This window comes from Pipra filicauda, unplaced genomic scaffold (genome assembly GCF_003945595.2).
Source record: "Pipra filicauda isolate LSUMZ 115617 unplaced genomic scaffold, ASM394559v2 scaffold19_size4547281_pilon, whole genome shotgun sequence".
Taxonomy (NCBI): domain Eukaryota; kingdom Metazoa; phylum Chordata; class Aves; order Passeriformes; family Pipridae; genus Pipra; species Pipra filicauda.
In genome coordinates, this window is record NW_024104309.1 from 2,208,041 (window position 1) to 2,317,799 (window position 109,759).

Sequence of the window (109,759 nt, forward strand, 5' to 3'; positions counted from 1 at the left end):
GGGTGGGAAAAAAAAAGAAGAAGGGGGGGGAAATCAGTCACTTCGCTTCGGATGGGATATCCAAGTAAGCACAGCCCCTTTCCTGCATCTGACATTTTACATAGATAATTAACTCCACATTTTTTTCCTGAGGGAAGTTAAAAAAAAAAAAATAAAAAAGGAGTTAGGAACTAAAGTTTCTCGTAGACCAGAAGGAGGGAGGGAGCCTCTAGCGTTCATACAGGATTGCAGGGCGGGAAGGAAAACAACCAGCCGATCCAAGACTGGAGGACTCCTGAAAGGTGGGAAAAGTGTGAAGGGCAGAAAACTAGTAACAAATAACTTTAAACATTTTTCTCCTGTCTTTTCTTCCTGCCCTCTAGCTCTGTTCCATGTGCTGAGACAGGGCCTTTTGGAGGGAGCATGGTGTGTGTGGTTCCCACAGACTCTGGCAGACCCCACCGGGGCAACCCTGGGCTCAGGGCTGAAGGACAGTTTGGCTGTGCCACCCCACCAGGTACCTCCACTGAACTGTAGCAGCACCACCTTCACCAAATGAGTGTAATGAGAGAGCTGGGAGTTGGGTGAGGGACTATTATGTTGGTTAATCGTTCCTTTGGTCTAATTAAAAATCACCAAGGAAGTAAACGAAAGATTTCCCAGGAACCCCAGCTGGCAGGATGGCGATGCTCACAGCTCTGAGCAGGGGGTGCAGGCAGTGGGAAGAGTGGTGCTATGCAAGGGAACTGCTCAGGACAATATCTAACCACTTTTCTTCTTATTTTTTGGTGTTGTATTTGACCTTTCATTTGTGTGCAGGCAAACAACTGGCTGGCGAAATCCTGTGCCGAGGCACATAGCCTGCTGCATCCCTGGTGTTTCCCTGCTTGCAGAGGCAGGGAGGGCAGGGAGGGAGGTATGACAATGGTCCCCTGCTGCTTTTCATGGAGCTGCAGACTATAACTGGAGTGCTGGAGATTGTGCCTTGGCAAGGGCAGGTTTTCCAGGAATCTGTTTAGACACATACCTGGGCATACTGGGGCCAGCCTGGGAGGAAGAAAGCAAAGTGGTTGTTTTCATATTTTACATTTATATGTGCGGTGTAAAAAGAAAGGGAAAACAGACCTTGGACGTTCCTCCAATTCTTTCATTGTGCCTCAGCAACATGCACTCAGGTGCCACCTCACTTTTGAGGAGATAGCTTTCTTTTGCCCACTATCACCCCATGGCATTGAGCACAAAACCATCAGTTTTGGCCCAAAATGGTCCCCCATGGTGACAGTCACCCACTCAGGGGACCAAGCTGCCTGTGGAGGACACATCTCAAGGTCTTTCTCTCTTTCCCCTAACCACGGCAGAGGTGCGGGTGCCTAATTTAGGCTCCTCAGATGCCTGAAGCGAGTGGAAAGAATCTTCACATGGGAATTCTCCCCCAGCTGAGAGGCCAACCCCGCGCCAGCTGTGGGCACACTGCACATCCCAGCTTGCCTTCACTGTGGGGCCAAACATCCACCTTTCCCCACACCCTCTGGAGCCTGGCCATGCCAAGAGGAGCCCACAGATTTCAGCAGCTGGCTCCAGCCTCCCCATATCCTCAGATCTGCTGGTTCCCTGGGTTAAATTCCATTTAATGTTTAAAGGAAGAAAAAAATAAACAAAAATTGAGACTTATCATTGTAGCAGCAAATAAAAAAAGAGGCTTTCTTGTACTTAAAGGGAAATTGAAATTATAGTTTTATATTCGCATTTACAAGACCCCTCAGGCTACTAATGTTTGCATTTTCATAACAAAAAGATTGTACTGTTAATTGATGCAAGCCAGGGCATACAAATAAGTCTGAATCTTAGACAATTTCTTAAGGGAGCAGCAGCCACTACAATTGTCCAGTTCACACTTGACAATGGGTAAGTCAGTAGCACCAAAAAGCAGCTTCTGTGCCTTTGTCAATAATACGCAAGAAATTAATTGGTAATAATTATGTATTCACAAATGGAGTTATTGAATGCTCTATGCAACAGCTATCCTTCTAGGCCTCAGCTTTTCCTTTCAGTCAGACTTGAAATTCCCACTATGTACTGAGAGTTTTCTATATGTAAATTACATGAACCAACCTAATTTATGTTACTAGTGAATTTTGCCCTGCATCTTTGGAGAAAGTTTGATCTCACAACATTTTCACCACCTTCCCAGCTCAGCTGGACCAAACCTCTGGTGAACAAGGAACACAGCACCAATGTAATCTCTAGGAATATTAAACATTGCCATAACACTTGTTCTTGCCCAGACTGAAACATTGACTGGGATATTTCAGAACCCAACAATATTAAAAGAGGAATTGAGTTTTACTCATTCAATTTTGTCATTTTAAGAGAATCAGCTCCACTCCTGAAATGGGAAAAGGGGTGGTAACTTGTTGTTGCCCCTTGTACCTTTGTATCAGTGGGTCATAACTATGTGGAAACGTGCTTATTACATGTCAATAACTTAAAAATTGACAGAAGCTCTTCCTGATATATCATGACCAATCATCATGATCCAGGCCAAAGGATATCTATCAAAAGAAACCAAAAATAAAAACAACAGTAAAAATGTTACTTTTTTTCTTACTTATCCATAGAAGACTGTATTAAAGTGGGACAAGAAGGTCTCGTTTGGGGAAAGAGGAGCCTGTTGAGAGCTTGTGTTTCCACTCAGTACACACGGTGGGTTTGGGGAGAGAGAAAGGAAGGGAGGAGGCTTCAGTTTCTGCTCTGTGGCTCATGGAATTAGTTTATCCCACACATTATTTAATGTAAAATAACTATTTATTGGAGTGGGGAGTGAATCTGTAGCCCGCCCTTATGCTCCAACTTACCCCATCCCACTCCCCTTGGCCCAACACAACTTTAATTAGTCCCTACAAAGTGTTTCATTAGTCCAGCATTGGTGCTGGGGTGCAGAGACAGCCTGGCCAGCAGCACTGCCCTTGGCCAGCACCAACTCCATGCTCCTGGGGCTGCTCCTTGGCCAGGCAGGATGCGGCCCCAGCACTCTGGGCTGCTCTGCTTACAAGTGTAGAGGAGCACAGAACCATAGAATGCTTTGGATTGGAGGGGACCTTAAAGTTTACCTCATTCCAGCCCCCTGCCATGGGCAGGGGCACCTTCCACTAGACCAGGTTGCTCCAAGCCCCATCCAACCAGGCCTTGAACACTTCCAGGGATGGGGCAGCCACAGTTTCTCGGGGCAACCTGTGCCAGGGCCTCACCACCCTCACAGCGAAGAGCATCTTTCTAATACCTAATCTGAGTCTTAACTCTGTCAGTTTAAGCCATTCCCCACTGCCTTGTCACTCCATGCCCTTGTCAAAAGTCCCAGTTCACCTCTCTTTGAGCCCCTTTAGGTACTGGAAGGGGCTCTAAGGTTTCCCTGGAGCTTTTTCTTTTCCAGGTTGAATATCTTCTGCTCTTCCTGATGTGCTACAAACACAAATGATGTTGCAGAGCAGTTTGATGTCCAAAGTGTGCATGGCTGGATGCTCATTTTGATGCACTGTCCAGTACCAAGCCATGACTTCCCCCTCAGACCTACAGCAAGGTTTTACTTGGGAATCCATTTTGCTTTTCTGTCACAGGGAGAATTTGGCAGCAACTCTTCTGGAGAGGGGACATGCAGCGTGGGAGGACCAGGCCCTGCCTATTGTATTTCTTGTAGCTGTTAATGACCATGTCTGTAGCAATCCTAAAATAAGAAAGCGAGCTGTGTTCAGTTTGCTGATTGTTATCCGTTATCTGAGATTGTTCCCCACCAAAGGGGGAAATTGGAGCAGAGTTACGTGCTGCACATCAGGTGGCCTAAACTGGAGTCACGAGGCCGAAATACCAAATACCAAAAACTACTTCCGAAAAGTCCAAAGCTGAACCATCACTACCCTGTTCAAGACTATTCTTAGTATCAGCAGCTGCTGCTGCTGAAGAAAACACCCTGAGAGGGGCTATGAGCAGTGGGAGGGAGCTGGGGGCATTGCCAAGCCCCCCTCAAAGCAGGAGGAGGTTAAGGGCAGGAGAGCTGCCGTGTCCCCTGCCCATGTTCACATGCTGGACACCTTCACTGGTGCCAAGTTGTCCTGGTGCAATCAGTGCTGCCCATTAAATGTTTACAAAGGCTGGACTTAGACCTGTTGTTGCAGACCGAGGCAAATAAAAGTGAAATCCAAAGGGGGCCCAGTTCTGCCCTCCCCAGTGCTGCTGTAAAGGATCAAGCCTCATAAACCTTCAAGTCATTAAAAAAAATTAGCTGATAAATGTTATCCTGATGCAGCATTTGGTGCTGCTTGGGAAATTGGGGATCCAGATTGATGCAGGCCAGGAGGGTCATCCCTCAAGCACGTGCCTCAGTGACCCATGGGGTAGGATATTCTGTGGTCACGGACCTGTTCCTGGCATCCTGAATTACTCAGGGTCAGCCACATTCGATTTGCCAACAACCTTCAAGTTCTGTTTTGAAACTAGCATCTGAACTCCTGCCAAGTTTCACAATCCTGGTGTTTCTCCTTAATTTCATTTAGTTCCCCTAAGTCTTGTAGGCTCCTGACATGATTAGAGGATTCCACTTCACGTTATTACAAAAAGAAAAAAAAAAAACAAAAACATGAAAACCAGAGAAACTACAAATGACACGATTATAACAAAAAGTTTGAAAACATTACTTCAAAATCTCATCCAAAAGATCAAAACAGAGAAGCTGCAGAAAAGGATGTTGTTTTTTTTATTCTGAAGATTTTCTGAAGCCCAAATCCCATGATTCAAAGGAGCCTGATTTATTATCTGGGCATACTGAGGACCGGTAACACCTTGTGCATAGCCCTAGTTGTGCCACCTCCGTTCTCAAAAAAGAGAATAACAGCACCATCTACTGCCCTTCCTCAGCATTTGCTTGGGAACTCCATCAAAGCACCCCAGCAGGTCAGGGTATGGATGGTTTCTCAATGCCTGGTGATATAGCCCAGTATTGATGGACAAACTGGAGCAAACTCAGACTGCAAAACCCAAAAATCAGCACCTAAATTACAAACGATGTGTGTTAATTATTAAAAATTCCAAGTCTGAATAATACACCTTCCCCCCAACTGGTGGCATTAAAAAAAGGGTTTCAATAGACCAGTATTTTCATATAGTTCCCTCAAATCCTTTCATGTGTTTATTAGTGTAGCCTTAAAGGGCTGTCTGTAGAATTTCCAATTCTACCGGGCAGGCATTTTCACCGTCAACAACAGTTAATGAAAGAGGTGGTACATCACCCTCATTTCCAACCTGGTAAAATCCGCGTCTGTGCTCCGCGCTGGCGAACTCCCAGGAGTTTGTTTGAAAGTCAAGAATGTGCCATGGTTTAATTACGCTTCTAGGTCAGGATCTAAATGAAAGCCCCGTTATAAACAGCAGTCTCAGAGGAAAGGTCCGCACTCGGGTTTTTAGCCCCGAATTGATTACCAGTTAACTCGGGGTAGTTAACACGTTTGTAATGTCTGGTCCAGACACTTCCCAGCTGTTTGTTGCAGGATACAAACATTTGTGGTTTATAATGTAAACAGGTACACCGACATTTTTTCAGCTTGGACTGATTTCTGGTCACAAACTATCTCAATAACCTGGCTGAAAATGTTCAGCATCCAAATGAAATGTGAAAGAAAAATTAATATATTTTTCCACATCTAGACTAAGCCATTTTATGGGCCACCCCATAGCTTTTGGCATCACCTTCAAAGTATGAAGCCCCTGATGATGAACACGGGCACTAATGGGGCAGGTGCATGGTGGCCACTGGCACCATGGGGCAGCAGGAAAGATGATGCTGAACATGGGCTTGTTCCTTCCCAACATAAATGAAGACTCTGTTCTGATGGGATGGTACTGGAGGGGCCTGGGTGTGTAAGTGGGGAAGCAGGGAGAGGCTTTTGAAAGACATTTCGAGCAAAATATATACATGGAGCAAGAGTGGGGCTCATCGAGAGATGAAGCAGCGCAAGAAAAAAGTGAAGCCTGTGGCCCCACGTGTGGGGGATCTTCTGTCCATCCTGTCCTGCACAACTGTACAACATGACAATGGAAATGCACCAGGGAAGAGCTCCAGCATAACTCTTGCTGCCTCACATGAGCTGTGAGGGCCATTGTATTTGTATACAATGCTCAGGTTCCTGGGTTATCTGCTCCCAAGTCTCTATCTTGATAATTCATTGTCTGTGAGCCTCAAGTATTTAAATGTGTTTGCAAAGGTCAGGCTGGACCCTCCCCAAATATTTGCTCCATCACAAAAATTGGGTTCACTGTAACCTTGGTCATCCATCCATGCTGTGATCTCCCCATGCCACGAAGTGCCAGGGGCTTATAAAGGAGCTGCACAGACCAGCTCTGCCATAGAGGAGCTTTCCTCCATCTCCACTGAAATAGTGAAGGAACTGCTCACAGTAAAACAGGGAGAAAAGAGGTTTTTCAGGGGTAACACTGCAATGCTGTGACTGAGCAAAGTTGTGCCACATGTTGACAAAATTTAGATGATTACACTGCAGCAACCCCTTGAGCAGGAGGGGATGGCAGGACCTCAGTGTCCCCATGGGCTCTGAGTTCTGCACCGAGCTTTTAAGGGCCACAGTACACACAAAAATCTCAGCAGCAGCCTTTCAAGCCTGCTCTTTGCACCCATTTATCTTATCTAGCACTCCACTGAAGTATGGATTTACATAATACACACCCCATATATTAATGTTCCTATTCATCAAGGGGATCTCGACACTGTTTTCTTTTAAAGTCCTGTTGAAAGTGGTCAAGCTTCTTATAACAAAAGAGGGGTTTATAGCTCTGAAGAGGATTTTCTCCCCCATTTGTATTCTGAATCCTTTCACAGAGGCTGTTTGCTTCTGTGATAAGAGCCAGGCCCAAAAACTTAGGAGTGGTAGGATCCACGATTTGGATTCGTAGCACATTACAAAACTACAGCACTCAAATTACTGACTCAGCATGAAGCATTTGTTTCACACCCTCTCTCTAGCTAAATTTTTTCCCCAAAATTATCTTGCAACACAGAGTTTTAATAGCCAAAGGGGGGCAAGTCAGGCCCATTCCCATTTGTCACACACATTTCCAGTTAAAAGCCCTTTTTTTTTTTTTTTAACTGCACAACCCTCCCTTCCCACTTCACTTTTCTGTGCCAGTTTAATTATTCTTGGGACACTGGATTTCCAAAGGCTGAAGAAATGTCTGTAAAGAAAGAAACCCACCAAATTAAATGATGTTCAAGTTATGATATTGACCTTAATACAGCTCAAATTACTTACCAGGCCTTGCAGATCACAGCAGCAAACCACTAGAAAGTTCCTCTGTAAAGCCATGCAGATTCCCTGATATATATATATATCTTTTCTTTTGTTTTGAAAGGGATTAAGAAATAATTGCTTTTATATGAATGTTTAGGCATCAATTATTTTTCTACCCAAAGGTAGACTAAGAAAAATGAGAAGTACATTACCCACTTTATACCAAATAGTGATAATGGTCAGATCTTGGAACAAATTTTTGGGTATTGGGTTAGTGGCTGATCTTCCTAGCTTCATATCTTGCCTTTGTAGAAGACATGATGTAGTTGAACACAAACTATCGCGCTCAGTACAGGAGAGGATGAAGATAAGTGGCTTCAGCTACCCAGAGACTCGGACTATGGCATTAATGGTCTCTTCTGATTTTCAAAATCTGCAAATTTGCTCTGAATCAGGGATTGTGAAACAGCAAGGAGTAAATCCCTTTAAAATTGCCAGTAAATGTCAGGAAATACACTTTAAACACATAAAGACACAGGTTCACTGACAGTTGTTGCACAATAGCTCACAAATAGCTCATGTGCTTCATCATGGACACCTTATCTCTTTTATCCAGTATTGCCAACATCAAACACTGAATGTCAAAATCCTCCTGTTTCCAAACCACAAGACTATTTTGAAACAGTGGAATCCAAAAATTAAAGAAAAAGACCCCACCCCAAAGTGATGCATTCTTTTACTTGTCCTCAGCTACCCACCTTTCCCTGGCCATGCACCCACTTTTACAGCCCTGTTTGCAATCTTTAGCAAAGCCTTGTACCACCAGCTGCTGGGAAAGTGGAGTAAAACACCAATTGTGAGGTGACTTTTGGGCTAACAAACCCAATGCCAAAAGCACAAATCACACAAGTCTGACAAGGCAGCATTTCAATTTGGTTTTGTTTTCATCTTATTTTCAGAGACTGCCAGCCTGGGTGGCTCTGTGTGCTTGTGTCCCTATGGGCACAAGCACCTGACAGGCAGCCAAAAAAATACTAGTAGGGCATGACATGCATTAAGGAACCCAGTCCTGATGTTAGTCTTTCCTACTGGACTTTGATGCAAAGCTATTAATGGTTCTCAAAGAGAAAACATGATCATTTCACAGAATCCCAGAATGGTTTTGGTTGGAAAACACCTTAAAGATCATCTCAGTTCAAAACCCCTGCCATGGGCAGGGACACCTTCCACTATCCCAGGTTGCTCCAAGTCCCATCCAACCTAGCCTTGACAATCTGTGCCAGTGCCTCACCACCCTCACAGGGAAGAATTTCTTCCTAATATCCCAACTAACCCTGCCCTCTGTCAGTTTGAAGCCATTGTCCCTTGTCTTTTCACTCCATGCTCTTGTCCAAAATCCCTCTCCAGCTCTCTTGGAACCCCTTTAGGCACTGGAAGGAACTCTAAGGTCTCTCTGGAGCCTTATTTTCTCCAGGTTGAACACCCTCAGTTCTCTCAGCCTGTCTCCACAGCAGAGGTGCTCCAGCCCTCTGATCATTTCTGTGGCCTCTGGACTCAATTCAGTAGCTCCATGTCCTTCTTATAATGAGGACCCCAGACCTGTACACAGTATTCCAGGTGGGTTTTCCTATGTCTTGACACATTCTTGTTCATCTTTTCCATACTCAGACAGCACCTTGCTGTCACAAGCTGAGAACCTGTTCTCTATATCACACACCCCACCCGAAGCCAAGAGATAGAACACACCAAACAGAAAAAGTGAAGTGCAAATAAATGCAGTACTTAAAATCACATGAAAAATAATTGCATAAAGGGGAATCTTGCTTCCTAAAATAGCTTGGCACCAGGCTGTAACATGAGACCAGTTTGCTGATGCCAGATGAGGAGACTGAGCACAACATGACCGCCTGCCCTTACAAGAACTCAGCCTGGACAACATAGAGGTCTCTCTGCTGCGGCTTAAAACCTTTGATTTTAAAAGAAAGCAATAAACAGTACCTTTCTTCAAAAGTTTCACGATCCATAGAAATTAAACTTGGCCAGTTCAAAAGGCTATTATTATTAATGTGCCTTCTTGTGCAGATATGATCTCAAGAAAAACACACATGTAGGACTAATAATAACAAATAATAAAGTTATTCATACAGCTGCTGCTTACATGATGGCAATTTCTCCATAATTGCAGGTAGAAGAAATGGGCACACAAACAGCACTCTGTAGTACCTCTGCCTACTGAGGGCTTGGGTTGAAGCTATTTCTTGTAGGTACATATACTTTTGGGAAGAAAAGTATTTCAAACTCCAGCTGAACCCCGATAAGGTTCTCCTGCATCCCTGCCTGGAGCTGTATTCACACCAGAAAAACACAAGAAAAAGAAAAATAAAAGCATGAGCACAAAGGTGTTTCAGAGGGAAAGTGGTTTCTGGGTGGTGATGAGCCCCAACCCCTTTTGGTGCCTGACCTCCAAGTGAAACAAGAGTCGAACCCCAACAGCTCCTTTCCTGCCTGTCACGTGAATCACAAGATAAATGTACGCCGGGAGTGAATACCTGTGATTGAGCAAGTGGGGAAACCAAGCGCCTGCCCCCGTCATTTCTCCCTTAAAATACTGCGGGGGTGGCGAGGTGGGGACGGCAGATGCTCCGGCTCCAATGAGGTCAGGGCAGCATCTTCCATGGGCTGTCTGGGCACTGCCGGCACGGGCAAGGCAGTGGGGATCTGTGGGTAGCCCCTGCGGGGCCAGGTGGGATACTCAGCCCTGAGAAGCCTTTGTTCGTCTAGAGAGAGAGTGAAGAGGCTCAGGAGAGACGGCCTTAAAGTCCCCTCCAGGACCTGGACCGCGGCACCCTCCTAACTAGGGACAGGGCAGAGGAAATGATGCTGGCAATTGCACGGTGCTCGTTAAATTGTTAAACTCAAGGTCACCTGCAGCACGCAAACAAGTCGGGGAGGGAACGCCGTGCCCCTCCCATGGCTCCTGCACCTCCAGGCAGCCACCCACAGACACTTACTCATTACCTGTCTGCTCCTCGCACCTTCGTGTTCAGCTCTGTGCTGTGCATAGCAGTGCCTCCGAGCCCCTGCTTGGGTGCTGGCCCCCAGCCCCACGTCCCTGAACTATGCGGCCAAGCACAGCTGCCTCTCCTGAGAAGCTGGTTCATGACCACAGTTTATCTGAGAGATGATAAAAGCAAGTAATTTGATACCCAAGCTGGAGGGGTGGGGGGCTAATCCTGCCCTCCTCCCAGGAGGGCACAGACATGATGCAGGGAGAGGTGCTGGACACTCCCCCTCCTCATCTCACATCATCAGAAAGACACCTTCAAGGTAAAGAGGAGAAAAAAATCTGCCAGGCAAGACCCGTCTCTTGTGGTGCTTCTGCTTTCTGCCCAATCCCATTAATGTCCATTAAAGGACAATTTGGCTTGTTTAGAAAACAAGGTGGATGAAGCAAAGGTAATTCCTTCATTAGGAAATGTTTTCCATCTCAGAGCAGCTGCATTTCCAGTCACCTGCAGCTGTCCCCAGGCTGTACACCTTAGGTGACACTAAGGGACAGCACATGAACAGACACCAACATACGTAGTGTGCTGCGCATCCAAGAGGCCATGAGGCTGGCAGCATTCAAAGGAAAGAAAGGATAGGGGTGAATGCACCCCTGCAGGCTTTAATGCACCTTGATGTGTGAATGACGGCTTTGCTTTTCACCCTGTCAAATTATTTTCCTGTTTTGATGGCCCAGGACTCATCTGCGATGGTGGAACAGACCTCAGAGCAAGCTGTACCCAAACGAGGTACAGGAAATGGAAAGCAGGAGATGGAAAAATTCCACTGCCTTGGCCCTTTGATTTTTTCCCCATCCAGATGGAATCTTTATTTTTTGATTCAGCTACAGTTATAATTTCACAGCCCAGGACTGCATTCAGGAGCCCAAATTCCCCCCTTGGATGCCATCTAGTGCTGAGTGCTGAGAGCAGAGGAAGCCTCGTAGGTGCCTGGAGCTGCTGGTAGGAAGGTCACTTCCACTCCTCTTCCAGGGACTACAGTCATTCTTCTGGCTTTAAGCTGCTGGCTCACACCAGATTTTATTTCCCAAGATTCCACTGAAAATCACCTGTGATTTTCTTTGATGAAGCTTCTTCTGACCATTTCTTTCTCTACTCTTTTTTTTTTTTTTCTGTCCCTGTAATGTAGAATAATTTCATGGATAAGCAACCACATTGGCAGCACAGACAGATTCAGGAGTTAGGACAACTTCAGAAGGTAACATTTGTTGGAGCCATCTAAAATCTCTTTGAGTGTTTTTTTCTCCTGGAAATGAACCACCCAACTGAAGGGTTGGGGTTTGTCCCAGTGCCAGGGTGTGGGGCTGAGGATCTTCAGTCAAACCCCAAGATCCATGCATCCTAAGGAAGAGGGCAGTGTACTTTACCCAAATTCCAACATTACCATTTTGTCCATTTTGCAGTGCTGCTGGTCAGCACGTTTAGACCGGATGTTAGGAAAAACTTCTGCACTGAAAGGGTTCTCAAACACTGGAACAGGCTGTCCAGGACAGTGGTGTAGTAAACCATATCTGTAAGGATTTAAAAACTGTGTAGGTGTGGCACTTGGGGACAGGGTTTAGTGGCGGTCTTGGCAGCACTGGGGTAATGGCTGGACTCAATGATCTCAAAGGTCTTTTCCAACCTAAACGATTCCATGATTCTATGATTTTCCCACATGATTTCTACAGAATGACCACCCCCCTGATGAGCAGAGCACATGCTAGTCCATAAAGTCCTTCCACCACCCAGCCTCAGTCTCCAAGAGCATCACAAGGTTCGCTGAGGCTAAAAACCTTCCTCCTCCTCCACAGCCCCTTCCCAGAGCCCAGGGACACATCTCCCACATGTTCTGGGTGCATCGCAGCCCCACGGCTCCCAAGGACTAGCTCAGGTCTGTCTCGCCAAGCCGAGGTCTCACCTCTGCACTGCAATGCAGACATATCCTCAAGGCATGTCTATTCACCCTGCTCAGGCTGCTCTGCTCCTGCCCGGAGCTGGCAGGGTGCAAGTCAGGTCTGGTTTGGAAGCTGCTGAGTGGCATTAGGGTGCAGAGCCAGCCGAATTTGCCTGGGCACTGTGCCATGCTGGAGCAGCTCCACAGCACAAACCCAGCTTGGGGCAAGAGTGGCAGAGGCTGTGCAGACCTGCTCCTCCCCTGCCTCCTGCTCTGGCTCTTGGCTCACAGCTCCCCTTCACCATTGCTTCCCAAGAGCCATGGCACACTCCCACCCACAACTCATCCTGCTTTTCTTTGCCTCTGCTGGCATCTTCCCCCTTCCAAAACTGGCATGTCCTTGCTCTTGCTGCATCATCAGGAGCATTGCATCCCAGTACCCTTGGGGTCCTGCTGGAGTTGTGCTCCCATTTTAGAGGCACTGGGACTGAGCCTGTTTTGGTGGAAGCTAAAATGATTAACTTGCAGGCTTGCTTGCTGTTTTATTAATTCTTTCTTTTTTTAATCTGCAGTTTCAAATGGTGCAATTTTGAGATCAAAGCCCTTCCCCTGCTCTAATGGCTCCGTGTAAGCCCAGCCTTCACACTTACAGGAGGCTCTGCCTGCAGGGGAGATGCAAGAGTCAATCTCAGCCAACGTGAACTAATTCACAGAGAAGAGAAACTGGACTATATTTTGCTCTCACTCATACCAATCCAAAATTAATTGGCTTTAATGTGGGAAGAACATACATAGTCTACTGATCTTAGTCAGATCAGGCCCATCCTTGAAGTGTATTTAAGAACACCCATTGGGTAGTGCTGCCTGTGAAATAAGTGCAATTACCCCTGGCCTGCAAGGAGGAGTAGCTGGACAGCATGCTGCATGGAGAAACAGCTGGCAGGACACAAGGCAGGGGGCCTGCTGCATCTCCCACCAGGAGGAGGGGTGTTTGTGTTGGGCTTCCTGAGCAAAACTCAGCTCCAAGTTTTTCCAGAGATGCTGTTTACACTCTAACTGGTTTCTTCAACATACTACTGATAGTCCCATGTGTGTCCTTTCCTCCACTATTCTGCAGGACAGAAAGATAGTAAATGGGGCCCCAAATGGGGCCATGGTTGTCCAAAAACTATGGAATAATTGGGTTGGAAGGGACCTTAAAGACAATCTACTTCCAACTCTCCTGCAATGAACAGGGACACCTTCTACTAGACCAGGCTGTTCAGAGCCCCATCCAATCTTACCTTGAATGATTCCAGGGATGGGGCATCCATCACCTTTCTGGGAAACTGTGCCTGTGTTTTACTACTCATATCATAAAAAAATTTCTTCCTTATATGCAGTCTAAATTGACCCCCTTTTAGCTTAAAACCACTTGTCCTGTCGCAACAGGCCCTGCTAAAATGTTTTTCCCCTTCAATTTTATATGTCCCTAAGAGAGAACAGAGCTCCCACCCAGCTGGAGATGCTGGTGGATATTGCCTGATGTCATTCATGACATCGGGAACACCAGAGTTTGCATCTGGGAGATCTGCTGAAGCTTAACCTAAGGTGAACCTGCAGAGAAGGGTAGTGAGACTTCATATTGGTTTAGACCTGTCATTGTAAAGCTCGGCTTAAATTGATTAGGAGTTGTTTTATGATAAAATGAAGCAAAATCTGTCAGAAACAGGTGCAGGTCTGCACAGTAATTCAGGCAGGAAAATAACAGGGCAAGGACAGAGCCAAACTCACCAGTTATATCTGAATGTAAACATGGTGTCTACAGGGCATGGTTGAAATCCCCAATCTGAGGGCACAGGAGAAGAGCCTAAGGTTGTTCTAGCTGGATCTACTCTCCAGAATTAGCTCCCCCTTTCAACACAGTTCCCAAGGCAGCCTGCAGACCCTAAGTGATGCCCTCTCTCCCTTGGGTGCTGGCTGAAGCCATATGTCTGTGATGTGTGACAGCTCATGAATCACTCTGAATCAGGAGCAAACCAGCTACCCCCAGATTTGAAATGAGCCCAATCTTTTTCTCATAGACCTATTCCATCATTCCCCATTTAAAAAAAACCACTTCATTCCCTTTGTTCTCTCACATGAATCAGCAAGAAGAAGCACCACGCTTCTTCACGGGTTCTCTTTCCTATTAGAAATTGTTAGTATATTTATTGTGCACAGTGCTTTTGATGTGTGTGTTGCTGATAAAACACAGGCTCTGGTTTACCAAATCAATAAAACCATCCTGTTCACAGCCCTTCTGTGCAAAGTGCTTCTGGATGTTGAATGTTTCCTTATCTAATCTTTCATACTTCAGCATTTCTTCATGTAAAGCATTGATAATTAAAAATGCAGAAGGGGATGATCATGAGGAGAGATTAAAGAACTTGAACAAAATATTTGAAATAATAACATCATTACATTACAGGGAACAATGTCTTCTATTAACTGACTGCTGTGCAACAGTGCCAAGGGATCCCAAGCTATGGCTCAAAATTCCTCTGCATTAGGTGACAAAAACTGCTGTAAAAAGCACACAGACTCCCTACAGGATGCAAAAGGCAGCCCAGCAGATGTTTACATCTCAAATTTCTCTGACACAGATCTTTAATTTTGTTTTTGTTCTCACTGAATTCCAAAGGTTGATAAAACGCTTCCTGAACCAAGATTTTAGGAGCTCTATTCTTTGAGCTACTCTGCATTTTATAAAGAGAGATTTGCATCAGATGATACATCAGTTAAAAATAACTGGGAAATACCAAGTAATCATAAGTACAAGTCCCACAGGTTTGCATATCTTGAATACTGAAATGACTTTAATTTATGCACTAAGTGATGAGTCCCCCTTTTGCCCTTGGAAATAGCATATGCAATGCCTTCTGTTTTGATAGGGTTTTGTTTTGGAAAGCTTTCTTAATAGACACTGCTCAGTGATTATGTTAAAGAAGGCAGACCAAAATCCTCTGCTTTGCAGCTGGAGTAGAATGGGTTATGAGGTTAGTTCTCGTGGGTTTTTTTCTTAGCAGTTTGTGCTGGTTTTAGCTGAGGTAGAGTTAATTTTCTTCATAGTAGCTAGTATGGGGCTGTGTTATGAATTTGTGCTGAAAACAGTGTTGATAATATAGAGCCTCATCCTTCATAAAAACAGGAAAGCATTTGACTCCAAATGAAGGATAAGCAGCAAGGACTCTGGATGTTCAGCTATGAGTTCCACAAAAACCACAGGCTTTTTTCACTAGGGCTCAAGAAGCACTAGGGCTGCCTTAAGAGTAAAACTTGCCTCTACTCCACATGGAGACCTAAGAGCATCCTGCAGCATGACCCTGTGTAAAAGGTTGGTTACTGTGGACTGAAGAGAGAGATGGAATTCAAAGCCTATCTGGATATCACAGTTCTTTTGCCAGTCAAAGGAAATGGGTAACTTCATATGCAGTTCACTATAAAGATCTGGCCATCCAGAGTAATTTCATTGCACAGCTAAGCATGAGATGGATCTGATTTCCACTTCTTCCTTTTAGCCACAGTACAGCATATTCAGCTCACTTAAACCACAGGAGGGGAATCCTTGTACAACAGCACCAATGTGCCTTAAATTCCAAAAATAGGCATTAGCCAATAATCCCATCCACCATTTTCCATCTGTATAGCTCCAATCACTTTAGAAAGGAGAAAAAGTAGCTTTCATCATTTATCTATCATTTATCATTTGGAATACAATTCCTCAATACAATTAACTCTCTTGGTAAAAAAATGCTTCCTTAATGTCCAGTGTAAACCTCCCCTGGTGCAGCTTTCAACTACTCCCACATGTCCTATCACTGGATCCCAGGGAGAAGAGCTCAGCACCTCCTCCACGTTCCCTCCTTAGGAAGCTGTAGAGAGCAAAGAGGTCACCCCTCAGCCTCCTTGACTCCAAACTAGACAAGCCCAACATCCTTAGCCATTCCTCCCAGCACATGCCTTCCAGCCCTGTCACTAGCTTTGTTACCTTCCTCTGAATGCATTCAAGGGCCTTTAAAAGGAGAGAGCCAGGCTCAACAAAATAATAATGAAAGAAAAGAGCCAGACTATAAAGAAAACTGAGAAAAAAGACTCACAGCAAATACAGTCAAGTGAACATAGAGCATGAGTTGGAGGTTAGGGAATTGTGATGTAACAATGAGGAATTAATAAATAAAAAAGCCCTCAATATTAGGATGCATGAATTTGTTCAGTTAATCATCTTCTTCTTCTACTTGCCTCAACAAATTTAATACCTGAAAAAGAATTTGAAACACAGGCAGGGTAAGGAAAAGGCACATCAGAAGAGGTAAAAAGGATCAGAAGCAGCATTTTTTCCTCTATAACCTCTCATATTTTATAGCTCCACCTCATCAGAGTCCATGATCACACATGGTATAACCTTCAGGAGCCGAGTTTGCAGGTTGTCCTACATGACATGCTGTCAATCACTGTATCAATCATTGCTCTTGTTATTTTCCTCGTGCTTGTATTCCAAGTTAGACTTTCTCAGCAAAGCTGCTGTTCAATCTCAAAGAGGGTTAAATGATTTTCCAGCTGATCCTTGGCCACAGTTTCTTTCCACTCAGCTCAAAATAAGGACCAAATCCAAGCTTGGCTCTGCACCATCTGCTTGCAGTATTATTTGATAAGTTCCTTTTGTCTGGAAAAACCTTCAGATTTATCTTCCATTTCTCCCATACAGAGATAACAGCCAAATCATGAGCACCTTCACTGAACATGTGCAACTCAGATGGTTGGGAAATACAGCAGGGCTCCGCTTCCACATGTCAACTTACAAGACCCAAAGTCATCTGTGTTTTCTACTTGTTACAAACCCCAGCCTAGCCCAGATATGTCAGCAAGGGACTTAATGAGACCTCACTTTGCTAGTGATTAAGCTTTGTCACGGTAATTGCTGGGATGCACAGCAATATGTGCATAGGGCTCTCCAGGGAAGCTCATGAGATTCCACCTACATCTGCAGGTCTTCCAGATTTTTCCTCCCAGCCCAGCAAACTTGGCAAAACCATTTTGATTTCTACTTAAGTGGGCTGTGAAAAACTAACATTCTCATCTGAGAGCAGGTCTCCAAAGACCTCTGCAGAGGATGCGAACGCGGCTCCCACGGCCGCGCTATCCCCAAGGCTCACATCCAAGAGGGCATCCTTGAACTGGAACCAGAGCAGAAAGGTTTAAACCAGTATGGCTGACTGACAGAAATGATAAAACCAGATTATCAGATCTAATCTCCAAGCAGCAAAAGGAACTGATGGGAAGGCCAGCTGTGAAAATTGCTTTCATTTACACAAGGCAAAAGAACGGGCCAAGAATGCTACTGTAGAATGATATCCGGTATCACATGAGTTGGTTAGAAAACATTTGCAGGATTATTACAATATATAATTTCTCAAATTAACCAGTAAATTCCTGATACAACCTGAGAGAGTTGACGAAACGTTTGGACAATAGTCCCGGGCACATGATGTGACTCTTGGAGATGGTCCTGTGCAGGGCCAGGAGTTGGACTTGATGATCCTTGTGGGGCCCTTTCAACTCGGCATATTCTGTGTTTCTGTGATCCTGTGATACACTGAAGTCCATGGGAAAAGCCGACTGCTTTCAGCATGCATTGGATAAAAATGGAAAATTATACAAATGCACAAACTTGTAATAGGACACAAGTAAAATGATATCCCTGCTTATAAAAGCAGGCATATCAAGCAGACTGGAAAATTAAATTGATGCACTAACACACAACACAGCCTAAGCAAAATATGATATCCTTAACTGTCTGATACTGCTGCTGCACACATCTAGTGGGCATGATTGGTGTGTTATGAGGCTGTTACTTAGGTACACAAAATACAGCCAAAAGATTGTTATTTCTCATGAAAGAGGTTTTGAGTTGTTTGTTTTTAACACAGATAGTCAAATATAGGTTTATTTTCACAATATGCTGCTGAGTTATTAAAGAAAGCATTGCACAGAGGTTAACTCAGAAGCCTGGGAATCAGGAAAAACACCCTTTATTATGTGTGATTTATGGTTTATCTTCTGATCGGTAAAATACGAGTAACATCCCTTTGGTGAGGCCCTAACTCCTTATGATTTTTACAGTAAGACACACAGGTTGGAGAGGAAAATGCCTTAGGAGTGCTGCAAGTCAGGATTTGCACGCATTTTAAAGTCTTTTGTATATGGTCAGGTTGCTGTGCTGTGAGGTGTTCCCCCACTTCAGCTGATGGATCATTACTGCCCACAGAAGATGTCTCTCCTTCATATGGAAGCACACTTTGCTCCATCAACACTGGGGTAAGCCTGGACACACAAAATTCCTGCAGAGCAGCGGAGGGACAAGAACTTCTTGGACAATGGCAACTTGTATTAAAGCCTTTAGCAATTATTTCTCATCAAAGCCTCTAGATAATTAAGTCCTCTCTCCAAATGAGCGCGACAGTTCACACACGTTTCCTGTTGCTACCGTGTTAAGCTCGGTGACCCACATACACGATGCTGCCACAGCCTTGGACAAGCCTCTCACTCATAGTCACACTAAAATGCCAGTCGTGTAATCACCACTGAGCATCTGTTTTGTGGCAGCCTTGGCATAACCATTACAGACATGGAACTTTTCATCCTCAAAGATGATTGATGTGCAATGGGGGGAATACTCTCTTTTTCCTAGTGGTCAGAAAAAGTCTATATTTCTGAGTGTAGATCATGATGCAAAGGCATTGATGGCCCTTTGCCTAGTTTTCCACCTCTAAGAGGCTCTGTTATTTATCTCTGATCTGATTGGGATTCAGGCTAATGCAACAGAAGTGAAAAATCTGTACTGCTCTTGCAAATAAACTTGCAAACAAATTGAGCCATCCTGTTGCCATGTCATCCTAATTCATAAGGTGAGATTTGCTCTCAGTTCCACCTCTCCTTGATGTGCCCAGGTCTAGGAATATAGGAGAGACTATTCAATGAATGTCTGCAACTTACATCCACTCCATCTTCATGCCACTGCAACCTACATACTAGATTCCACTGCCCGGACACATTTTCTTGATTCATGTTCAAAATCTGAGTGAGTTTTTATATTTGTCCAGAATTTTTTCCTTGCACCACTGGCTGCCACATGGCTGGAATATAAACGCACAAAATGTCTGGGAAGGTCCTGATGTGCCCGTGGCCACACAGGCACCATGTGAGCCCCTTCCTCCAGGAAAGCAATCCTGCTGTCACTGGCTGTGGATATCAAAAATGATTCTGGCTGCTATCTCAAAAGTATGCTTGGAGGTTGAGGGGAGAGGGAGAAAGCATGACTTATGCTGCCAGAAATGGATTTTTAAATATTTTTTTTTATTTTTGCACAGGTAATACAGGGCTGATACAGAAAATCACTAACAACAGCAAACTGCCCAAATTCATCCCCCCTGGAAAAAGCACCCCCTTTCCTCCAGGATCCCCTGGGCATGCAGCTGAATGAGCACATCTCCCTGCCCTTCGCCTGCCTTCCTGACAAATCCCAAGACATCTCCCCCTGCTCACACTCTGCTATGCAAACTGCAAATTCACTGTTCAGCCATCTTCTTAATGTTATCGTGGTTTCCCACATCTCTTACCAAAACTCATTTCCATGATGGAACCTAAAATGCTTTTCTTTAAACCTATAAGACATTCTTATGCATCAATTGCAGTCTCTATCTTTTTTTTCCCCAGGAGTTGATTTATTAAAAATACTTAATCTCAACTGGGCCAGTTCCTCAAGAACCCACCCCAATAGCTTCTGAAGAAAGGGCAAGGCTCTATAAAATATCAGAGATAGATTTTCACAGCCACAACAGCGAGGGAAGCATCAAATCTAGGGACATAATCACATCAAGTTCCTGATGATCCTTATAATGTGGGAGATTATTTAAAGTCATACATCTTCCAGATTTTTTTTTTCAATTTCATAATATTTGAAAGAAGCCACTCAAGCCTCTCCAACCAAGATTTCTGATGCAAGAACTCCCCACCACAGACCAAAAATAGCAGAATTATGAGTGCTAAAAGTGTCTAGCAAGGCTTTTTATTTTAATTCATATTTGAGAAAGGTTTCTAGCAGCTGGAGAAAGTAAGAGCTGTATTCATAAAACCCTTGGCTATTTGCCACACAAATGGTGCTTTTATTGAGCGGGGGGCATTGGGGGGGAATGGGGAATGTGCCTACTCCACATCAGGAATGTGTTTCTCCGATTCATAAATCCTCCTCCTCTCCCCCAGCTGACTAAAGGAAACCTTTCTCAGTTTGCCACTGTGATGAGAGAGGGCGAGAGCGATTCTCCCAGAGTGGCAGCCCCAGAAAGAGGCGTTTCAGTTAAAACAACATGGTTATTAAAAACACACACACAAACAGGACTATGTGTTACAGCCTGGCCGAGGGACGCTCAGACCCAGCACAGATAACAGCGGGGACAAATCTGTCAAGAGTACAGCCAACCCATCATACTAACAGCCTGCCATGAAGTGTAATGTCCTGCCATAAATACATACATTTTTCAGAACAGGTCTGAGAGTTTCCAATCTAAAATGCCCTCTCAGACACAGGCAGGGAGAAGGAATGAGGTACAAGGATGAGGAACTGGAACACAGACTGATTGAGGGCTAAATAAAAAAAATATCATATCTAGATTTGCTTAAAAAATGGTGATTGAAGTTGACATGTTGACACAACTGGAAGTGGGAACTAGAATTCCTGATTTCCCCCAAGTAAAGCTTTGTCCTGAACTGCAGGTACCACAAGGTACTAAAGATGGTCCTAAGATACAGCTGCTAAGACGCAGAGGAATACTGTCACCATGGGTTGTTCTAGGCTTAGTGACTTCACAGCTCAGCAGTGTTAAAAACGGAGCAGTTTGGGTTAATAAGAGAGGTCTAACTTTTGGCAGATTCCCAGGTGGGGAGCTTAAAAGCAAAAACATAATAAAAGCCACTTAAACATTAGGGCTTGGCAGCAGCCAAGTGGAAGGTTTGGATGGGGATTTTTAGGCTTCAGCTCAGCTACATTTCTCCTACTTTGGGCAGTTCAACCCTTAAATTCGTGTAACCCTTGACGGCTTGCCCATCATCCCACAGAGGATGAACCCAAATCCTGAGGTCCTTGGTGAGACATGAACCAGGCACTAGACGTGCAGGGACTGAGCTCGCAGCGTCCCTCCACCCCAGGCAGGAACATCTGCACTCCACAATCCCGTCCAAATAACAGATTCTGGCACTTCAATAAGCCACACTTCAAGTATTTCTTCATTTCATACCATCTGTGTGTGGTTTAATTTTAGCCCTATTCTTGTCCTGGCCATTGTGGACGTGGGGAACATGCTGTTCTACCCTGTTTGCTGCAATGCTCTGATACAGAGCGGCACTATAGACAGGGCAAGGAAACAGTGGACTGATTCTGCAAGGTCACGGATCTTTAAACAGCATTTCATATCAAGGTCAAAAGGCCAGATCTACTGTACAGGCAGTAGACCAAAGCCTAAACTCTTCCTCAGTCTGTCCCTCACCCTATTTGCTCACGGGTGTAAACAGAAGGGTGATGATAAACTTCAAACTCCTCCTCACCAGTGAGTGCTTTCCCAGTGAAGCTGGGATTATCCTACAGATTACACCCTAAAAGAAAACACACTCGGCAAGTTACTAAAAAAAAATGCTATAAGCAGCTCACGTGGTCACTGCTTTTGCCTTCATATTGATAGAAGTTATCTTCCAGGAGTTACTACTGAGCTCCAGGCTACAATGTTTCTCTAGGGACTGTACTGCCCACAACTTGTAAAGAAAAGGAGGGTAAGACTGCATGAAAATAAAAAAATATCCCCCACCTTTTAATATAGCTCACATTGTGCTTCATATTTGTGGATAAAGCCTAAAGGGTTGATTCCATGACTACACAAAAAGGACTAGTGCATAGAGAATCATAGAATTGTTAAGGCTGGAAAGATGTCTACGATCATAGAGTCCAACCATAACTATCTACTTTAAAAATGACTCCCAAACCCCCAAATAAACCATCACACTAACCACAGAGCATATAAAAAGATAACAGGAATTAATTACTATTAAATTCTAATGGGTTGAGGAATCTAGTTACTCATTTATGCCCTTAATAAAATCTTACCCCGAAGTCTCATTCTTACATAGTAATCCACTCAGAAACAATGTCCTTCTTTAGCTCCTGGTAGAGCGTGTATGCACTCAGTGCTTGCATAGGCAAGCAGTCTCTTTTCAGCAGACTCCTCATTAAATGGATGTTTATCATGTCCATGCTTAAAATGTTCTATTTTCAATGTAAGAAATATCACACTCCTTCGCCACTCTGATTCGGGGAGAGTTTTCAGCACACATTCCCACCAGAGCATCACATACAGTTCAGATTTTCACCCAATACCAACAAGAGACCATAACCAACTTCGGATCCACATCTAGTACATTTTTGGAATAATATTGCTTGTTGTTACATTATATTACAGTCACAGGACTGTATTTGAATAACTAATAATTTGAATAATCCCCAGAAAAGTTAATTTCCAACACTGTAGCACAAATGGTTCAACATCTGCTCTTAGACATTACATGGGTTTTGATAAATAACATCACTTACATAATATAAATGGGAATTGCTTAGTTATAAATCTAATGTGCATAAGCTGCCTCTGATGCATGCAGTTTCTCTAACATTCAAAAAAAACCCCATTTCACATGTCACAGTTTACCCACTGCTGCATTATCTCATTAACTATCTCCTTCAAAAACAGACTGGGAAAGCAAATCCTACCAAAAATCCACAGATTTAGGGCACTTACAAGGGTCAGATAGCATGCCCCCGAATTTGAGCTTTTGTATTAACAGATGCACAGCATCCCTGACATTTTTTTGGTCACATTGAACTGGAAAAATACAGCATCATAACCTCTTCCCAAATGGGCTGACAGGTTCAGGGTGCTGAGGTGAAGTCCTTTGACAAGTCGGACACAGCTTGAGATGTTCAGCTTCGAGTCCTTCTGCAAGTTCATGCAGGTTCATGAAGCCAGTGCTGCAACAAGCAGCACCCAGGTTTGCCTGGTGCCCTCCCAACCCTTCAGCATCCTGCTGTTTAGCCCTGCATTTCCAGAAAAGCCCCTTACATGCTGAGTGAAGAGAGTGCCTACGAGGAGCATTAGTAAAATGTGAGCATGTGGCATAAGCCCTGGCGGGAGCTACAAGGGACCTGTGTTTCTGCCCAGGACTCCGGCATCCCACAAAGGGGTGAAAAAGCATTCCATGTTTTTGCACTCAGACCTAATTTCTACTGTAAATCCAGCCCTGGCAGCACACCAGGGAGAGCTGAGTGCCCCAAGTGAAGGGCCAGACAATCCAGGGCAGTTTTCCCAGTGCCATCTCGTAGTCCCTGTCTGTGAGGAGGGTGGACGTGCAGCCAGCTCGGATGGGGGGGCTGACTCCCGGTTGGCACTGGGGTGTAACAAGGGGCACAAGCAGCAAAGCAAGAGAGAACAAGCCCTGGCAGGATATATTTAATAAGCCCAAACCCCCAAAAAAACGACTGCTAACTCACAGTGTCTGAAAAAACAAGAGACAACCGGCCACAAAGGAACCAAAGGCATGCAAGGATGCCTGCCTCTAAACCAGAGACGTATATCCTCCTGCTCAGACAAGGGATTTCTCAATGAGTAGGGAAAAAGAAAATAGAAAAAAAAAAGAAAGCTTGGAGATTGCAGACACCCAGCCTCCAGCTGGACTGAACAACACCCAAAATTTAATTTCTATTTTAAATAAGCTGCAACGCTACTATGCAAAGACAGATCATTCAGACATGAGCGTAAGCAGACAGAAGAGATTTCTACCGTGCTTTGCAGTCAAATACCATTTTGTGTGATCTGCACCAAAAATAAATATGCCACTTTGCCAGACACTGGAGTCTCCATCTCCTAGCAACACCCCCCCACCCAGCGTTTTCCACAAGACCCTTCAGCTCCTGCCTGCAAGCACAGCTCCCTTCCCCAGTGTCTGCAAATGAGATATCCGTTATATAAATACATGTACATATATGTATATGTTTAAAAGCCAGAGGGAAATTAAGTAAATATCCTCAAGCCTCAGCCCCAGCACTACTTTCCAGGAGCATCACAGGCTCTGCAGGGCAACTGGGGGTGGAGGGTGCTCACCCACCTGGTGACATGTCTGCTGCCAAGCAAAGGGCTTTCAGTAACTCTCCTGAAAACCTTAAGCCCCCAAAATATATCCTGTAAATTAAAAACCTGATTAATATTAATTTGATGTTTCTAGTGAACAGCTTCTATGTGTATAACAGGCAGTGGAAACACTCACGACAGATCAGTTTGCTCTGGGATTTAGTTACCAACTTTTAGGAAACAAGCAGGATGGCAAAACAGTGCATCTTCATAGAGCAGCTCCCGTTAAACATTTTAGTTTAACCATTAAACAAACACCATTCAAGTTCACACCTATTTGTGCGGTGCTTCATTCAGGCAGAGTCAGGGCTTGCCAGGACTGGAAGGGGAGATCAAACAAACCCCATGTGCTTTTGTGAGCAAAGACAGAGGAGAGCCCAGAGCTTCCAAGGTAAAGACTTGCATGGGCTGACAACTTTGCAGCTGCCTGAAGATGATAGAGCTTTCTCAGGCTTCCCAGGAGATAGTATTATTACTATATTATCTAAAGTTTACTGTTCGTAAATACTGTTTCTCTTATGCCTTCACGTAATTCATGTCTGTTGCTCTGGTTGAACAGATATGGTTTTATTATACTACACATGGTTTTGTATTACAGCAACCTTCCTGTTCTACCTCCAGCTTCTTATTTTAGTTATTTATGTTATTGGATTTGTTGAATTAAGTTGTCTTTTTTTATTTATGATAGCACAGTTGCATAGTCTTGTTATTATTTTATCAGGTATCTTTTGTTTACACACACTGTTCCAGCTTCCCAAATAGCTCTTTATTACCTTGGAGCATGGATTGCATTTGTGACTGCCTTCTGCTACTTCATGTAGCTGAATAAGAAACAAAGACCTTCAAATTAACACTATTAAAATGTGGCAGGACTACTTTTCAGATATGCTAGATCAATTTCAGTATTCAACCATGCTACTTATTTGGGATGAGCATGCTTTTTTTTTTTTTATGTGAACTATTCATGTGATTCAAAGTTTATGTCTTACTTAGGAGAAGAGTGCTTTCACTAGAAAATCTTTTGGACTTCTGGCTGAAAATGTCCATTGAGTGATTGCTTGAAAGAGAAATAGATCTGAGCTTCTGCATAAACAACAGACCCATTTCTCCTATCTGAGCTGAGGAGCAGCTCCTGCTTTGCCTGAGCTCTGCTCTGAAGACACAGAGGTCCCAGGACAGGATTCACTGGGGTTCAATCACTGAGGCAAGAGGCAGCTGAGGACACCAGACTGCACCTTATAGTGAACACACCTGCACCAGCTGCTCACTGTTGTGCATCATGGCAAGGGCTTTCTTTTTTGGGGGGTTGCAGTTGTCTTGTAAATGAGTAAAAACAGAAAGCTTCATCACAGAAAAGATCACTAAATAGGTGTTCCCTTCAGGACAGAATTTTCTTCCCGCCGAAGTATATTTCTAATGAGAAATTCTAGCAAGCAGTAGCCCACTTGGAGCAGCTATGTTATTATTTCATACACAACATTACCCTACCAGGCTGTCCTAGGGTTGAAATGCTAAGGAATGTATGACACTATCATTAGGATGAGCCGCTAGCTCATGAGCTGCCAAGATATGAGATGGTTTCAGCTGGCTGCACTGACTGCTCTTGTTATTGATGTTTCCCTCCCCGTGCATCTGTTTTGCTCCTTTGCATTAACACAGCTACTGATCCCCAAGAAGGCTCATGAGGCTGCTTTGCCAAGTGAGAACTGCTCATCCACCATCACACCCAATACACTGCCCAGCAGGTGCCATCAGTGGGAAGCACCACCATCACCCCAAATTCAGCTCTTCCCAGTGCTCAGGAATTTACTTACAGTGGGTCTCCTCTTCACCCAGCCTGCAGTCTGGAGTGAAGGGGAGCAAGGAGACATCCGTAAGTGCCGTCTCCCTTCCTCAGCATGCAGGACCCAGGATATGGCACCAACCAACCAGGCAGGTATTGACACCCACTACCTGCCCCACAATGACCCTTCTCTTCTACGTGACACTTCTTTTCTGGCCCTTCAGCCCACTACCCAATCATTCCAACACAAAACATCCCCCCTCCCTCCCTGCTCCTCCACCTGCCCATGTTTCTCCATTACCATCTGTCCCTCCTACTCACGCACCTTGTCACCTAGCCCAAGGTACAGCTGAGCCTCGGAGGGTGCATGCAAGGCCCTGCTTCCCACCCCCAGCATCCCTCCTGCAGGAATGTGTTCTTTGGGGCAAAGCCACTCCAAGTACAGTGTCACCAAGAAGAGGGTGACACAAGGAAGGAGCATTAAAAGTAGGGCTTACCCCAAAGACACTGTCACCCTCTGATGGGTGCATTCCCAAGTAGGTGTGACATCCCTCACAGCCAGGGGATGATGCACCCCGAGGACAGTGTGGCCCTCAGGTGGCTGTCACTCCAAGAGCGGTGTCACTCTCAGGCATGTGCTTTCCAAGGAGGATACCACCTCCAAGCAGGTGCACCCCAGAGATGGCACACTTTAGGGAAGGTTCCACCCAAGCAGAGTGCACTGCAAGCAGGATGTATTCCAAGGGCTGTCACTCTTAAGCAGCTGCACCCCTCCAGACAGGTGTCACTCCAAGGAGACTGCCACCAGCAGCCCTCTGACATGTGCCATCCCAAGCCTAGCACACCGCAAGGAGGGCACACCTAAAGGAGGGTGCACTCCAAGAACTATGTCCCCATCAGGCAGGTGTACCCCAAGGAGGGTGTAACCTAAGGATGGTATCACCCCAAGGAGGATGTCTCTCCAGGTAGGTGTGTGGCAGGACAGTGTCACTCTAGGTGGATGTCACCCCCAGGCTGGCACCCCCCAAACTGGGTGCACCCCAAGGAGCATTGAGACCCCATAGGGTGCGCCAGAAGATGGGCACACACCAAGGGTGTCACCTCTGGCTGATGCTGCTGTAGAGAGGTGTCACCCCAGGCACGTGCACAGTACCCCAAGGACCACGTCACCTGAGGAAGGTGACACTTCCCGGTAGATGCTGCTCTAAATGGTAGTCAACCTAGGCGGGTGCGCAGCACAGAGGGTGTACCCCAAGAACAGTGCCACCCTAAAGGGGTGTCACCCGCAGGCAGGTGTGCGGCACGGAGGGTGTACCCCGAGGTACAGTGCCACTCGAGGAGGGTGTCACCCGCAGGCGGATGCCGTCCTAAAGGGCTGTCACCGCCGGCAGGTGCACCCGGAGCCAAGGAGGTCTCCCCATCCCCACTCCCCTTCCCACCTGGCCCGGGCGGCGGGCGCGCCCCTCCCCGCCCCCGCGCTCCGGGCCGTGCCCGGCGCTCCCCGCCCCGCCGCTCCCGCCGCTCCCGCCCGCCGAGCCGCGCCGGTCCGCCCTGTGCATTGTGGTCCGGCGGCGGGGGGCGAACATGGCCGAGAAGCAGAAGCACGATGGGCGGGTGAAGATCGGCCACTACGTGCTGGGGGACACGCTGGGGGTCGGCACCTTCGGCAAAGTCAAGAGCTGAGTACCGCGGCCGCGGGCGGGGCCCCTTCGCCGCCGCCTCCCGCCTCCCTCCTCCCCTCTCCCGCGGCCTCCGCGCCCGCATCCCCTGCCCTCCCCTCCCCTCCTCTCCCCTCCCCTCGGCGGCTCCCCCGCCGCGCCGGGGCCGCGCAGCATCCCCGGGGGGCGGCGGGGGGCGAGCGGCTGGCGGAGCCTCCGCGGGGGGCGCGGGCTGGGAGGCGGCCGCTTCCCGGGGTGGGGATGGCGGGGGTGGTGGGAGATGCAGCCCTTGCCCCTCGGTAGCACGGGCTGTGACAGCTGCCGGTGCTGCGAGCACGACCCACCAAAACTTTGCTCCCGCGCTGGGAGGGAGGTGATGGGAAGGCTGGACCGCACACCGGGCACTGCCGGCATCCTGCCCCTCGGACCCGGGGCCGCGATCCTCGGTGCGCCTTCTCTTTCCAGGGGACGGCAGGTGCTTCGGGTGGGCGTGAGGAGCCGGGAGCGAAAGGGGTTTGTGGTGCCGCCGCTCCGCGCATCGCCCCGGGGAGAGAGCGGAGCCCCGGCAGGCTGGGAGCGCCTCCGGCAGCGGGCGGGGATGGAGGGGTCGGGCCGGGCAGGGATGACAGAGTTCGGGTTGTTCAGCCTGGAGAAGAGAAGGCTCCAGGAGACGTTAGAGCACCTTTCAGTGCCTAAAGGGATTGCAAGAGAGCTGGAGAGGGACTTCTGACAGGGTGTGCAGTGACGGGACAAGGGGGAATGGCTTCCCATTGACAGAGGGCAGGATTAGATTGGATATTGGGAAGGAATTCTCGACTGTGAAGGCGGTAAGGCACTGACACAGGTTGCCCAGAGAAGTTGTGGATGCCCCATCCCTGGAGGTGTTCAAGGCCAGATTGGATAAAGCCTTGAGCAACCTGGTCAAGTGGAAGGTGTCCCTGCCCATGGCAGGGGGATTGGAACGATATGATCTTTAAGGTCCCTTCTAACCCAAACCATTCCAGGATGGTAGGATGGAGGGATCATGTTGGGCTGGGGCTCCACACCAGAATTCCTTGGTCAGTCATACCAGAGCAGCCAGCTCTGAAGGTACCAGTTTTGCTTTATCTGACTGTAAGGTTTGTGAATATTCGTATTTCTTTCTCCTGTGAGTTCTGCTATTACATTAAAATTTTATTTTTTAATCAAGATATTAAAAAAAAGAGCAAAACAAAAGAACAACAAAATTCACTGTCTAAGCAGTAATGGATAGCTGTCTTTCTCAGTAGGAAATGGGTTTATCTTGAGCTGGGGGAGCAGCTGCCCCACTCAGTGTCCCCTACCCTGTTGGGATGTGGCTGGGTGAGGGGGTGATGTGCCCGCACTCAGAGACTGGAGTTTTAAAATAAACCAAAACTGACAGCAGAGGAAAGAAGGTGGAGTTAAATCCACCTGTGACCATTAATCAGGGCCCTAAAAATATATTGCTCAGTTTAATCCCAAACCACAAATTTACTGACTAAAGAATTATTGGAATAAATACTTCTAACAGTAAGGACCATTTAAATCTATACTAGCAGACCTCAAAAAGTGCTCCAAAGGCAGACCAAATTAAGCCCACCAACAAGACTTTTTTTCCTTGACTAGCACAAATTGTCCTCACCCCACCTGTGGCCCAACTTTGTTAAAAACTGACAGTTTCCAAATAAACATTTCAAATAACATAAAAGAGATTTCTTAGCTCAAAATCCTTTATAGATGAGTAGTATCCTTTACATATTTTTTCCTTCATGTTTTGCCTAGAACAGACAGGTGAAATTTGTACTTGAGATTGGAAACTGAGACGAAGAAATGAAATCTCCTATTTATACAGAAATCTAGCATTTTAATTTAAATGGGCTTTAGAAAAACCTATATTCACATGAGAAAAGTAAAGAGATTTTTGCTTGATTGATTCAAGTGTTGTGTGTGTTGTGTATAATAATTGCTTTTTCAGAAAGAAGGCAGTGCCATCAGTGACATTTCTTGTTGCTGATGTGTTTTCTTCAAACTCTGCCTTGCACAAGCTTTTGTTTGAGGCACTTTTTTCCTGCCTTACTCCTCAAGGTTAATGAATCATAATTTGCTATTTTTAAGGATTACTGTTATTAAGGAAATAAAAAAAAGGCAATTTTTTTAGGAAGGGTTTAGTGACATTGGCTACTAACTAGAACTTGAGTTTATGGCTGGAGCTGAACAGTGACTTTGAGCCATTAGAAACCAGAGATGTGACAGCAAAGGTCCTTACCCCTATTGGGATGTTTCTTCTGGCTCAGCACTGTCTGGGTCATCAGGGAACTGATCCTCCTGAAAACTAGCTGAACAATGCAAGAAACTATTTGCTTTAAGCCCATTCAGTTTCTTGATGCCATTTACAGTAAGCCCACACAAGGCATGGAAGGGAGTAAATAGGTTGGCAGATGAGAGCAAGATTTTGGTGATAATACTGACATTTCAGCTGGAAATGGTGATGAGGATACAGTGTCTGTTAGAAGAGAGGAACGTGTCAGGAACTGATGTGGTGAATGGATAGGAGTTCTCATGCCAAGGATCAACATTATTACACAGGATTTTGCCAAGTATAGTTATTTTCCCTGTCCTCCAGGCCAAAGGTAAGATTAATTTGCAGAAATAGAACCGTGGAAAAGATCCTGGACGTTGAGTTTAGCAAAGCATTGAAGGAAGGAGGTGGCATCTCCTCCTCTGAGGGTTGGTAAGAATAGATTAGACAAACTGTGTTTGTCATGGGTACGTTCTACCCTTCTGGTCCCCAGAAGCTCTCCCCTGACCACAGCTGTCACACAATGAGGTTCACAGTGGATGCAGCTTGGAGAGCTTCAGTCAAAATCCGGTGAAGTAACCCAAATATTTTTCCATGTGGTGCCATGCATGACATCCCTGGGGGCCTTGGTGGTTTCTCACCCACACTTATTTGCCACCGAGGTGACCAGTTTGTGGTCCCTCAAGGACTGGCAGTGCTTGGGTTATGTTTATGTTTGTTATGATGACACCTCCGTGGCCTTCAGTTGGGATCAGATCCTGTTTTTCCAGGCACTGTAGCGTTGCTGCTGAAGGACACCTTGTGTCAGAGGGATGATAAACTAAAGGAGACTGAGCAGATAAAGGAAAGGGAAAGGAAGGGTGGTATAACATATGAGCAAGTGGCTCTGGGACAGAATTAATACAGCTTTGCTAAATACATGGTTTGGATGGATTTCATTTTTAACTTTAGGCTGAGATAAGGGCCAGCACAGCTGATAGGAAAGGAGTTTTCTCTCCCCTTCATAAACTTTTACATTCCCCTGAAGCATTTGCAAGAGTTAAAAAACATGCTGTAAAGAAACATGCTGTCTAGGGTTTTTAATTGTTATCTATGCTTATGGTACTATAATCACTCTTCCTCCTCATTTTTTCTCTTATGAGACTAAGTAAATGAGAAGAGTCTTCTCTTCAAAACTAATTCTATTATACCTCTCCCCTTTGTAAGAGCATCTGATGCTGAAGTGTTCTTGTCACACAGTCACACGTGTGAGCAGATGGGTAGCAGACAAGGACACTCACACTGTGTCCTGTTTGGCGCTGTATTTTGGAGTTTAGGGTCAGTGTTGCCACCTGACCCTTATGGCTGTTTGGTTTTTTTGCCACTCCTCATCTCAGTGTTGAATCCATCTCCCCTGCTCACCCCAGCAGAGTCCTAGTTGCTAGTTTTAAGCTCTGGTGGAGCTTACCTGAGTCCCTGTCACTAAAAGACAAGACATGCTCAATCCCCTGTCTAATGCTGCTGCTTAGCCCTCCCTCCTCCCACTGGGCTTTTAATCCAAGGAGGGAGTGAGAGGGAGGGAGTGAGAGGGAGGGAGTGAGAGGGAGGGAGGGAGGGAGGAGGCTTTTTGAACACCAACCAAGGCCACCATTGCCCACCCTTGGGGTGAGAAGACAAACCCAGAGGAGCTGCACAAGCATCCTCTTCCACACCTGTGGGAAACATGGAACCTGCCACTGCTGAGTGATCCTGGGGCCAGATCATCCCGCCAGTGTGCTCCAGTGTATGGAGTCAGACAGTGACTTTGTGGGCAGAGAGAAGATTGTCCTTCCTGCCCATGTCAAAATTCTTGCAACTACAGGCTGTAGCTAGAGAGACCTCAAAGGCTTAAAAGTCTCCCACCACATAGGAAGTTGTGTTCTCTCTTTGTCTCTCTCTCTCAGCGTTCAAGGAGGCTTAACAAGTCACTGGGGAGAGAAACAATAATATCTCTGTATCTAATGCTTACTGTAAGCAAAAGATGGATTACAAAATAGACTGTTTATTTTTAATTATTAATGTGTTTGTGCTAGCAAACCTTCGTGGAGTTACACATTGTTTGTCACGGATGGAAAGGGGATGAACTGTTTGGCAATAGTATTAAAAACAGTAATTATTCATTCCAGGCATGGGAATTTTTTTTTTTCCTCAAGTGTATAATAAAAATTTTTCAAAGCATATGCTGAAGTAAGGCCAGAAAGGGTTGTCCTGAAACAAAGGGTGGCAGAAATCAGGGGTTTTGTCCTTGTTCGGCGATAAACCTCTTTGCTTTGCTGTTCCTCAGTTTCCCAACTAATGGCTTAGTGTGTTATAATTCTTTAATGGAGCTGAATTAATCAGGGGCAGCTTTCAAAGTAGTTTTTTTTTTTGTGCTCCCAGGAAAGAAAGAGCTATAGTTGACCTAATGAAATACTACTGGGAAAAGACTTGATCTCGAAGATGTCGTGCTGAAGTTGTCTTGCACCTTTCTGTCATGCTTCCCCAGCCTCCTCAGTGTAACATATACTGTGCATATACCCTGACAGCCTTGGCAAAGAGAGATCAGTGCCCTTTATAAGACTGCTCTTGGCACAACTTTCAGAGAATTGCTTGCAGGGAATGAAGAGGCTGTATCCCAGCCCCCCTGCAAGCCCCTTGGTTTTGTACCCCTTGCACATGTGCTATTGTGCCCACCTTTGCTCCAGCAGAGCCTCCCTGCCATGGGGGCAACCCCAGCACTGCCCTGCTCTCTTCTCCCTAAGGATACACCAGGGAAAATGCCTCCTTGGACTATTTACAGCCCTCTCCTTGCACTGCACAAGAGGAATTATCTGTCTCCTCCAGCCCTCAGCTAATCCCTAAATTGCATCTATACTGCAAAGCTGAGTTTATTTTCATTTCATCTAGTAGTTTTAAGTATTACGAGGAATAAAATGGACATGCAAAGTGGTGCTTTAATTTTCAAGGGCAGTAAAGTGTTTTATTTTTAGGATGCTCTTACTGAGGAAAGAATCTCTGGCAGGTCTTATCTGGTGGCTAATAATAGTGACCTGGTGTGCCCTGAGCGGTGCCGACGCTGCCGCCCTGCCCTTCTCACACCATTTGCTTCTGATCAGTTCATTAGAGCCTCCAAAATTACAGGCTCTAATAATGTAATAACAAGGTTTGCTCATGCTAATTAACTCCTTGAGCTCTATGTTATTACTGGAAGGGTAACGTTCATGATTAGAGAGCACAAATATTTACTGTAAGCAGGTTTTCTGCGCGGCCTTGAGGAAACCATCCATATGTCACCATATTAATATCGCATTAGAAAATACTGAGAAGGGGTAGCTCATGGACAAAGAACCTTTTTTAGATATAAACATCCAATTGACAGTTTTCAAGCAGTTTCTGCTCTTAACTTCAATATAAATCTTGCTTCCTAGGGGCCTTTTATTTTTTTGTGTAGTCTGATAACAAATGGATCACATGCTGAAGTCATTTCACATTATTAATTACAATTCCCCCAGTGACAGTAGTGCTGCTCCCAGTTTGTGGTTACGGTTTGTCCCTGAACACAGTAGATAAGCATCAGCATCTCAGTGAACTAAGTGCATTTTATAAAACCCCATATTGAAGTTTGCATCTTTCCTAAAAGCAGAATTTGCTCCTGCAGTCCAGCAGCATTCCTGCAGCTTGTCATCAAACCAAGGAGCACGCTCGAGGAAGTATAAATAGAAATTCATTTTAGTAATGCAAATCCTGCAGTCCTATTTTGGGCAGGGAAAATCCCTATATAATTTTTTAAAAAAGAAGTATGATGGTCTAGTTTTAAGACTGGGTTTATTAGGGATTTAGTCAGTCAGTGTGACAGTGGAGATTCTCTTCTGCCTTTTAAATATATCTGTTTCTGATTAATCTAGCTTTTACGTGCTATAAATCCTTGCAAATTAGCTCAGGGTATGACCTCCTCCAGTAACTCACTCTGTTTTATTTACTGGAGTGTTTTTGGCAGATAAGTCCCCTCTATTCTGTATTCTATGACTCCACTGGGAAAACATGGAGTGAAGAGACAAAACACAATTTTAAAATATTTTACGCCCTCATCTTTTTCTTTTTTCCCTTCAGGAGTGGCTCTTTGCTTATAAATCACAGTGTGCTAAACTGCTGGCATGACTCTTGCTTCACTGTTTAGTGACTTTGCAATGCTCTCTTTCTAATAGTTGGTGAACACCAGCTGACAGGGCACAAAGTAGCAGTAAAAATACTGAACAGACAGAAAATCCGCAGCCTGGATGTGGTTGGGAAGATCAAACGAGAAATTCAAAACCTTAAACTCTTCCGGCACCCTCACATTATCAAACTGTAAGTACCCTTTCAGCTTAGTCCTCTGTCTGCAAAGGCCTCTCGTATGCAGTTGGCTTCATTTCAGGAGATGGCTTAGAGTAGTAAAAAATGTATTTTGTCAAGTTTTTGCATGTTGGAACATGCACTGGCACAGGTTGCCCAGAGAAGCTGTGGCTGCCCCATCCCTGGAAGTGTTCAAGGCCAGGTTGGACAGTGTTTTAAAAACCTGGTCTGGTTGAAAGTGCCCTGCCCATGGCAGGGGGGTTGGAACTAGGTGGTCTTTAATGTCCCTTCCAACCCAAACCATTCTATGATTCCATGAATTGCAGCACGGTCAGGCTCACAGAGTGAAGCCTTGGCCTCCAGTCAATAGGATTTATGTTTTAATGGACTGATTATCCAGAGCTTAAAAGAACATTTTTTTAAAATTTATTATTCAGACGTAAGTTTTCGAAGTTGCCACTTTGATCAACCTGAGTTTAAGTTGTAAATCAGCACCTGCATTCCAGCTCTGGGATTCCTTCTCAATCCCTAGTTTGTGCAGCCAGTCCACATTAATGAGGCACTTGATAATATCTTTGGCATTTCTATGAAAGAAAACTGTTGAATGGTAACTCTAAGGATAAGTTGACATTTAGGTCAGCCTTAAAACTGGCATGAGATACAGCAAATACCTGGGACTTAAAGGCAAGGGAAAACAAATTCTCTCTACAGTTAAATAACTAACCATGCAGCAACTGTTGACTTTAGAGTAACTTCACAGTTCCATGGATTTATTGGAGAACAGGTTGGTATTATTTCATGAAAAAGCCAGCAAGACTCCTCAGCTGCGTATCCAGCATCCTGCAAGTTAAGTCCTGTTCGCACATTCGTCAAAGTATTAAAACCTAAAAATTAAACCCATTTGGCAATTTCAGTACTTCCTCTGGTACACATTGCAATCATGGAATACAGTGATAAAGAAAAGAGGTGAGGAGGAGACTGTGGTACATAAACTTCCTCTTTCAATAACTTTTAAAATGTATATAAAAAAAATACTTGGGCAATTAACAGTAACTTAGATGTCTTCAGAAAAATGAGATTGATGCTATTGATCTTTGTGGAATTATCACATGTTCCCTTGCTGACTTCTGAAAATTGTTTGAAATCTGTTTGTTTCAAATTACAACCCAGCTGTAAAAAATCATGAAATTCATTTGCAAAAAAAAAAAAAAAAAAAGACAACAATAAAACAATGAATCTGAAAGAAAAGAGAGGGAGGTCTCAGCTGGTGCTGCTATGAATTCCTGGGGCTGCATTGACCTCAGCTGATCACTGGCAGTTTATTCCAGCTGGGACACTGAAATGCCCTTGCAGCGCTCAGGGATAATTTTGAATGAAAATGGAGAATAAATTTGCAAGTCAAAGGTGATACTTGGGGTTTTTTTCCCCCATTCTAGAATATAGAGGAATTTATATTTGAAAAATAACTTTTTGGAGGTCTGATCTTTGTTTCTGTACCTGTCCAAAAGAGACTCCCTAGAGTTCTTCTTTATCCTTGATATGAGGGAAACCAGGTGTACCCTCTCTCTGCCCTCAGCTAACCAAGCCTTCGTTTCTAAAGCTGTTGATGCACATCTTACCCAAAATGGAAATCTGAAAGTCAGGACAGTCCTAAATGTGGTAAGATTACCTAGCAGACAGTTCAGAGGAGTATTAAAAAGGTTGAAGGGAAATCATAGGTTTTTAAAAGAGGTCCTTTCACAGACAAGTGAAAGATTATACTGGAAATAAGAGATGGCTTTTCAGAAATGGAAAACAATTAGAAAGGTAAGATCCAAATAAATGCTTATTCTAAGCGTTGATGTAAAATTAATAATCTGTTTAGAAGCCTTTCCCTGTTCTTAATTAATTTTTTTTTCTAAATCCACTTGTGTTTTTGAAGGTACCAGGTCATCAGCACACCAACAGACTTCTTCATGGTCATGGAATATGTATCTGGTGGGGAATTATTTGATTACATCTGTAAGCACGGACGTGTAAGTGCCAGTACCATGTCAGCCCAAATACTTGTGTGGGAAGGGGACGGTGTTTAGAAGCAAAACTACTGCTAAGGGGAACACAGCTAAGGTTAAGGCCCAAAATAGAAGTTGCTTCACAGCAATCCTGTCTGGAGTGTCTCGTACCCGGCTCGCACTAAAGTTGTGTGAGATTTTTTGCAACGTTGTCTGGTGTATTTCCATACTCAACCCAAAATATCCAAGGTAACATGTTGCTTAGTGAAAATATTTGGAAAACTTGCTTATTTTTGTAATTTTTAGCTGTGGATTGCCTGTCAAAGCCCTCACGGTTCAGCAGCAAATTTAAGGCATTGGAGAGGAAGACCACTCAGTGTGTTCTCCGCCCCAGTCATTCATCTGTCCCAGAGCCCCCCTTGGCTCCATGTCAGGTTCTTTGAAGACATTTTAAGGATGTGGCTTATCTGAACAACATTTTCAAATGCCAGTAATCCAACTAAGTATAAATCACCCAAGGTGTAGGTTAAGCCCATGAAATGCGATATTATGGTTATAAAGAAAATCACTGGTGTCTGCTCTATGGACATCCTTGTAGGCAGGGAGCAGTCGCAGGACAAGGAGATAAAAATGGGCTGAAATGGACATCCAGAATAAGGCTTCAGGTGCAGGATCAGCCCATCACACATTTCCTCTCTGTACTAGAAAATCAATACATTTACAGCAGATTGGTTTAGATTAGCGCAGTGGTCGATGGAGCTGACTCTACTGCTTTTGTATGTGCAGTTCTGATTTCTCGCACATTTTACAAACCTAGATCTTTTCAGTTACTAATTTGGATCCTTTCTGAACTTTTCCATTCAGAAACTCAATTTTTCATGAGGGGATTCTTTCAGAATTCATCAGTAAAAATAATCAGTCATTTAAAATATAATTTCCCTAATACAGCTCATACAGCTTCATAGCTTATCTAGCTGTATAGCTAACTAAAATTGTCACAATATTCCACCTTCAGCTCTTGCTTCCAAAGCCTTCTGTCCGTGAGGAATTGCTCCCAGCAACATCCTCTGTGGTGTTTTGTCCAGTCTGGATCTGCAGGCCATTGTCTAATAGGTGCCACCTTTAAGTTCTTCCTGATAGCTCACCTAAACTGAAGTTTCACGTTTCATCTCTGGGCTGTATCTTTTACAAACACTAACACGCTATAAAATACAAGGGTGAGAAATCTGCTTTATTTGCTGCTTCTGGCCACAGGCACGCTGTGATTTTCTCTCTGCACCCTGGAACGTTTTGGCTCCTTGCTAAGTCAAACCTTCCCCTGCCAGCTCTGCAGGCAGACCAACCTTCAGGGCTGTTTCTCTTTGTGCCCACAGGTTGAAGAGGCAGAAGCTCGACGCCTTTTCCAGCAGATTCTCTCGGCGGTGGATTACTGCCACAGACACATGGTTGTCCACCGAGACCTGAAACCAGAGAACGTGCTGCTGGACGCACACATGAATGCAAAGATAGCTGATTTTGGTATGTGACCCCAGCAGCATTCCAGGAGCGCAGCCAGCCCCGCGGTGCTTGCTGGAGCGTGTCGGTGTAGCACTCCTTACAAAATCCAGAGCCTGCTTCCCTAACCACCACCAGTTGCTCTACCTGAAAAGCCCACAGTTATAAACGCTGGCCTTTTTGCAAAGGCAGGGATTACTTATTGTAGGCTGCTTCTGTACTGGCACTCAGAGTGGAGCAGCCAAGTAATTTGTAAATCTTGCTATGTTTTAGTATAATCACCTAACATAAAGATTTAGCTAATTTATGTTTAAGGCAGACTCTGTGCAGTTAATCCAGGGTGAGCTGGCTGTGTGTGTTTATTTTCATGCATGTTCTCAGTACGTTTGGCCATGTGCTCTTGGCCTCACTTCATTTTACAACGAGCAGTAACAGGAGTCTTTAAGTGGCATTACTGATTGAAATCCATTAAAATACCCAGGCTACCAGCTCTGTCCTGGTGAGTCCTTTCTAGCAGTGATAAATCCTTCTGAAGATTTACTCATTTCACAACTCCACCTAATTCCCTTATAAAGTGACTGCTCTGGGATGAATTATGTCTCTTTTCCTCTGTGTTCTGGTATTTGCAGCTTAGAGAAGCAAAATTAGCCTGGAGTGAATATTCCTTGGTTGGATGGGAAAAAAACAATAATGACAATAATGATGATGATGCTGATAATAATAATATGCAAACCAGCTTGAAGGAGTCTATCTAAATTATGTCAACAGTTCCCCTCCAAATTTCCCCCTCCGCTTGCTCTACCTCTCCTCCTCTGTGCACCAGGAGTCCTCTGTACCTGGACCTTCAGATCAAACATCAGTATGTAATAAACATCTTGTTTTTAGGATTGTCCAACATGATGTCAGATGGCGAATTTCTACGCACCAGCTGTGGTTCCCCAAATTATGCAGCCCCTGAAGTAATCTCTGGCAGGTAGGACATTCCATTTCTAATCAGAGCCTATGTAAGCACATGGACTTCAGATTTGTTCTTGGCATTGAAAACAGCTTTGCAAATTTAGTAAAAGCAGCTGAGTCCTTCCAACCTGTGTTTTATGTTTGGTTGAATATACAGGCAAAGATCTGAAAGTTTTTTTGGTTGTTTTATTTCTCAATAACTGTAATAGCAAACCATGTTTTGCTAAAAGTGTTTACTTTGGAGGGATTATTAATACCAGATGTTGACTGTTTATATTAATTAAAGAGGGTGAAAATTACTCTTTGGATGCAGATACAGAGGTTCCAGATGGTAAGGCTTTTCCAGGCCACCCCCCTCCTCTCCTGCCCACCTGTGATATAAAACACAGTGTTAATGAGGAAAACCATTCACTAACAGAAGAACCAGGAAGATCTTTAATCACTTCCCAACGCGGTTGAAACTCTTGCCTTGAAAATACTTGTCTTCTGGTTCCTTAAGCTAGGGTTTTGGTCCTGGCAGTAGGTTCAGCCATTGGAGCTTTGTTTTGAACTGATGAATTGAATTGACAAACCTCCACTGTGGTTGCATCTCTCAGCGTGCAACATCTGTACAGCACATGGAGTGTTGAATGCACTCCACAAGGTTGAATTGGATGTTTACATGTTGATACAGAAATGTTACCTCCTATATTTTATTGTCAGGAATAGAAATTATATAGAATGTACATATTTCCCTAATTCTCTCTGTAATAGCGTAGCAAGGATTGCAAATACAGATTTTCAAATTTTCAGTTCTCTGTGTGGTCCTTCAAACTGCCCATCTCATTGTTTGCCCCATATCTTTGAAGTGCCCTTTATATGAGCATTACTTTTCCTAATGCAGTGCTCTTTTTGCCTATAATCGTAGCTTTTAAATACAACATTTTGTTCAGAGTGTGTTTGCTGTGATTATGGTTATTTTATCCCTGTTTACACCACTGCAAGTGTTGGCAGAATATCATAGGAATTAGACTAGCATCCAAAAACCTGTTGTGACTACAGCTTTATGAGTGAAATCAAGTAAATCCTCATTGTCAAGAGGGGGACAAAGCCAGAAACTCTACTGGGATGCCAAAAAATATTAATAGTATTTCCATATCCTTTTAAATAAAGGCCAGACACGTTTTTCAGTTTGTATAGGAGACAAGGCACATGGCAGATTAGCAAGAAGGATTTAGTCCCTGTGTGCAGAGCCTGATCATTCCATGGGTACAGGCAATACAGCTTAATAACAACAAAAGTAAGAAAGAAAACCAAAACCAAGCCTACATGTTGGACTTTTTCATTGGCTACAGCTGCATCATTCCCGCATTGGTCCTACTTACAGTGGGATCGGTATCAGGGATGCCCGAGTTTCACACTCCTGGTTGATGTGCCAAGATTCCCTCTTCTCAGAGCTATAGCAGCATGTGAGAGCTGCATTTGGGTGGGAAAGGCATGATCCACTCTTCCTGCCTTGCTGGTGGGTGTGTGGGGCAGGGGGGAGCTGAGTCCTGGCTTCTGCTGCCTTTCCTTGTAGTGCACAAAACAGTAGAGCATGACAACTCAGGTTTCAGAGTCATTAAAGTGCATCTCATTTTGGTTTAAAAGTCCAAAAGACTGTTCATGCAGTGCAGTTATCAGCAAAAGAATCAGGCTTCTGATCTATGGGAATCAGGCATGGAGGCAGGACTGAGGGGGCATCTAGCTAATGGTCTGCCTTTCAAAATTACTTTACTGCTGTCCCTGGCTGGGAATGTCTTACCCTTGGACAAGAAGACCTGCTGTTTTGGGGGTATTCAGAAAATGGTTGACCAATGCTTTTACTTGATGGTTTGCTTATGGTTGACCAATGACCAATGCTTTTACTACGCTGTTGTATCTTCAGTAATGCTTTTCAGGAGGAGCAGGTTTCATGAAGAGACTTCTGTAGTTCTGTTTCAACCTCTGTATTTTGGTAGGGTTTCACAGCCCAAGGGGTAAGCACTGCCTCTCAAAATCTCTGAAAAAGCATTAGTTGTAGCAAAAAGAGATAAGCAAATTGAACAAACAGCAGCAAATCCTGCATATTTGGGGTGTCCCTACGTGGTGATGCCAGGGAGCACATTAGCAGCTTGTCGGAAGCAGGAGCACTTGCATACCAGCACACAAACTTCCACCAAAAATAAACACTCAGAGACAGAGTATATGCTGCTCTTTGATCTGCCTTGCTGAATGAACAGAAATTTCTGTCTGAGCCCTTGGAGCAAAGGAGCAAAGAGCCTGGCAGAGCTCTTAGAAATGTAGGGTTTGGCTTTTTGGAGAGGCAGGGGTGTACGTGGCTGTCCAGAGAAGTGTGGGCAGCCAATGCCAGCTCTGCCACGTCATTTCCCTGAGTAATTTTTGCTTAGGCAGGTTTGGTAGGGGGAAACCACATGAGCAGCCCCAGGATGTGCTGCAGCTCTGTCCCTGGTGGAGCTGGCAGGGGGTCCCCAGCTCACTCAGTGGGATCTGCACCCTGACTAAGGAGAGGATGGGAGGTAACAAGTTTCTCCTACCCTTGCCCTCGTGCAGACTGTATGCTGGCCCGGAGGTGGACATCTGGAGCTGTGGTGTTATCCTCTACGCCCTTCTCTGCGGCACTCTGCCTTTCGACGACGAGCACGTCCCCACCCTCTTCAAGAAGATCCGGGGAGGTGTGTTTTACATCCCTGAATACCTCAACCGCTCCGTTGCCACTCTCCTCATGCACATGCTGCAGGTTGACCCCCTCAAGCGAGCAACTATCAAGGACATCAGGTCAGCTCAGGTGGGCTGGGGTGGGCTGGCTGCCTTTGGGGGGCTCCGGAGGCAGGGGATGGTGACTGTCCTGGGGGTCACCTGCTGGCACGTGGACCAGGTGGTTTACAGAAGTATTCAGCTAATCCAGATGGCTTTTGTCCCAAGTGATTCAAGGAGCAGTCCTGCACCCTTCTGTGATGCTGGAGACTTGGGTGCTGCTGGCTGGCAGTGGGTGATGAACAGAGTGATGAATTTATGTATATTTTATATACATATATATTTCTATATAAAATAGCCTCAAAAATCTCTTAATATCACTTAGCAAAACCAGCTATAGCATGGAATAATCCTAAGAACTTAATATCCGCCAGCCGTTTTTCATTATTTTATTTCAAGACCACCTCCTTCTTAGGTAGTTCAGAATAAGAGGATAATCATTGTACTTACTGTCTATCCAATAAAAAAAGGAGGAGAAGCACAAGAATTACTAACTTAATCTATAAATATTGGGTATAATTTAACGTGTAAGCGAATGGTTCATTTTTAAATACAGTATAGTTTTTTTTATCTAGTCAATGAGCTGCTCAATGCATCACTGTGGAAATTCCAGGTAAAGGAAACAGTTGGGTTCTTAAGCAGATATTTTTGTCTGTAGAGATCATTAAAAGTTCATGGCTGCTAGTAGCACTTCAAAATTCTCACAGTCTGAGCCATTTTGGAAACATTTTGTAAAACTTGAGCCTGATATAGATTTTATGAAATTTATAGTAATCATTACATTTAGCTGGTGTGCTAAGCTTAACATAAATGTTTCTACGACTTTCAGGCGTTCTTAGATTTTTAATGCATTTTCAATGGATGGCCTTAATTTTACCCTTCAAGTAAAACCATGTGAACTGCCCTTTTTTATTTCTTAATGCCTTAAAAGTAAAGGATTTAATTGCATGTTAAAGCAGCAGCACATATGGTGAGATTACTGTTGATACATAGAACATACAGACAAGGCACTGCATGGCTTTTAGACACTTAATTATCATTGGCTTCACTGTAAATCAGTGGGAAATGGGTACCTGGATAGCTTTGATGCTCTGTATCTCTATCAGACCCATGGGAATCCAAAAGTGTGAGAATCTCAGAAGTGCAGAGGTCATACTTCAGAGCCCAGTGAGCATTGCTGTTCTGGTACTGGGGGGACTGTGCAGGGCTGGGTTGAGCTCCCCAGTCAGCAGCTGAGGATAGGTCTTGGCTAGAGCCAGTGAGGGACTGGTGGCAGCGGTTGCTTCACACAGAGCTCATGGTGGCTCCTCTCTGTATTCCCCAGGGAACATGAGTGGTTTAAGGAGGAGCTGCCCAGTTACCTGTTCCCAGAGGACCCTTCTTACGATGCCACCGTCATCGATGACGACGCGGTTCGGGAAGTGTGTGAGAAGTTTGAGTGCACGGAGTCGGAGGTGATGAACAGCCTGTACAGTGGTGACCCTCAGGACCAGTTGGCAGTGGCTTATCACCTTGTCATCGACAACAGGAGGATCATGAACCAGGCCAGCGAGTTCTACCTTGCCTCCAGCCCCCCCACCGGCTCCTTCATGGACGACAGTGCCATGCACATCCCTCCTGGGGTGAAGCCGCACCCCGAGCGGATGCCGCCGTTGATAGCGGACAGCCCCAAGGCGCGGTGTCCTCTCGATGCCCTCAACACCACAAAGCCAAAACCCCTGACTGTCAAAAAGGCCAAGTGGCACCTGGGAATCCGCAGCCAGAGCAAACCCTATGACATTATGGCTGAGGTGTACCGGGCTATGAAACAGCTGGACTTCGAGTGGAAGGTAGGGAGTGCTGGTGCTCTGTGGTGCTTTTCATCATTTTCTCATGATCTGAATTGCTCAGGGAGGTTTATAAGTGTGGTTACAGCCTTACCTGTTTCCAAATGAATGCCCCCACCTTGCAATCATCCTGCTATTTCTTGTTAATAGAGACACAGTGAATTAAGGTGCCAACTGTGCTTCAGTGCTTGTGGTGTTTATTTAGGGCGTGAAATAAGAGTTTTCTTTCTGAGTGCTCTAAGCCTTTGGCTGGAAAGATGATTCTGCCTCATTTAGCTGTGGGGATAAGAGGAGCTGTTCACATTTCTAATTTTAGTGGCTAATTCCTTGCAAGGTCATCTTGAGTGCTTCTGAGGAAAGGAACTCTCATTATTTCTGCCTGGTCCCCTCAGTCTGTATGCTGAAATGGCACAGCATTCATCTTCCTTAAAGATGCACAGATAAGGGGCGGGGGCCTTGGGGGCAGGATTTGTATCATTGACTTCGTCTTTTCCTCAATGGAGATGGAGTGGTGCTTGTGGACAGATGTGCTTTCGACCCTTACTGCCTCCTCAGTTTGGGGCTCAGCTTCTTGATTTAAGCCCAGATGTTTTAGTTGACAGTACTCACTCTAGATATTTCTCCAGAGCTACACGTTTAGTCACAGTCTTTTTCAAAGTTGGAATAATAAACCCCTGAGTTAGCCCTGAATATCTGCTGCTGAGCCTGATTCCCTAAATCTTGGTGCAGCCCCTGAGGTGAGCTCTCCTGACTCGTGGGCCTTTCGCAGCAGCCTTGTGCGAGCATCAGGAGCAAGGTAAGGAGAATTTCAGCCCAGATCTTCATCACCAGAGGAATTGCCCTCCTCGCTCCAGATCCCAAACCTTGTACAGTGTGAATGTCACTGTGCTGCTTCTCTGTAGCCTCCTGTTTCCTCCTTATTTTTGATAATATTACATCTTTAAAGCCAAGTAGCTCCCAGAAGCCTGATTTCACTGCACCAACCAGGAGATGGGCTGTTACCAGGTCCACCAGCCAGACATTTGTTAGCTGCATGGTTACAGAGAGTGAACAAATCTCCTGTATTTCTGGTACAGCTGCCCAAACTAAGTCAGCCCAACGTCTTCATGTGGGCAGTGGAGATTATTTCGTATGAGGAGGTTTCACAATAGTCTTTCCCAGCCTAAGAATAACTTCAGATGTGACTCTTCATCAGAATAGCTTTCCCATCCACGCAGTTGGTTCATAAATATAGTGCAGAGAAAAGATCTCATTGTAAATGAGATGCAGCAGATTGTGAGGTGGGAAGCAGCAAGGGAAAATACACAGCTTGAGGCTGATCCACAAACACTGGATTTAGCTGCGCTGATGGGAGAGGTCACTCTGCCCAGCTTGCCCTGGTTTCATGGACACTGTCCTTGTATGTGGGTCCATAAGAGGACTTTTTGGCTCATATGGCCATGGCTGGTGGTGAGGGAGGAGCAAACTTCAGCTTGGTGCCTGGCAGATGGGTCACAGCAGCTTTCTCTGCCAGCAGCTGGTGAATCAGAGCCCTAAAATAATTTTTAAAGATAGGAGGAAATAAGAAATGAAGCCATTTGCTTAATTTTGTCAGCACTGTTCTTCTTAGAAACTGTGTTTTTCCCAGAACGCGTCTTGCTTGTATTTAGAGAAAATAGGGAAAGAAACGTTCTTCTTGCTGTCTTGAATCTTACTCCTCAAAGCAGGTTTCCCATTGCAGGTGGTGAACGCCTACCACCTGAGGGTGCGCCGCAAGAACCCGGTGACGGGCAATTACGTGAAGATGAGCCTGCAGCTCTACCAGGTGGACAACCGCAGCTATCTCCTGGACTTCAAAAGCATCGATGGTAAGTAGGAGGAAATGGTGCTGTGGGAGATGTGAAACACATAGAACGGCAAGGCTGGAAGTTTAAAAACCACTCTCTGCATTTTGAAGTGCTTATGTAGCTGTTTCAAGTCAGCGAAAGCCCTTTTGAACCATTTGTCTCCACTACTGTTAGTAGTCCCTTACCAAAATTGCGATGCAGGTGCCAAATTAATTCCACTTCTTTTTCTTTTTTTTTTCTTTTTTTTTGATTTTCCAGACGAAGTGATGGAGCAGAGGTCAGGCTCTTCCACACCACAGCGCTCCTGCTCTGCCGCCGGCTTGCACCGTCCAAGGCTGAGCATTGACGCCGCCGCATCCACCGAGTGCCAGTCCCTGATGGGCTCCCTGAGTGGCTCCTTTGTTGGCAGCATCCCCTCGGTGACCCCACGCCTGGGCAGCCACACCATGGACTTCTTCGAGATGTGTGCCAGCCTGATCATGGCCCTGGCTCGCTGATGGGTGCTGGCGAGGCACCAGTCCCTCCGCACACGGTATTGCACTGTGAGGATCTGGTCTGACTTGTCTGTCCCTTGTTTCTTTTGCTTTGTTGTTCCTCTTCCGCCCCCTCACCACTCCACAGCCTATCTGAGCCAGGCCCAGACCCAAAACATGCTCCCCTCTAACAAGGCACTGAGGAAATTAAGATAACTTCATTTCACTCTTTATGCTTGGTGAAATGTATCCAATACCCCTTTTTTATCCCTAGTGAACCCAATGGGAAATGTTGGCGTGGCTGTAAAGTAGCAAATTATCACTGAGTTTTTGGAAGATGCCTCCCCCTGGTTCATCCTGAGTTAGTGGAGCCATGGCCAAGCTTCCTGCAATGTAGACCATGTTCAGGGAGGTCAGAGTTTCCATGTTGCTGTGTAGAGCAGGGGCACGATGGGCTGGGCCAGGTCAGAAGGATCAACCAGGAGCTACCTGAAATGGAGCTGAGGGATAATGAAGTAGCTCTGCAGGTTCACACCAGGGTGTAGCCTCTGGTAACACTTTTCTCCCAAAAGTAGCAGCTACTTAGACATTTGCGCACTAGTGCAATATGACCTCCTTCCCCTCTTTTTCCCCCCCTGCCTTCTAAAGATGGGGAGGGAAAGTGGGATGTGCAAAGGTCCTGTTGCAAATGTGCCATGGGGAAGTCTCCATGTGTCAAGTCTTTGCAGAGGAGAGTCCCTAAGGTGCTTTGTTTCCTCTGAGAGCTCCGGACAGCACTGACCTGCTCACCACGTTCGGAGCTGAAGGCAGCTTGCCTTTTTTCCAGCTCTTAATCTCCATCCCTATCCAACCTCCTCACTCCCCCCTGCTGCACCACCATCTCCAGGGGCTGAATCCCAAGCAGGGTTCAGGTGAGCCACCAATGGAGGGCAGGATGCCAATCACTCACCCAGAAACCCAGTGCTTTGCCCACACTTCACCCGAGGGTGGGATCATCACTGCCGGGCGAGAGCCGGCAGCATCGCATGGCTCCAAAGCATTTACCTCTCACCTTTCTGTAGGAAGCCTCTGCCTGCTGTCACCACCCTAAAATCACTGCCAAATCTGCCTTCCCGCCCTCCCCTGCTCACCTCTTCGTGCTGCCAGAGACTTGCTTTTCATGCCGAAGGGCTCTCCTGTCCTGCTGCTGCCCACTGGACTGTGACCTTCACCACTCCGCTGATAAGGCAGGGATATCCAAATCCAGAGTTTTACTGTTTCTTTACTACTGGCTATCTGAAGGACGGGTTTTTTTTTTTTAAGACAAACTACTGGGATTTTTAAGGTTAAATTCTTGTTATTCAAGGGTAAACCCTAAAGCATGTGTGACTTCTTTGTTTAAAAGAATTATTTTTTATTACACAGGCTTAATCTAATGGGCAGCATTGGCATCTGCTTGGCTTTGCTGTGGTATTTAATTCCATTTACTTGATTGCAAAGTAATTGTCTAATCAGTCAAGGAACAAATGCTTTATGAAAACTTTGCCAAAAAAATCCTGGGTGGAGGGTTTGGTTTCGGTGTTTGTTTGAAGGGGTTTTTTTATGTTCTGTTTTAAGAAACAAAGCAAAGGACTTTTGCTGGTCCCAGGTATACAGTCATTCAACTTGAAAAAAAATTAATCCATCTTTTTGATAGCTTCTTATGACCCGTTGAGGTTTTTTTCTAGGTTTTTTTGTACAGTTGCACTTTAATTTATACTTTCTGCAAGTTTCTATGAGAAGCAAGGAAGAGAACAACACATTAAGCCTTTTTTACTAATCATTTAAGGTAATCAAGACAAATATGGGATATTTTTGCCATCTACTGGCGGTTAAATGGACATTTTCAGCTTGAAGTCCCTTTTTTTTTAAAAAACACAAAATTGCCTTACTTTTGTTACAGATTGTGCTTGGATTCTCACTAACGTGACTTAAAGCTCCAGTTTTTCCAGAAGTCGCACAAAATAGAAAGCTTCCAAAAAAAAAAAATCAGTTTTGCTGTTGAGCTCTTGAACATTAAATCCAACCCAGCAGTGGGTGGATTATAAACCCACAGCAGAACAGTTTTGTTTTTAAAAGAAATACTGGAAATATTTGTAGTTCTCCTAGGTTTTGTAATGAGCCTTTTAGTATATTATGATTATTAAATAAATACTCAGGGGTGGAGGATGGCTTTGGTGCTGTGTCTGGTGGCTGTCAGATGATGTTTCTCCAGTGCTGTGGTGTGAGCAGGTCATACCTGGCAAGGATGGACAATCCAGACTCTGCATGCAAAAAAAAATACCCACCCCGGAGCCAAAGGTGAGCAGCACCCAGCCCTTTAACAGCTTTTGGATCACAGAATATTCTGAGTTGGAAGGGACCCACAAGGATCAATGCTGAGACAAGAGCAAACAGCCCTAAATGATTTTGGGTGCTGGAGATAAGCCCCTTTGGAAAGGAGCAGGAGAGGGCAGCTGAGCGGCCGTAGGGACAGACATTAATTTCCATCTGGGAAACAGTTATGAGTAAAATGTATTTGGAATGTAAAAGGCTTTTTAAATCTTCACTCCCAACTGAGCATCTTGCAAAATTGCTTGTCCTGGAAACACTTGTAGCTCCCTTGATAAGAGGCTGGTGTGTTAAAATCTGGAGTTCAGAAGCAGGTAGATGTACAGATGTCTTTTTTTAAAATTGACTCTTGTCCTCTGGGATTTTCTACCCAGCAGAACTAATAGTATTAAACAGCAACAAATGCCCTTGGGAGGAAATATGTGCTTCCTGCAGGCAGGTGGGATTTCTAGGTGGTAGAATTAGCCCTTGTGGCACTTGGCATCTTCTTAGAGCCATGCAAACATTAACTCCTATGTGGATCTGCAAAACCAGTCCTGCCTGGAAGGCAGGAGGAGTTACTCATTTTTACATGTGGAGAGACATAAAGAGATGAAGCAGCTTTCCTGCTCAGTGTCAGCAGAGGCAGTGGAGTGAGTAGGACTGATGGAAGTACCTCCTCAAAGAACACATCGGATTGAACTGTCCATTACAGCCTTACCTAAATCTGTGCTGCACTTTGAAATACTCCTGAGAACTTTCACTTTTTTTTTATTATTTATTTTACCTTCAAATAAGGTTTTCTATTCCCCAGCTGCAAAGAAGCTGCTGACCTCCAGTTACATTTTCCAGAGGAAAAGTTTAACTTTTACACTGTTACACTGTGGTCAGCTCTTTTGAGTTATGCTGGTACGTGCACAAGCATCGGGAAAAGCAGGGTAGATGTTATTTGAACTACAAAAACTTGAATTAATCCAAGTGCAATTCTTCAGAAGCCACTGGACAGCTGTGCTTTGCAAACCACAAGCTCACCCACACTTTGCTTCAGCCTGAGAGGGAGAGAGACAAAATGCAAAGGATATAGAGTTCAGATAGGCTCCAGCAGTAACCTCCAGCTCCTGGATGAGTTAGTTCAGAAATAGCCTGTACTGTTCTTGTTGGAAAATATGTGTATGCACAATATATATATATATGTATAAAATATAAGTTGCATCCCTGTCATTGGCCTCTCAGCTTTATTTACCCAGCAGAGTAGGTGTGTGCCCTGGACACCTGCCATCACACACACTAATCCCAGCATGCAAGAGGACCTGGAGAAAAGGGATGCTATTTTTACACCCTCTTTTAGGTAAAGCCCATGAGTAGCTTAGCTGACCCCATTGGACCCAACATGGCCTTGTCTGGGGACGGAAGGAGAGGTGGGATTGGGAGCCATGAGTATCCTGCCCTTCCACCCTCCCCAGCCAAAGCCCTGGTGCTAAAGGGGTTTGGGGTAGGTTTATTTTTGGGAGTTGGAGCTGAGCAGGTGAAGGCAGCAGGATATTTTTTTTCTCTTAACGGGTCAGAAATGCATCTTCAGCTGTGTGTCCAGTTTAAGCATTTCACAAGGTGTGTACAAGCACAGGGTTATATATATGGGCAGTATTGTAAAAAAATGAATCAGCTGGTTAGTATCTGTTGTATATACATTTTTGTGTGTGATTATAATGGCATTCATATTGGAATAGATGAATTTCGAACAAAATAACCATTCTGTCTACTCCTTTTCATTTTACTGCTCTTTACCATCAGTGTGCACCCCCTGTAGAAGGAAGAGAGATCTGTGTGCAGGACGTGAAATCGTGCCTTCAACATAGATTAGGACTGTTGGAAGTCGCAGCTTTCTTTCACGAGGTGCACAATTTCCCCAGCTCATGCAGAGTCCCCCCGGTGAGACATGCAGGCCATGTTTCTAAATACTTGAAGTACCATTTGTTGTGCAATTATTTGGCTTCACCCTTTTATTAGCTGAGAGGAGAGAGGGAAGAAGAACCACACATCTGGATGAGCCAAACAAATCCCTGCTCCAGCTCCTGCAGTGTTTTCCTAGAAGGTTTTAGGCTCTGGTTTTGTTCCAGGTATGTGATGTACCTCCTAGAGTAGCCTTTCTTAAGGTGTTACATTGGTATGGGCTTTCCATTTAGTGCTTTCCTTTGGCTTCCTTAGCCCTTCCCTTATATGTCCCTTTTCATCATTCACTTATAAAACAAGCAACAGCTTCTTGTAATTCTGAATTTCCAGTTTGCCTCCCGGCCATGGAGTTAATGATTCATCCAGAGATACCTCACTCCCATGCCCAAGAGATGAACTGGTTTTCAGAATTCCCACATTACACCTGTTGACGGAACAGTGACTTTTGCAGGGAACACACCTGGTATTCGATGCACAATCTTTGCTCGTTTTGATCATCAAAATAGGAGAACTGGACTGTAAATCAGAGCTCTACCTGCAAGCACGAGTACACTTTTGGTGTTACAAAAATCTGTTTTCAACAAAAGCCTTGAAGTTCCTGCTGAAGCTGCCTTAATTTAAAAATCACAGTTTATTTGTAGGATTCATCTCTGGTTGTTTTTTTTTTTACAGTTTGGAAAAGCTGTGAAGTAGATACTGTAGACATGGTAATATTTATTCTTGTTGCTGAAAGCATGTTTTGTATCATGTTATATTCACGTGTTTTGTACCTCAATGCGTTTGTTTGGGTTTTTTTCTTTTAGAGCACAAAGCAAAACTGAATCCCAGGATAATTGTAGTGTGCGTGGCCCAGCTTTTGGGCAAACAAACTTCAGCTCTATGACAGAGATGAACCGTATTAGTCCACTGTAATTTTTTTATTCATACTCTAAGGAGTATTTATGATTTATAATATTATGTATTTATGAATATTTTTGTTAAAATAATGAACTTTTAAAAGCTCTGAGTATAAGCATCCCTTCAAACATATCATTAACATGAAACTCAGAAAAAAACCCCTTGAGCTCTATAATTACTCCATCCTTCTTGGTATTTTCTATTTTGTCAACTCAGAGACTGGAGAAGGTTTTGTTTTCAGATTCATGGCTTTAGTACTTTCTGGGGGTAGCTGTTGTGGAAGGGCCCAGAGCCTAGGTTCAGTTTTGTCCTTTGTGCATTAGATAATCACAACGAAGCCTTTTTCCTTCCATTTATGGTGTGGAAAGTGTTTCTCGGTGTACTGCACTGCATGTGATAGCTGTCTCCATGGTTGACATTTGCACTTTAATAAACTCAGAGATGAAAAGAGATAAAAGCAGCAAATCCTTAAAATTTGCTTATTTCACAGTGCTTTTTTGTGGACTGGAGTTGGCTGTTAAGAGTTTCTCTCTGGAGATGCTTGCACATCCCAACTGTGGGATCATGGATGCCCTGAAGGCTTGGGGGGTGGTGCAGAGCAGGAAGGGGAATTAAAATATATACATGAACAACTTAAACAGCTTCCACAACCCAAAATACATGCCACGAGCCAGGCCTGAAGGTTTTCTGTATTAACATGCATCCAGCAGAGCTGATGGGCCTGTGCTGACTCAGATCTCGACTCCTTACACCAAAGCATGGAGAGTATAATTTTAAAGATAGTGTGCAAAAATAACCTTTCACTACAGGAAAGGTGTTGGGGGGGGGGAAATTAGGGGCTTATTTCCTATATGCCTGTGATGCAGCTGGATATAAATCCAGTGAAAGCACACAGCTGCAGTGAATGCCCCAGTTTTGTCCTTATCCACGCTCTCCTTTTTACACAATTTCTGTGATACAGAATTGCCCTCTAAAAAATTTCAGTTCTCCCTCAGACTCAGCAAATCAACAACTGTTATCATGATGATTTCCTTTTTGAGAGGAAACACAGAGGAACAGGGTTTAAAACTCACATGAGAATTATTTTAATGTTTTATGTGGTTAGGATGTACCAGCAAGGGCTGTAAAGGAAAAAAAAGGAAAAGGACACGTTTAATTTCCTGACCAATATCTTAACCTAAATTTAGCCAACCTGTAGTTTAATTGAGGATATCTAAGTTGCTCTATCTAAAGAATTTTTGTATTGTCTGGAGTCATCCCATAGAAAGCTCTTTTCTTCTGTACATGCATTGGAATTTATCCATGGGGAAATATATTTCTAAGTGTATTGCCAGGCACCTTTGCATTAAATCAGCTGCCAATGCTGGTGCAGAAGTTTGTGTTTCACGGGGATTTGGGGCACAACCCCACAAGGACTGTGCGTCATTGCACCGGGATCAGGGCCCAATCACGTCTATCACAGGATATATGGAGAGATTTTTTTTTTTAAAAGCCTTAATTTAAAATGAGAAAAACTTGTTAAATAACTTCCTTATGAAGCACAAAAAGAGCTCACATGTGTGGCTAATACAAGATTTGCTCGTAGTACTCACAGAGACGGTGGTTAATGGACTTCATGAGCTGTGAGTTAGCATTGGCTAGGGAGGAGGACAAGGAAGGGGATGTTTTCTTCATGGTATTAATCCTCAACACTGCCATGGAAAAAAGCCCCCAAGCTAAACCATCTCCACAACTTCCATCAGGCCGATTCCCCTCAAAGGCTGTAGGTGAAGGACACAGACCACGTCCTAGCCTGTGCCAAAGCCAAACACGCACTTCAGCTCCCCAAACCCTCCATCACCACTAGAGAAGTCTAAATATTTGGGCTGGCAAGCCTGCAAAGCTGCGCATGCTTACAGGGGATTGTTTTATTTATTTTTTTTTATTTCAAGGATGGATGCAGGCCAACGCACTTAATAATAACCACATGGTAAAATAAATAAGAATGCCTGTATAGACTTAAAAGTAAATGTTAAATATTTGCTCTGTTTTCTTACTGATGTCTCCTTTGCCAGCTTTGAAATGGCCCTGTGGCAAACAGCACTTTTATTTTGCTGTGTTTTCTTAAGCCTGGAACTTTTAATAATTTCTAATTAAAACTTCTACATTTTTAGGATATTTATGAGCAAGCTGATACAGGCTCTTAAAATGAGCCAGGGAGGGGCAAAAGCTGTACACTACAATCAGATTTAAGGGTTTTTCTTCTTCCCAAGCTATGTAAAAATCCTACCCCCATTTTTTTACTTTTCACAGAAAATTTCACAGAATATTCTGGAAAACATGTCCACTGGATACACTAAGGAGAAGCCATTAGAAATTTATATTTCTCTTCCTACATTTAGAAGCGTTTTTCTTAAAATAAGCAATCATCCTCCAGGCCCACAGTGGAGAACAGCCCAAACACAGGGGCAACTGTTGGATAACTGCTTGTGAGTTAGTGGGAGCCAGGAGTCAACCTTTACATATCTGGGATGCCTAAGTTAGCTTACAAAAATAAAGTAAATTTTGACTGAATGCTTTATTTACTCTTTTTTCATGTTTTTTTGGAAAGAAATGAGTCAACTTTTCCACTATTTGATATATTTAACACAGCAGGAGTGGTGATACATCCTCCTTCTCCCAATAGTTTTAAGACCAAAAACAGTTCAAAATTATATGGTTTGCTTTTTAAAATCTTTTGGGGAGTTTTGTAATTCTACCACCTAAAACAGACAGTAACAAGTTGGAGCAACTAATGTGCACAGTTTTTCTTCATGCAAATGCAGAAATGAAATGGCTATTTCAGAACTGACCAACAAGGTACTCCAAAAAGTGAGAAATACTGAAAATAACTAATAATCGATGCAGACATGCTCTAAATGTCAGGGGGAAAAAAAAAGGAAACATCTCTTGCACATTTAACAGTACAAAAAATAATTCAGCTTTATTTACATGGGCATCATCACTCCACAGTTGACCAACGTGGGCTCTCCTGGATGCAGGAAGCACAATGGAGACTTTCAGGAATGATCCAGGGGAGAGCAGCTCTCAGGGAAGTTAGTACTGTCTGCCTCAAAAAAAAAAAAAAAAAAAAAAAAAAAAAAAAGAACATTTTCCAGCAAGGTTCATTTGTATCAATTATGCATGAGCATGCAAGGAAACACTGCAGCAGGGAATTTGAGGGTGTGTTTTGGCAAAGCAATGCACACTGAGTGGCCCATGTTTGCAGCAGATGTGAATTAATATGGCATATCTGAAGGCAAGTCAGGAATCTCCAATTTATAGAAGTCATGACTGGACGGGCCTTTTTTTAGCTGCAGTTGGACTGGAAACTTGTGTAACGGCAGACTAAAACCGGAAATAAGTATTTAATATTTAATATTTAATCCTGGCTGTTTACATTAACTTCCCCTACCTTCAGAAGTTTTAAGTACATTTCTCCAGATCTTAGATATCTCTACGCAGAAAAGAGAAGAAAATATGCATTGCAATAAATAAAATGTGAGTTTACCTGAAGTTCAAGTGCTCCACTAGAACGTACCCATCTGAGAGAAGGGGGGAAAAAAGGAAGTAAATTAGTAAATTCCTGAGCAAATGAAGTCTCAGTGCCTAAGCACAAAGAACATACTGTGGCTTGGGAGGCTGATTTGCCCCTCCAAACTGGTTTGCAGTGTCCCCCTTTCCTGTGCCAGAGACTTTCTTCAGACTTACATCTGCCCTCTGAATTTCGGCAGATCACTGCGTGGCCCTCCGTGACATCAATGACATCCAGCTGTTCTCCAGCTGTGACAGGGAGATCCACTCTCCTCTCACTGGGGACCGAGCACTCAGCAATGGCTGTGTTGATGACACTGATCTCCTTATCATACTGCAGGAAAGAAATAAAACAAGTTATTCCACACTTATGTGCAATGTCTGTAAGGGCAGTGGGGAGGGATGAAGAGAAGAGATTTCAGGATGGGTTGTGAGGCTTTGGTTAGGGATGAAGAGGGAGAAAAACCCCAGTAACATCCCTGATGAAGATCCCAGATTAGGGGAGAAGGAACAGGTCAGTTAGGCATCTCTGGCAGAATAGCTGAGGACCAACAACGTTCCCCTGTGCATCTTTTAAACAAGCCACATAGCTGTTTTCCTCCTCTGACACAACCAGTTCTCTAGAAAGACACGTACCACAAATGTTTCTCTAAAGAACTTCTCTTCTTTTTCTCTCTTCCTGCTTTTTTCTTCACTGCTCTTCTTGAATTTGAAGATATTTCTGCATCAAGAGACACACACACACACGCACTCGTGAGCTCCTTTTAAATAATCCCTGGCACATTTGGAATTGCAGCTCAAAGCCTAACTCCAGCCTTGTCAGCAATGAACCCTTGGAATAGGAAAGCACACCATTCACATCCTTATTTTTCATAAAAGAATGAATATACAATTCAAATATGTTAGTGAGCATAACTTGGGCCCTTTTGTATCTCCATTTGCAATAATTTTTTTTTTTCTGTAAGCAGCATGGGAACAAACGAACTCTCTATTGAGTGTTTCAAATCAGTCATGTTTTTATAGAAGTCAACAATTCACTTTTCCCCCAGCAGTTTGTCTCCTGGTTTTATTTATACTCAAAGGGAAAGGGTCCCCAGATAACTCTCATCCTGAGTCATTTATGGAAGTGGGGCTTGACACAGCTCTCCAGATTTCTCTTGGGTTTTTTAGCACATGGAGGAGAAAGTCACCCAAGCAGACATTAATATGGCACTATAAAGTGGAAAACAATTTCTTATGCCCCACTTAATGAGAGCAATGGCCATTCCTTCTGGGGCATTCCCTGAGTATGGAGATGCCACTATTTCTGGTACATGAAATTCTAGCTATAGCATTAATTTTAAAACTTAAGACAGGGAAAAAAACACCAAACAAAACCCCCCCACACCCATTTGTAATAAATTATTCACCTTTGGCTCACTTTGGTGCACTTAAAATTAAGACAAGAGAAACAAGAGCTGAAATTAGGAACTTCTAGGCTGTGAAGAGATTCCTCCTTGGCAGACTCAGCCTGGAAGACCTGTGATGTCTAAGGAAGGGATGAAATTGCATCAACTTCCTGATGATCTGTAAAGTCACAACACAACCAGCAGTGTCTGAGCAACCCCATGCAGGAGCTCTGTGGTAAGAACCTGGAAAATGGATCTTTGATTTGCATTTCTTTGACGTCCCATGTACAGGGTCATAAAAAAGCTCACTGCGATGCACATTTTTCTAATCTCAAAGGCAAAGGAAATCTCCTACTTCCATATGAATTTTTCCAGCACCAATAACAAAAGAAACAAAAAAAAAGTCTTTGCTTTTATGCACAAAGGGTACAGCAAGAGGCAATGCAATCAGCCCAACCAGAAAGAGAAGATCTAAGAAATCAATACTTTAAAATAAGGGCAAGGGGAAACTACAGGCAATTACTACATTGTGTACAGGGCTTTCAAACACAGGGCTCTTGCCAAAATCATAGAATGGTTTGAGTTGCTGCCTTAAAGGTCATCTTGTTCCAACCCCTCTGCCATGGGCAGGGACACCTTCCACTAGATCAGGTTGCTCAGAGCTCCCTCCAATATGGCTTTGAACACTTCTAGGGATGGGTCATTCACAACTTCTCTGGGTGACCTGTGCCAGCGCCTCACCATCCTCACAGGGAAGAATTTCTTCTTAATATCTAATATAAACCTTCTAAAATAGCAAAAAGGAGCCAAATATACAGCAAGTAACAACTTTTTGCCTCAGCTAAGTGAGAAGCCATGACAGAACTTCAGGATAAGACCTCGGGATACGCCCTGTTTGCATACAGCTCAGATCCAAGAGTTTGTTTTACCCTTGAGACATTTTCTGCAAAGTTTCCTAAAAGCTCGGTTCAAAGCAGTCAACATAAAATGTCTGTGCAATCAGGGACATCCCACTCCTGAAATCACTCAGGAGACACATGTACAAAGTTAGACAACATGGGAATACAGAATGGAAATCAAGACCTTTCCACATCGCCGATGCTTTTCCTTTTGTCTTTCACCACTTGAAGTTTTGGCATCCGGATTTTGTACTTGTCATCCTTCTCTCTGAGAGGAAGAGACACATGGGAATTCAATTTTTTTCCAGCAGACTATGTCTTCTTCCCAAACCCATGTACCTACAGAGTAGTGATTTTTTCCTCTCTTCCCCCACACCCACCACTGAAATGCAAACACTTGCTGTGATTTATACCAGCATGCGCGGCCGCCACAATCATCTGGCAGCAAGACACCAAGACATGCTGTTCCTATTAAAAGTAATTTTTCTGACAAGGAGCCTGCCAGGACAAGGCTGATAATCGGGTCTGGGAGCTGGAGTTTTCCTTCCTTAGGAAAACTATCTGAATTTTCATGTGTTTCAGGGAGCAGCTCTTTCCTTTCCACGTCTCTGGCACTAACTAGGTAACGCTGAAGAAACATTTTTCAGGATGCTACTTGCCAAATTAAACACACATGGAGAGGGCACCTGGACTGTCTCCAGAGGACTGAGTCCCAACCAGCTCGTGACCCTCAGTGGTTTGCAGTACCACAGGCTCCTCAGGGAATGGGTTTGTGCCCAGAGGAACATCTCCTTGGTCTGAGGCCAGCGCCAGGAGAGGGCACCCTCCTCACCTGGGCTCTCTCTGCCCCACCTCGATATCGTCATACACCTGGTCCTCCTGGGATACAGATGCTGTCAATCAAAATGCAGGAAAGAAAACTTTTAGAAGATGTCATTCTGAGCCTGGTATTCCAAATGATGTATTTCAGGGGAAAATTGGGGCTGCTGCTAGTCGCTCAACCCAAAGGGGCCAAGGCAGTGCAAAGGCAAGATCCTCGGGTCTCCAAACATCTGGCAAAGCCCCAGTGCAAGGAACAATGCTTGGGTTTGTTAGTTGTGTGTATGGGCAGTTTTCTGGATGGGTTTGGCCGTCCAGCTCCATAGATGGAACAGGAGCAGCAGTAGCCAGCTCAGGCAGGGTTCCCATCCTGTGGTAATGGGTAAGTTCACTCCAGCACCTCCTCAAGGCTTGATTAGTGAGGACAGGTGTTGTGTCCACCCTCATTTATGCAAAGCATGAACTTGTGCCTCCACCAGGCAGAAATAAGTCATTTTACAGAGAGCTGCTGGAGTGATGTCATCTCTTAACCACCAGCAGCCTGAAAGCAGTGGTTCAGCATGGACTGCTTCACACATTATCTTCCTTAATATATTCTCTGCAGGAGAAATGCTCCTCTTCAAAGAAAAACCACCCAAAAATGAGCAAAAACACCACCCTCAAGTGAGGTACAAATCTCTATCAAGTCTTCAGAACTAATGCTGCCACATTACATGATTTTCAAAAAGGCACAATGCATCAAGATTACTGTACAATACACGTTCTTCATACACACAAAAGTAAATCCCCAAGAGTCAGATGCATGTACGTTGCTTACCTAAATTTGGTACCGAAATGGAAACCAATCTGTTGATAGAAAAAGACTTTTAGAAACAAGTCTGCACTTCAGCATCACCCAAAAAGCCAAGAGCCCCCAAAAGCTGTCAGTGCTTGCTGCTGATGGAGACAGGTCTAGCTGCATGAGCTATGTGATATCAACAGCATTTGCCAAAATTACATCCCTTGCTAAATAAGCATTTCCATCCTCTGAAAACATTAAGAGCCATGTGTTCATCAAGCAGGAAAGGTCTACATTGCATCCAAAATACAGTCCAAGCTCTGCTGCCCACCCCTACATCGCTTCCCAGCAGCAAGAGGGTTCATAATTGCCGTCAGTAATAATTCCTTTCTATAAGTCTGCCAATATCATGGGTTGCCCAGGAATTTAAGTGTTACAATGTTTGTAGATATCTAAGGTGCTTTCAGAAACTTTAAGGGTTCTTTGAGACAGGAGGATGGCACAGAACCTGATGGGTCCTTCCCTATAATGATATTTAGTGCTCAAAGGAGCCACTGACATGACAGAGTATCTAGTGTGAAAAGGTTTGTAAGTAAAATAAAATACCCTAACATAAAAGAGGAAAGGTTTAACCTGGAATTTGCAAAGAAATAAGAAAGAGTAGCATTTCAGGCACTGTGCACAGGGTGAGGCCCTCGCTGGCAGCAGTGGAGGATGGGTTCTGCAGGCAGCTACTGCACACTCCAGGAAAAGGCAATTTCCCTGGAATCTTATCCAGGGTTGAATATTAGAGTATCCAAAAGGACACTCTAAGAAGTTATACAATATCCTCTACCCTGTTAGACAAACGTCTCAATAGTAAACTTCAGCAGATGCTGTTGCCAGCTTGGCTCTAAATGGGACTTGGAATAAAAACCCTCAACCCTTAGGAGCCACATCAGCAAGGCTGTACCTAATCCCAGCCCACAGGCTGAAGCAGCAGGAATCACATTTCTACATTCCCTTGTGTACCTGTGTCATGTTGAGGTATCAGAAAGGTACCAAAGGCAGCAGAAAGCCTATGAAAACCTGGAGGCTGCTGTAGGACTAGCTCCTGTAGATTCCTGATGCCAGAGATCTCAGAGAAGCTGCACAGATGGACCATTGGCCACATCTGCCATAGCAGCTCTTAATGAGTTGATAGAAGCACTTTTGGCATAAGCAATAAAGCTGTGTTTCTTACTCTTAGACCTCCTGCTTTCAAATTACTGCAAAGAAGAATGCTCAGGTTTGAAGGGGGAAGGGGTAGGACCACCAACATTTCCTTACCTTAGGTTTTCCTTGAGCCTGAAATTATTCAGCTTCAACTTTTCTATCTTAAACAGGTTTCCAAATCTCTTCTGTTTTTCTGTTCTGTCCAAAAGGGAAACAGATTTTAAATTAAAAGAGGCACTAGGTGCTGAAGTATGTGAGAGCTGCAATACTTGTAGCCCCAGGGATCTTGAAGCGGGGAAAGGAAGGTCAGCAGAATTTGGATCTCAGCTCAGCAGTAAGCTTTAAGTTTTAATAGCTTCATGTGGATAATGGATTCACTGGGATAGGCACCAGCACAGCAAAAGGTGCTTAATTATAAAGTCCAAGCTCAAGTCTTTACTTAGGTTTAAACTTTTCTGCGTTAATTGAAGTTCTTCTCCTCTGACCCAACAACTACAGGGTGATCCAGGTTTATTTGGAGTAAAAATTGTGACAAAAAGGAAGCATTACCCAGAAGCATGCAGGGACAATTAAAGGAGACACCAGGGGCATCTGTCTGTGCCACTCTCCCTCACACATTTCTGTCATGTATGCTCTTGAGAAGGATGTTCCATGACACACTCTCCTCTCTGAAGCTTACGGGGGGTTGCAAAGCTACACAGCAATTTTCTAATAAGGTATCTGGAAGCAACCAAGATCTTCCCATGGGGCACATTACCCGTGCACAAATACTATTAAAATTACTTTATGTGTATCAGCACACATAATCCTGCATGTGGGATCAATAGTAGGATTACATAAAGGCTGGTTTGGGGATTAAGACCCTGACCTCTGAACTCCATGAATTTGGTCCCAAATGGTCTTGAAATTCCTTTGCAAGCCCAGGAAGATGCACTGCTCCTCTGCGAGTTAGGAATAGTTTAATTTCTGCTACTGTTCTGCACCCATGTGCAGAATGGTGAAGGAGAAGCATGGATGCACTTCCCAGCTGGTGGGGGACATGGGTAGTCAGCCTGGGAAGATGTTACCCTCTGGTCAGAGAAGCTTGTGTACCTCCATCACACAACTCCCATGGACAATTTGCAGAGAAATGACACCTCCTTTTATTAACCATCCTGTCACCTCCAGGGTTACAGTTTTCCCCTTTTCCCCCTTTCTGACATCTACACTTTAGCTAGACTTGAATCCAGATGCAAGCCAGTGTGAGCCTCACATCCGTAAGGGAAAAGCAGATGTACAGCAACACCTTATTATTCCTCCCACTCTGCTCCTTAGAAGAGAGCCACCAGATGCAGTCCAAGCAGTAGTGTGCCACATCCCCAGCCCATATGCCTTTCCCAAAGGCTGTCTCTATTTCTTACAAAGGAAACTTTTTACTATGTGAGGGTAGGGAACCACACAAAACACAACTAACTTCATGTTTCACCTCTTAATCCATTTGGGAAGCTCAAGCAACATATAAACCCGAGGCTGCAAAACTCATTGGTTTTATAACACACCCCATGGAAGCAGATATCTTGAGAAGCCATATAAAAAAGAGAAGGTTGCAAGTTAGTTACAGCATGTCAGGCTCTTTTCAGCTTTCCAACCTCCTGTGATCTCAAATTGTCCTGTTTTATGGGGACAATTTGTCCCTTGAGCATTCCCTCTTTTGACACACACAAAAATGTGCCGTTTCTCAGCTACAGCTGAGCAACACTTTTAACCAAAAGAAGGCAAGTGAAACTGTTCTGTGTGTTTGATTCAAGGAGAGGTCTGTAAGGGTAGTACTTCCAATGGATGGGGAGTGCCTTAAGAAAAAAGAAAGCCCTCATTGCTTAGGGATTTAAGTTTGGTAACTACTTTTTGCTCCCGGAGTATCAGCCAAAGGGGAAATAAGGAGGAAGAGGGGGAAGAAATCCATCCGTACAACAACTTTTCTGCAGTTGCATTAAGAAAAAAAAGGCTTCCAGCCGATACCTGGTGTGTGAGATCAAGGATGTATGGCCAGTATTTCAAAATACAGGCTAAGAAATTGCAACTTACTCTGGTTTTGCTGGATTATCACCTCCAATCTCAACATCTTCATATGTTTCCTCGTAGCTGTTTCCTGAAACTTTAAACCAAGGGATGCCATTATGACAAACCACGCTCAGTAGCGGTGAGGTGAGGTGAGGTTTGCTGCACAAATTGCACCCAGACTTTTTATGTTTTACTCTTACAGAGGCTTCAAGGTCAGCTCAAATGAATTCCATGCTAGACATGTATATTACTCCCCCTCCAGTGTTAAAGGGAATTTAGAGCAACCAGGCCAGAATGAGACACTATAGATGTTGAAAGTTAATCTCATTTTCTCCCAGGGACCAGCCCGAATTAAAAGCAGCTCCTGTTTGAGCTTCCCCACATGCTGCACTTACAGCTGTCTGAAGTGAAGGAACTTGAGGCATTTGACCCGTAGCTGCTAGAAGACAGAAGTATGACATGGGGATTTATAGCAGCAGAGTTTTTAAATGACATTTCATAGACACGGGCACTGTGAAGAGCCCAGGTCCATACTCACAGTCCATCTTGCAGTTCTGCGATATCATCGTATATATCCTCTGGTGCCTGCAGAGGCTGCCAAGTGTTTTGGTTCAAAGTTGTTCTTTCTATCCCTGGCTTTGGAGCACCAACATCCATGCTGTGCACTGGAAATAAGAAAGGACTTTTGCTTTAGGAGCTTTTCTGAGGAACTTCTCTCAGGACATGAACTGTTGAGGGTAACACAACTTATTATATTTTCTGTTCCAGGAGGCAAGGAAAGGCTCTGCTCTGACTCACTTTGAGAAGCAAAAGTTAAGGATTTTAAAAGCTTCTGAGTTTTAAAACATTTACCTTTAAAACATTTTAAAGTCATAAAATATTACAGATTTTACAAAAATTAAAATATCCATTGATATTCTCAAATCCTTCTCACCAGAAAGCATCCCAAGAGACTATTCATGGATGTTTGGAGAAATGATTGAAGGGTTTTTTTGGAATGGATCCAAACAATGTACCTGTCCATAGGTATACACCTGTAAATCAACATCCCAGAAAGAAGCCAAGGAGGATGAGTATCCTAGAGATGTATTTCACTGAGGGATGGAATCAAGCATCAGAGTTGCACCTCATGAGGTTAGAAGAAGATTATTACTGGAGAACTCTGTTAAGTGGCAATATTAAATCCTTAAAATTGATTTAAGAGAGCTGGAATAATGTAGAAATGCAGCCAGACAAATAAAAGCAGATAGTGTTTCAAAATGAATACGGGAAGTGTTCACGGCCAGGTTGGAAGGGGCTTGGAGCAACTTGGTCTAGTGGAAGGTGTCCCTGCCCATGGCAGGAAGTTGGAATGAGATGATTCTTAAGGTGCCTTCCAACGCAAACCATTCTATGATTCATGCAGTAGATCTCACTGGAAACACACACCACCTCAATATGGTCTAGTTATGGACCACGACTTCTGCAAAACTTTCAAACCCCATGAAGAAGAAAAGGAGGCAGGAGAGGGACCTAACAATTTTCCTAATCAACCTCTCTGTTGAAGCAATAGCAGGAGGCTCACCATGAGTACTTTGAAAAAAAAATCCCAACTGAAATCACCTCCAGCTGTTCAAAGGTGAAACAAGCCAGCAAGATTTCTTACAAAAACAGACGCCAACTGAAACAGAAAATTATTATGAGGTGATTTAAAATTAAAAAAAAAAATAATACCTGAGAACCACACCAATAAAAATAACCACAGTCACAGCCAATTTACACTTTCTCCTTCACACTCCTGGCCTGTCCACAGAGCCCAACAGAGTTACTTTGCTCTCTTTCATCTTTAAAATGCTGCCATATCACACTAATGGCTTGCAGAGGCAGGAGTAAGGCTTTGCAGAATAGAGCCCATGAACATTTGTACCTGAAGCTGCAAAATAGTGTTTACAGAGGAGATGGGATTGGGTTTAACTGTGCAGCTAAGGCGCATATCACCAGCTCCAGTCACTATCTCAGGGTATCGTGACAGAAGGAGGCGAAAGTCAGCCTGGTACCACAAGAAGATGGAGCAAGGAATCATCATCCATCCCACTAAGGGACAGAGGAAACCTTCAGGCCCTCATCCTGCTCATGTCGTTTCTACCACAAGCCTTAGCCAAACCCTTTTCTGAGACTCAATAAATTGTGAGAAGCAGAGGAGTGGATTTTAGCTCTCTTGGATAAGGGCAATCTGCTAGAAAAACAAACACCTTGGTTTGAGTTACGCAGATGGTTAACCAACTTAGGAAGCTATTTGCAAAGCCAAAATAAATGATTCAGACCAGAACACAAACGCTCGTGCAACCTTTTGCCCTGGTTTAACTAAATTGGTTCAAGAGTTGCATCCAAATTTAACATTATTATTTCCCACATGGAAGAGACATTTGGGCAACAGATGGGACTGAGGATTGAGGAAACACTCAACGGCGCAATGAGATACTCACAGAGCTCGGCTCTGTCTTTTGCCAGCCCTTGTAGGGTAGGGTACTTTGCAGGCAGGGTACTGGTCACATCCTGCTTCCCTTGCAGAACCTTCATCCCACCTCTGCCATCTTCCTTGGTTTGACTACTGGGAGACATGTATTCACTTCCACCTGTCTGAGATCAAACATTTGGTTTAGTCCATATAGTCTTTAGAAACAGTTTTCTAACATAAGTTAATATAATTCACATATATATATGAAAATAAGTTTTTGTGGACTTAAAACAGTTTCATGCCCTTTTCCATCAGGGATTTGTGGTAGACACAGGTGCTGCCTGGCAGCACTACCTGATTTTTAGGCAGTAGCAGCTGAGGGATGAAGAGCCAAAAGAGAAGGGATTAAAAAGGGATCAAGGGCTCAAGTTTCAACTGTTACCCGAAGACAGGGAGGATAGAAGGAGAAGAAACCTTATAATAACTTAAAATTAATCTCAAGGATTACAATACCTTGAAAATTTTCTTCACTTCCAGTTTCTCTCTTTCATGACTTGGTTTCCCCTCTTTTTTATCCTCTATTGTAGCTCTTTCAGGACTGAAATTTTCAGAAATGAGAAAGATCTCAGAACATAGACACTTTAGCAAAGTCGTAAACACATTGGTTTATGACAGTGCCCAGGTAAGCAGCTCATTTTCCCTCTGAATGAGGTAGGTGCCCAAAAGACCACCAGTACTAAAAGGGCAAATCCAAATCTAAGTCAGCAGATAGTCAGGGATAATAGCAATCATTCTTGGAAGGGAAATAAAGTAATGAGATTGTTTCCTCATAGCAGGAATGGACAAGTTAGATCCATTTGCCGGTGGTGGCATCTGGTTCACAAGATGTACCTCTTACCATAGATTTAGGGAAGAAGATACAGCAACAGTATGCAGAACTTGATACCTTTTTTTCCCCCAGCATCAAATTTTCCCACTGTAGAGACTCCCTTTTATCTCGTGACTCTAAAATCCCCATTAAAAAAAACCCAAACAAACAAACAACAAAATCCAGCCTCCAGACAGTGACAATAATTATACTCTGCAAGGAGTTTGAAGAATGACATTCACAGAGTGAAATTAAGTGTAGACCTTGCTTTACCCACACAGCCTTAGACCTGGAATGAGGCATCCCAGATTGAGAGCCTCATAACTCTCCTGCTTATGCTGAAAGACTTCAGGTTACAGTAGGAAAAGACTATGTATCTTCTTGTGTCCCAGAGGAGAAAAGAAAATCTCCCCTCCAGATATGCTTAGAAACCATGAGTGCTGCCACAGAAAAGCATCATTGTCTATGCTGTCCTGGTCATGAAATATATGAAATTTCTTTCTATTTACTGATTGTTACAATATCCCATTCCTAACCTGAGTTAGTTGTGGGGCTAGAAGAAGATTGAGAGAATGGAAAGGAAATTACCTGTATTTGGCAAAGGGAAAAATCTTCTGTTTCTAGAATAAAGAAGAGGAAAGCCTTCAGCCACTGTGCTTTTCTCAGCAGTCAAGCTTTTATACAAGGCCTCAACTGTCATCTAGTATTTAAAGAAATATTTCTTTAGAAAGCCCAGAAGCATTTTACATTTGGAATAGTCATCAGTCAAAGATATTTCCTCTACTTTGCAGGACAGGGGACACACATATTGACAAACTATATGGGGATAATATAACAGTGCAAGGGATGGGGCCAGTGAAGCTACTGGTCAGCATGAAAGCTATTACAGACTGGAGAGCTTACAGAAGAGGAGCAAGTTTTTTTACTTAAATAAAGATTTCCCAGCCTACCATAAAATGAGACCAAAGCCAAGCCAGAGAACTTCCCTGCAAATCACACACAGATAAGTGCATTTGGAAACCTGTGCTGTATTCCAGGCAATTTGATTGCTTTGCAAGTCAGGATTTGACAGTGGAGTTTGACACTTTCCAAAGTTTTCTCTCTTTTAGCAGGGCCAGAACTGATACCCAGTTCTGATACCCACATGGTCATCTCCTGGCAAGAGGTGATGTGTTCTCTCGGCCCAGCTACCCGCTATGAGCTCGTCCATGCAGCCAAGCCAGTCTGCTCTAGGAATAGCTGCAGCAACTCCTGCCCCGTGCAATGCACAATCCTGCCTTCCCTGCAGGATATCACCACTGCCAAGGTGCACTGCCACCCCTTTGCAGCCAAGGTAAAATGAAAAGTTGTAGTTTGCAGCAAAGATATCCCTGCAGCAGGAAATGAAAACAGTTGTGTACAGTTGTGCCCACAACACTTGCCCTCGTTTCTAAGCCAAAATTCTAAGCCTTCAGCCATGCCAAGCAAGCAGGCTCAATTTTGCTTTTACACCTGTACAGAGGGACTACCAGCACCAGCTCGTCTTTGGCAGGAACTTCCAGAATAATTCAGTGGGTTTTCCCTCCAAGAATTCATGATCTTACTATTAGTGTGTGACACTTGGTCTACCACCAACATCCAGATGGTGTTACCACTTCCTTACATATATGCAGTGGAATTGAAAGGAACTGACTCTTCCCACTAGTATGTTTGGGAATCTCATTAGTCTTTGTGTCCCCTCTGCAATTTCTTATTTATTTTTTGAGAGTCTTCACAGGCAACACACAAAGAAACTCTTGGCATGTAAGAAATACAGATATTGAAAATTTTCAAGACAGGAAAGTATGGTGCAGTCAAGACTGTGAGATCAAAACTGGCTGTGATAACACTTACCTTGTGCTCCTGAGGCTCTGCCTTAGGTACTGGAAAAGATATTTACGAACATATATTACTTTTTAGTCTGCGTTAAAGTCACTGCACTTTTAGTTGCAAAACTCAGCTTCAGTTGGGATGCTCAGCATCCAGGCACACATGCACCATGGGATATTCACCATGTCCTACTGGCCAGGGTCCTATTTGCTATTAAGCATTTGCTTGCATGCAGAGAACTGCAGCACCAAGCTTGATTGGCCACAGTTTTCATATGAAAGCCCAAGAGGGCTGTGGCAGGATCCCCCAAGGAAATTGGCTCCTGTTCCAACAGGAGAGAAAAACAATGAGCATGGCAGAAACCAAACTCCCAAAAAGAAGCAACCTTGAAAAATGTAAAAGCAGAGCAGTGGCCCCTTTGATGGAGAAAATTATACTGGGAAAAAACATTGACGGAGATGGAAAAGTTCTGTTCTGTGCCCTTCTGTTCCCAAGAAGATGACGAGGTTTGCCTCACTATCTTCTTTTCCTTCTCTTCTACATGTGTAGTATATCATGATTTTCCCTGCTGCTGTTTTACATTATTTCACTACCAAAATACTATTTCACTACATTATTTCACTACCAAAATACTAACTTCCGTCTTGTCTGGGCCCCAGAGTCCTCACACACTGTCAGTGCACAGAGTGACAGTACAGAGAGTTATCCTTGGTCACCTGGAACAATGTGCAGCTGCTTTTCTCAACGTGAAGAAACTCTATTATTTCCTTTTTAAATCCCTTATCCCAGATAGCATGTGATTCACCTAACAGTTTTACCTTGTAAAGTACCTTCAATGACACACAAGGTTGTGGTGTCCCCAGACTGATTCAGGTACATTGGTGTTTCTTCATAATTATTCTGCTCTTCAAGTTGAGCACTGAGAAGATGAAAAAGAGAGAAGAGATTTTTTTTTTCTGTCCCTTTTAAAAGCATGAAAAAAAATATTCCTCTTAAGGACAAGGAATTCAAGTGCTTTGATACTCAGCCTACAAAAAAGCAAAGTGAAATCAGGAATTCCTCGGAGGGAGAGGAGAGCCCTGTGCCAGATGTAGGGCTCAGCTGAACCTTACCCCCAACTCCACACTCCCACTGTTTTTCCTCTGGGAGGACAGGCTGCGTTTATAGGGCTCAAAGCACATCAGGAGACGTCATACTAGGATTATAGTCTTCTGCCTACAGCAATCCCTCAAGTAGAAACAGAACAAAAAAATCCAAGGAAATTGGAGCACAGCATTTTTTTAAGCCTACTCAGGTACTTTGAAATAGGTAACAACTTAGTTGCACTGTTCTGCACGCTGCTTCACATGGAAGGAAACACAAAGGGGAAAGCAGAGATATCAGAGGGTATGTTTAAAGGTCCTGCTTCTGAGTTTATCAAGCCAATCACTCCATGCCAACACAGCAAGTGGCACGTGCCAGCCACAGGAGGAGACAAGGCATCACGGCTCCAGCACCACAAAGCCTCAAGTATTGGGTTTCCCAGTCCAGTTCCCACCCCCTCATTCTCCTTTTCTTCCTTTCTTCCTCCAGAAATTCACATCAGTGTCATTTGGGAATAGCTGCAGAGAGAAAGCCAAGCATTCCTGAACTACCCACGCAAATCCCCAAGTCTTCCCATCTACCTACAGTGGCAGAGTTTTTGGCATCTCAGGAATGTACCAGGAAGCAGCAAATGCACAAGATACAGCTTGTAACGCACCTGGGTAACAGGGTATGGTGAGATAAGAGCACCAGGAAGAATTCTAGCAAGAACTTCCTTCTTTTAACTGAAAGACTATATAAAAAACCTCAGGGAGCGTTAAGCTTTCCTGGAATCACCCAACTGTCACAACTCAGAGTAAGGACTAAGTGTAAACCAGAACCTGAGGAAAAAGGCATGCAAGGTGCACTTTAACAGTAGTGAAATTGGAGCAAGAAACAACACCTAAAGTCAAGCAGAAGGTTGTGCTGATACCAAAGGCTGCCTCAGCCCCCTGCTCTCCCCTGCAGCCCGGGGACAGTGCCTGCCATCTTTCTGGTTCCACAGCATGTTTGGGACATGTAGGTCCCACTGAATGGGACACACACACATACATATTGCATCAATACTGCAAGCAGGTATTTTGTCCCCAGTGCCATCATTTGATGAAGAGGAGACCAGGAAAACCTCTGACCGTTCACTTCCCCAGCCCAATCCCTGGAATAAACCACATCCTGGTTTGGGAGGTTGGCTGGACATCAGACAGCCCTTTATATAAACCACAGTGCCACGCCAGACTTGAAATACAGCTGGGCTGAAAGACCCCTGAATAGCATCAGTGAAGGCAGAGTGTTTATCCCCAAATAAGCAGTAAGAGGTCAAGATTAGTCAGCCCAAGTTACTATGTCAGGGTGTCTAAGAGACCAGACTTCATTCCAGGTGAGGCTTCGATGAGGGGAATTTCCATCCCCAAACCGCTGTGATTTTGCTTTAATGCTGGAGTTATTTAATTCATTTCCCCAGTTATCATATGGTTAATATTTAACAAGTGACCTGTTGTAAAGACCATATCACAAGTGTTGGAGCAAGAACGCTAATTTTGCTGCAATGCATTACTAGAACAGCTTCCTTGTGGGGCATGACAGCTGTGGAGCTGGTTCCTATTCGACCAGTTCTCTTCTGACAAGTACAGGTTAAAAGCTAACACCAGCCAATGCTGGCAGGAACACCTCATGATGTCAAGAACAACTTGCTGTGTTGATAGCTGCAGGAGTTGTTTGGACACAGAAAGCATTTTAAGAATTCCCCTCCCTTTGCTCTGGTTCAGCTGTTCCATTTCCCTTTTTCACAGCCAAGACTAAACATGTATATGAATATTTTCCTCCACTTTTCCTGTTCTTGTTGCACAAAACCAGGACCACTACACAACAACTCAGGACAAGTCACAGACATATCAGAAAAAGTCAGGATCCCCATGCACACAGAAGTTGTGTCTGTAAGATTTTTGAGCCATTTCAGACAAACTCCAGTGATTTGGACCACCACTCAATAAAAATCTCACTTCAGCATCTGGAGACAGCTGAAGAGCTGGGCATGGTGAGGGAGGGCAGTGACTCCTGTACCCTGGTTGTGCTGACTGCACAAACATAGGACCATAAATCATGCAGGAGAGCAAACTCCTTCACTGCTGGCAAAGAAAATCCAGACACCTGCTGGTTACACCAGGGCTTTGTTTCAGCAACAGTTCTCAAAAGCATCTCTTTTCTAAAAACACCGAACTTGAGTACATGGAAAACAGGAAGCAAAAAACATGTGGGAGTTGATGACTTTGCAACCAAAGCACTGGCAGTGTTTTCCTTTCTGCTAGCTAAACCGGACCTAAAGACACATAGATATGGTTCTCCACGTGGCTTTAACAGCCCAGAGGAAAAAATAGGGATGAAGCTTTTTCCTTTAGGAGAAGGTCATCCCAGCCAGCTTTGAGTTTCCCATGTAGGTCCTGTTATTCTATGTTTCTATAACCACAGAAACACAGAATCACAGAATGGTTTGGATTGGAAGATCTAGTTAAAGATCTGAAGACTATCTAGTTCCAATCCTACCCCCCATAAGCAGGAACACCTTCCACTAGACCAGGATGCTCAGGGCCCCATCCAACCTGGCCTTGAACACTTGAACAATCCCTGGAGCAAGTTGCTGCCTCTGGGAGTCAGACATTCTCTCCAGACTGAACTGGGATGCTTCAGATCATGGGATGGGGATGCTCCTGTCACCTACAAGCCACACATTGCCTCCCCACAGGCTCACCTTTCGGGGCTCAAGTAATCCTCTTCACCAGCAGCTGCACACAAACACACAGAGGATTAGTATTTGAAGGCAATCCTGCTCTCCCACAGAACACCAGCTGCAGCCACGGGAGGTGTGACAGGGACTGCCCTTCCTCAGGCAGCACGCTGCACGCAAAGGCAGGCGTGAAATAAGATTGCCAGCAGAAACTGGGGATGTGGCTGTGTTAATGTCATTATTTCATGTTTCCAGGCAACAACCCCAAGCTTTCTAGAGATCGATATCAGAGCAATATGGAGAGGGCATGGAGATGATGACACATAAATGCAACTAGTTCCCTCCATCAAACTCATATATTTAGAAATGGCAAATAGGTTAGAAAAGAGTTTCAGTGAAAAACTTTCTTTCCCTCTTATTCTTATCACAGCCAGGGCACACCAATAAGTGCTGGCACATTAAAGCCAAAGAGACTTTAGCAGAGCCCTTCTTATGAAAGGAGCTCCCTTGGAATTCAGCAAAAGTTGTGTCTAAAAATCTGGGTATAATTAAGCCTGTATCTATAAAGAAACACCACTTAGCAGCTTAATAAGTGGTCCAAAATATTCTATTATACAACATCAATAGGGTTTTATTATGGGAAACTGAACTTTCGCATTTCTTGATGTTGGAACACTTCGCAACATTGCCCTCTGTTGTATTTAAAACAGAAGTGGGGGGGATTAGCAGACTATTTTCTAACAATTTTATTGTGCCTTCCCACAGTTGTGCTCCAGAGTCAAGGCATTTCCCATTGAAGAGGAGTGATAAAGATCAGCTCAGCTCGTAGGCAGCTGCTGCTGCTTTACAGCCAGCTGTAAACCACTCACAACACGCTGCACTTGGGAGAGAAGCGGGTTTCTGCATGTGGGATGGCATCCAGCCTGGAAAATCAGATCCCTTTTCCAGATTAAGAGCAAAAATCAGTCCCACTGAAACTGCTGGTCTATTGTTAATGTTCGAGGAAGAAGTTATAAACAAGTAACAATGTCTTTTTTCTGTGGGCTTGGAATCATGGCCTAATAGATGTCAATAAACTGCAAATTATTATTCATTTTCTACAGAACATGTCTGGAGAGAAAGACCAAAGATCTCTTACTTGTTTCATTTCCTCTGTGGACCAAAGGCAGGATGCTTTGGAAAGTACTGAGGTCAAACTTTGGCGGTCTTGGAGGCTTCCCAGGGGCAGGACCCAGGGATTCAGCTGAAGGCAGAGGTTTAATTCTTGGCCACTTGTTCCTGGGGCTGTAAGACCGTTTTCCTGCTCTGGGCTGGCAGAAGGGAGGCTCCAATTCTGCTCCAGAGAAGCACAAGGACAGGCACCAATTAGCCCTCATTTAAGCAAAAATCCACATAGAATCATTAGTTGTTGTACTCACATTTCTAACCAACTTTGTTTCTTCCCAATTTCAGCATCCTCATTACACAGCAGGTCTCTTACCATGTTACCAGAATGGCAAAGTAAATAGAAATGTCCATTTTTACAGATTTTTACAAAGTGAACCATGTTGGGGTCTCAGCTCTCGACAGCTCCCTTCCTCTTGATTATAAAATACTAGCCCAGTTTTCTGTACTGATAACAGCTTAATCCACCAGGATTTAGTGGCGTGGCTGTTTTCAGCGTTCAGTCCAAGCAAGGTGGCTTTCCAGGGTAAACAAAGACTTAAGCTTTTCAGTGCCCTGTCATCCAGTGTGACGTTAGCAAGGGCACCTTTGCAGCATTTGAGTTTCCTAGCACCAGTTTCTCTAAGAAATATGTTCTCTGAGCTTAAATATGACCTTTTGCACAGCTGGGAGGGTGCAGAGGGGGGACATTCAGGTTTAAGTGATTTTAATTAGAATTAAACTGTCTTTGCAGATGAGCCAAGCCTTTCTGTGTCTGTGTGAAACGGAAGAGCAGGGTCCAGTCACATTTACCTTGTGACTGGAAAAGGCCAAAGCAGACCAAAACTGAAGATACTCCCCTGTCCTCAGTCTTCATCCTATTCTCATAATGTGGACAATTTCCTTAAGTGAGTTTTAAAAAAATTGGTGGAGATGGAGACCCTCCCCTTACCAAGCTCAGTAGCAGTTTGGGACCCATATCTTATCTCCAGAACCTCCAGAGAAAGAAAAAAACATTCCAATGGACCAGTTTGGCCTCTTGTTTGAAGGTCCTGAGTTTTAACAGCTTTTCTCTCCAGCTGCTCTACCCTGTACTTCCAGAACACATATGCATATAATGGCCTGGGTCAGAAGGGACCTTAAAGATCATCTCATTCCAACCCCCTGCCACGGGCAGGGACACCTTCCACTAGACCAGGTTGCTCAGAGCTCCATCCATCCTGGCCTTGGACACTTCCAGGGATGGGGCAGCCACAGCTTCTGTGTCACCTGTGCCAGGGCCTCACCACCGTCACAGGGAAAAACTCCTTCCTAATATTTAATCTAAACCTACTCTTTTTCAGTTTGAAGTCATTCCCCCTTGTCCTGTTGCTACATGCCTTTGTAAATAGTCTCTCTCTATATATATGCTCAGTGTTAAGAATATACCTTACTGTACCTTTCTGGTGCTGAGGTTTCTCTCTTGGTGGACGATAACCTGCCTGGCAGAATGCAGTTGCCACCGCACCCTCAGCACCTGTCCCATCAGAGCTCCTGTGTCCTCTGAGAGCCTGGGGAAGAGCTGTCCCACTGCCATGCAGAGCATCCTTCTTCTTGGCACGCCAGTCCAGCACAGCCTTGTTTCCAGAGGATCGCATCCTGTCGCTGTCCCATGCAACAGGAGCACATGTCACCCTCTGCTCCGGACAAGGGTGCATGTCTAAGTTTGCTGCCTGTTGCATTGGGAGTATTGCACTTGCTTTCTCATTGCAGCACAAAGTCTCTTCCCAGATCTGTAGGATGTGGTGGAAAGAATCTGGGAGCTGAGGATCCACTGGAGCTGTTTGGCCTGATCCTTGCTGATCAGTGCTACATGACAACAGAGGCTTTTCTGAACTGTCCTGGGGAGAACTCAGCCCTTTCCCTGAGATGTTGCCCTCGTGCTCTTTGTTGTCCCCCATTGGCTCCACGTAACCCAACTTGGCTCGAGGCCATGCTAAGGGGCCATGTTGGGTGAGCACAGAGGGCTGGGAGGCAGTATGGGCAGGTTTTATTATTTTCACACCTCTCTTACTCAGGGGCAGAGGGTTGGACACAGCATTTCCTCCAGAGCCCAGCTTGGACGTGATCTCAGTGGAAGGCTTCTTGAGTGGCTGCGCCAGCTTGTTAACCAAGTCAGAGTCATTTTGAAATTTTGCTCGGAGGGCTTTGAAATCAGTCACACCTTCCTGGGTGAGAGGAAAGAGGAGAACACAAAATATCTGCTTACAGAGCTGGCAACAGGCAATTTATACAATCATGATGGTTTCAGACAGAAATAGGCTGCAGACTCCACCCTGGTCACCAAGGATGTGCCAATCCTGGCAAAAATTTAAAAGCAGTAGAGGAGTATTAGCTCTTTCAATGGATCCTCCAAAGGCTCACAAATCACTTCTTATTAAGGCAAAAGAGCTGAGACAGGAGGAAAACACAGGAGTAGAGCAGAGAAACACAACCAGAGCCAGCAGGACCAGGAGAGATGCCTGCTTCTCCCCAGTGTCAGCCAGTGATGGAGAATGTCCCTCAGGAGGATCTGGCAACCACTAAATTTAATGTTTAGCTTCCTGGCAGAGGTGCTGCTATACTGTTTATGCACCTGCTGAGTAGGAAAGCTCCACTTTATTTTTAGTACACAAACACAAAATGGGAGTGGCCATTAGCTTCTCCAGAGATCCCCATTCCATCCACTGCCTTCTTTAGAAAACTCCACCATGGAAAGAGAGGCAGCAAACATCCTCCTTGGCAGGCTCCAAATGACCGCTGGGACAAAATGTTCTTCCTCCCCAGTGCTAGTTCAACTCAGGTCCCCAAGGCTCTTTGGATGCTTCTCCCCTTGTCTTTATTCCCATCCAGGAAGCAGAGGACATACCACCCAACCAGTAGTACACAATGACAGCAAAAGCATCTCTCAGTGCAGGTGATGAATACTGGCTACAATATTCAATTCCTCTCCCACACCAGACCCCAGGTAATATATGATTTTGAAGAGAGCTAATCAGTGACAGTGCAGTTCAAAAGAACACTTGAAGAACATTTTGCTTCAGGCCTTCATTCCCTGGTGTCTCACCATCCCATGCCAGAGAAAGAGGAACATAATTTTTGCCTGCGGTGTTGTGGCTTAAATTCAGCCCTGAACTGAACTAGGGAGAAAATATGAAGAAAAATTTATGAGCTACTTAAGTCCTTGAACTGCTCTATAACTTTTTATATGCCATGATTACATTAGGTGCACTGCTCTGGCAGCTTAGTTCAGTGCAGAGAACTGTAAGGCTTCACGAGAACCTGTCTAATGAGGAAATTGGAAAAAATTATCTAGGACAGAACTTCGTTATTCTGAAAAAAGCCCCAGCCTTAAGTGTTAAGACAGAACAGATGAATAGCATACTGAGGTTTTATTGCATTTAATTGCACGATTTATTAAACACTGACAATTTCTCTTGAATAACCCCTTTCACTGACTTTATTACTTTCACAGGGTAGTGCATGATGTAAAGAACCAACCCTTGGGGGAGAGGTTTGAATTGCTCCAATTATATTTCATATTAGTGGTCAGCATCTTGATGCTGTGTGAGCTGCCCAGACAGGCTAATCTAGGGGCGAGCCGATGGGAATGGGAGCCTTCAGAAGCATACGGAGGATGAATCAGATTTTGGAAAAAAAATAGTCCCACATGTACCTGATCCCTCCAGTGATGCCAGACAGGAAATAAAGCAGCTAGGTGCCCTAAATGCAATTGCACCAAGCTTTTGCACGTGCTGCAGCAACAGTTGAAGAGTTCAATGCTGTTTACCTCCCCACACTGATTTTCTTTACTGTAGCACGCAGTTCCTCATCAGCACCCTCAGAGACAAAGAGAAGAGGAAAGAAAAAGTACCTACATGTCTCAATGTGCCCTAGGCAAGGTGGACTCATGAGACATGGGGTTTTTGGTCAGGCACTGTCTGTGACAGTCATGAGCTTGGCACTAAGTTTAATTAAAGAGGGATGGATACAAGCTTCCCTTTTCCTCCCTCAAGTTTTTGTTCCTCTTGCCTTGAAATGACAGCTTCAAATGATTGGCCTAATTAAGTGGAAGATTATCTGTGCTTAATGTACTCTCAGTGCCCCTCACTGGAATACAGTTTCACCAAACCGCAGCCTGTTGGGATGTTCACAGGATAGGGTTAAACTGTACACCATGGCCACCTCCTGCACACCCACATCCAGCTGGACAATCCATCCCTCCCCAGAAAGCTCCTGCAAATGCTGTTTCCTTGCACAGGGCTGAGCTTAGCCAGACCCTCCAAGGTGCAATGAGTTCTCCCGGTCTCTGTAGGGATGATTTTCCATCAGAGCTGGGACTGTTTCAAACCACAAACCCATCTAAGCAACTCTCCACTTCAACCCACACACCTTAACCTGGCCCAGGGAGATGCTCAGCTTAAACATAGTGCTGAGTAGGTCACAGGCAGGACACGTGAAATCCCAGTCCTGGTGTCCCATCAGCGCAGGGAGGGCTCAGGTCCCCTGAAAATCAGATCAGTTGAAAGTGAGGAGAATACACTAATAAATTTAAAGGGCTGCCAACTGCTTACAATGTGTATTTTAGCTACATCTGGCCAAATAATTGACTGTGAATAATACTACATTTGGCAAAAGCCCACGCAAGATGAGAGGGGGAGAGAGTAAAAAGGAAACAAACTTCCACTGGCCGGAAAGCATTAAGGAGTCAGGGGACAGGAGCATTACAGAGTCAGGGGGCAGATAAACTTCCCATATTTTCTGCCTGAAAAATAAAATGCTCTTCTAACATTAAGATCAGTCTAGGAAGCAAAATAAAGCTCAGCTTAAGCCTATGATAAGGGTACCTTTTAGAAGGAGCAGCAGCAGGAGGTTTGTGCTGACATCAAGGTCTAACCAAAAGGAATCTGAATTACAGAATCACAGAACGGTTTGGATTGGAAGGGATCTTAGAGATCAGCTTGTTCCAATCCCCTGCCATGGGCAGGGACACCTTCTACTAGACCAGGTTGCTCCAAGCCCTATCCAACCTGGCCTTGAACACTTCTAGGGATAGAGCATCCACAGCTTCTCTGGGCAACCTGTGCCACGGCATCACCACAGTCACAGTGAATAATTTCTCTCTTAATATCTAATCTTACCCTGCCCTCTGTCAGTTTGAAGCCATTCCTCCTTGACCTGCCGCTCCAGGTCCTTGACAAAAGTTTCTCTCTAGCTCCCTTGTAGCCCCTTCAGGTACTGAAAGGGTGTAATAAGGTCACCCCAGAGCTATTCTCCATTAACTAACTAAATAGAATTAATTCTCCTTAGTTTTCTGAAGCCACTTTTCTAAAACAAATCGACACAGGAAGAGAAACCCCATTAAGGACGCGGCACACAGGATAGCCAAGAGAAACCAAGAGCCTGTTCCCCTCCTAGAATTCTTCTGGTTTACTCAATTCTTTATCTTGATTAGCAAGGGAGCTCCGGTGGGTAAATGTTTAATCAGCACTGCCCTCTGCCCTGCCGTGGGACTGCTGGAGTCAAGCCCAGGCACCCTGGGCACGCTGACGAGAGCACGCTGCAGATACCATCGACTCATTAACCAGCCGGCTTCTCCCAGGAAAAAAAGAATAAAAAATCCAACTCTACTTTTTATTAAATTAAGAGGCACAACTGCAGCTCATCTCAGAGCGAAGGGCAATGAAAGGTGCACTGGGAGCCCCTCAGCCCCTGCTTTGGGGCAGAAAAGCAGTGTCTGTGTGGTCTCTGCCCGGAGCAGGAGCAGCGATGAGAGTGTGCACCTCACTCCCGGAATGAACTGCTCCTGGCATTCCATGGAGAGAACAGCCCCAAGCTACGAAGCAGCAGCAGAAAACCAAGCAGCAAATCTTTCACCCAGGCCAGGTGCAGAGGAGACAGAACCCATTGCTGCAGTGAGGGTAGAAAGGGGAGCCCCAGTAGTTACCACGTCCATCCCTTGCTGCTCCAGCATGTTCCCTGCCCTGCCTCCAGCCGGAGTCTCCCACAGCTGCTCCCCGCTCTGCTGCCCGTCCTGCAGCCACGCCAGGTGAGGCGGGGCAAGCCCTAAACACACCTAGGCCAAGCCTGGGTCTGCCCCCGGGGCGGGGAGAGCCTCACCTGGGCAGGGCTGAGCCTGCCCAGCAGTCCCTGACCTGACCCGTGGTTCCCTGAACAACAAATGCCCACGCTGTGGCAGGTTTGGGATGGGTTCAGAATGGGAATGATCAGCTTTGGTTTGCTTTGTGAGGGAAAGAACGGCACTTGGCATCAGCATGGGTGCCCCTACAGCACATATGTGTCCACATGATGTGCATATATATGGCAGCTTATAGAATCTTAGAATGGTTTAAGAAGGGACCTTAAAGGTCACCTAGTTCCAACCCCCCCCACACGTTCTCAGGTGTCTTCTCACACCTGGAGCAAGCAAAACTGAGCCCCACCATGCCCAGCAGTAATTCTTACCCCACCTCCTCTTAGGTGTCCCCATGGGTGACACCCACCCTTCTGCAGCAGCCCAGCCTGCACCAGGCTCTTCCCCACAGAGAAGCCAGAGTGATTAAAACAGACATTTCCCCAGAGGAACCAAATGTTTCCTTCATCTCTGGATAGCAGAGTCCAGCAAAAACAATCATCCTTGCTGAAGCCCACACATATTTCCTGGTGAAGCACCCTTTCCATGGTGAGCTGTCTCTCAAAGTCCTAAGGACAGACCAGCTAAATTAGGGCAAACAAGACTTTTCCTATCACTGGATATTTCTGCCCTGGAGAACACACTGAAAGGATCTGTCCAAACATTGAGCCCATGTTTTTACAGAGCATGTCTCCCAGGAAAAGCAAGGCTGGTTAGCTTGGTAAGAAGAGAACTAAGAGCCCCAGGACTTCCTTTTTCCCCTCCATAACTGATCAAATATTATTTCATCTCTTTCTGCAGGAGTGCTTGATGTTTTCCTTCAAGCAGAGATGGCTGCTGCGCAGAGCCTGGGTGCTGGTATTCAGAGGTGGCTGTCTATGGGGCTTGGGTGGGCAGGAAGCCATTGGCACCCTAAGCAATACTCATTAGTTGACCCTAATCCCACATAACAAGACATAGCATCCCTCCTATAGATCATTCCCAAAGAGCTGCCTGGAAAAAAACATGGAGCAACCTTAAAATCATCTAGTTCCAGCCCCTCTGCCACAGGCAGGGACATCTTCCACTAGACCGGGTTGCTAAAAGCACCATCCAACCTGGCCTTGAACACTTCTAGGGATGGGGCAACCACAGCTTCTCGGGGCAACCTGTTCCAGTGCTTCACCACCCTCACAGGGAAGAATCTTTTCCTAATATCTAATCTAAACGTACCCTCTCTCAGTCTGAAGCAATTCCTCTTTGTCCCATCCCCCTCCGCACATGGGCCTTGAGCAAAGCCTTGCCCCAGGCACCACTAATGCCTTCAGGAGTGGGACCAATGCTCTCACAGCCTACCCTGACCTTGCTTTCCAGAGCCAAACTTGAGGAGAGATGAAAAATAACAGGAAGAGAAATTGGAAAGGGGGGGGGGGAAGCAGGGAAAGGCTTATTTGTCAGAGACATGACTCGAAGCACGAGTCTCATTCCTCACCACATGAAAAGTCCTGCTGCTGTGTGGTGGTCTTGGAGAAGAAAGGGGGGTCCTGCCGAGCTGAGAGTTGGCAAGGAATTCCCCCAAGCCAGGGCTGGAGTCGCAGCATGATTGAAATCAATGCCAGCTTTGTGTACAGGTAGCTGGAGAGGATTTATGAGTGGTATGAACACAGACCATGAATTAAAGCACTGTTGGAGAATCAGGAGGTTGTGACTTCAGAGCCATGGTCCTGCGGAAAAGGACGGGGCAGATTCCTCTATACGCACTCTAAAAACATTTAAAAAATGCCAGAAGTTTCTTGAAAACATGCATTTTGTGAGTGCTAGCCCTAGTGGGACCCCACTAGCCTCACCTCCCCTCGACAGCAGCCTCAGGGCTGCCATAAATCGCTCCGGGCTGCACTAACTGCACGGGGAGCACGGTGTAGCCACAGTGTTGTTGTACAGATCAAACACTGCAGAGGTGGAAGCCAGCTTTTTTCTCTGGCTCTGGACTTTTGGGGAAAGCCTGATGACAAAGAGCTGGTGCTGCTCTACCTAAGTCACCTTTTAATGCGCCACACGGAAAAATTTCCTTCGAGAAACTAAACAGAGATGTCAAGAGACAACAAAACACTTTACACCCTCCCTGAAATGCTGGAGGGAATGCAGGTAATCCCCTCACTAGCCCTTCCCCTCCTACCCCACCTCTTCCGATAGTGCTGGTGCCTCCCATTGGTCCCCACCAAGCTATTGCCAGGAATAGTGACATCCCAGTGAAACACAATGACCACCTTGTCCTCTGCTGTTATTCCATGGGCAGCAGTTTGGAGCAGAAGCATGGGGTTTGCTCTGGGTTTGTGTCTCAGAGGCACCGACCCAGAACAGGAATTCCCAGGCACAGCCCTGATGTGAATAAAACCAAACAGCACTACTGAGAGTAGCAGCCCCAAACACTCCCTACATACGCACAACCTCCCCAGAACAAACCATTCCAACCTGTTTAAAAATTTAAAATTTCATTATTTGGATGTTTTTTTCCTGCAGTTGTGCTAATAGTGTATTATGTAGTTGCATCAGTCCAAGGGCTGCAAGCACAGCATCCAGCAGACTTATTTTCCCTGAATTATTCTTTTCAGCTACTTAGTGACTGATGGGATTTGTAATATAATATAGGTCTATTATATAGATTTGGAATTCGGTTTTTTTTTTCTTTGTTTGTTTGGATTGGTTTGTTTGTTTGGTTTTAGATTTTGTTGTTGTTGTTGGTTGGGTTTTTTTTTTAATTCACAGAGGTGTTACTAAAGAGCAGAAACAACAGCAGATCTTGGGAATATGATTTATTTCTAGTCTTTCAGACTTTTAGAAAGGTGGGGCAGTGTGACTGGTGAAGATGAGGCAAATTTTTATGCAATCCAGTCTTCTCTGGAAGACAACTAGATTCAGGTGTTGCCCGTGATATAATTGGTGATAACATTAGCCCAGTGTCATGATATTAGAGATTGGGTGTGGTCTGACAACTTGTTTTCTTTTGTCACAGCTACTGGCCCCACATGTGGGACAACACTGGGGAAAGGCAGTAGGGGCCATATCTCTGAAAAAAACAACTCAAAACCCAGACAAATGGGAAAAAGTGGATAGCAGGGCACAGCCTTGTACTAGGGAGGGATTTTAGCTCAGATTTTATGCCTTACTCTGTCCCCAAGAGGGCCAGGACACTCACCTCAGTCTGGTTCCTAGAACATCTGATAGAATCCTGGAATGGTTTGGGTTGGAAGGGATGCTAAAGATCATCTAGTTCCAACTCCCTGCCATGGGCAGGGATGAGGATGATTTTAATCTCATCCTTTTTCTGCCAGGAGGTCATATCATGGTTTTCCAGCAGAGGGGGAGAGAGGATCACTTGTTCCACCATCGAGCGTCTTACTCTCTCTTGCATTGCTGGCAGGAATGAGAAATTTAAGAAAATGCAGTATTATTGATCCCTGCATTCAAAATCCAACACTTTCATTTACTGGCCAGGACAACTGTTGTTTAGGAGGAGCCAGTGTAGGTACCATACAGCTCCATCAGAATTTTTAAGATCAGCCCCACCAAAGCACTGTGGCAGTCAAGAAAATTAATTTAAAAGCCTTGCAATGTTTCAGGTATTTTATCAAGTTGCATGGTTGTCTCTGAAGTACGGCCCTGATCCCACACTTAAATGCACACTTTTTTCCTAGAAATATAGCCCATATAATCACTTGTGTGTTTAAAGCTAAGCGTTTACTCTGGTAGAAGATAATGTTATCAGACCAGTTCAGTGTTCAGTGATACCAAATGAGGCTGGCACGTCCAGCACTAGGGCTGGTCCTTAGATAGACCTTTTCCATGCCTCCCTACAGCCTCTGCGCTCAGTAACTGAGACACATGCACAGTGTTGTTGGTCCTTAAAATGCACCATCTCACCGTGAGCATTTGGTAGCTGGAGAATTTAAGGTGGGGAGGAAAAACAGATGTACTTCAGGAAATGAGGTGCAGAACTGGTGCACAGAGGAAAAGCATGCTGGTCAGAGGCTGGTCAGCAGTGTTTGCTGTCACCCCTCTGACATGGAGGATGATGACCTGGGTAATACAGAAACATCATCTAGCACACAGCATCTGCTCTGCAGGGTAAACTGTAGCAAACACCTTATATCTGTCTTATCCTTCTTCATACTTCTACTCAGGTCTTCTATTTCCTATATGATATAAAGACATCTTCCAAATCTAAATCCTTCTCTTGAAGATATCTGTGCTGGGATTTTGATTTTGAAGTTTAGAGATGAAGACCTTGGAAGCCAGCTTTACTTCCTTCGCAAAACAGAAGTTATTTTACCAAGCTGCTGTGCAGGGAAAGTTCTCCAGCGCCTGTAGAGAGGATGAGCTGAGAAAGGCCATGTGTGCTGTGAAACAGCAAACTTTCCAAGGGCAGAGCTCCAATTTCTAGGCATAGCTTCTTGATCTTGCCATAGCTACATCTCTGTAACCCCTGTACATTGCAACAATCTCTACATTTTTAAAAGAAACCCCACCACCCCTGAATAAAGGCTTTCTGCTCTGCGCTTTTCCTTGGTGAACCACGACAGAACAAATGGCACATGGTAGGTGCCAGTCACATCACCTAATGCTCAACAGCAAGAAGTTTGGATACAACTTTGTGGGTAGGATGCATTGAACAGAATAAAAAAGAACAGGACTCTTCCTTTAGATGGTCACAGTCTTCAAGTCAGGAACAAAATTCAGATATATAGTATTGCATGAATAATGTACTACAAAAAATAAAAATAGAACACTGGCATAAAAAAAGAATGATTCTTTTACATAACTGTATCCCCTGCAGCAAAAACTGTATTAATATACTAAAAATAAAAATCTACATATGAAGGAGGAACAAATGCAAATTGCTGGATGACAACAACATCATATTCTATATATTACGGCTTCACCCTGGAGCTAGGCTTGTGCAGACAGCCACATTATCCACAGGCTGCTCAGGTGCTATGCAAAAGATCAATGCATTCTGTAGGCGGACATCAATTCCCCTTTCTGGGCCAAACACATTTGAAGTGGAACAAAATCCTGTTTTGCTATCAGTGAGGACAAGTGGGTGCCCAAGATTGTTTACTGAGTTAATCAGCCCCTGATTTTTAGATACGTAAGAGTTGTAAATGAGGAGTTGTGTGCCTTCTAATTAGAGTGAAAGATTTCTTCAGTGTTGGGGGAAACAGGTTTGCGATGGGAATAGTCACAAAGTGACGATGTGAGCTTGCTGCTCACCCCAGCCTGCTCACAGCCCCTACTTCCATGCTTCTGAAGAGCCTCAAGATGTCATGGCTCATCCTCCTGAAGGTGACTGCATCACCATCAACAGCATGGCCAGCACTGCAAGCCAGAGGTTCAGAGAGTTAATTCAGGTTTAGAGTCAAGGATCCCACACACATTTTAGACACATTCAATTCATAACGTTATAGATGGAACCATAGCTCTTATATATATATATATCACTTTGGGAACATAACACCTTTGAGAAAGGTTCTTTAATTTCACCTCTAACGTGGAGTGCTTCACTTGCTGCTTAAATCTCTCCCTCACGCCTCTCCCTCAGACGACCTCACCTATCAGTGCGAAATTGGTGTTGTGCCTGATTGCACAAACCAGCCCAGCCTTTTACCTGAGAGATGTGCCACAAATAACTTTCATTAGATATATATGGTGTGTTTCTGATGCTGCTATCAGAAAAGATATAATGCCTCGACAGTCTTGCTTAGATGCTGAGGAGGCACTTGGCTGTGCAAAACATCCATTTATATCACAGGACAGCCCAGGTTTGGATCGAAGACAGATTTGGAAGATGGCCAGGGAGGGTCCTACCATGGGAACAGTGGGGTCCATCCCCATCAGACCTCTATAAGCATTGCTAAAACCTTTTTTAAGTCATTCTGTCTTAAAATAGACATGCAGAGAGGCTGTGATGTGTAACAGGGAGGTGACAAGGGGGATTGCCTTAGGCTAGTTACAATTCCCTACTTTTCTCCCAGGCAAAAGCAATTTAAGTTTAATAGTATATTGAAAAAATATTAAACTCCTTATTCGAGTTCTTCTTGCATAGGCGAAGAAAGGAGAAGGACTTTCTGAACCCATCTGAAGTGCATTAGTAGGTAAGGGATTACATTAACATACTCCCAAAGGTCACAAAAGGGCAGTTTTCATTTCATTTCACTACAGAGTTTACCCATGTGCTACATTTCTTCCTGTTTAGCAAAGACAAGCCCCAGGGTCATTCTGAACTTTAATTACATTAAAATAACCCCATAAGAGGTCCTTTTATTTTGATAATTTACAATACCAGCTATTGAAATAAGCTTTGCAATTAATTTGGGAAATACACAGAGTGACACTTCTATCCCAGTCTTTTGTGGACAAAGGACAATTCACTGTCTGCTTAATAGCTGTAATAGCCCAAGACCAGACTTTCTTGCAACAATTACACTTTCTCTTGAATTTACTGAGGTTCAAACTTCCAGTTGTCTGCTGGGAACACTTCATTTATGCATGAAGCATCTCAGCCCACTTATGCAGAAGAAAAAGCAGGGAGATACAGACCCTTATTTGAACACACAAGTCTCCACAGATCTCTTACTCTTTTTTTAACTGCTACCTAATGAAGTTACAGATTCCTTGTGTATTTTTGTACCTGCCCAGGAGTCCTTAGGGAAGTTCTGGAGGCTGCGTGCAAGCTTGAGGAAACACCTATGGGGCAACCTGGGCTATGACCAAGTGTCTTTCCAATGGCCATTTTTAGTTTCTTCTAACACAACAGAACTAAATATGGTCATCTTGTGACTATTAGCTTAAAAATAAATAACCTGGGGTGTTCTTGCTTTCTTACACTTGTGCACATCCACTACTTCTGTGCTAAGATGCCACCCAGCTAAGAAAGAGTATTAGAGCCACCACGAACAGAGGGGTTTGCACAGTGTATGGGCACTACAATTTCAGGTGTGGGGGACATCTTCCTCACCCCAAATCACTTTGGAAAACAAAGAGTTTTCTAAGATTCTCATGGTTCAATGACTGTGTAAGGGCCATGCAAAAGCTGGGTGATATTCACATCAGCTTTAAAGATGGAAAACTGTCTTATGGGGCTGGCAATGGGAGGAAGCCAAACTGACATTTCCCTGACATATCTGGAAGGTACATGTTCCTCATAACACAATTTTGTGCTAATCTTCAATTTGCTGTACTGGGAAGCTTTTCCCTGGTCAGCAACCAGACACACCAAAATTACAGTGAAGTCACTGTGGGAAACAAAATGAGTTTCCTCCTCCTTCAAATTAAAAGGATGGAGCAGGCTCGACAAGAAACACACTGCTGCAATAGGATTTGATTGACTTTAAGGTGGAAACAGTTGCACAGTTTAATATATTTCCTTGCCAGAAAACTGGGAATTTGTTTCCAAAAGGGCAAAGGCCTCTGGGATGTGTCCTGATTCTTTGTGATTCTATCTGTGCTGTTGTCAATGATTTACCTCAGTGTTTTGGAGGCCGGTGGGCTCTGTGCTTCTTCCAGCAGTCCTGAAACTTAAAGCTTTTGTTTGCAGCTGATCTATAGCAAACATTTACATATGGGAAAACAATGTGGTGGAGCCAGTGTCAGCTCTCTCTTTTGATCCTGTCTATATGCCCCCTGGTTTTAATGGCACGCCAGGCCACGGCAATGGTGTGCGAGGAGCCCGAGGCATTGCCTACCCAAAGGTAAGTCTGTTCCCTCTCCAACTTTACATATAGAAATTACCAGCATGTCAGTCAGCCCATCGATTTTGTCCCGACTTGAGGCACGTGCACACCATGCTCTCTGTAAACAGCTACCAGGAAAAAAAAAATTATTGGCAGTTGTCCAAAGCCCAAGCTCAGGATCATAATTCCTTCTTGAAGAAACTGTTTGCACAATGGTTTTTCTTTTACTGATGACTATTAAGCCTTCCTAAACTTCCTTACTGAAATTAGCATACTGGGTTTGGGCACTTCAAATGAATTCTCTTTACGGGATGATTTATGAGTTAATATTTTTCATATTCTTTTTCATTATAATTATTTTACATTTGACAATGTGAAGTTAACAAGTGCATGTGAATAACCCAATTTTCAATCCAAGCCAGATCCTCACACCTCAATTTTTTTCTGTGAACAATATTATTAACCTATTTGAGTGTCACTTGGTCTTTGAAGGAAAGGAATAAACAAGTTACTTTTTTTCTAAAGCTATAGTGTCATGATAGGAAAATGGTTGGATTTTTTTTTCTACAGCTATTAATTTCAGGCTTGTTGTAAAGGCAAATATGATTTAGAAGGATCAAAAAAAGGTATCAGTGATAATTGGAACATGGAGACAAGGAGAAGGCGGAAAGGAAAAAAAGTGTGGTAGTGATACACTTAATTATGAAGGCTTATTCCGATAATCCCTTTTGAAAATGAACAAAGACAAGATTTTTGATGTTTGATGAACTTATCAAACAAGGCAGAATAATGAAGAGGTAAATGTAAAATCCAATCAAAGGTGAGCCAATTAAGTACTTTGAGAAATGCTGAAGGATACAGCCCACAAATCCTCCTGTCAGAGCAAGAAGGCATCAATACATATGTGTCCTCCAGCTCCATTTGTCTGCAGGTTGCTGTTGATTTCCTGGAGACACAGTGGGTTTTTATCTCACACAATGATCTGCATCCACAGACTCCCTTGCTGAGCTGTTGTGGCTTTCATATAGTAAGTCTCTCTTCTACAGCCTCTGATGAATCCCCAATGTGCTCCATACCTCTGCTAATTATCAATATTTCTCTTTGGACTGCAGTCTTGTAAGTAAAACAGGCTGCTCATTAGTTAGTCACCAAAATAATACTACTAATAATGATGTTTTGACTTGGAATAACTCCTTAAAATGCTTTGAAAGCTATGGCAAACACAGAGTTGCATTAGCACTCCACAGATTGCTCCTCAAGACAAAGAAATGCATCATACAAATAAAGGTTGTAGGAGTTAGGACAGAAAGAGAGATTGTAATGACTGGGCTGGGAGGAAAGAGAAGTAATATAGTGATATTCAGTGTATGTGCAGAGGCTGATTCAACAGCCAGGAAGATACAATACCTTTGCCATTTTCTGCCTTTGTAGTCTTCCTTTAGTTATTTTCTTCTTCTCGGAATTTATGTATTTTGTTTTAGAAATAGACAATGAACAAATTTTTCATCAACATCCTTTGTTCATTATTTTCTCAGCACTGTTGGTGTAGCCATTCCCACCACTCCACAAAGCCCCTGGGAAACAGACCCTGACTTCATACGTAGCAGGAAAACTACTGACCATGAGTTCACACTGGTGTAAAAATAGTGAAATCAATAGATTTCAAAACATCCCTACTCCTGGAAATTGTGATGTGCTTTTGAAGAGAAAGCCAAAAAATAATCTTTTCTTTAAAACCTGTCTCTTTGTGACATCCGTTCTGTTTACTCAGTGTGTTTGCTCTTAAATATATATTATGTACATATATTTAATCATAATTTTAAATCTACCTATTGGAAAGGGCTAGAATCTCTTGGGAAAGCAGGAAATCCAAGACAAAATCCTCAAGCACTGCACCTGTGGCCCCTGTTCAATGCTGATGGTGAATACCCGGGTGGGACATCTCGGGTTGTAATACAGTCGCCTCTCCTAAGGGATGCTTCCCACATCCTACAACATAGGTTCCTGGTGGAAAAACACACACAGAGACCATTTCCCCTCTTCTAGCCTCCAGCCCTCCTTAGAACACAACTTCAAAGACCTTAGACTGCGCTCTCTCTCCCCCCTTAGAAGAAGCAGCAGAGATGTTAATTCTCCAGCTCCTGTCGACTGTCAGCTGAGCCAGTGGTCAGGATGGACTGATTGCTTTCCTTGTCAAGAGAAAAAAGTAAGGATCCACTATAATGTATTCATTTATCTTCAGATGTGTCTGTGATGAGGATGTACACACATTAATTATATATATTATACATATTCATCATTCCAAAGCATTCAGTAAACCCATCCAAATATGATGGAGATGCTCCTCTACTTGAGAGGTTCTTACTTACCCTGGTGTAAACTGGGGAATAAATTTGAGGCAGCAGAACAGGAAGAGGAAAATCAAGGCAAATGGTGGAAGAATCAGGCCAGAATACTTGCCCAAGACCTTCTTCCCTTTTTATCTCAGATTTAATTAAGTATCCCCTGATTCTTAATGCAAATATTCCAATGAAAAGAAATTAGAAGCAGCCTTCATTCATCTGCTCCTGTTCTTAATTTTTATATCATTTCACATATGTCATCATAATTTTAGAATTTATTTTTAAATATCTAATTTTGCTTTCTACTGAGTTTATGTTATCCCTGCTTTTTTCATTCCTGTGGTTATAATCAGTAAATTATTTGGCTCTTCTCCCTTTCCGTTTTTTTTTCCCCTTCCTAGTTTAAAGAGCAGCAATTCTCATTAATAATCCATCAGAAATGTCGCAGGATCAGTGTTGTAATTAGTGTCTGTGTCCATCTAACACAGCCTGTTACATTCCAGGACAAAGCCCGTGTAACTGGAAAAATGCCATATTATTTCCAAGGTATAAAACAGAGAAGAGATATTTCAAAAACATTCCTTCCAACCTCCTCTAAATTCCCACCTATCAACTTCCCACCTCTCTGCTGACGCTCCCTCTCCATTCACCACATACAAAGTCTTTGGGCCATATTAAAAAAAAAAAGGAATATAGATAAAAATGATAGTTTTGATTGCTTTATAGCCCACGGAGGTGATGTCTGTGGGGGATACAAGTGGTTGTCTCTGTTGTGTGCTGTAGCACCGGTACCGGAGGCTGGTGCAGCCGGCAAGGTTTGCAGGGAGGAGATGTGCAGGGCACCTCTGGGATGAGCAAACTTGTCATGCTGAGACCACGTGTACTGAACTCCCCAGCTGTGGGAAGGACTTTCAGTGCGAGGAAACAGGTGAGTGAATCAGGCACAAACTCCTGCCAAAGTGGTTTCTTTCCTGGTTGGGCAGCCCTGGGGTGATATCAATCCCCTGTCAACCAGGTGGCAGGACGGTGAACCAGTGCAAGGGGAAGCAGGAAATTTCCCCTCTTTTTTTCCCCCCCCCCCCCCCTTTTACAGAAATGCATCCACATTACGCTCAGATTTAGATAGAAAGAAGGCTGTGTGACACAGAAAATGTTAATTTTTCAGTAAAACAAAGAGAGTAGAAATACTCTGCTCCAACTGCTGTGCTACACACTCACACTCCCCTCCATGGGCACAACGCTCTCACAACACACTGCTTTTTCCCCCACTAGAGACACAGTTCAATCATCAATCCAACTAGCAATCTGTTGGGGTGATTTATTTATTTTTAGCCATCCTCAGCTCTGAGGACTGGGATATAATACGGCTGTTCTCTGAGAGTTTGACTAGCCTTGACAGATTTTTTGTTTCTAAACAAATGGCTCAAACTTCCATCTTGAGCATCTAATGAAAACTCTATTAAAATTTAGAACCACACATTAGCTCTGCAACTAGCTCAGCAGCTGGAGTAGGTCACTGTCCTTCCACTGGGACAAGTGCAGCAGTGCCAGATCCCTTCTGCCATGATTGTCATGTCAAGGCTTTCTCCTCACTCCCAGAGGCAAAAGCTCTTCCAAGTTGCCCTTCCCACAAACATCCATTCTTGCACTCTATTGCAATAAATCCCCCAAATACCTCCTGCAATGGGAAGAGGCAAAATTGCACTTTATAAAGATGGAGTTGACTTCCTTAAGCCAAGTGGAGAAGCTATTCCTATAGCAACTTTCCAAGACCATAATTTTAGATAATACAGTCAGGGCAGTGAGGCAACCTCACCTCGATTCCCACCCCATGGGAGTGGCCAGCTTGAACTCAGAGCTGTGCTCACTTGGGTCGCAAAGGGAAACTTCCTGCAAGGAGCTTGGAAAAGCACATTCCCACTGGAAGAGCACTGTGTTTAACACCCAGCATGACTTCCTGTGGCCCTGAGATATGGGTGAAAAAGAGTCCAAGCAGTGCAAGCTGCCAGCAAGTGTTTCAGAAGGGCGGATAAGCTGTCGCCTGCATCTGTGCACTTTAGGTCGCTGTATTAAACGTCACCTTGTGTGCAACGGAGAGAGAGACTGCAGAGATGGGTCTGATGAGGAGAACTGTGAGGATGAAGATACTGAAAGCCCTTGTAAAGACCTGTTCCCAGTCCCGGGGTCTATAAAAGCAGTCCAAGGGTGAGTAATTAATCAATAGCTTCTACTCTCACAATCAAAACTGGATCCTTATATTGCTCTTCCTTAGTAATAGCAGTGGTCCATGAACTGACAGGGTGCTGTCCCATGCAACCACGGGTAGCAATGAGGGAGGCAAGAGGGTTCATCCCAGCTTTTATTTCAAATCCTCTCTCAGATTTACTATCTGACCTTGGCCTCTCCCAGCCACACTGTACTTGTGATGCCCTCTTTTTACTCCTGTAAAAATATATCCCAGTTATCTCACAGCTTTCCCCAGTTGATAAAAGTAATATATTAAAGCAAACAGCAGACTTTGGAAATGCAGCAGCCTGGTGGCATTCATCCTGAAGGAGATTTAACTCCAGGATTTAGGACTTCAGAGTACAGATTCAAGGCAGGAAGGTTGAACTCCACATGAGTATATGCAGAGTAAATACTCCTATCCAAGAAAAAATGTTTCCCTACTTCAAATTTTGATTGGGTGATATGGACAGAAGAGAAATTCGGTACAGCTTGAAAGGTAAATTGTGCATTGTGATAATCTTGTTGTAAATCTTGTGTTTTAACGAAGATGCTGCAGTTTCACTATGAAAACATGTCCCTGCCCATGGAAGGGAGGTTGGAATGAGGTGATCTTTAAGGTCCCTTCCAACCCATAGAATCCATTCTAGGATTCTATGAACATGGACTAAGGTATGAGATTGAAGTCAGCCATTAGATAACCTTCCCATCAGCTCTATCCAATGCTCTCTGGAGTCCATGAGATAAACGTGTCCCTGGCCCAGGGCCTGGGAGAGTCCATCAAAAGTTTTTCAAGACATGTATTAATTTTCACTGAGAAACATATTTAATTCTGCTCTCTGATGTGCTTCTCCTGTAGAACATACAAAACCAATGGGGTTTACTATGTTAGTCTTAAAGGTGATTCCCTGTTGTGAAGAGAAATGCTGCTGTCTAGTTTGAATAACACTTTCATTTCAGGCCATGGGATTACAGAGAATGCTAAGTAATGGGAGGGATTTCAGAGGGCAGCAGATGTGAGGGCTGGAGAGAGGGAAGAAGGAGGAACAAGGAAATAATAAGTGAGAGATTTGGCAAAGCACAAGCTGACTGCATGTCTAGGGAGGGTGTTAACTGCCCTGAGAAATGGGACCATTATTAAAATGAAAGAGATGAAATTAAGATAGAAAATAATTATATGAAATGCCAGGAAGCACTTTGTGACAGTGAGATACATTAGGCTAAAGGGAGACCTGAAGGAATTCCAGGACTGTGGGACTTTCATAACTGTATATGCTGGGAGGGGCTGAACAACTTAACCGATTTCTTCCATTTCTAGCATATGAGTCCAAACTAATGCTTTGGAATTAAAATGGTTGTTTGTCTGTAATGTCTGTTAGCTTTGGGAAGGAGATAGCAACAAGAGAGCAAACCCAACCCAATTTTAAGTTCTATTTAAATTCCTCAGGAAACTTGAGGCTAGATAACCTGTAGTGTCAGGAGAGCCTGTGGCAGAGACTGTTGAGGGAATAAAACGGGAATGATGGATAACTTTCTGAATGCTATTTCTTTCCAAGATACGATATCCTAACACAGGAAGAGAGACAGTTTGTATACGATCCTGAGTTTTTTGGAGGCCACTGTGAGTATGTTTACAACGGAGAGTGGCGGGAGCTGAAGTACGATGCTGCCTGCGAACGTCTGTACTACGGGGATGACGAGAAATATTTCCGCAAACCTTACAACTTTCACATATACCAATTCCTAGTAAGTGCTTTGAGTGGTCAAATTTAGCAGTGATTTCCCAGTAAAAAGCCAAACTTCCTACAGATATCAAATACATTTTATCATTCACTACAGGTTGTCTTTCAAGTTACCTTTCCCCAGCAGTCACCGAGAAAACAGGCAATCGATGATATAAATGCTGTTTTATGGCACATCAAGGAACTAACGTGCTTTATCACCCAGGCATTGCCACTGCTTACTCTGGCCTAGTCAGAGCTAAGAGAAATGGGTTTTCTCTAAATTCTGCTATTAATGAGCTGTAGAGCTTGCACAAGCCCCTCACCTCTCTAGGGATGCAGGTGGCCACGTGTAAAACTGTAACGATGCTGCTGCTTCAATCTTTGAAAGCATTTTAAGTCTATGGCATGGCTACAAAGGCCATAAATCCAAATTCTGAGAGAGACGGGGATCCTGAAACCTATCACCGTGTATCACAATACCTATAGTCCATGAGGTCACATATGATGTTGGAGACTGATCTTAGTAGAGCAGGGGTTCAGCCTGGGTCTCCCACATCGTCAGTGGGTGCCTTCGCCACACTGTGAAACATCCATCATGCTTTTTGACATGAACAACTGAAAACACATTATTCCTAGGAAATATTAAGGCCACAGACTCAATGCAAGCATCTTTCATGTCCTCCTAGCAGGCAGAGTCCCCTGTGCCCCTTAGTCCCCAGTTTGAACACTGGGGCTGGCTTTTTACAGAGCTGGTAAATAGTACAGCCCAGATTCAGCAAGACTGCTCAATTCCACACACCAGCAAGGTAAAGCTGTCAAGAAAAAGGTCACTTCTCTAAAACAGAGGCAAAACAATGTTTGTTTTCTGGTCTTGCCACCATAAATGGCTGTTGAATTTTTTTTCCTAAATAAATTCATTCAGAAGCAGGCTGAAGAGAAAAAAAAAAAAATCAGTCCAAATCCTTAGGATTTGGCAGAGCTCTAAGGAACTGGAAGGAAGGTTTTATAATGGGAAGTGTCAAGCTATCTTAACAGGTAACATTACCAGTTCTGGCTTTGAGTAGCTAAACACAAACCTCTCCCCTGCTTGGAGATGGATGAAGCAAAATGCTTGGCTTTATCCATATTTCTCACATATTTCCAAATGAAATGTCATGTGACTTAATTCCTTATTCCACATTCACTGAAGTCAATGCCGGTGCTGTCAGGAGCATCACGGGCTTCAAGTAGAGGCACTATCAGCTCCTTGAAGAAATGAAGATTAAAAAGGAAGAGAAGTACCTGAAAAAATTAATGTCTGCTCCTTTCATTTTAGGCTCATGCTGATTCTGGATTCACTTTTGAGTTTTACGACGATTCAAAGGATCTGCTTGATGCCCTTAAAAGTGATAAATCCAAAACAATGGGCTTTACCATTGGAATTGGGCCTGCAGGTTCAGATATACTGGTAAACCTGGGCCTCACTTTATCAGGTGGCAAAGGATCCCTGAAGAATTTCACAGAATACGCTGCAAAGGTAAAAAACCCCAACCAAATCAGTGATACATATGCTCCAGTCGTATCATCTGTGCATCACATGGTCTGGCTGTAACTTATGTCAGTTTATTCTCTCAATTGCATTTTTTAACACAGTAATTGTACCTTAATTTGTTCATGTAATTGCAAATGTATGATCGTCAGTAATCCTGTTTGCTGTTCTTTGTATGTTTTAGCAAACAGGGAGTGGGAATAAAATTGAATTACGAAGTGCCACAACACATGTCATCTCACCCCATTCTGTTTCATGGCTACATTAAGCACATAAATAAAAAAATGCTTAAAAGTGACGATGAGGGAGGAGGAAATATCAAGATGCTGATCCAAACAATAGTCCTCAGGGAATGGTCTCCAGTAGCAAATATATCTTGTTCAAATTAATACAAGCTGCCTTATGATGGGGAAATATGCTACTTTTTATGGGAGGTTAAAATACCGTGCTGAAAAAAATAGTACCTGGTAATAGGGTGTACTTCTCACAGCGGGCTTACATCATGGACTAGCTGTGATGACCTCTTTCCAATCTAATAACATGAGTGCTGGTATTTCCCGCATTTACCGTGCCCCATCTCCACTTCTCTTGTGGCTGCTGACAGAAAACAATAAAGAAGAGTTACTTTGATGGTGTTCTGAGTTAAAATGCCCTTAAAAGCTGTTTGAAATGAGCACCATTATAGTATTTACTGTGCCCTTGTCCAGACTCACACAATGTTTGTAGCTAAATGATGATCAGTTACTGGAGGAATCATTTAAAGGGCTGTTCTGGTTGTACTGGAGCCTTGTCCGAGGCAATGGCTAATCTAGAGGTGGAGTTGTGGATCTGCTGGTATATCCAGGAAATCCTCCCCCATTAGCATCTTCCTGGCCAGGGTATTTCCCCACAGTTGGGCTGGGCTGGGCTTGCCTTGCCTTGACCCTTGTCCTGTATCACTGATTGAGGTTGTGAAAAAAGCAAAAGGGAAAAAACACTATGGAAAAGAAACCAGAAAAAGAAATAGCAGAAACAGAGAATGGAGGAAAACCAAGTTGAGCCTCACACATCAGTAAAAAACCTCGTAGCATCCAACACCACAGCTTTGTCCTCCACCTCCACAGCACATAAGAAAAATACTCTAGAAAATGAATTACAATTTCTTTCATTTAAACCTGGGCTTGTTTTCATGCCTTCAATATACACTGACAGTCAGAGACTCAGGCTTTCCTCTGCAAGCCTAAAGACGAGAAATTTATTTTTTTAAATGAATGTTGACTGCAGCTTCTTTTTTCTTTACCTGCAGGACCTTACATTCATTAGAGCTGTGACAAAGGTGCAGACAGCCCGTTTCAAGATGAGAAGGGACAACATTGTTTTGCATGAAGATGTACTGCTCTCCCTGCAGGAGCTTCCAGACACCTACAACTATGGCATGTATGCCAAATTCATCAATGACTATGGCACCCATTTCATGACATCTGGTACCATGGGAGGCATCTTTGAGTACATCCTCGTCATTAATAAGGAGGAAATGCGAAGAAAAGGTTAGAAAATGAGAAGCTATTCTCTGTTTACAACTTTCTACTCTAAACCAGCTCTTTCCAACCTGGTGACCGAGGGGTGGATCTCCACAGCCATCTCCTCCCTGGACCCTGGGAGGGTGGGTGCTCATCAGCACGTCTTTGCTGAGCTGTCTGGCCCATCCCAGCACATGATAGACACATACTCATCACAAGCCCAAAAATGCATGGGGGGGATGACATAGGGGTATCCACACATTCACAAGATGGATGCACTACTGGCCACATGGCAGGGGATTAGCTTGAGCGTCACAAAATGTGCTTCCCAGTCTAATGTCAGAAGTATCTGGGTGAGGTTTTGGTAGTTTAAGAAGGAACCTGAGCATTATCTTCTCCATTTTTTCAGTGTCACTTGCCAATCTTCTCCTATTTCTTATAGTCTTTGTTCTGGCCATTCTCATGAACGCTCAAGGTTTGTAAACTCATCCAGAGTACAGCAAGCCAGCCCACTCACTTTTTAGCCTGTTCATAGTGAAGGCTGCAATTTTCTGTAAATGGAAATAGCACACTGTACTTGGCAATACCTCTACCACTTTACTCTGTTCAGTGTCATATCTGAAGACTAACAGACCTCTGTTAGCTCCAATTCTCAACAAATTAGAGTGGATGAGGCTGGAGAGCCACACCTTTGAATCTCAATTAGATAAAATACCTACTATAGATATCTAGAATGCAAGAACAGCCATTACTGGTGAACCAAAGCATAACATTTTTTCTCATAAAAAACGTAAGATGCAGAATAATAATATGGTACTTTAGTACACTAACCAGATTGCCAACTTTTTGTAAAGGTGTCAACAATGCAATAGATCCCACTTTCCCTATGGACCATCACACCACTCTGCAGAGGGTACCCAGGTAACTGCCTTGGTAACTCCAGGCTGGACATGCCTGGACATGCAGAAGGAAACTGTGATCTTGGACAACATGTGCAAATTGTTGCAGTCAGTGCAAATTGCTGTAATTCCATTAATTCCGATAATTTCCGTGGTTCTGCCCCAAATTCTGCCTCTGGTCTGAAATGGTTTGGTACCAGCAGCACTAGGATAACTATGCACTCCATATTGAGTGTTAATCATGCCAATTCTACAAGAAATCACCAATTCAGAGAATTTTCATCAAGTTCCCAAACCTCTAATGTTTGGAAATGTGATGCTTCTTCAAATCGTTTCTTCATTTTGAAGAGTGAGTGATACAGAAGTGAACAAGGTCTTGGCAAGCAAGTCTTCAGGAAGCAGACTGCCAATTTCAAAGGAAGAGTGAATCAAAAGCATGTGGAGGGAGGCTGTTATTTTGCTTTATCTTGTGCTTGCTGTGTATATAAGGGGGAGATTTATTGCTACAAGATGCTTTATCTTGGGAAAGAAGGATGTTGAAGTTCAGCAAAAGACAAAAATGTGCCCAGTAGGGATGTAATTTTCATTCTAATGCAGCACCACTGTGTATTTTTCATCTAATCCAGGCTGTGCTAGTGAGTCCACATTTACCAAGTCAGCAGAGCTCTATGTCACACAACGCTGACCCAGAAGGACCCACCTGCAAGTGTCTGATATGCCACAGTCTAAAAGCATTTAGTAAAAAAATCCCTGATTTTTCTAATGTTGATCACAGCCATGCTTGAAGGCTGTGTTTGCAAGAGGATTATCTTCCTTCCCTGAGGAATGGTCAGGATCAGGATATAAGTGCTCAAATCTTAAAATTAGAGCTTCATAAGATGAGCATGAATCTGCAGATGCCTGGAGATGTATCACTGAGTCCCCACAGGGCTGAGGAACATGGCACCTGCTTTAGAACAACCACTACACCCTGAGAGCCCACCTAGCTCACAAGGCTGTGTGTTAAATGCTCTGCAAGAGAGAATATTCCTTTTTTCATAGACCAGCGACTAAAACACATGCCCAGGAAAAAGACCCCTTGGCTGAGTCCTCCTTAAATGAGAGACAGCTTTAGGTGGCCACTGAGCATTTAGCTCAGCACAGACATGAGATGGACTTTAGGCATTCAGGCAACCTGAATTTTGAAAATTAAATCACCTTCTCTGTTTAGATACTCAGGAATAGACCACACTGCAGAGCTCAGGACTGCAGCTTTGCTGCCAGACCCATTTCTAGCTTTCAGGCTGCAAGGGCTTATATGGATGTGGTCATGAATGAAATAAATACATATGTCAGAAAGAGGTCCCTTGTTGCTCTGCCATCAATATTTTTCATTACTTGTTTTTAAAATAGATTGTTATGGTTCTATTATTTAGCAGAAAACAGTATAATGTGTTCACATATTACAAGAACATTTATGGGAGAAACATTATGCACAGAGTAAATTAGAAAGAGTCTTCATATATTCTGATTAATTCAAAATGCAGCAGTAAATCTTATCACTTGAGCACATTCAACTATCACAAATTATATCATATAAAAAACCTATCAGGACTCCCCCCTCAAGTGCCAATATTTACTATGACCACCCTTTTGCAATGATAACCACTTTTCATTTATCAGGACCTGATCTTGCTGCAACCAATAGCAAATTGTATTGACAGACCCTCGCTGAACATAATTACTCAATGGGAGCCATGGCAAATCAATTAATCAGGGTGTTCCTCAAGTTTAATTTTATGGCACTCCAACACCAATATAAGCAATCACTCACATTGCTTTGGGTGAATGAACTTTACCCACTGTGTTTACAACTGTTGAACAGTTTAGTACAAGTAATTGAGTGCCACACATTTAATCTTTCTCAAGGGCCCAGTTTTGCAATGGGATGCAATTCCCACTGAAGTCTTGAGAATGCTTTAGCTGTCACCAGTTTGAATCTGGGACCTGTAGCCCCTTTCTCATGGACGAGAGGCTGGAGGCTGGACATGAGCCAGCAATGTGTGCTCACAGCCTAGAAAGCCAGTGGTGTCCCAGGCTGCACCAAAAGCAGTGTGGGCAGCAGGTTGAGGGAGGGGATTCTGCCTCTCAGGTGCTGTACTCAGCTCTGGGGTTCCCAGCACAGGAAAGACATGGAAATGTCAGAGCGAGTCCAGAGGAGGCCAACAGAGATGACTAGAGGGATGGAGCACCTCTCCTATGAGGAAAGGCTGAGAGAATTTCGGTCATTCAGTCTGGAGAAGGCTTCAGGTGTCATAATTGTGGCCTTCCAGCACTTAAAAGGGGCCTATAAGAAAGATGAGGACAAACTTTTTGTCAGGGCTTGTTGTGATAAAACAAGGGATGATGGTTTTAAACTAAGAGAAGGTCAATTTAGATTAAAGAAGAAATATTTTTACAATGAGGGTAGTGAGGCACTGGCACAAGTTGCCCAGAGAGGTGGTGCGATAGTTAAACGTGCTCAAGTGATAAGATTTACTGCTGCATTTTTAATTAATCAGAATATATTAAGACTCTTTCTAATTTACTCTGTGCATACCCCCTCCCTGGAAACATCCAAGGTCAAGTTGTATGGGGCTCTGAGCAACCTGCTCTAGTTGAATGTGTCCCTGCTCAATGCAGGGGATGTTGACCTTTAAAGTTCCCTTCCACCTCAAACCACTGAACTGCTGGGGTGAGGTAGTTCAGCAGACAATGCTCCAGGCTGGGACTCGAATGGAGATTCCATCTTCAGACTGTTAAGTCACGATGCACAAACCCCACTGACCTCTGTGCTTCCCTTTCAATACCATGGTACTGATCACCAGGCTGCTTTGTAAAACATTGTAAGGTTCTTTGACGAAAAAGAGCAATATAAAAGTTACCTATTACTTACAATACTCATACTTATAGAAATCAATGGACTTTTTAACTACTAAAGAGTAGTTATTTTATTTGCAGTACACTGAAGTGCTTAAATAAAACCTGGCTGTATGAAATAGGCACATTGCTTACCTTGGTGAAGCCATCTCATTAGTTCCCTTCTTCCCCTCTGCAGTCGCTTCATGGCTCTCCAGTTACATATTTTCTTGATGTATGTGGCAGTGCTGGTGGCAGCAGCCCAGCACCAGGAAGGCTCTAGCAGCTGTAAGCACACAAACCTGCAAGTTGCTACTTAAGCCACCAACAGGTGGGTCAGATCCTGAGTTTAGGAAAATTAGTGAAGATCTATTGATTTCAGCTGCTGTTCCCAGCTTTACCCTAATTATGAGTTAGCCTGTAAAAAAATAATGGTTTGGTTTAAAATATATAGATCAAACAAGGACATACATGCCCAAAGCCTTGTGTTAAGATATTTACTTCTAATGTTTTCTAAGAAACAATTTTTATAAAAAATACTATTTTCTTCACTGTCCTATGCCCAGAATAGCTCTTGACTTTGAAATACAGGCCACGAAAGCAACTGAGTATTTTCTTCAGTAACAGAAGAAAACAAGTAGGAAAATTAACATCCTTCCACTCAGCATGAGTCACTGAATTTACCTGTTTCCTTTGTTTTGCAGCTGTCACAGGTGAGGAGATCGGGGCCTGTATTGGCCTGTCACTTGGCCTTACAGCCAGTGAGAATAAACTGGATCTGAACGCATATGTGTCATACTCTGACTGCCAAAAGAAAGGATTTCTGAAAACTGGTATGATATCATGGCAGATGTCTGTTAAGGCATCTTCTGTGTCACTTCTTCTGGTCACTTGGGCATGGAGATTCAAGTAGGGTCACACAAGGAATGAAAAAGAAAGCTCTGGTGCCATCTGTCAGACATGGTGGGACCACAGCAACTTTGAGTCCAGGTCTCCAGGATTCCTGGTTGCTCTTTAAAGAGCAGGAATGAATGTAACAATACCTGGATTAGAAGCACATATAAACAGAGGCAGTGGGGTGGCTGGAAGGCTGCAGTCCTTATAGCAATGACAGACTGGGTATGCATGGCAAAAGCAACATGGCAACTAGTAAAAAGTCAAAATTGACTAAGAAAAATACTCAAAGGGGGTAGGAAATCCCAAATTTGTACATTACTTAAGGAGATGTAGACAGTGTGATCTATTGCCCATGTCCTAACTGGAAACCAAGGCTGGAGGTGTGCAGGCTCTTCAGGTCTTATCAGCTTATTGGGATGCTCATCTTGTCACTGACTACCTCGTGATAAGGTGGCAGGGCTCACCCCACAAGCAGGGAACACTGAGCTCCCATCGATTCCAGGAGGCAGCTCACTGATAGCCCCCTGCACGATTGATCTCACCTCCATTAAGCAGCTTCTACTGCATGTGTGGAAACAGTAACTAAATAATATGTGTGTAATTCAACTTTTCAGATCGTGAGAGCCACAGTGCAGTTGTGGAAGATATTATTCCTCGGATTAGAGGGGGAGATACCAGTTACAGCGGAGGGCTCTTAAACAGTTGGGATGGCAATATGTATCGTCACTGGGGAAGGTCATTAAAATATAATCCTGCTGTTATTGATTTTGAGGTAAGGCTTTTCTGCAGTTGAAGAAACTCTGCCACTAAAGGAATGAAAGTGTAGTCGAGCAGATCATTTTGTATTTTTATTGTGATCCCATCACAGAACAAGATTAAATGTAATGGGCCACTGATCTGGTAACCTCTTATTCATTTCACAATGGGGAGTACATCTCCCACGGACCGCATCCGCAGGGAGATGGACAAGGAGCTTAATGCTGGATTAGTGCAGAGTTAAGTTTTTGATGTGTTCCTAAACAGCTTCACAATGAATTGTGGTTGCATTCATCCCTATTATTCTCCCCGACGCTGTCCACCCTCCTGTATAAGCAGGCGACTTGCAGGGGGCTGGGGAAGGTGTTTTAAACACCCTCCAGCAAAGGCTCTTCATAGACAGACCCCCCCTCAGGAGTCCTCAGAGCAGGGGGCTCCTGGCTGTTTTCCCAGGGGGGTCCTGTCTTTCTCCACACTCCAAAAAGAGGGTCTGTAGCCATAAAAAACATCAAAGCTGTACTCTCCCTTTAGTTTCACTGGAAGCCCCATAAAATGGAAAGATCCCTGAAGCATCTAATATAGTTTCTGAGACGAGGAGATGGGTGCAAGCAGAGGAGATGGAAAGGGAGAGGGAGCAGCAACCCTACAAACAAATACTTGAGGGACAGAGATGGCAGAGACATGAGGAGGTGGCCTCAACTCCTCAGCTGTGGTCAGCAGTGCCACATGTATCCTAAGATGCCAAGATCACTGTCTCCTCCAGGAGAGCAGCTGTGGGGTGTGGGGCAAGGACCTCCATCACGGCAGGGACATGCAGCTGCTTCTATCTCTCTTGTCTTCATTTGAAAGCACATTTGAAACCTCTGACAGAGAGTGGGAGAAGGGAAAATGGATCTGTGTTACTGGCAGGGCAAGAAGGATTGTGCAAGCCTTCCCGGGCAGCACCCTGATGGCAGAAAGCTCTGATAGCGTAGAAGCACTTTCAGTTCCAGCTGCAGGTTATTCACCTTTCTGCACAAGTTCCCATCAATCCTGGGCAAAACTTATTGCACTTTTCCAGTAAACCATGTGCTGACCTCTCTGTTGGCTGCTCCAGAGCTGAGCAGTCACTCTGCAACCGAAGCGGCCGATAAGAGCTGGTGTCCACTGCAGCAGCTCTTATCTGCAGTTCCCTCAGTTTGTTAAACAGCCTTGTGCAAATTTGCCTAAGAGCTCTTACCAAAGCCCAGCTGACCCTGATCCTCCCCATGAATCACTCTCACTATGCCTTGTGCAATGAGATGATGCCCAGCTCTTCTTTAGGAATAGTTTCCACCAATTTCTGGCCTAGACACAGTGTTTGCACAGATGCATGGATGGACAAGTATAAATAACTGTTCTCAGACAGTCCTGAGCTTTAAGCTTTAATATTCATTTGAATATTACTAGTCAGTTGGGCAAGTTATAATTACAGCTGCCCAAACTGGACTGTTTTTGCTGGTATACAGGAACTTGATTTTGCTACTGGAAATATGATGAGCAAGTTATATTCTTAAAGCTGTAGGTTACAGTATTATTTCACTACATCTTGATAGTACATTTCACTACATCAAAGGACAAAAAATACATAGGCGATATTCTTCATTCTCAGCATTTACTGGTTATTTCACAATCTGGACACTGTAAGTGGTAGGCTGGCAATAAATTTTGATGAGTCCCTCTGTCCAAAGCTCTTACCAAAACATTTTCTTCAAAAAGGCAAAAAGCATGCAAGAATCTCAGATATTGTGACAGCACTAAGAAATCAGTCAAAAAATGGGCTTACTGGGGTGTTTTAATTTATCATTTGAATCCCTACTAAAACTCCAAAGCATGTCCAGAGAAGCCAATCCCACACAAACCTCTAAGATGAGGAAGGTTTTGGAACGGTGGTTTCTCACTGGGGCCCATCAGTCGCAGCAACACATTTGCATGATGTACATGCAGCTGTCGAGGAAGACAAATGAGTTTTTCCCGAGTCCTGAGTTTATCCAGCAATGTCACAGCGTCTCAGTGATGCCCAGCTGAAATTGTTTCCATGCTATCCATCTCCATCCTATGCAGCTGCAGCCCATCCACGAAATTCTCCGCAGAAGCAACCTTGGTGACATGGAAACCAAGCGGCAAAACCTGAAACGGGCTCTGGATGAATATTTGTTGGAGTTCAATGCCTGCCGCTGTGGGCCGTGCCAGAACAATGGAGAACCCATTTTGGTGGGGGACACCTGCTCCTGCCAGTGTAATGCGGGGTCCAGGGGCCCTGCCTGCGAGCAGACTGAGCGCCGAGGTAAGACCCTGCTGTGCACCTCAAACAGGGGAGGGCAAAAAGTAGCCGACAGACTGGGTTTCCCTCTCCACAGCTTGGATATTAGAAAAAGGTTCTTCACCCGAAGGGTGGTTGGGCACTGGAAAAGGCTCCCCAGAGAACTGGTCACAGCATCAAGCCTGAATTCAAGAAGCATTTGGATGATACTCTCAGGCACATGGTGTGACTCTTGGGGATGGTCCTGTGTGAGGCTAAGAGCTGGACTTGATGATCCTTGTGGGTCCCTTCTAACTCAGCATATTATGATTCTATGAACCAACAGCTCTTTGCATCCACGCATCAATCCAGCCTTCACTTCCGTATCACTTTTGTTGCTGGGCTATCCTGAGCAGTCCTGCAAGAGATTGAAATTAGCAGCTCAGGAAATGGCTTTAAACTGACAGAGGGCAGGTTTAGATTAGATATTAGGAAGACATTCTTTACTGTGGGGGTGGTGAGGCCCTGGCACAGGTTGCCCAGAGAAGCTGTGGCTGCCCCATCGCTGGAAGTGTTGGATGGGCCTTTGAGCAACCTGGTCTAGTTGAAGGTGTCCCTGACCATGGCAGGGGGGTTGGAATGAGATGATCTTTAAGGTCCCTTCCAACCCAAACTATTCTGTGATTTTATAATTACTATAAATAAAGTGGTGGAAATTAGGGTGTGTTTAGTAGCTGGAGATTTGCCGAGATGTTGCAAAGAGCTGAGCTGGGTGGCATCATCCTGGTAAAACCCAGCTGCCCCCACTGCCCATCAAGGGGCGAGCTCTGCCTGTGTTGCTCTACAGACATAGCTCATTACTGTAAACAAGACCATCACCTGGTCCTTGCTGACTGCCATGTCACATTCTTAGGCTGGTGATCCTCCAGAGGGCTTGTGGCATTCCACTAAGGATGTCTGCTACAAGGATGACAGCACAAACCTTGAAAGTCAGGGAGAGAAGGGAGGGGGAAAGGGTCACGTGAAACAACTGGGAAGTGGTGCTCAAACAACATGCCACCAAAAATGCTGTTTTAGTAAAAAATTGCCACATAACCAGATTCCCCCCCTGCCACTCCCTGAGATGCATTTTAACTAGAGGGAAGTATCTATTTTGGGGTGAAAAAATTGTTTTTCCAAAGTGACAGGCTTCTATTTATGTTTCCTTTATCACTTTATATACTATCCTAAAAAATCAAATGGGTGGCAACAAAAGCCAAGCTTGGAACATGTTCTTTCATCTCCAAAAAAAGTCGCAGTTCTTTCTGGGTATTTTTGTCTTGATTCATGATGACAAAAAAAATCCAAATCTCAGCACATGAAGCTGGCAGAAAAATCCATCTTCAGAGCAGTTCCACCAGGCAGAGCTCGAGGCCTTCAACCATGTGCTCATCACTGAGGTCTCACACTGGAAAATCAAAGCTGTGATGAGCTAAGGAGTTTGAGCAGAGCTGGGTAGATGGTTCATGAAGCTGAATTCAAAAGCTTTGCTTCAGTGACTGCAAAGTGGGTTTCTTTAAAAAGCTCAGGTTCTCTGAGTTGCCTCCAAATCCAAGGAATTTGCATGGAAGGCTCAGGACCTGCCCCCAAAAGAGCACATGGAGAGCAGAGCATAGGCCAGCCTTGTGCTCCCTGATTTTTGCAATAGCGGGGACAGACACACTTCTGACTCATGCACAACTTTTAGTTTCAAATTTTTAGTTCCAAAACTCATTTAAGAACATAGTCAGTTTTTTTAAAGCACAACATTTCAGCAGATGGAAAGCCCAGCTTTACACCCAGCACTAAGTAAGAGCACACACATCCATTTGTGCTGTCTGGATTAATAAAGTGCCCAAGCCAGGCATGAAGGCCAGAGGAGTAAATAAAAAACGACAGTAAATGACAGCCATCAAGCATTCCCATCATTCAGGAGCACCGCCATAATCCATAGTATCGACCGCTCCTGACAACTCAGTCTGTACTGTGATGGAAAAGCCTTGAAATGACCCATCTCCAAAAGGATAAGCAGACTTTCCACAACACCTCCATGACATTAAGGGGACTTTTGTCCCTCTTCCTTGGTCAGAGGTGACAAAGTTAGTGCAGAGAGAGCTGTCAGGTGCCCTTTGGGAAAGGAGAGCCAGGGCACAGCCTTTTGAATGAGCAGAGAAGAAAAAGAAACAGCTGTTGGTGTTTGAGGTGATTCATCTCCCCTGGCTTCAAAGGGCCTTTATCTCAACAGCTGTCCGTGTGCTGGGCACTGCTGGGATGGAGCAGGGAGTCCATAACCAGAAGGGTTACAGCCAGAGCTGAAATCCCAAAGCGTTGTTGGCATTCTGCTCCATCTCCCTCCCCTGCTCCCACCCAAGGTAGGTGGCTGTAGGTGGCACTTCAGAACTAAATACTTCTTTTTGTTTGTTTGTTTTTCCCTTTCTTTTCAATGTGTTTGCAGGTGGTGTGACAGATGGGCGCTGGAGCTGCTGGTCAGGCTGGTCCCCGTGCCAGGCGGGCACGTCGCGGCGCAGCCGGCAGTGCACCAACCCCGCCCCACAGAATGGTGGGCAGCCCTGCACTGGGAGGCCCCTGCAGAGCAGAGCCTGCTGAAAGCCCACAGGTACCCAGGCCAGAGTGGTTTGGAGTCTGTGCTGGGCTATAAATACTCCAGGCATGCAATGGAATTACCCTGAGGACAAATAATTGGCTGGTATTGCATTTCTATACATATGCAGATGTGCTGGATTCACTGTACAAAACCTGACCAACTGCTTTGGTGGACTGAACACGTTTTGCCTCACCAGTTGTGATGGGAGCCCCACTCAGTGCACAGCAGCACAGCTGTAGTACAGGAGATGGTGGAAAATTCACACAGGTGGCTTTGCTGCTAGATGACTGTGGGGCTACAACATGTCATGAAATAAATTTACCGCAAGTGTTTACATAAGTAAGCTTGACTCTCAGAAAGTTTATACATTTGCCTTTGCAAAATACAAAAAGAAGCTCATAATCCTTGCAGTTTTATGCAGCTGGTATTGACATATGTACCATGGAACTTTTGTAAGCTGGCACTGTCAGATTTTTAAGTCCAGCATATTGGCCAGGGCTGCATTTGCAGCAAAGCCATATGCTGCTCTGTGTGGAGAAGGCTTAAGCCTAAAAAGCATCATTGCAAAACGTAAACCCAAACTGACGAAGAATTTAAAATAAATAAATAAAGTAATAAATGGAGAGGCTCAAACACAACCATTCTGCAGAGGATGTTCACACATAAGCAAAGCCTATTCTTCTGTGAGATCAGTGATGAATTGACTATTAGCACGCAGGCATTTTATCTCCCAGGCACCCAGAGCCTGAGAAGATGCTAACGGGCTGCTTGATTTAAGGAGGTTTTTTGAATGTGAGACGTAAATCTCAGCACAAGAATGCACACGGTATTGAACTGTGCCCAGAGACCAGGGCGAGAGCCTGCAGCTCCCTCTTCTTAATGAACTGCCACAAAAAACTGGGATGGGTGGAAGGCGAAAGGTACTTCATTTTACTGAGCTTTTCATTACAAGGGAAGAACGGAAAAAAAGCCCTGAGAAGGAATCAGGCATTATGAACAACAACAAGAGCACCAAAACCTCAAAGTACAAAGCAGCCCTTTCTATATACATATGAATGGAAAGAGGGAGTAGAAAGGAATCATGGTTTAGTGAAAGAAATTGCTCAGGTATAGCTCTGGTGCTTGGAAATGCTTGTTTTTCAACAGCGTGTCAGTGGGGATTTATAGGCTGACGCTCAGCTGATGTAAATCAGTGTTGTTCCTTCACCATGGCTGATTTATGGTACCTGAAGATCCGGCCCCATATTTTCTTTTGTGGGCATGTTTGCCAAAGGACAATTTTCCATCACTTCTCTTTTGCTTGTAAATGAAACCATGGGCTGAAAACAACAAACCATGTTGCCTTGAATCCTCAGATGTACTTGTTCTGTGAAAAATCCCTATGATGAATAGCAAAGCCGTGGCTTTCTAGCCAACTTTGCTTTTCCAGGTGAAGGTGATATTTACCCAGAGAGGAATTTGCTCCCAAGGGCCTGATTCTGATGTCTTCTATGTTAGGAAAATGCAGCAGCATGAAGCACCCACAGATCGGTGTGATTTAGACTTCTCAAAGGAACAGGAAATGTAGGATCTCAGCAGGTTTTCCCATCCGTGGTTTGATCAATGCTGTTTGGCATTGGGCTACCAGGTTATGTGGAAACATGAGACAGGTCTCTTATACCAAGGAACAGTTTGACTTATAGGTGATTCTTACCTTTATACCAACTGCTTAGAATCACAGAATCATAAAATAGTTTGGGTTGGAAGGGAGGCCTTTAAAGGTCATCTAGTCCAATCCCTCTGCCATGATCCCACCTTCAACTAGACCAGGTTACTCAGAGCTGGCCTTGGATGTTTCCAGGGATGGGGCATCTACCACCTCTCTGGGCAACCTGTGCCAGTGTTACACCACCCTCACTGTAAAAAAGTTCTTCCTTATATCTAAGTCTGAATCACTGCTCTTTTAGTTTAAAACCATTAGTTTAAGTAGAAACATGAGACAAGGCTCTTATACCAAGGACCAGTTTGGCTCTTAGGTAGTTCTTACATTTACACCAACTTCTTAGGACTCAAGAAAATGCTTGCAAACAAATGAGTATAAAGTTACCTTAGTCAGAAAGCCAAGTATGCTTCTTTTGTGACCAGAGGGAAGAAATTAATGAACAGAAAGACCTGATGCCTTGGAGGGTGGGGAGGGATGGGGCCTGCAGGAAGGGAACCTGCATCCTCAGCTTTTAGACCTGTTTCTAGAAGGATAGATTACAGGCTAGAGAACCTCAAAAAAGAATAAATCCAACTGCATATAAAATGCCACTAGGAAACACATACAAATAAGAGCAGAAAAAGCTATGTTTTACCTGCAGTTGTTCATTCTCATGACTCTGCTCACAACCCAAGGCACTGAAATACAAACCCAAGGGCTTCCTTTAAGCACCAAAGGCATGTGAAGAGTGCCCCTCTCCTCCCACTCCAGTCCTCCACTACCCCCAGGGCTCAAATATCGGGTACGCTGAAATTCAGGAGCAGCTGAAGTCAAAAAAAAGGAAGAAGCTGCCTGTAAGGTCTGGGGGAAAAAAAAAAAAGAGAAAAGATTATGAGCAATTACACATTTACAATGGCAGTTGAAGAAGCTAATATATCTCCTGCTGAAGTGGGCAGCATGAGAGTTGTGCAAGATGAGATAAGCAGCAGAAATGTATGTTTCTTAGTTAAACTAAAAGCTTAGAGGGTACAATAAAACACTGCAGTTCCACCCGGGTTTTAATGAATGGATTTTCCCCTTTTGCACACTGACATACATTTGATATAGTTATTTATCCTATATATTTCTCGCGGCATATTTCCCAGGAGACCTTGTTTATCTCGCTCATAAGTACATGATGGATGTATGGCGCTTTGGATAAATGGTATCACAATCAGATATTTTTATGGATATAGGCAAACTGGGTTATTAACAAAGGAAGGGCAGAGAGGAACCAGCACGCAAAAGAAAATAGCAAATGATTGATGACAATACACCTGAGGTTGCAAGGTGCAGGCTCCAGATAACCAGCTAACAGAAGAGGAGATAAGGGCAGTGCTTGAGACAGAGCTGTTTTCTACCTCGGGGTCAATGTCACGTCGACTGCCCCAGTGCCTCCATCCCTCTGAGCCTGCAAAAATTCCTCAGCAGAAGCAGCTCAAAAATTATTGCTTTTCTTTTCATACAGTGGAATGCACAGGCACAGGAAGACACAAAACATGTAATCCCATGCCAAAAACCTGAAACAAAAGATATTCCAGATTCTGGCAAGTTTGGTAAGGGACTGATACTTGTGGTGCTGCTCTATCATGCCCAACACAGTGGGATTCATGGTGCTGCATTAAAAATAAGTAAAAATATGTGTTCACAATCATAATAATTACTGTACTCATCTCTAGTTTTGTTGATTTACAGAAGCAGGGTGGTATTAAAATGGTATATAAAAGGAAGATTAATCTGTAGGCATAATTTGACCTGAAATCAGGCAGTTGTGTTGAGTTCTCACTGGGCTCTTCAGCCATCAGAGTGAAACAAAGAAATTCTGGGGACTGTTAACACCTCTGCATGAACTTTCTGAGTTGCTTTCCACTAAATCGATCTGGAAGAGAACCTGGGGAGAAACAATATATATATATTGTTTTATATATATATATCCACAAGAAACAGCAGCATGGTAAAGTGATTTAGCAATACTATGGCTACCAAAGGGTTTGTAAGTCCCCAGTTGCAGTGTGGACCACATTCCAGCCTCACAGGTAAACACAAAATGTGTACATGATATGACACAACAGGGAGCAAGGGAATCTCAGCTGGAAAGCAGTCTGGTTTAACCACACCTGATGGAGATGTTTAGGGTAGCAAGAGTCAAGTCGGTTTTGTCCTGGGAAAGCTGAATGTGACAACTACAACTTACCTGAAATACCCTTTTGGGAGTTTCCAAAGCCATGTTGCCTGGATCCAGCAACATCACAGCAGCATTGTCTTCAGGCAGGGAGATGCAAAAAAAATACAGCTTCTTCATGTTTACCCTCTCTTTTTTCTCAAGCAAACTACTTGTGAAAATATAATATGGGATGTAGTAGAGCCCACTGAGACAAGTATCTTAACCAGAGAAATGGGCTAGAGCAGCACAGGCAGCACTGAACACACACACAGCCTGCCTTCCCGAGTTCTCACATGTGGGTTATTAATCTAAACTTACACAGAAAGTGGAAGTTAGAAACACCAGTAAAAAATAGTACCAAAATTTAATGCGAACCAAAATGAAACGATAAAAGCTTCAGCATAGTATTTTTTATTACCCTCCAGGTTATAATAAATCATTAGTTAGTTGAATCAAAGCACAAAATCACAAGGACAAGATAAAGTTATGTCCTTTATGGGAGCTTCTAAGCCTGCAGGCTGCATATTCAACCACTGTTGAACTCATACTTCAGTTAGACTACCTTGCTGATCTTGACGACTGTCAAATCTCTCCTCT

General features: G+C 44.2%; 3 protein-coding genes across 4 annotated transcripts; 2 read left to right on the plus strand and 1 right to left on the minus strand.

Moving 5' to 3' along the window:
* Window positions 1-27,776: 27,776 nt before the first annotated feature.
* On the plus strand, window positions 27,777-51,497 carry PRKAA2 (protein kinase AMP-activated catalytic subunit alpha 2). The gene is made up of 9 exons (XM_027748845.2): window positions 27,777-27,912; window positions 34,394-34,535; window positions 36,442-36,535; window positions 37,885-38,029; window positions 38,891-38,978; window positions 41,534-41,758; window positions 43,062-43,566; window positions 45,284-45,410; window positions 45,648-51,497. Exons 1-9 carry the CDS (start codon window positions 27,819-27,821, stop codon window positions 45,884-45,886), a joined length of 1,659 nt encoding a protein of 552 aa, XP_027604646.1. The 5' UTR covers window positions 27,777-27,818; the 3' UTR covers window positions 45,887-51,497.
* Window positions 51,498-53,972: 2,475 nt separating this feature from the next.
* FYB2 (FYN binding protein 2) lies at window positions 53,973-73,591 on the minus strand. Its single transcript, XM_039380627.1, has 19 exons — window positions 73,226-73,591; window positions 71,783-71,977; window positions 70,669-70,702; window positions 67,691-67,779; window positions 66,885-66,913; window positions 65,601-65,632; window positions 64,658-64,742; window positions 64,173-64,326; window positions 62,246-62,372; window positions 62,103-62,146; window positions 61,732-61,801; window positions 59,782-59,865; window positions 58,513-58,541; window positions 57,709-57,769; window positions 57,061-57,144; window positions 55,226-55,310; window positions 54,767-54,923; window positions 54,567-54,600; window positions 53,973-54,122 (listed from the first exon to the last, which is right to left on the minus strand). The coding sequence occupies exons 1-19, from the start codon at window positions 73,506-73,508 to the stop codon at window positions 54,113-54,115; spliced, it is 1,686 nt and encodes a 561-aa protein (XP_039236561.1). The 5' UTR covers window positions 73,509-73,591; the 3' UTR covers window positions 53,973-54,112.
* Window positions 73,592-85,544: 11,953 nt separating this feature from the next.
* C8A (complement C8 alpha chain) lies at window positions 85,545-108,490 on the plus strand. 2 transcript variants are annotated; one of them, XM_039380576.1, is made up of 12 exons: window positions 85,545-85,665; window positions 87,757-87,853; window positions 88,773-88,917; window positions 90,050-90,194; window positions 91,772-91,961; window positions 93,255-93,455; window positions 94,753-94,993; window positions 99,447-99,575; window positions 100,254-100,411; window positions 102,478-102,700; window positions 105,129-105,290; window positions 108,467-108,490. In XM_039380576.1, exons 1-11 carry the CDS (start codon window positions 85,547-85,549, stop codon window positions 105,278-105,280), a joined length of 1,800 nt encoding a protein of 599 aa, XP_039236510.1. In that variant the 5' UTR covers window positions 85,545-85,546; the 3' UTR covers window positions 105,281-105,290; window positions 108,467-108,490. The 2 variants fall into 2 exon arrangements, with proteins under 2 accessions (XP_039236510.1, XP_027604645.1); XM_027748844.2 differs by lacking the exon at window positions 108,467-108,490 and having other exon boundaries at window positions 105,129-105,621.
* The last annotated feature ends 1,269 nt before the right edge of the window (window positions 108,491-109,759 follow it).

Bases quoted from the DNA above. Each gene is read 5' to 3' on its own strand.
- PRKAA2 (XM_027748845.2), top strand. From the start codon at position 27,819: ATGGCCGAGAAGCAGAAGCACGATGGGCGGGTGAAGATCGGCCACTAC. The intron at 34,536-36,441 runs GTAAGTACCCTT...GTGTTTTTGAAG, and splicing joins CACCCTCACATTATCAAACT to GTACCAGGTCATCAGCACAC. The intron at 38,030-38,890 runs GTATGTGACCCC...TCTTGTTTTTAG, and splicing joins TGCAAAGATAGCTGATTTTG to GATTGTCCAACATGATGTCA.
- FYB2 (XM_039380627.1), bottom strand. From the start codon at position 73,508: ATGCAACAGGCAGCAAACTTAGACATGCACCCTTGTCCGGAGCAGAGG. The intron at 61,802-62,102 runs GTAAGTGCAGCA...CTTGGTTTAAAG, and splicing joins TTCCTTCACTTCAGACAGCT to TTTCAGGAAACAGCTACGAG. The intron at 54,601-54,766 runs GTAAGTCTGAAG...CCCTTCTCTCAG, and splicing joins CCGAAATTCAGAGGGCAGAT to ATGGGTACGTTCTAGTGGAG.
- C8A (XM_039380576.1), top strand. From the start codon at position 85,547: ATGTGGTGGAGCCAGTGTCAGCTCTCTCTTTTGATCCTGTCTATATGC. The intron at 90,195-91,771 runs GTGAGTAATTAA...TTTCTTTCCAAG, and splicing joins TCTATAAAAGCAGTCCAAGG to ATACGATATCCTAACACAGG. The intron at 99,576-100,253 runs GTATGATATCAT...TCAACTTTTCAG, and splicing joins GAAAGGATTTCTGAAAACTG to ATCGTGAGAGCCACAGTGCA.